This window comes from Manacus vitellinus, unplaced genomic scaffold (assembly GCF_001715985.3).
Source record: "Manacus vitellinus isolate BGI_N305 unplaced genomic scaffold, ASM171598v3 scaffold_40_pilon, whole genome shotgun sequence".
NCBI lineage: Eukaryota > Metazoa > Chordata > Aves > Passeriformes > Pipridae > Manacus > Manacus vitellinus.
The window spans coordinates 3,065,578-3,208,819 of record NW_021940541.1 but is presented as its reverse complement, the minus strand read 5'-3'; the positions used below and the strand labels follow the sequence as shown (position 1 = coordinate 3,208,819).

Genomic DNA, 143,242 nt, shown 5'->3' with positions numbered 1-143,242 from the left:
AAGGTCACCAGGAATGGTCCTCACAAAGCAGAAAGGACAACTCACTAAGTCTTTTATTTGTGAGTTGATTCCTTGCATGAAGAGGTGGCCCATGCACCGTCAGAGACCTTCTCAGGAACATGAATGCTGGTGATAACTATGAAAGCAGCACTGACCCTGTAGCCTGACTGCAGCTCACAGGCAGGTGACAGCACAGGGGACAGCACAGGCAGGGGCAGGACAGGTTAGAGAGCTGGCAAATTTCCCTGGGGCACTCAAGGAAAGAGGTGGGTATTTCATAATTACTTAATAACCTGAACATCTTCACTCTCATCTCAGGCTTTTCAGCAAGAACAAGGAAATGCATATGAAAATGCTAATTAAGGCTGAATGGAACAAGAGGAGGGATTCAGTTGTCATCTCAACTATTAGAATATTGAGCTCTCCAAGTCTTCCTGTGCGGCTCACAGGGAGGAAGGAGGGAATAAGTGTTTAACAAGACAAAAATACCTTACTGAGTATCTCTGAGTTTTGTTAAATACTCTTAAGTATTCCCATCCTTACTGACACACATGTAGGATAATTAAATGAGTGAATGGTCCCTTAACAGCCTGAATCTTCCTGTTCACCAACAGCAGCAAGAATTTTACCTCAAATATATTCATTCATAAGTGTGACGAGGACCAGATGAATACCAGGGACATCCCCACACACAGCTGATACTGTTTAACTACAGGAAATTTTTCAGTCTTTTTCTGCTTCTACTACAGCCTTTCTGAGTTTGCTTACCTTCAGGAATGTGCAAAATCAAGGACAACAGACCATGTGGGCAAGGCTGTGAGTCTGCTCTTATTTTTCTCTGTATCGTTGAGAGACTTCCTCTCCATGCAAATATCATGTCCAAAACCCAGGTCTGCATGGGGCTCCTTGTCAGATGTGCTTGTGAAGGGCAATATTCAGCAGAAAACATGCACAAGGGTGTGAGTTTGAGTGGACATTAGGATAGACAGATATCTGTATTTTTGTGTACACACATTGTCCAACACAACTGAATTTTCCACTCAGGGCCAGCACACATTTCATAGACATATTTGTTTCTCCTGATGTTATAGAACTTAATTGCAACCTCAATTTTCATACATTCTATTTGTTTTCATACAGAGTGGAAGCAAATGAAATTGTATTTTTTTTCTTTTATTTTTTACACTCGACGGGGTGTTGCTGTGATGAAGTGAAATTTAATATGACACACTTCTGAGAGAAACACTTGGTCCCTTCAAAACAAAAGGACTGCTCTAGGTCAGTGTTTTAATTGTGTGGGCATGCTCAAAGCCATCTTAACAAGTGTTTCATGTGGCCATACTGACCCCTAATTCCAACCATGAGGCTGTGATAAGAATCTTCCATTTTAATTTACGAAGAGGGAGAAACAAACAAAACAAACACCAGGTCTCTTGCTGCAAAGCAAATCCCTGAAGTGGGAAGCACTTCTGGAGGGCCCTCAAGCAATCCCCCTCCCCTGCCTGTCAGTGGGGCAGCACCCACTGCTGCTGCTCACCCAGGGTGGGTTTGGAGCTCTGATGTCCTGGACTGGGACTGGGATCAAGATCACGGTTTTCTTGTCAATGCTGGTGCTGTCTTGTCCTATAAAACTGAGTGCAACTTGCAGTGTGAGGCTTTTGAGGTAATTCATGCTCTTTTCCTGCAGTTTATTGCAAAGGTCGTGTTCATCTCCCAATCTCACGGCAGTACTAAAGTCACTGATTAACTATCAGCCTTTCCCCACTACCTGATGTTTTACAGGCAGCAAGAGCCAGCACTGGTGTGGTTCCCTCAGCCTGCTCCTCTCAGCTCGAGGTCCCTCCATCAGAGAGGGGTACAAGGCAATGGGGCACAGCCAGGCCAAGCCAACCCAACAGCCCATCCCACCACTGCACTGTGGGGGACATCCAGGACTTGTTCCCCCTTTTCCTTCACAATCTAACAAGCTGTCAAGGCTCAAGATGAGAACCCGTGAGTGGCAGAGGCAGCACCAGATAAGCAAGAAGACTGTGGCCATACCAGGTTTCTATCTTTGCTGTCATCTGCTGACATCTGGCCATGCCAGCAGGCCTGGCTGCACACTCACACTCAAAGCCAGTTCCCCCAAAGAGCACAGCCACCTCCCTATTCCCATCTGACTCCTGGATAACAACACAGGGAGCTGTTCCTGCTAGTCTCCAGAAAGCCTTTGTAACACATCCCTGAGCTGAGCCTCCTTCCCCAGTTCTGAAATTTCCAACCTCTTGCAAACTTTCTTCTCCTTCCTTCCTCTTCCTGGTTTCCCACTAAACACACATGAACCAGACTGTCCCCATTCCAGTTTACACCACCACCATCTCCAGGTTCCAAATACCTCCCCCAGTATCCCTATGCCTGGCAGCTCCTCCTACCAAACAGGCAAATTCAGATAATACAGCCAATTATCAGCTGCTTTGTTCTCTCCCAAAAAAGGCTCCATTTCAGCATGTTATTCCATTCTGATTCACCTACCAATCTCCAATGACTTTGATTACTCATCTGAAGAATAATAAAATAGCTTCTTATCAAGGCTTTAAAAAATAATATACCTTGACATGGTTATTTGAGATTGAAAAGTGGTGGTGGGGAAGAAATAATTATTTTCAAAAGGAACAGAGTGAAGTCTCTCGCTACACAGACACAAGAGAAACAAGAGGTACTCCAGAGGGAAAATATAATTGAGACTGAGTTTATAGGGACCACAGGTTTGTAACTGTAATTAAAATATAAAAAACCTCATTTGATAATAACTAAACTCAGAGACATTGCACAGCAATTAAACTCAATCTACTGAGAGATGAATCCATGGAAGTGCAATAACACGGTGCAAAAGTTTATAGGATGGGACATAGATCTAATAAACCCAAGCAGTACAAACAACCCAGTCTTCAAGGCAAAACACTCCCACCTGCTTGTTCCTTAAGTCCCAGGAACATTCCCAGAGACCAAAAGCACTGGAGAAGAAATTCCTCAGATGTTGTGGCACATCCATGGCAGTAGGAAGGGAAATGATGAAAAACTTGAAGCCAATTTGCTTCTGGTGTTAACACAAAGCAGGGACAACGTCTTTGAAGGCATCAGTGTGTAAAAACCATCCTTACAGTAAGTAATTTCTGTCTCATAGCAGATCTACATGTAATACACTCTCAGTTTAAAGCCATTTCCCCTTTTCCCATCACTCCATGTCCTTGTCGAAAGCCCCTCTCCAGCTTTCATGTTTTTGTCGTTTTGGGAAGGCAACCTCTTATAGTCTGGGGAAGAAGCTGAAACCAGAAAAAAATTGGAAACAACACCTACACCTAGATAAACCTTTTAAACAAGTCCTCAAGTCCCTTATTTATAAGCACAGAACTTGCAGAGATAACTCTCGTGGCCACCAGCCCCAGAGGAGATGGTTCCTCACTCCAAAGTTTGTCCATCACTGTTTTTTCAAGGACCTGCTGAGCCAAGGGGCTGGTTATGATGGGCTGTTATTTGCAGCAGAGCAGTTGCCACATAAACCCTATGGTGAGACTGCACTGCTTGTTTGTTCAGTGTCTCTTTGGGAAGTGCTCTGACATCCAGCGTGAGGATGGACGTGAATAAATGACAACACAATGCATATGGAAGGGGAGCACGGTGGAAGGGGTTTGCAGTTTATTTCTGTGAGTCAATAACTATTCTTTTAGCTGTAATTTTTAGTCTTTGTTATTCCAAGATACAGTTCTTTGTAAGTGGGTGAGTGAGGAAGAGCCTCACGTCCCATAATGCAGTGATGCTGCCACATTGTTGTGCTATTAATCAGAGGATCTAATTTTATGTGTAGTCCAAACATCAACAAATCTTTTTTAAAGGTATCGACTTTATTGATTTTAAGACGTATTGTAGCTCTTGGGGCAAAGACAGAGGAAAGTTCTGCACAGAGGTTGTGCAGCAAAGAAACAGATGTAATTACCACCACCTTGTGTTTACAATGAGTGTTGGCTGTGCTGGAGCTCCATGGGAAGCCAGGAGCTCTCCCAGGGAATTCCCACAGAAGCAGATTAGAGCTGGCTAAAGGCAACATTCAAGAAATACTCATTATTCTACCTGTTAAAGAAAGAAAACAGCAAGCGTGGAGCACTTAAATGTGAGATGGGGCTTGAGGCAACGATTTTGATTATTGGGATTAGAGATTAGCAGAGACTTCAGGAGCAACACAGGATCTGTCATCCAACATGAATTTGAATTCCCACATGTGACCATGTGGAATATAAGGCTTTCTTTTTTTTTTTTTTTCTTCTTTCTTTAATTTTTAGACCATTATCTTCTTCAGGCAAGCACTTCCTCTTACTTGTAAGATGTGTCACACTGGGACTCCAGCCTATTTGGTGTGTCCAAGGATTAGTGTGAATACCAGCTAAAATACAACAAATCGATCTTTCCTTAAAGTTTGACTTAAAAAGCTTCTTTCTTAAATGTATGCAAAAATCATCTGTGTCTAAATGGATAGGTCAGGACAATGGGCATTCCATACTCTTCTGCAGAAGGTGAAGTGAAGGCAAAGAAGAGAACTATTTCATAAAGTCCATAAATTGAAGGCCATAGTAAAAACCCCCAAAGTCTCTCTGTTTCTGCAGATTGGTCCTTCTAGCTGAGCTCAAGCACCCCGGGTGGAAGGGCTGACAGTAGAAGGGATAAAGGGAGAGCACAGACTTTCTGAGACATCATCTTGCCCTAATTTTTCTGTATTTGCACAGAGATAGGCTGTTTCTCCCAGGCAAACATAGTACCATCGAGCCATAAAGCCACCCACACTTTCTCCATGTATTTTCTACAATGTGGAACCCCATAGGATGGACTATCCAGCCCAGAAATGCTCCAGAGCTTTCTTGTGAGGACACTGACCTGAGAGTGGTTGGTTCCAATTCAGTTCATCACACTGCTCGAGTTGGTATCTCTGATTTCTGCAGGAAGAGTCTTCACTTGGAGGCCTTTGGATGATCCAATTCCTGCCATGGGGAGACTTCCCATCAAAGACTGATGGATTAAAGGAAACCACTATAACCATTCCTTGAAATTTCTTCTCTTTGATTTTGGCAGTTGTCCCACATCAAATTCAGGCATTTTATTTAACAGTGAACTACTTCCAGTTTTGACCCAAAAAGTATTTCAGATTCTTTTGGGTTTTATTTCAGCGAGAAAACATTTTCACTTCAGACTAGAAAGGATCATTAGAAGAAGTAACTGCATTTTTATTCATTTGCTGAACTGGCAAACACATTTTTCACACTCTTCTCCTGCAGTGCTGCCAGCAGGACACACCAGCACTCTGCCATGCTCCACTATTGCCTCTCCAGACAAACAGCCTTTCCTCCCTAAAATGCTCTCCTCTGTACCCGAGGCCAAAACTCCCTTATCTCATAAATATTAGGAAGGCTTCATGGAACTACAATTGAGGATGATAATAGAATGAACTTCAGGAGGAACATGATGAGTATTACAGAGAGAAATCTCCTTAACTATATTAAAGGAAATCACTTGCAATAGATTTTAAGCATAATCCTTCTTGCTGTTTTTCACTATTGGTAGGAAGCAGTGAATACATCTTTTAGTCTCCATGAAGACTTTCAGGGACTTCCTTTGCCTACAGTGTCCTGAAACAGTTCCTGCTGTGGATCCCCTCTGGTCTCTTGGTCTCTCCAAACAAACTGCTCTGTTCTGAATGTGCTGCTACAAGGTACCACAAGATGGTAAATCACAGGAGCAACTTACGGGTGGGGTTTTTTTAAATTATAAACTACACAGAGTTAAATGCAGCCAAAAATGTCAGAGCTCCTCAGGATTCACTTAAAAAGGGTATATTAGTCTGGGAGACTTTAAGGACTGCTCCAAATCACAGCCCTGGCATGTAGCAACAGGACAAGGGGGAATGGCTTCAAACTGACAGAGAGTAGGGTTAGATTGAATATTGGGAAGAAATTCTTCTCTGTGAGTGAGGGGAGGCCCTGGCACAGGTTGCCCAGAGAAGCTGTGACTGCCCCATCCCTGTAAGTGTCCAGGTTGGACAGGGCTTGGAGCAACCCAGGACAGTGGGAGGTGTCCTCACCTGTGGGTGGGAACGAGATGGTGTTTGAGGTTCCTTCCATCCCAAACCATTCTGTGACTATATAATCATACAAATGGCACCTTTCCCATTTCCTTACACTTTCTCATAGACTACCAGGCTTTCAAGACTAATTCCACTTCCACCTTACTCACACAGACCTCATCTCCCTAACACATCGTAATCTTCTTCATGTTCCCTCTTATTCCCTCACACCAAAGGTAGAAAGTGAGTGTAGTGGGAGGACAGAGTCTCGGAAAGCACTGCTACCCCAAAGACATCCTTCATGCTTTCCCTGTTACTCAGGTCTCCAGATGACACACTCCAGGAAGGGCTTGCGAGGTCTACGGTGTTTGTGCATCCACAGCCAGGACCAGTTTCTGTAGCAGCATCTGTGGTGTTTTGGAGGAACTCGTGCCGGCTTGGAGCCGTACACGGAGCAGGATGAAAGGCAGGCACGGAATCACAGAGGCAGGCGCTGTGCGTCACCTGCCAGGCAGAGGGATGGAACAACTGGGGTATAATAAGATTGTTACAGTGCAAAGTTATTCTGTTGAGATAAGGAAGAATTTTAATGACTTTTGTAGAAGGTATCAAGCCATCGTGAGCCAATCAGCCCGACTTCCCGAGCCGGCTGACTTTGCATCCGTGGGATTGCTTTGCTTAGAGGCTCCCGGACAGCTCCATGATACCGTGTGACTGAAAGGGGAGATAAATCTCTCAATCTCTTTTTTTAATTTCAATACAATTGCCTTATTACAGCGTTATGTGAGGAATATGCATGGCACTTCCCAAGGGTTTTGCTTCTCCCAATAGCAAATGTCTCACTCAGTGTTTGGGCAGAGCAGTTCTCTGCTAAATTGCTCACAATGCAGGCTATTATAGAATAGAGGGACCCTGTGGGTATGATTGAAATTTATATGCACAGAACAATCAAGAATGCCAAGTGCACTGGATAAACTGTAGGTAGGTGGCAGAAGGCAGATAAGCAGCCTAGGAGGTTTAAGTTACAGGATCTTAAGCCATAGAAAGATTCATTCTATAATTTACATTACAACCAGTTTCATTTGTAAAATGAATAATGGAAAGCTCCTACAGATAAGTATTTGAGGTCCAATCCTGGGAGGTGTTGAGCACTCAGCTCCCACTGAAGTCAGTGTTCCAGTCAGGCTTTCTAAAATGTGTGTCTCTGCAGCTCGGGGGAGGTAACTTGTTGTTAACACCACTGCAGATCCTCGGGCAGGGAAACAGGGCTCTCACAGTGCAACTCCTGCTCTCCCCATCTGACACAGCGCCCTGCTTGGAAAGAACTCTGCACTTTAGGGTTATAAATCACCTCACGAAAAAGTACAGAGTGAATGATTTATTTACTCTAAAAGCACCAATCAAAACATTTAAGTGTTGCTACAGGAAACTATCCGTTTTCCTTTTGCTGAGTAGTCAGGCAAAGATTGATGTGTCTTCGGATTCATACATAAATGCCTCTGTTCAGGTCTAACTAACTCCAAACCAGCAGATCTCCAGCCTTGCCTCCTTTCCATGATCTCAGACCTTCATGGGGCAACAGCAGTGAAAAAGTGATGCACTGCAGGCAACATCAGACTCTGACCTGCCCAACAGCCTCAGCCCTCACTGCTCCATCTTCTGTGACCAGGGGCAATGTCTATGAGCTCACAGGCAGCACTGCCTCATGTCTCAGTGGGGCTCTGGGCTCAGCATGGCATGAGGTCTTACCTCCTTAAAAAAAAAAAATTATTCTGATTTATTGCATGTTTTTTTCAGGGACTTAAAGTGATAAACCCCTACTTTCATAGAGCTTCGATATTTTCCTAATGACTTAACTGTCCCAAAAGCATCTCCAACTAAAAGGAAGTATCCAAAATTGTTACCTACTAAAGATGAAAGAAAGTGAGCGTCGAGTCGTAAGAATCTCCTCGAGGTACAATAATTTTATTTACAGTTGAGTTTTACAATAATTTTATTTAGAGTTCTGCTTTAAGCAAGCCACCAGTTTTGAGCAAATGGGCTTGCAATTTGCAGCTTTGGGTTTGATTTTGACCCATATGTTATTAAATAAAGCTGAGAAATATGCATAAGCAGGGCATGAGAAATTTAATGCGCTCCTAATAAATAATTAGTAATTTAATGATGTCACTTGAACGAAACATTGGTGCTGCTTTCAAGTGTGCATTAGCATAATAAAAAATGCTCGAGAGATACCAAAACTCCCGCAGCACAATGCATTGCACATTCTGTGCTTAACATTCACCCTGCGAAACAGCCGGAGATATTTCGGGGGGAAAAAAAACCACCCCATTCTGTTTAAATCACGAAGCTGAAATTACACTCTCCCACCTGGGAGCTCCAGCAGCCCCTGCGAAGGGGTATCTGGGGCAGAAGGGACCGTGTAAAACTTGTGCTGGGCAGAACAAAGGCGGCGGGAGCTGCGCTGGGAGCGAGCGGCAGCCGCAGCGCCGGGAGAGCGCGAGCACAGTCCATAAAGCCACAATGAATGGTAATGACAGGCAATAAAATACCCTTTTAAAAATCCAGTAAAGGATAAAGACTGTAGGCTGGAGCATTGACTGGCAATGCTGTGGCTGCAAAACATCAGCAGATTAGCATAAAGCATGGCAAGAAAGTACAACTAAAAATTATTCAGTCGTACCGAACGCTTGCAGGGAATCTAGGCCAAGCAAGCAATCAAAATCAAACAGAAACAAGGTATATGTAATCCCACAGTAAAAAGATTGAGCAACTGTACATTGCCAAGACATTTTAATACTCCTTTAGCCCACAGTTTTTGAAAGCCATTAATAGAGCTATAAAAAGTGCGGAAAGCTGCACAATGCAGTTCAGCCCAACACGGGGGTGTAATTCTACACCGACGCAGCACCAGTGTTAATATAATCTCCCTCATGTTACACAAGAAGCCCAGCAAGAGCATCATAAAATGCAATATGTGTTTTCTCTGCAAGCTTAAGTGTCTTTTAGCATAATTATTCCTGATGCTTCAGTTATGGGAAGGAACGCTACCAATCTAAGCAGCAAGAAGGTATTTATTTGCCCTTAAGGTGCAATTACATTCTGGAAAATGGCTCTTTTTTAATTCAATGATCTACTGCTTTTGCTTGTTAGGGGTCATACAGTGCTAAGACCACAGTCCTTGGAATAATGTGTCTGCTCCTTAAAAAGCTCAAGTTCTGTATGCTGAGATTTGTTTGTTTAACCCTCCTGCTTTTTCTCTGGGTTGTTTGTTTTTATTTTTTTCAGTTCCTGCAGCTCTGGGAGAGTGAGCAATATCTGTTGTGGCACATGGAAAATCATCAAATCATAATTTAAAATTCCAAACACTAAATCTTTGTGCTGAGGATGCTCAAGGCAAAAAGGCCACCAAGTGGCTTTCTCTGTTGAATTCACAAGAGCTACCAGTTAAGGAAAAAAACTCAAACCAACCTTTTATTTAAATTTTAATTTCTGCAGATTTGCAGACATCAAGATTCATTCCAGGGAACCTTCCTAAGGAGAGACAAATCTTTCTGTGCAGTATCTGCTGTGAGCCTGGCTTCCTTGGGACACATCTGCCAGCCTGGCAGCACCACTGCCCAAGGGTGACAGTGCTCCCTCCCTGGGAACAGCCACCAATCTTACCAAAACAGCAAGTTTTAGTAAAAAACACTCTTCTGCACAACTGGGAGCCCTGGGAATGAAGCCCCAGCCTCCACAGACAGGGAGAGATGAAGAGCCCCTTAATTTGAGCCTTCTCCTTGGTATTGACTTGCCCAATGGAGGAGTCTGGGGCGACCAGGCTCTCCAGGGATGTCAGCATTCCATGGCCCAAGTGCAATACATTCTACTAATACAGGGTAAGGAATACTAGAAACCAGCACTTTTTGTCTTCAGGAGAAAAACAAATGACATTATAACAGTATTGCAAATCTGAGGTCACAGCAACCACTAATCACCCCAAATCATAAAGTCTAAAACAGGCCACAGAAGATATGCCTGAAGAAAAGATCACTTAATGCAGTAACCTGTCAAAGGGTGAAAATTGTAAGTGGAAATTGCAATCTCTGTGCACATCTCTCTGTGGATGTGTACATGAGAGAGAGGCAAAGATGCAAACATGAAGTTACTGAATGAAGAAAATCCTTCCAGAAAACCCTTGCACAGGTTTTGGTAGTTATTTAACATTTCTGACTCAGGTGTGTATGGCCCTACTTCCACTCGCTGCCTTAAATCACATTTTCCAGTCAAACACGGTTTCTATCACAACACAATGATGGGGTGAGAATTCCCTGGCGTTGACACCAACTCCTCATCCAGGGAGCCCTAAGCCCCACTGATGAAGAAGGTGAAGATTTTTAAGGAAAAAAACATGTTTTAGTGTAGCTGGAAAGAGGTTGGACTTTTCCCTTCAGGATCATGTTCTTTGTGTACCACAGAGATCCTCTGGTGTGTAAAATCCATGACTATAACAAATACAGGCAAGAGCTGCTTTTATTAAATGATTAAATGTTTCAGCCTCTCCCCTGAAACTGTGTGCTTCAGCAAGAGGATTTTGGAGGAACATATGCAAATTGAAATAATATTAAAATAATTCCTTAGTCTCCTGCAACCACGTGTAGTGATTTAATGCTATTAAATAGCAACCCCTTTTTTTCATTTCAATATTTATCTTCACATTTTCTTAAGGAAAAAATTAAAAGCCACCTCTACTTGATTCTCTGATTTTATACAACGGCGTAAAAAAATTGTTGTGCACTAAGCAAAGAAACTTGTACCTTCCAGCTAAAGCCAGAGCCTTTGCAGAACAGATGGATCTGGTCCAAGGAGCTGTGGGCAGGGAAAGATGAAGGCAGAGTTCTCTTGGTGGGTCTCCAACTGCCCCATGGCTTGGCCTTGAGGAAAAGTCATACACTTTTCGGGATCTCTGGGAAGCGCAAAGGGCACTTCACCAGAGTGCTGGGGCTTGGAAAGGGCCTTCAGCAGCTCTTGCTGTGCATTCCTTGAGCATGAGCACAGATTGAAACGAGCCCAAAGCTCAACCACCCCCACCAGGCTGACACCCAAGTGATGAGCCCGACACTCAAAGCATCTCTGTGTCAGTGCTTTGAATCTCTGTGTCAGTGCTTCCCCCCAGCTGGCTCTTCTTACCAGCCAGGGCAGCCCTGGGTACCCCAAAACGCTTTTCCCTCCGGCTTGCAGGGGTTGGTTGGGATAAACGTGGGCACGGCAAAAAATACACGTGCTCCTTAACCCAGTTTCGAGGGGGAACTCGGCACCGCCTTCAAAAAACCTCCACTTGGCAGCCACAGCTATTCCCAAACTTTGGGTAATGGGCAGGAGAAAAGAGTTTTTCACAGCAAAGCAGGGTCAAAAGAAGGCGTCCAGGCTGTTAGGCTTGAGTGGCACGTGGATAATGGGCAGGAGGGCGAGCGGAGAACTCCGTGTCCTTCCCTTACACCGACTGTTCACGCCTGTGCAGCACTGCGGCGATGCACTCAGTTCATGCTTTACCTTAAAGTGCCCTGTTTGAACTGAGAGGAAACGTGCAGCAGCTTTCATGCCCCTGCTGTGTGACTGTGGGCAAGCACAGCTTTTGAAATGGCAGTCCCTGAAAGCAAGGAATGTTGGGTTTGTGTGGAAAGGCTCTCTGGCACAGCACTGACACTAGCGAGGGAATAACAGAGAAGTAAAAGAGGGAACTAAGTATCTCTTCACAAACACCTTCCTACTCTTACCTCTTGCAATATGGACACGTAGCTGTGTATAGAAATGAAATCTGGGATGGGAGGTGTTGGTCACAAAGGGAAGTTTTAATAACACAGACCTTGGACACAAAAACTTGTAATTTCGCTGGGTTTTGCATGCACATGGAGTTGTGGCCATGGTTATGAACACATTTACACAATTTCCAAGAAAACAAAGAAGTTGGGAACTGAAAAAAGAACCCACTCCTTTTGACCATTCAAGGTCTATGAATGAACTTGGGAATTTGCACTCTACCTTATTCATTAAAATAGAAACTGCCATCACTTTAATGAGCAGCCTGAGGGTGGACAAAGTGCCTTGAATAGCTACGTACCATAGAGAACTTGGCATCCTTGCTGAAACATAATGTGGGATTGCAATTGTGGGATTTTTCCAGTGAATACGAAGTGATCAAAGATAACACTGCCCCAAAAAGAATTAAAACAGTGCAACATTGCATCAAGTTACAGCCAATGTCAATCATTACATGCCTGAGTGCACAGGATCTTTTAAATAATGTTATAGACATGCTGTGGCATTCAAAATATTCACTGAATTTCAAATTAAAATGCAAAAGCATGTTCCCCGCTCATCTGACCAGAATAGTGAACTCCAGGCACATCTTTCCAAATATTGCTCTAATGCCACATCATTTACCGTCAGCTGGAGGACAGGCTCATTTTATGCAGAGCTGGATGATGGGAGGACTGTCACATTAAATGGATTCCGAAAAGTTACCTTCGGCTCTGGTCCTGGGAGATGAGAAATTAGCAAAGATGGAGCCACAAAAGATTGGGGAAGGAGAGGACTAATTGCAGACTGATCACCTTTCCTACTGTGAAAGAAAAAACCCTTTGCACAATGCAGAACTTGAACTCAACATTGTGTAGAGGAGAGTTTCTGGCATAGAATTCCAGCCTGAGTTGCTTGCTGGAAAAAGTGTTGCTTTATTTACATGCTAAAGGAACCACCTCCTCGCTTTGGGCTGCTGATAAGCTGCCGTGGTGTGGAAGAAAAAGAAAGGGAACAGTACACCATTCTGGAAAAGGAGAGGGTGGGAGGGAATGGAGTAAAGGCACACATCAAAGGAAATATTTATAATATGCCACTGCAGAAGGGGAGAATGCAGAAGTCTTTTGCAAACATAACAGGGAGCTCAAAGTAATTTCAATTTCTAAAAAGGTCAGTGAGGAAATAGCAGAGAAGAACTTTACTCCAAGCCCAGAAATAGAGACAGAAATATTGGAGCATTTAACCTAAAAACCTCTATAAAAACAACATGAAATTCAGTCTTTGGGTGGAAAGAAAAAAACACCCCTAGTACAGCCTGTAGAAAGCAACCGAGAACAAGATGATATAGGGAGTGTACAATTGGAATTAAGTGGAGGATGCAACGAGCAAATTTAGATCCAACAAAAACACGATCAACAGAAGTGACGGGAACAAGTACACATCACATCACCCACTACCATGTTCATTCTGCACAAACTGATCTCATTTGGCTCTGATTTCCAACACTGCAAGCTCATGGATTTGCACAAAGTGCAGATTAGCCCAGGATCTGGCTCAGAAGATGACAGAAATGATCTAAATCTCAAATAACTTCATGGCAGTTAAGGCCAGGTTCTCATGCTGGAGCCCCCAGCAAGCTCTGATGGCCAGGAGCCATCCTGGGGATCCCACCACCTGCCTCCAAGAACCTTCTACCATCTCCTGAGCATGGAATCATTACCTTTCCTCTTCAACACCCAAACTGCTTTCAAATCAATGAGTAATATGCAGCCTAATTTTGCTAAATGAATTGTAATTACAGTAATTCACACCTATAGCTCTTGCCCTTTTGTGGGAGGTTTTTGCTGTGTATCATCCCCACAGATCTGAGGTTTGAGAACAGATCTCATGGAGCTCTGATAGATCAGCTCCTATGTGACAGCCCTGTTTGGGTATAGTTTTTAATTATTTAATTTCATAACTTATTTTTCTACGGATACAATTGCATTTCATTGCAAAGGCTGAAGGTTCAATGTCTAGAATGTGTCTGAGTTTTCTCTTTCTTTTAATTGTTTATATGACAAGGTTTATTTCATAATATTTCATGTAATGAAAAGTATATCACAGACTTGCAGGATTTAATTTAAGGCAAATGCTTAATTTAACATTCTTATAAATAAAAAATGGAGCAACAGGAACAAAAGGGTTTTAAATGAGGAAACTGTAAAACTGCTTTTTGAAGTGGCAAAGAAGTGTTGTCTAATGAGTGGAGCACTGGACTGGGAGCTAGAATCCTTCAAGATCTATTCCAGATTAGACACTGCTTGAGCCTGTTTTCTCAAGTGAACTACCAAACTCATCTGAGGCTGTTCAGTCCTCTGCCTGACAGTGCTTAAAAGACCAAAATTTGCTTTGTGTTTTGATCTCTTCATCAACTTTATGCCCCATTTCACACCAGCACTATTTTCAGCCTCAAAAGAACAGAAAATATAATGGGTTGGATCTTCAGCTACCACTTTCACTTAAGCACAGCTTAAGCATTACTCAGCCCTCTGTTCCCATGTCTGGGATCATCCTGTTTGTACACTCACTAAGGAACACCAAGCCTCATGGATAGAAGACCTACCTCATGTAGGTCCTTGCAGGGCAATGCCACACTGGTTTTGGAGCTAAATTGGGCCAGGTCTATATCCTTCCCCAAGGCTTGCCACTCACAGACAGTCATTTAGGGACAAGATACCCCAAAAGCCCTAAATGCTTTGAGGAGTGTACATTGCCATCTACCCAGTCACCACTGGAAATCTCGGATGGACAGTGACTGCTATACACAAAGAAACGTGGAGAAATATCAAAATACAGAGAGGAGGAGCAACAGCAAGCAGAGCTGAACACAGGGAAGGACAAGCAGGAACAAAATAAACTCAAAGATTGGGTCATTAATGCAAAGATCAGCAAGGTTTTGGGAGCAGTGTGCCAGTCTGCTCCTCTCTCCTTTCGATTAGAGGTTACATGCACTGGCAGGGGTTTGGTGGGAGTTGGCAGATGTGGCCTCTCAAAGAAACAAGATGCTGTCAAGCAGCTGCTTGGCAATGTCTTGCTGCTATGGCAGAGAAGGGCTGCCCATCCCACTTCAGCCTCAAATTCAGGGGGGCTGTTGTCTGCAGCTCCAAAACCTCAGCCTGTGTGGACCTGCTGCCCACCACTCACCCCCATCCGCCGTCCTTCTCAGAACTTGCACCACGGGTTGCCAACCCTCCTGTTAAAGGATGATCAGGTCACCAAAACAGTACCAAAACACAAGGAAAAAAAATCCTCCAGCCATAAAGTCATAAAAAATAGACGTTCCTCTATACATTCAGAAAAAAAGAGGCAAATTCAGTTTTTAAGATCCACAAATGTGAAGATTCCCAGCTGTGTGCAGAGGATTTCTAAGGAGGTTCCTTGATCACTACCTGTGGAGAAGAGGAGAATGTTGCAGAAGCAGCTGGAGGGTGATGGAAAAGCTTTCTGTACCCTAAAGCTTTTCCTTTTGCTCTTCCTTTGAAAGAGTAAACACTGACTGTACTCAGTCAGAAGTTATTTTTAATTTTTTTTAATCTATATTAAGAACAATAAACTAAATTCTACAAACAAAGCAACATGAGTTCTTTTATTTCCAATAAGCAATGGGGTTTATATTTAAGTATGTATATGACTACTACACCTCAGGTCACAATTTAATCTCTCTTTAATTTAATGCCCAATTTAATCTCAATAGGACAGCTAACAATTAAGGGAATGCATGTGGAGCCACTTACTGTTTGATTGTATTGGTCCTGTATCGATGTCAGATACAGGACTGTTTTCCTGTAGATCATAAAACTTCAGAGCAAAAGATTGCACAGTTCAGAGAAATGTCTCCTGTTCTCAGCAGCTTTCAGGATTAGGACTTTAATGAGCCATGACTGGCTCACACCCATGCATGTGTTGCAAAACCCCTATAGTTTTAATGCCCTACTTAATTAGCTAAGTGTTCCATAGTGGACATTTTCAATTGCAGTAGCTCAGGTCTAACACACTCTTTTCTATATTTAAATCTCTATCCAAAAAAACAGAGTTTGGAATAAAACCTTTATACAAACTGACCTTACCCAAACTTTGTATTTTTAAGCCATACTCTTAACGTGGGTCAGAGGTCCCAAACATCAGTGAGCACCATCCAAGCCTTGGTAGAAAATGGGAAAAGCCACCTGGGCTCAGACCTGGAGTCCATCATTTACTTGCTCTGCCTGGAGAAAAGAAGGCTTTCTGGAGACCTTAGAGACCCTTCCAATACCAAAAGAGGGCTTCCAAAAGGCTGGAGAGAGACTTTGGACCGGGGCATGGAGTGACAGGATAAAGGGAACGGCCTTAAACTGAAGGGAGGTAGATTTAGATTAGATATTAGGCAGAAATTCTTCTCTGTGAGGGTGGTGAGGCCCTGGCACAGGTTGCCCAGAGAGGCTGTGGACTCCCCATCCCTGGAGTGTCCAAGGCCAGGTTGGACAGGGCTTGGAGAACCTGGGAAAGTGGGAGGTGTCCCTGCTCATGGCTGGGGGTTGGAACAAGATGAGTTTTAAGACCCCTTCAAGCCCAAACTATTCTGTGATTTTGTGAAATCCACCATTTCAAACAGTGTAGATGAGGAAAAACCTCTCACCCAGGTCATGCATTGCAGAGGTGGGAAAGCCACACTTTGTACAAAAGCAATCATGAGCTCTGCTCTGCCTTAGTCACATTCACAGATTTCTATCTATTTAAGTGTTTTATATATTTAAATCCATGCACTTGCCTTATACATCCCAACTGCTGCAGGATTATTTCTAACACACAACTTTTCCTAGGCCTTATTCGTCATGTTCCAGCATTCCAGCATTTTAAGGTACAAACCTTAAAACTGAAATAAAATTACATTGCCTTTAAAAAAAAAATTACACCCCAAGTGATTTTATATAGTAAACTATTTATTTTAAAACAAGATTAAATATTGTGCCTCACTGAAATATTTTCTCTTAACAGAGAGCACTCAGACGGAACATTTCATACATTTCAACTGATTTTTTGCCTGAATGGTTTTCACATATTTTTCGAAAACCTAGTTGTGTCAAATGATTTATTCTCCTCCAACAATACGGTACAAGTAGCTCTGAAGATGCAAGGGCTGAAATGGTTGACGGCAGTTGGCCAATTAAGTGCTCTACAGTATTCCCATTTTTTTTTGTGCTTGCACATACTAATCCTTTTCTTAATGTATTGAGGTTCCATCCAGCAGAAAGAATGAGCTAACTGCAAGGCATGCCACATGAGGGGCTTGGAAATGTACAGCGACACGCTCGTATCCAGGGGAGGTTTAGCCAAGTGTGAAGCAGGAAACACATCTGAGAAGCAGCAAAAGCAGAGGGAAGGGAAGGAAACCTGGCTGGAGCTGTGGGTGTCCCAGGAAGCAGGGGCAGGTGCTGCCTGTCTGGGGAGCTGTAGGAGGGCTCTGGGCACGGAGGAGCCCAGCCGGGAAAGGTGCATTCCTGGCGCTGTCTCGCCGGATAACGAGGGGTGGCCCACGGGAAGTCTCGGCACATCATTAGAGGAGGCGGATAATGGAGCTGCCACGGCTCCAGGCAGGGCCAGGCAGCTTCACCTGGCACAGCTGGGCCTGTTCCAGGCTCCTCCAGAGCTGCTGCTGCCGCCTCATTTATCTCCAGCTCATGAGCCGTTGGGAGGAGGGAACAGACAAACCTCTTCTCCACAAATGTTGCTCTGTCCCAAGCACAATTTCTTTTCCCATGGGGAAAAAAAAAAAGACAATCTAAATTGTGGTGAACTGTTCTTATCTGTACTGAAGGGGTCTCTTCTATTAAAAGTGTAAGAAATTATTAAAAGTGTAAGAAAGGTGATGTGTGGTTTAAAATGCTGTACAGAACTGGTAAGTAACATGTATGTACAAATACTTAAGCAGTGATAGCAGCTGAATTTTGTAAGCACTTTTTCTGTTAAAGAAAATCTAGTTTTACATGGGATTTTTAAAAATAAATTAAATTAAAATCAACTTTCCAAGTTTTCAGAAAGCTTTCCACTGAATTGCACTCTGCTTTCCCTGCAGTCTTTTCCTCAGCATTACTGATTATCAAGTAACCCCCAAAACATTTGTCAGGCTTCTGGGAAGGGAAAATAAACCCCTAAAGTGTCAATTATAAAACCCCAAACTTGGACTTTGAACTTTCCCAACTGCTGCCCTACTCAAGTCACTCATTAGGGAGGAAACACAAACACTTGTCAGGTCCAGTGAAGACACCAAATTTCTGAAGGCCAGTGAGGAAGACAAAATGCTGTGAAGAACATTGAAGTGATTTATAACCCAGACCAAATTTATTTATTGCAGATTACTTTAACTAATCCTTCTCCTGGAGAAGTTATCTCTGCCTTCAGCATCGGGTGTAGATGACAGAAGTATTACCACTACACATCAAAACATTGCTATAATTTCTCTCACAGATCTATACCAGTCACAACAGGTTGCTGTGATTTTTGCAGATAAAAACCTGCAAGAAAACTGTTTTTTTTTTCTTTTTATCCAGTTGAAGTAAAAACAAGTGACAGCCAGAATGAGCAGACACTCCTGGCAATTTCAATGAGAGGCTCTTATTACAAGTCACAAGAGTAGGGGTCATCTCCTCTGAGGCCAGTACATTTAAATGCCTCCCTCTGGGTTACACCGCTTCAGTAAAATGTATTTGTATGTTTAGAACTTCAGAAAAATTAATAAAATGAGTCAGAAAACAGGGTCCCTGGGTCTTTTTGATCATAAATTTTTGCAAGTTAAAACTTCATTATTGACATTTTAGAAGAAGCCTGAATTGCAGCTGGTCTGTGTAAAAATTAAAAGACGCTTATTAGTATTTAAGGACCACACCTTGAAGAGCTGCACGTAAAATAATGTCATTTCATCACTCTGCTTTGACATTCCCAAAGAGAAGCAACATTGCTGATGGACTCAGAGCACAGGTAATTCACCAGCTTGGTCCTTCTCTGAGGTGCAGCTGCTAAAATGAGATTGTTCAACCCGGAGAAGAAAAGGTTCCAGGGAGACCTTATTGCAGCCTTTCAGTATTTGAAGGGGTCTATAAGAAACATGGGGACAAACTTTTCATCAGGGTCTGTTGTGACAGGACAAGGAGCAGCAGTTTTAAACTAAAAGGGGACTGATTTAGTTTACATATAAGGAAGAAGTGTTTTACAACAAAAGCGGTAAACTACTGGCACAGGTTGCCCAGAGAGGCAGTGGCTGTCCCATCCCTGGAAACATTCAAGGCCTGGTCTAGTGGAAGGTATCCCTGCTTATTGCAGGGGGATTGGAGTAGATGAGCTTTAAAGGTCCCTTTCAACTCGAACCATTCTATGATTCTCTGAAAAATTGCAACAGCCATTGCAACCCTGAGGTTGGACTGCAGTCCGAGTGAGGATAACAGTGGGAGAAAGCCAGGAAATTTTTGCTGGGACAGGACGCTCCCAAGAGGAAGGAGACAAGTTCTATGCTCAGGAGTCCAAATAAGAGCTGGGTATAACTTCCTGAAAACAGATTTTCAATACATTCCACTCATTTCTCCTGCTTTTGAATTGTCCACTGTCACCTCAAGTGTATTCCTTACTTGATCAATAACTGCCTTGCCAGACCAACACATGGTTCCCTGTTTCTGGGCACAGATTTATCAGGATTCCAACTTTGAGCAGCATGATGTATGCTGCTAAATACAGGAGAGATTACAAATACAGGCTTTGTATATAAACCAACATACTGTTCTCCTTTTTGAAAACAATTCAGCCAAAATTACATATATGGAAAAAAACGGAGTTACTCGGGATGATTTATTAATTGTACATAACACGCCTGTAGGCAGACTGGGAATGGAATTCAGATGGGTGGACACAGAGGAGGATTAAGGCAATAATAGCAATGCATGGTGCAACTTCTTAGTCACAAACACTCTCATCACATGAAATTATTTTCACAGATGATATTTATACCAGAGCAGGAACTGCTCCATAATTCCTCTCTTAAGCACTGCAGAAACTGAAAGGCTGGTGTGATAAAACTTTCTGCAAATCTCTTTCAAAATATCAAAATTTAACAACTAAGCACCTTACTCCTAAGTCTGGTCATATAGATGTTCAAGTGTTTTCATTAGGAAACTTGCTCCTTGCTTAAGTTCTGTCACATCAGGGCTAGATCAGCCCCTTTCCATATTAAAAAGGAAAACAAGGAAGGAGCTAGGGAAGTGTGCAAAGCTCCACAAGAGACCATTCTTGTTACCTGAAAATAAATGTCTGGTTTTGTTTTTTTTTCAAAGAGATTTAAAACTTTCTGTCCTAGGGCTTAATTTAGCTCATGATTTATGAGAACTGGGAAGAAGTGCTCTGGATTGGTCTGGCTCATCCATTAAGTGGCTGTGTTTATGCTGCATTTTCCCTGCATTGGCCATTGCTGCTGGAATAAACAGGCCACGCTCTGGGCCATCAAGGGAACTCTCGTGTTTGCTCAAGGACAAGAAAATCCTCTCTCTCAAAGGGGAAGGACCAAGCAGAGGAGCAAGGATTGGTGTGAGAGCCACAATTGCCTTGGAAAGGATTTTTAATTTGTAAATAGTGGGACATCCCAATCACATTCCCAAATGCACCATCCTGGAAGTCCTGCATTAAAGCCCCTCACCCCTCTCAGCTGGGGTAGCACCAACCTGCGAGCCTCAGAAGGGCCAGAGCAGCACAGCAAACTCCACTTCCAAACAACCTTTCTCCAACAGGAATAAGGACAGACCCAAGAGGAGTTTCATACCAGTAATTAAACCTGAAAGGAGATCCACACTCTTTGATCCTCCCCGGTTCACGTGCTGGACTGTTTCCTTGCAATTACCCTATTTTGGTGAGGCAGAGGTGGGAGAAAGGCTACAGATGCTGTCAGACAAAGAGCTGGTCTCCTTTACTGCTGCAGATGGTGGAAGCAGAATCCTCTTTCTTTTCACACTATCAATTAAGCAATGTTGCCAAACCCACATCAGCTTCTCAGTCAAACATTTCATTTCTCAGCAGTCTGTGTGAAGTTTGAAAGCTACAGTATGTTCTGCCAGCGGCCTCCAGAAAGCTGCTTTGCATTGTTTTGCTTAAATGGCTACAAAAGTGCTGTCAAAGAGACACTGTCAACTGCAGCTTTTGTGTTTATGTCTTTTTACTTAGGAAAAAAAAAAAAAGGAAAAAGAAACAAAACCTTTTGGAGTTGAAAGAACTGATTTCTGCTTGTTTTATCAGTCCTTTTTACATTCCTTTGGCAGACATTGGATTTTCCTCTCTGCTATTCACAGTGCAAGCATATTCAATATTGAATAGACCTTTTTGACAGTTTTGAACCTGTTCCATAAGATTCCAAATGCACTGATTCATGGGCACTTGCAAAGATCCTACAACATAAAAAAAAAAAGAGTCTACCCCGACTCAAGAATTGTTTTGCATCAGGATAATTTAAAACTTCTGCTCCTTCATCTGTGTGATATCTCAGAGCCAGCAAGAACACTTTCATAACTGATTTGTCTGCCTTACACACCAAGAGGGATACAACAACAAATACTCACTGTCTAAAAGTCAAGAATATCTAATTATCTAATATTATAAAGGTTCTTCTTTTGTCTTCTAACTCTAAAATGGGGGCAAAATGCTGGTCTTGGAAAGAATAAAATATGACTCTCATATTTTAATGAGTGCCAGTGAGAACCCAGCACTGAACACGTCCAAACACACAGGCTGCATTTCTGTTCTATGGTGTAGATTTTTTATTCGCTGCACACTCTCACAGTCTGAGCTTCCCAGCAGCCTGGGAATATTTTCTTCCTCGAGTATCCCCTCCACTCCCCTAATGCTGCTCCTCTGAAAACCAACACCATGGCAGCAACATTGCTCATGATATAAAACTGCTCCTGTTTTCATACTTGGGGGGTAATTCCAGCCTGATCTTCACTTTGGAGAAGCAGATGTGAATCTGTGTAAATTAATAAATGACAGTGGAGACGATCACACTAATGTGTTACGAGTCTAAATGTGGAAGCAGCTTTTCTCAGCTGCTTCCAAACGCAGCGGTGGGTACATTTTCTATTCCATGGCCAGCATAAAGGAAATAAATAAAGCAGAGATTCCCAATTTGTTGTTCACGGATCCACTGGAGTCTGTTGACTTCCAATTCCCACATAAGCAGTGTAAATCTACGGTCACTGAGCTTGGATTCAACACATAAGAGCCAGCATGTCCTACTGGAAATTTTTTTGGTAGCCCACAAAGAAAAAAAGGATGAAGCCTACTGAATGCTAAAGCACATACAAATAGAGCATTAGATCTCTCACATATGTCCTCCCAGGAAAAAAATCCCACAGAAAGCACTAGGAATTAAATCTATAGAAATGTAATACAGCTCTATGGAATTTCCTCTGAAGGCCTATAGAATTTACTACAGCAGGGAGTCCTTTTCAGAGCCCCTTTTTTCAGACAACTTGTAGAAGGATATAATTCTAATGAATGGGGTTTTTAAAAAAAAAAGTAATAGATCGACAATAATCTTCTATTAAATTATTTTCCATAGGAGTATTGACAGCAATAGCCATTAACATTATTTTATAAAACTGGAGGGATATATTGAGCAGTGGATCCATTCTGTCCTGACACAGAGAACTCGGGCGATTTATGTTGCCATTCATTGTCAGGCAAAGGGTTTTGTTCCTTTTTTTTTTTTTTAAACATCTGGTGTCCCTTGAATAATTACTTTAATTAAAATAAGAGACTATTTTATATGCTTTCCTTGACAAGAACTTTGCCTTCACGCTCTCTGGCAAATTCACTATTGCTGCTGCGTAAATACAGCAACACTTATTGGCCATTTGATACTTTCCATGGGTTTTCTGTGATTTAAGATGCAATGTTCCTCTGGGATTCCCAGCTCTTGGACTTTGTCTGAGCCTCCCCAGATCACACGGAAAGGAGAAGCTGGAACAGCAGGGTTTGGTGATGAACAAGGGCTTGGTTCCAAGGGAAGGGACAGCACAGCTCCTTGCACAGCGAGGGAAGGACAGGCAGCCAAACTGGAAAAGGAGAGGGAATCACAGAATTACGGAATCATTTGGACTGGAAAAGCACTCTCAGACCATTGAGTCCAACCATTCCCTCAGCACTGCCAAGGCCACCACTAACCCGTGTCCCCAAGTGCCACATCCATAGGCTTTTACCTCCCTCCGGGGGGGACTCCACCACTGCCCTGGGCAGCTGTGCCAGGGCTGGACAACCCTTACAGGGAAGTAATTTCCCCAAAATCCAATCTAAACCTCCCCTGGCACAACCCGAGGCAGTTTCCTCCTGTCCTGTCTCTTGTTCCCTGGGAGCAGAGCCTGACCCACACCTGGCTCCATCCTCCTGCCAAGTTTCCTTGCCCTCAGGGGTGGGTGACAAAGGAATTGGGAAGAGGTGAGGATACAGGCTCCAGGAACTCCCCCTGCCCCAGCCTTTTTCCCTTCCAGTTATGAATGATGGAGGAAAAATTGTAATGAAAACAACCTTTCACGCCTTGCAGTGCGGGGTTTTGTGAACTGATGAAAACATCCCGCAGAAAACATTGAGTATATTTGTTTTGCCTGTTTTCTCTAGATCCTCATCAGTTTTATCCTTATCGTCATCTCTAATCCTTCCCACAGTGAGGTGGCAGAGTCAGTTTTGTAAGGATCCATCAGGGAAAAGCAAAAACCTGGGAAAGAAAAGCCGTTTCTGCCTTTGATGATGCAAATATATCTGGAAAGAATTTTCTTTTTATTTTATTTCTTGTTGTTTCCACAAGTGTCCTTCATTTCATCTTCCTTTCCCTCACTTGCCTAAATATTGTCTAACTGCAGGGAAGGAAAATATTGAATTCCACCAAATTTGGGGAGTTGACTTCACAGGAGCATGAACTTGGTATTTTATTTTCTTGAAAGAAAAATGTCTGTTCTCTCCATGCTAAATCCAGGGAAGTCAGTGGCCAAAATCCTAATGCCTTACTTCCCTGGGAGCAGGATTCAGCTCAGCAGGGATGGACAGTAGCTAAGCTGCCACCTCCCATTCCCTGGAGATCTTCCCAGGGCAGCAGTAATCAAAATAATTCATTTGCAGTTCTAAGCCTTTGATGCATGACTGCTGAGAAAGAAGATTTGCAAAAGCTGTGACAAACTTACACCTCAGCTTTCAGAAAAGGAGAAAAAAAAAATCTGTTACTGGAAAATTTGCCAATTTTTTCCCTCTAGCCCTTAAGGCACAGCAATCCATTTGCCCGTATAATTATTACTTAAAGGAAAGGAGTTGGTAAAAGAAGCGTAATTTATGCAGATGAACAAGGAAACAGATGAGAAATACAGAAGAAATATTAGAAGGGAAACACAAAATAACACAGAAACATTGCTGTGAACTGCTGTCAGACCTAAATCAAAGTCAGAAAGGAACACAGATTATGCCACCGTCAGTTTTTGTTGGAGGAGGAAGAATCTTGGCAATAAAGATTATCTGATAATTACCTTTCTTAATGCATTAAATTCACTCAGCTTCACCTTCAGGCATTTAGCTGAAGAAAATAATGACACACATCCTCATGTTTAATAGTTAAACTCTATTTCCAAGAAATCTATTACATGTGGTGTCATCCAGAAACCCACGCAATAAAGCATCTTTAAAAGAAGCACTGATAGAAAAGGATGGGGTTTGGAAACATAAATAGCAGTTGTTTGCATCAAAATATTTTAATGTACAGGCTTTATTAATACTAATGAAAGTTTGATTGTCTTTCCTAATTAGCTCCCCACCCTCCTTTGTCAGGATCAGCTGCAGAACAAACCTTCTTCTGCCAGCATCTCAGGATGCATTAGACCTCGTTAAACATCATTTTTAAATGAACATTTCATTTAAAAGAGATTAATTTTTAAAGTATGCCAGCGCTTGAAAACGAATCTGTAAAATTATACAGCTGCTGAAGAAATACCTCCACCTCCTAATTCACCAGTATTTATGGACAGATAAGTCCACGTGCTGCTACTAAGGAGGTTTGGAGAGTCTGTCTGATAGTCTACTGGCTCACAAAGGGGCTTTGCCAAGTGCCCAACCCCTTTCCCATAGGATGTGCAAACCAGCCTTGGGCAGTAGAACACACATCATCTTCCTAGTCATAGAAACACGGGGAAGAATAAATTTAACCTGAGTCTGCTTTTAATCCCTTCCTACAGACGAGGATGTGTCCCTCACAGGCAGCACCTCCAAGACAAAGTCCTGGTGGTTTGACCCTGATCTCAGGGGAGCAGAGGCTCAATCCAGCACATTCCCCATGGTGGAGACTCCTTCACAGCACACTCCTTTCCCAGACCCTATCCACCACTATTTCCAAAGGAGTTACGGAGTTTCACCTTGAAATACTTTCCAGGGTGTTGTTGGAGTATTCTGGGTATCTGAATTAATCACACCAGGCAGGAACCAGAACCTTCTATGGCTCACTACCATCATTGTGGAGTCAGCATGGGACAAGGAAAATGGCCCACAGCTGCTTTGTAAATACAGAATGAAACATCATTTTTAGGTAAAGTTTGGGTAGGTTTTACAGAAACTGAGCATTTTTTTTTTAATGAACAATTTCCACTGAAAAATGGATATTTCTACATGAGAACAAGTAAGGTTTAAGTCTTCAGCATGCACACATTCATGTACTTCAAGAAGAACTTCAGAAGATGGTTCTTCCCACCTGGATGCCCTTTATCTGACGACAGGTTTCCTCTACAGTGTAAATTGGATGTTTCTGACACCAAAAGACCAAGAAATTTAAGGTGATTCCTCTCAAACAAGTGGGCTGTGGACTCTGTCATGTCTCCAGCTAATCCACTGAAACACAGAGATGGAAAACTATCAGTCACATCATGTGAAGAACTGCTTTAATAGTGCATAATGAAATGGAATTTCTTACAGGATTTGGGAAAAGAAATTAGAGATTACTAGGACAGCTTATTTCCTTCTGTGCTAATATGACTCTGGTGACTCCCACGGGACTCCTGCCTGTCATCGACCTTAATTTAAGTCAACTCTTCAGCAAAGTCTGGGAGTACATATGAAAATTTTATAACTCTGCTGAAGTCTCAGTGGAGTTGATGAGATTTGGGCATTATCTTTGGGACCACAAATACTAAAATGGAAGCTGAATTGGCTTTCACTTGTTATCATTCGAAAGTGTTCCTGTTATTTATTTCCAATGTGGATTGCTTAATTAGAAACACAGGTGCATTCACCGGGCTGTATTTTGCTGCTCAACTTAAAAAGCCATTTTTAAACTACTGATACAGAGCAAAACAAATACTTGCTGTTTAATTGGTTTTACTAAGAGTAATTTTAAATTAGTAAATTTGGGGGGGAATTAATTAATTTTAATTGTACAATACAAATATCTATCTGTTAAGCAAGCACCCACAAAATTAATAGGGGAAAGCAATAAAGGTATTTTCAGTTATTAAACGTTACTAAAAGTGATGGAATGGACAGCTTCTGTGTCAGTTACTAATAATTGGCCATTATAAATAAGATTTTCCCTTCTTTTATATGATATTATTTTGGTTATTTGTTATGCAGACTAACAACTAAAATACTTTATTTATGACCGAGAGAGTAATTCTACTCCACCCAAGTCAAGCCTCCAATGTATTTCTCCAGGGTCAACACCTACACAGTTACAAATGCCCAGTAAAGTGGAGGTGAGCAGTGCTGCAGGCACGTGTCACAAACATTTTGTGCTCCACTTGGAAAAGCCCATCGTGGCCTATGAGAGCCTGTTCATCAGCACTTGGGAATCAGCTATTGGAATGCCCCAGTAGCTTTCCTTGAGCTCTTATGGTGGTGTTGGAGAACAAAAGTAGTTTTTATCATGCAGTTGCTTGCAGCTGATGATCACATATTATCAGCATCTGTGGTATTATCCCTGTTCTGTGCAGGACTCCTGGAGGATGCTGTTAAGCTGGTCCTTCAGCTCTCTCAGGTGAAACAGCCACATTTAAACCCTGATTCTGTGCACATTAGTTACTTCAGCAGATTCCCTGGAGTTTACTGCAGGAGAAAGGCAACCCAGATTTGGTCATTAAATTTAGATTCTTTCTGCTCATCTTATTTACACAGCCAAAAAAGGTATTTGTATCATTTTTCTTTTCAACGGATGGAACGAAATCAGCTGCATAACAAAGCGTCCTTGATCATGAACTATATAAACCAATGCATTTATTTGGAGTTCCAAATACACAAAAGGAATAAGACGGTGAGTGAAAAATAAACCTGCTAAAAAAGGAAGCATCCGATTTTCCAGGCGTAGTACACATCATATGCCTAAAATGGCTGGAGCAGTCTGAAAATATTTTTCCAAGGGACATATCCTGAGTCCCTCTGACAGATGTATCTTAATTGTTGACTGACTGAGGTTTTAGGTACCTGCATGGCAGGCAGTGAGCAGGGGCAGGAGGGTTCATTTCATGTAACTGCTTAATCTGTAATGGAAACCCTGCAGAGACACAGAGACCATCCAGTCTAATGTCTGCATTCCCCTCTTCCCAACAGCCATATATAAAATTTAACCTCCAAACAGCAATCCAAAACATGAAGTTAAACATGAGGATGGTCATATTTGAGACCAGAGGTTCATCTCAGGCAGAGTCCTCTCTTTTAGAGTGGTCCGACCACTGCTCCACTCATTATTTGCAAATTGAGGATTTTTTTTTAGCAAGAGGAGACTTTTATGGGTTTATTAATCCCTCACTGGGCTTCCTTTAGATGAGAAGATGCATTTCTGCCTCTTTGAGGCTACAGGAAGCAATAGGAACATTCTGGTGTCATTCTCCACGTTGAATCCAGGTTTTAAAGCTGAAAAAGACCTTTAGGACCACCAAGTCCAACTGTCAACCCAGCACTACCACCATGGTCACCACTAAACTATGTCCTTTAGAGCCATATCTACACGTTTTTTGAACAATTCCAGGAATGGTGACTCCACCTTTTCCTCTTCCAGGTCCTCCAGGTTTCTTCATCTCCAAGACTGCTCATTAATCAGATTGGCAGCAGCGGGTCTCTCATTTGCATACAAGTCTAGGGACAAAGGAGGTGGCCCTGTGTTCCAGGCACTGAGGGCAATGGAATCGACCTCACAAGGAAATGTTCTCTCCAGGAGATACGCAGCTTGAGAGGACTCTGCCTTTCCTCCCTGCACTGCAGGTGGGCATCCACAGCTCACAAGCTCAGACACCTCCCTCCCACCACAAGCCTGGCACCAGCTGGGCAGGGGGAAACCCTCACATTTTGGTGCCTGTGCCCTACAGTTTGTGCCGGTTTTATATGACACCACCAATGGCTACCAAAAAAAATCCCAATGCAAAACAAAGGATCCCAGTCCTGGCTCTCTGGCTAAGGGTCCAGAGCAATTTCAAAGGATGTAAGGAATTATCAAATGAATTTAGGTGCCTACCAGGTCAGGCAGTCCTGGGCAGCTGACTGGACTGGTTTGTAATCTGAGACCCTGGGCAGAATGGATTCAAGCCAATATTAATAATTGCTTTACTAGTGGTTAATTGAGGTTCTTTGTTTAGGATCTACAAATTATAATTTAGGGTCTGAGGCATCTGTCATTCCCTTCCACAAAAAATTAAAGCACCTGGATGACAGTATTGCTATTTTTCGGCTCCTGTTGAGACATACCAGTTTTGGGATCTTGGGGTTTGTAACATGCTGATTTTATGTAGTTCAGTGTTTTCCTTGTTTAATTTGGTCCTTTGGAAATGACTGGAACCACGGATATCCTCTGGATGACCACCTTTCACCAGGGGAATCATCCATCAGCAATACAACCAATTTTGCCTACATTAAAAAGGAGTATCAGAACTCTACACCAACATTTTTCCACTTTATTTGTGCAATAATGTAAAAGCCCAGACCAACTCAGAATTATGCAAAATACCAGGACACGAAGCATCTAATTACATTCTGACTTTACTGCTTCCCAACACCCTAAGTCAAAATAGGTGAACTATGAAGAAGATGAAATAATTGCAATCATTATCACATAAAATGTGAATGTACATGAATTTAGAGTGGTTTTGGGCTAAATCTATCTTTAGCTTAGCCCCATGGTATAAAGTCCCATCTATGCTAATAATTCCAAACCCCAGATCAGGGGAGTGCAGCAGAGCTTGATGAAAGCCAGATTTGGGGGGGTGGCTGGAGTATTTAATTCCTGTGGTGCATGAGAAACTACTCTGCCTAAGAAATAGAGGATATTATTCTGTTGATGTTACCTCTGGCAGAGCCTCATGGAAGACAAGTGGTAAAAAAGGAATCGACCTCTCAAGATCTGGGCCTTGCATTGCTGAATTTTCATGATTATACATCGAGATAGAGAACTTTAATTGCTTATATCTGTGCAAAATTTTATGAGATCTTCTACAACCCCGCAGTTCAATCCCTTTGCTCTTAAAATCACCTTCTTAAATAAATTTTTAAGAAAACCCTCAGCTCAGCTCTACTCTTTTATCCTTTATTTATGCTTTGTTTAAAATTATCAGAGTTGATAAGACTGAGCGGGGTTGCTTTGCACCTCTCAGAAGATGTGTGCACATTAAACATATTGGCAATATTTATTTATTCTGCCATCTGTCCCACCAGCTCCACGTTCTCAACAGTTTGGCCTAGAGAGGGCCAAAAATCACCTGAGCACCATAAAGCGAGTCCCCGGCTGTCAGCAGAACACATTGAGCCCACAGCTGCTGTCCTGCTGCCTGATTTAATGAGGTTCCTAAAGTCCGTGGACAAGGATTCGGGCTCCGGGTTGCCATGGCGATGGGAGCGGGCGCTGGGGGCGGGTGTGGGCAGCATCCCGATCAATAGGGATCAGCTCACGGCCCACCGGCCCCGCAGATGAATGGGAGCCCAGTCCTGCCACATGGACACACCGGAGCCCAGTCCTGCCACACGGACACGCCGGAGCCCAGTCCTGCCACACGGACACGCCGGAGCGCAGAGGTGGGAGAGCAGCTCTGCCCTGATGGCCAGGCTGGGCTCAGGACATGGGCCCTGTCCAAGGGGCAACGCTCTGCACTGAGATAAACGCCTTGCTTGTCGCTCTGTCTGTCTGTCCTCCTATTACTTTGCAGAGTGTTTCACATCCTCTGAACTCAGTCGCTTCCCTCAGGTCCTGGGAGAAACTCAGAATCATAGAACATGCTGAGTCGGAAGGGACCAAAAGGATCATTGTGTCCAACTCCTGGCTATACACAGGACACCCCAAGAATCCCACCTTGTAGCCCGAGAGTGTTGTCCAGACTTGGTCAATACTATGTTCCCAGGGGAAAAGGATCCTTCCATAGTTGACTCAGACATCATCACAGTCTACAATTTCCTCAGGAGGGGCAGAGAAGGGGCAGGTACTGATCTCTGCTCTGTGAGGACCAGGGAGAGGACCCCAGGGAATGGCCTGGAGTTGTGTCAGGACAGGTTTAGGTTGAATATTAGAAAAAGGTTCTTTCCCCAGAGGGTGGTTGGGCACTGAACAGGCTCCCCAGGGCAGTGGGCACAGCACCAAGGCTGACAGAGCTCAAAGAACGTTTGGATGATCCTCTCAGGCACGTGGTGTGACTCTGGGGATGGTCCTGTGCAGGGCTGAGGGTTGGACTTCATGATCCTTGTGGGGCCCTTCCAACTCAGCATCTTCTGTGAGTCTGTAATCTCTGAATATCCCATCACTTTTAGCAACATGTTACTACACTAGAGCAGTGTCTACATTTCTGAGGCCAAAGGCTTTTCTACTGAGTCAAGTCACCTGTTTTCAGAAGACAAATATTCGTGTGCAATCTGTGATTCATGTAGAAGTTTCCTCATCCAGAAAGAACTAAAAACCAGAGTAGCAATCCAGTGACAGGGAGAAAACACATCATGCCAAATAATTCAGGTTGGATTCCCACGCGCTTCCAGCACAGCACAGAGGGACAGATTTTTTTTCCACATATTTTAAAAACTAAAATATCATAAGTGTATTTTTCCTCCTGTGTAGAAGCATGAAAGGTGTCATTTTAGCTATTTACGTATATTCAGAGCATCAAACCTGAATGAAAGGTTGACTCAGAAAATCATACCCCCCAAAAAACCCAACAGTTAAACGTATTTTAATGATTAGTCCAAATCTCGGTTTACCACCTGATAGTCTTGCAAGATTATGCTTCAGATTCAAAGAAAGCAGATTTTTGCCCCTTTCCCACCCCTTCTGACAGGAGCATTCAGACATGATCTTCCAGCCTGGAATATTAAAGCCCAAACAGCACCATATCAGACGGATTAGTCACACATGTTTACATTGCATTGGCCATTCAACCCCGCTTGTCCTCAGATGGGTCTTAACAATACAGCAAACAGCTCCACTGTGTAACAACCAAAGTGGGTAATCAAGGCCTCTGAACAGAGGGGGAATTAAAGGGTTTGGAGTTTCTGTGAAAGCAGCAAAAGATGTCATCAAAGTTGGTGCAAACCAACATTTAAGGAAGCGTCACGTCAAGTCTCAAAAAATGGTATAAATATGTTGTAAGGGTAGATGAAAAAGCACAACAGTATGATGACAAAAATTTAATCCCTCTGAGATCACCTTAGAAAATAGGATCCACATTTCAAGCAAAGAAATTCCCCAAATAACCCATTCCTCTGCACACGAAAAAGCATCAATAATCAGACCTGTTCTCGACATGGCATTTTGTCACTCATCGAATCCTCTGTATCCCGAGAGTGAAAATAAATTCCAGAGGAATTCGCCTAGGGAGTAGGAATTTCCTTCTGTAGAAACCAATACTGTCATTTTTGTACAGTTCTGAGCAGATGTTACAGCTTAAGCTGCTCACCAAAACGAAGCCTTCAGTGCTAAGCCCTCAGGAGCTTGTAGCACCAGCGATGCAGCGTGGACAGCACGGCCCGTGTCACTCTGTGGGATGTCACTCATCCAGGTTGGGACTGGTGCAAACACAGCAAACAAACACAGCCCACACACTTCTGTTTACAGCTGGTGATTTATTTCATGCCATTTACCACAGTGAGAGGTTTCATCGGGGATCTCTGACAGACTGGATTTCCTCATCAAAATGGTACCATCTTCAAACATAGAGTGTTGTTTTCCAAAATTTCCTTGTCCAGTTTTCCCGTGGCAGATAGAGAGGCCAATGGATATCTACAACTTGTAGGATTGCTTCTGTGTCAGTTTAAGGAATTTGTGAGCTTGAACCAGTTCAAAACATGCTGATCTACAAAACAAAATCCATAGCTCTGCTGGTGCTCACTGCCAGTCCTGGTCAGTCCTACCAGTTGTAGTAAGAGGACACTTAAGGGCAAAGGCACATGCAAAATCTCTCCAGGAGTGAAGCATTTCAACCCTGCATCACAAAGACACATCTCATCTTGGCAACCTGTTCCTGGCAAGAGGCTACTTCTGGCATGACATTTCATTTAGTACTTTTCAATCAGATTGGGTTTTATGGCATCTTTGTAACATCTTTGGTTCCCTTTGAGTCGTTGGACTGGATTAAGCTTGAAAAAAGAATCTACAGTTCACTTGGAAATGGAGCTGAGGGCTGGTAACATCTTACCCTGTGACCACATGGGCTTCAGTGGCTGGTCATGAAATGTTGCAGTTCATGCAAAACATCATCCCACTGTTTGCACAGAACCTGGCCCCACCAAGCAAAATCTAGACTAAAAGATCAGTACCAATCTCTGCACTTGACCAGATATTCATACTACTCCAACTGCCCAATTTAACAAAATTGTGTTTACTTTACCTGACAGCTGTGTAGTATTTCCATGATGGCCAATCCTCATTTAAACAAGAAATAAAACTAATGGCACTGCCCTTGCCATTGCAAAGGCAAAAAAGTCTGTTGTTGAACTTGGTTCAAGGTTCAGAACACACCTGAAGGAAAAGGTAGCACTAACAAAAACTGGCTCAGCTGCCCAAGGGCAGGCAAATGAACAATTGCAATGTTGTCTGAGACATTCAGTTTACTACAGGAGCAGATGGATGGGTGGAAAAGCATCGACTGATCTTCTCATTGCTTTTCTATATTGCACTATGAGTCTTTCCTTTCACCAGGAGCCTCTCACGTGGGTTGAACTTCTCAGACCGACCAGCCCGAGCATCCACTGGGATGGCAGCAGAAACTTCCTGTAAAGGGGAACTGGGATAAAAGAGTTAATCAAAGCCTTCCCTGAAAACCTAAGGCTGGTGCCTCCACTGCCACCACCAGATAAACTTGAAAGTGTAATCCTACTCAGTTATTTCTGCAGTGCTATTTCCACACAAAGCATTTCTCTAAAGCTGAGAGGTCCAGAAAACTCTGACTTGGGATTACTTTTTTTTTATTCCTATTTTACAAAATATACAGAAACTTTAAAATAAAATTTAAGTCTATCAGATTGAGGTTGTTCTCACAATATACAGACTCCGGATTTGTTGTTGTAAGAGAGAGCTCGGTTCCATCTTCTGCACAAAGACACAATTCTGACTTCTCTCCCAGCTTGGATATTAAAAGTTAACTTCAAATCCCTTCATGAAATGGATGTTTATTCTGGGGGTTTTTATGTGCAGTTTTTGGCATAGTGTGATTTGGTTTATACTTACTTTTCCCCACCATAGCTATAATCTCCTCTTTCAGGATAGTGAAGCGTTCTCTAATTGGCTTTTATTTTGCTTCATACACTCTTTGCACCTCATAACAGAGCTCTGAAGAGCTCTCATTCTGCTGAAAAAGTTCCTGTGGAGGCTGTGCTTGCTATAAAGTAAGATGGAATCAGTTAAGTGAGACGATTCTCCGAGCACACATCACCAACATCAGTCTCCACGAGCCTGTATCTCAGGGAAGCATCAGTCCATAATAAGTCCATATACAACAGGGAGTGATGCCATCAGAGCGTGTCCTACTGAAACACTTGTTCTTATGAAGTCCATGAATATTGCTTTTAAGTGTAAAAAAAGTAATCTATTCTAGAAAGACACTTATGAACAGAAAGGGGGAAAGAATACTCTCTGATCTCTTGAGCCGAGCTCTCAAGACATCAATGACTATGCACTCATTTATAATCTCCACTAATTTACTGGCTGCCCTAGAGACACACTTTGATCTTTGGGAAGATCTACTGTATCTCTCTGCTTTGCAACAGGCAATAAAAACTGTAACCCCTTATAATAAAGTGGTCTAAATAATGTAGTCATACCATCTAGCCCCCAATTCATCAAGGAAGATGCCACCTTCCACCCTACATTCATGGCATAAATATTCATCACCAGCGTGGGAAGGCTTGGCTGTGTACAACAAGTTTTGTAGGAGATGTCCTTTCTCTGCAAACACATGTGCTGTGTGAAAGTCTATATAATTAATGCCAAGGATCAGTGCTACAAAAAACAAAACCAGAAAACTCAAATAAAACTCAGAAAAAAAGCAAGGCCCCAAAGCTGACAGACATTTTTTAATATTTTGGTCTAAATAATGAATAAGGCTCCTAAGCAAACACTCTTAGGATTAGCCAAGATTATGAATGTTTCAATACTGTAAAACAATAAAAATCAAAGCCAAATATAACAGCATTATTTAGCATATGTTACAGATAGAGGAAGGATAATAAAGTAATTTGAAGAGCTAAAAGTCACCCATTATAGTTTCTGAATTTGTAGATCCTTTGTACAGCTGTTGGGGCTGCAGGAAATCCCACGGGAAGCATTTTTCTTAATTGTGTATCTAAATTTCATTTTACTGGAATAAAATGGATTAAATGTTTTCTGCAGTTAGAGGGACGAGGCATAAAGCACTACCAAGAACCCCAGATCTTCTCTTCATTCACTTTCTGCCACCCAGGGTCACTCTGGAAGAGGGATCCAACACAGAGCAGGATTAATGACAGCACAGTTGTGGGAGCTTGGATGATGTCAGGATCAGCTTCCCATCCCCGTGTACCTGTCTGGGAATCATCTGCTTAACAAACAGCACAGTACATCCACACAATCTCTTGGCAGCATGCTTCCAGCCATGCCTGGAGCTGGAATGGAGAGCAAATTGCCCACTTGCAAGCCAGTCAATATTGAAGGGAAAACCAGATTTGCAGCTGAGTTTGCAGAGGTCCCTTTGTAAGAGCACAGGTGTCACACAGGAGTTGGTTTGTTTCTTATGAGAAAGCCCTTCTTCAGTGTCAGCAATGAAATAGCAGCACCATATGCCTCTGTACCTGTCCACACTTGTTGATCCATGGATAGGAGAGACAGCACATGCACAGCATGGGAAATGACAGAATACACATCTGGATGCCAAAAAGCATTTACTGCAGCCGTTGCTCTGGGAACTGTCTTTCCCACTGAGTAGCCAGATACACAAGGCTGAAACATTACCACAGGGCAGGCAGATCCAACAGCAGATTAAAAGATAACAAAAAGAGAAGAAACACAGAGCTATTGGGGTAAAGAGAGTTAGAAATGCAAACACACCTCCTGCCCCAGAACAGACCTAAGTCCTTGAGGGAGTGAAACAGAAAGAACCGAATTTTCACATGCAACCAAAGCCCAGAGGAGACAACACAGACAGAGGCCTCAGCACGGACACACTGCTCTTCCGGGAGCTCAGCTCAGGGGAAAACAGGGACACTTTGGCACAAGTGAGGCCAGACACGCTGTTGCTGCCCTGCAGCAACAGTTTGTTCCCCAAAATGAGCCGGGTGTGAGGGGCCTCAGTGTGGCAGAAACACATGACAGGAGACAGAGATGTGTACCCTACAGCGGGCGGTCTCCTGAAGCAACAGGGACAAGCTCTGTGTGGTGCTCCCACAGCACCTCCTCAAAGTGCAAAGGATCCAGGTTCTGGATGTCCCTTCAGAGAAGGGCCACAGACTCCAGACTGGATGGCCCCAGTGTTTCCCCCCATTTCAGATTCCTTTCTGACCCTGTCTCAGACTGAGCTTATCAAGGCTCCCACACTTTGCAGATCCTGCTGCCCTGAGACAGGCAAATTCTCCCCTCTGCAGTGGCCTCTCCCTGGTCACAACCCCAGAGATTTTATGGGAAATAACTTGGCCAGGCTGCACTGCCCATAGGGTTGAGGAGCTTCTTCTCCCAAGAAGCAGGAGATATGGACACCATGGAGACCTGTGTCTCCACTTGCCCCCTCACAGCTGCAGTCCCATGGGCTCCCCAATTCCCCATCCATGTCAGTACTGGGTTATTTGGCAGCAGAGGGGGAACCATCTATATATGCTTTATACACACATGCATAAAAAACAATTGTATAGGGTCACATAGCTAGAATCTATCCATATGGAACATCATTCCATGTATGGAATAACTCCCATAGTCACAAAGAAGAAGAAACAGGAATGTCTTTTCTGGAGGAAAGAGCAGATGCAAAGACCTGGTGTGATTTCTCCACAGGTTTTCTGCTTTCTTATAAGTACCTGTGACCAAAATTAATGACCAAATAGGCAAAGCTGATCACACACAGTGGCTTCAATAAGTGAGCTATTCATACTCAGGACAGATTGTACCTCACATTTATTCCGAACCTTTCATCCTAAGATTATAAGTGTTCTTTGCAAAACGGCAGCACAGAAATGGGATCCAAACCACTAACTTCATTAGAATTAATGATTAATCCTATCCAGAAGCCATCCCTAGACCAAACATACAGTCATTTTCTTAGGCAGAAGCAGCAATGCTCTGTGATGTCTCTTCACAGCAATAAACTGGAGGGAAGGAGAAACCCCCAGTGATCAGGTAACAAGGAGGGAATACGTAGGTAGGTGACATTTAGTTTTCACTACAGGAGGAATGTGTATAAGCTCCAGGAGAGGCACTGGAGATATTCTTGCAGGTCGGTTTATTATTACTATCCAAAATGCCATCTATGACCATGAGGTAGGGACCTGAACCATCACAGGGGTGTGTCACATGTTTCCCAACAGCACTGCCAGTGTTGAAAGTTTATATCCTTGAGACAGGAGCACAGGGTTTGGCCAGAGCTCAGCTGGGCTGTGGCTGAGAGGAGCGAGAGAGAAGGAAAAGGGCAGAGAGCATATTGGAAACAGAGAACTGGGATACAGGACGGGGAGCAGGGACTCTGGAGAGTCTGGCTGGCTCTGCTGACCATGGATGGAAAAGGAAGAGATTTACTGCTGCTGTTGGGGCAGACTCCCTGTCCCCTACTCCTGGTGGCCATCCCTGTTGAGTTTTCCATCCGGGATGATAGTTTGCCCAGCAGCAGGAGCTGCTCTGGCCATGCAGGGGTTTGCTGTAGCAGTGGATAAGAGCCATGGCCATTTTGCTTCCTGTACAGTCTCCTGCTCCAGGCAACTGCCTCATTTGCCTGAGCCTGGAGGGAACTCTGGCCCTGTGTTATTTCCAAGATGTCACAAAATCACTTTCTTCAATACCAAAACACTCCTCAGTCTGATCAGGCTGACAGACATCAGGTGCTCCGTGGATTCAGCTGCCCTGGTAGAAAGCCAGAAAAATAATGCTCAAGTAACTGAAATACTACGGATTGCACTAAGGAAACATAGGAGAACTCGATCCTGTAATTTGCCATGGATAAATGAGCTATTTTTTTCCATTCACACCACATCTTTGTCAACCATCCATCTTGGAAAGGTTGAATCTCCATGACTATGGGTGAAAGAGCCGAATTTAACTCACAGTATATAACATTTATAAAAGTTATGTATGTAACAATGTGGCTGTCCAGTAAGATGCTCAAACTCAAACACATTGGTATTTTTATTTTTCTAAATGATCTTTTTTTAGGGGGGAAAAAAAAATAGAAGGGTAGAGCAAAGCCAATCCTGTTTGTGTCCTGGAGTGAGCACACACATGGGAGAGCACAGCACACTTCTCTTTTCTGTCCTCCCTTTTTTGCTCCTTTCCCCTCCAAAGTATTTCAGCACTTTGTGATCTTTTTCTCGACTTTGCAAAAACTACTCAAACACTGTTCAGAGTTGCATTTTAAGAGTTTCAATTTTTTGGTTTTCATTGTATTAAATTCATACTTTCTCTGTTAAAAGTTTCCTATTTCTGCCTTGCTGCACTACATCCCTGTTTTGGAACTTCAGGCACCTCTGGTGTGAAAATGAAAACTCCTCTTTAAAACTGGGAGAGAGGAATCGTGTGCCATTTGCTGGAACAGGTTTCATACCAAAGTGGGAGCATGGAACATGCTTCTTCCTCATAATTGCCATGGAATTTGTGCAGAAGGAATCTGACACAATCAACAAAAATACGAACAAGAAGAAATGTGAGTTAATGAAATATCATGTACTTGGAATTGATACAAAGATCACAACAGCTCAGAGGAAGAACATTCCTGGGAGTAGGAAACTCCAGCTGCAATCGTGCAGTAAGTTCAGCAGAAATGGCCCCATCAACCGAGCAAAATGTCATGGTATAAAGTAATAATTTATTGAACTAAGAAAGTTTTTGGAAAATGATACTAGGGCTTCTTTTCCTAAATGGATAGTCATGTTTAATTAGGTTTAAGAGAAAATATGGCAAGGGATCCTCACACAACAGAGCAGAGTGCTGTTAACTTTGGCTGCTTCCTGAATTTTCAATGAAATCTCTACTATAAAAACCATTTTGCCACTGAAAACATTAAGGAAAAATTGCCTTCCTGATCAAAGAATGCCCCCTTTTGGAACGTCCCAACCCCAGAGACTGTAGGTACTGCATCAAGGCAGCTCTTAACACCCCATTCATGGGTTAAGTCTTTTTTTCCTGCTTGGAAGACCTTGCTGTGCAGGTTAAAAATGGTGTTCACTTTCTGCCCTCACTCACGAACTGTTCTATAGGCAGATCAGTGCTGACCAGTCCTGTTTAGCACCTGCCAGCCCATTTCCACACCAAGCCCCCCGTTTGTGGCATTTGCTTTTCCCCACCAATTTTACAACTCATTTCTAACTATATTGACTTTTCAGCATGGAACTGAGCTTCATTTCGAAAGCAGCAGCCAGTAAAAGTTAATGATCCAAAAATGTTACCATTTTAAGCTCCTGGTGGGCCAGCCAGTTCTTTCTGCCCACAGAGAACGCAAAGCCTGAAGGCTGCGGTGGTGTAGTAGTTCTGCCCTGTTCAGGATCATTGCAAGTAGGTGTCAGTCCTGATTTTCCCCTCTCTCTCTTGAGTTTTCATTACAGGAGTGATGGGAACTTCTTCCTTCCAGTCTAGGACAAGATATTTCCCTGTGGAGCAAGTGCTCAGTAAGGGGGGAGCGCAGCAAGGGGGGTGCTGGCAATCGCCTCTGGCCTTTATGAGGGTGAGAGTGACTGACAGACGAGCCAGGACTAAATCTCTGAAGACAAATCTTGGGGCTTTGACCTTTAAACAATACAAAATCCCTCCGAAAAAAAAAAAAAAGAAAAAAATTAAATTCAGGGCTTAAACTTCTGAGGAGCTCTTTAGATGCAGGGGTCCAATTTTAGGGCAACTCTTTTCAGCCCTATTTTGTTTCTGCTGGGGAAAAAAAAAAGCAAACCAGGCACTACTTTTAGACAGAAGTTGAGAGTTGGAGGCAATATAGGCACATTCTAACAACTGTAAAAATTATGCCTAGAATTAAGCAATATAAGTGGACGGCATAAAGCAGGGCTGTTCTTTCTCATTTGTTTTTGTTTGTTTATTTTGAAATGCCACGGATAGAGCCTTTACTATAGCCCCACATTCCACCTCGAGCAACGGATGTCCAATTGCATCTTTTAAGAAACATCACAGAAACGCATTAACACTCGAATTAAGTAACTGGCACTATTTGCTGCCCTTGATTTTTGAATCCCCATTGGCTTTTCTTGGTTTTTTTTTTTCCCCTCCCCTCAACAGAACAAGATAATTAGGCAGAAGCAAATAAGATGTACAGAGCTAGAAAACAGAAGAGCCTGACATGTGTAGTACATGCTGTCAGCCATATGGCATTCTATATATATTGTTACAGATGAAAATGGTGCCACACACTGCGCTGTACATTAACACTGGAATGGTATACAGTAATTCACGGCACAAACTGATACTATCCGCTGTGTTGGCTAATAGATTTTTGAAGTTTTCTCCACAGCATTTTATTTTAAATGACAGTGTTTTCTATTAATGGGTGGGCACTGTCAGTGTGTTGACCCCGGTCGGGAGGGACGTCTCTTTGTTCCGCTGGCAGCCATCATTTCTGTGAAGTGATGCATGTAAAAAAGCCAGGAAATGCAATTCACCTCACACGCGGCTGTCACTCAATTTGACATCTACATGTTGGAGTATTTTCTCAAAGTTTTCTCCATGTGACCTGCAAGTTAAAGATCAGGGAGGTTACCTTCATCCAGCCCATCCATGTGTCAATCATCCCCACCTAAAAACGAGAGTTACAAATAAACTGCAGCTACTATTTATACTCTGCTGCCTGTCTCATCTTTTCCATGTCAATCTTGCCCTCTCTCATTAGAGCCACATCAGGCTCCCCCCCTTTCTTCTTTGTGTATCCCAGATTAAGTTTCTTTGTTTTTCTGCTGTTGTCCTTCTGAGCATGTAAAGTCCTTAACGCCTTGGCTCTCTTTTTTTACCCTGTAAAACTTTAAAAGGAAACTGAGAGAGGTATTAGTGGTCTTTTTCAAGCAATGCATGGCTACAAATGAAACTCCCTTCTCCATAGGGACCCACAAGATGCCATGGAAGTAAATAAAACCCTGCAGTCACCTGAGGGTGAACTGTCTGACACAGGGCAGGGTTAGATGGGATATTGGGAAGAAATTCCTCCCTGTGAGGGTGGTGAGGCCACAGCACAGGTTGCCCAGAGAAGCCGTGGCTGCCCCATCCCTGGAAGTGTTCATGGCCACGCTGGAGAGGGCTTGGAGCAACCTGGGATAGTGGAAGTGTCCCTGCCCATGGCAGGGGTGAAACCAGATGATCTTTAAGGTCCCTTCTAACCCAAACCATTCTGGGATTCTATGATTCCACCCTTTCTGTGCAAAGGATGTAAAGCCAGCTGTTGGAGCACACTTAGGGATCTGCCACGTGCAGATCACTGCTGTCACTGATCCTAAGTGGGAAAACAGACACAGCTCAGTAGTTTGAGATCCCAAGACTTACATACCCTGCATTTTGAGATGCTAAAGGAGAAAGGTGTTTTCCAATGTCCTTGTTGTTTTACTGTCAGTGCTCAGCAGAGACAAGTTGTTTTATACATGCTGAAAGTTGACTTGAACAGAATTAAACCAAGGAAAAGAAAATATTACTGAAAATCATCTGTCCCAGAATTCAAATTCCAACCTGTATTAAAAAAAAAAATGCTTCATAAAATCCTGAGCACTTCCTATTCAACAGGGGCAATTCTGTTCCCCAGTCCCAGAACACTGAACTGAAGAATAACCTGGAAACTGCCCAAGAAATCTTGAATTACTTCAGCTAGAATAAAATTTGATGGGAAGGTAAGAGGACTCTCCTTCACACCCAAAAGCTTGAGGTCAAGCTCCTTGTACTACCCAAGGAGATTGACTCACCCAAAATATCCCCAAAAACACAATCTAGGTGAGAAAGAGGGAAGACCTAGGGAACAGCTGCCTCTCAATTACAGAGCAGGACCATATAATTCCTTATTTTATTTATGTTTTGTTACCAAACATCTATCCTGAGTTTCAAACATTTTCTTTGTTTCACTGTTAAATCCCAGTTCCCACTGGGAGACCAGGGCAAGGCAGACAAATTCAGAGCCTCATCCCCACACAGGAAGCAAACCGACTCACAACCCTCTTCAGATGTGGAACATGAGGTTTTCCAGCCTTGGGCATATCCAGGGAATCAAGAGGTGAGAGAATATTTTCTGCCTTCCTTCAAAGGAGTGTATTTCCAAGCACTGTCTTGTGGGAAGTGCCTTATCTGGCAGACAAAAATAAGCTATTGCAGTGCAAAGAGCAGAAAGTGAAACAAATCACCTCCATATTTTTGGCTAGAAATGTTATGCCAGGGAGTCCCTCTCACAGTCCTTCTTCTTCTTCCATCAATATTTGAGCACTTCTCACAAAGAGGAACTCGCTTAACAGAAAAGACATATGGCAAATACATGAAAATAACTCCATCTATCTGGATACATCTACAAATATCCCAGCAGTTGGGTTATTTTCCTTAGTGGTGGAAAAGGCAAACTCCAGACTTCTCAGGCAGAAGAGGGGGCCAAACCTAGGTCTGCTTCATGCTAGACAAGCACTCTGACTCCTGAACATAAGCAGGTTGAGAGTATAATTTCCCTGGTTTATCTTTGCTTTCAAAGATTTCATTTGAGAAGGGGGTAAAAAGAAAAAAAAAAAAAGGTTGATCAAGTCTTGTGTTTCCCTCCACAGTTTTAGTCTGGCTGCCAAATTTGGGCTGGGGGGGTCACCCAGTCAGAAGCACAATATGTTCAGTCTGCTGTGGGCTTCCAGCGGATCCTCTCCTTTGGGGCTGCCAGATGGAGCTACACACTCTCCACACCATCCACAAGGATCCCCAGCCCATGTGCCAGGACTCACCCATCGCTGCATGTGGCTCCAGTTCTGCCCTTAATAATAAATCTTTGATCCTTTATCTCAGAGCACCCATCGAGAGGTTCTTCTAACCTGCCCTGTACTCCAGAGCAAGAAACAGTGCCCAGATGTCTCTTCCTCTGACCTCTCGTGTTCTGCAGGAAGCTGAAATCTCTCTGTTCCTGTAGGAGTTCACCAGGACTTCATCCCACCCCATCACTGGGGTGGCACAGTTACCCCTCTGGTTTACAAGCACTTCTCCAGCAGTGCCAGGAGACAGAGTCCTTCATGTCTCACACTCACACACTCTGCAGCAACAAACTGACCAGACCAAGTCCTTGTTGGTGCTTTGGTCATCCCCACCTTGGTCGATGGCCTGTGGCTCCTGAAACAGCCCCAACCACCCCAGGAATCAGCTGTCCTGAAGGGCTTCCAGCTATTCTGAGACATCTTTCCAGAATAAGGAGGTAAAATGTCCACCCTGCTTCAGCTTGTTTCTCTTGAGAGCAAATCTCCTTCTCTAGGCTACAAAGCGTGAAGAATTCCTTCTGGTTTCCAACACAGCAGTGAGGATGGTGTTTTCATGAGATGGGTTGTAGGAACTGGGACCGTATTAAATCTTTTACAGATATTTTGACTGTGTTGCTGTTTACATTTCAGACTTTCAAACCTCCATGAAACGGTCTTAATTTACCACTCAATCAAAGAATGGCCCCTGAAAATTTTGATTTAGGAGAGCCAGCCTTGGAGCTCATGTTTTCTGCCCTGTGCTCCCCTCTGTTCACAGAAGGGCTTGGGTACAAACCCCCCTGACATGGTGATCACCCTCATCATTTTCCTGTGTCTCAGCTGGAGCACAGAGGAAGGGACTGAGAAACAGGAGGAGTAAAATATTGCAGTGAACTTTTAAACTAAAATAGCAATAGAGAGTTAGATAATTAAATGGGAAACCAGACCCAAATGTCAAATAAGGAGGGAGACATCAAAGAGAAACAGCAATCTCTGATAAAGATCAAGAGAGAAAACTAAAATTTTTATGGCATATGCTGACAAATGGCTGAAGTAAAATATAACAAAGTAACTTGGTTTAGCAATATTTCTACAGATTGTCTGAACTACACTGCTGCAGAGATCAAAGGATAGAGCTGGAAACAAAATACCAGAAGAAATTACACACTCCCCTTCCACCTCTTCCCTCTCCCACCCCCCCTTTTAAATTCATATTTCAAACCTAAAACTCAGAGGCTGGAAATCTGTAAGAGTTTCTGGAAAGGTCAGTCCATTAATTGGGCAAGTGGGAACTTTTTATTTGAAATTTCTCTTCAGTATCCTTTTATTTTTTTTCCCCTTTCCTTTAGAAAGGTGTTCCAAAGGCAGGTCCAGGCTCTGTCCAGGATCTCCTCTCAGCTGATCTCCAGATTGCTCCCTGGGATGCACAGCTCACCCCTGTTTCTGGGACTCAGTCACATGGCTCCAGCAGATGGGTTTGCTGCATTTTTTCCCCAACAATGATCCCATTGTTGTTATTGAAACTTTTCCTCCTGCTCTGAGCCCAGAGCTCATTCTGTGCAGATTAATCCCCTGGTTCTGATGACTGGGCTCCTCTCTCAACAGTCACCATTTGTGGCTTCCTCGGAAAAGAGAATAATCACTTAGTTTTGGCTTATTTTGTCAGCTTGCTTACCACTTTATCACACACCCAGGCTAAGTATATTTGTCAACTGAGGCATTTTGAACATTTTTTTAGTAAAAAGCCATCTGTAATTTACTTAAAATGTATTTGCCGTAATCACAAATGCAGGGACTCCCACAACTATTTTTTGTTCCTGTTTTTCAATCACTTAAAAATTAAAAATGAAATTTCATGAGAAAAAAACCCCTGACTTTCCATTTTACTTGAAAGCCAGCTCTCAAGATAGCTGCTTTTCTGTACTATCAAGAGACTGAGAGGTAAAGATTATCTCTGACTACACTCTCCTCCTACATGAGAACAAAGGCTCTTTTAATAAATGAAACTCAGATTCTTCCTTCTCAATAAAAAAGGATTGCACTCAAAAATAAGATAGCCAGGTGACATCCTGGTGTAGATGTTACCTGAGGACTAAACTGATCAAATGATCTTTTCTGGCTAAATAAAGCAACAGATTTGGTGGCCATAGCATATGGACCATCCACTTGCTGCAAATGTGTGATAGTTAAAAGGAAATTGCAAATCCATTGGAGGGCAAGGTTTGACAGGAGGCACAAATGTTGACAGATAAAGTGGTTTAGCCAGTTTAAAATGTCTGCTGAGTTTAAATACGAAATTACTCTTCAGGCAGTTCTTGAAAGCTGGGAAAAACACCCTCCTGCACCATCAGATGTGTGCAAAATGCTGCAGAACCTCTGTGGAGTTCTGTAGTTTCCTGTTGGGTCTTGGTGTTTCCCTGTGCCTCTGGAATGAGTAAATTCTATTTCCCAACAACAACCACGCAAGGGCAAAGGCAGCTACAAGTCAAAGATAGATCACAGAACCATGGCAGCATGAAGAGGATGTTTATTGCTACCCAAAGCCCCTCCCCATGCACAAGAGATGTATTATATGCAACTCTGGTTAGTATTTAAAAAAACCTACATCTATTCATGAGAAGGGGGTTGCTCAGAATCACAAGGGTTAATTGCTATGGTTTAGAAAATGTATGTGTATGAAAGGAGGGGCAATGAGTAGAACTGGTGGAGACTGTCCCTAATATTCACCAATTCAATTTTTATTAGCAGGCACTACCAGAGATGAAGTGCATCCTAATTCCTTTTGATCCTTTAGCTTGGATGTTTGCAATGAAGAGAGTTCAGCAAAATAAACTGTTGATTTTAGAGAGCTGTTTGTCTCCTATGTATAATATATGCTGACATTTCCTCCCTGTGAATCATCTTTTGCCATTCATTTTACTCATCCACCCAGTCTTTCCTCTGATGTCTTTATATTTATAGTTCTGTGTCTTCTATTTTTTTTCATTGCCTCTTAGGACTGTTGAGTCAAAAAAACAAATGTGGTGCCAGAAGAGACAACTGCCATTGGATTTTTCCAGGGCTTCCTAATCTGCCTCTGAAACATCCTCGCATAAATCTCACTGGAGTGGTGTGAGCCTGGGTTTATACAAGATACATAGGACAGCAAAGTTTGGAAAGTTACTGCTTCATCATGAAATAGTAGGATTTTGAGGGACTTTTGAAGGTAATTTGTTTCATCCCAAGGCACAAACAGGATCATGATACCTAATGACTTCTGAGGCCAACCTAATTCCTCAGAGGGAGACGCCACAACCTGTCTACAAGAGCTATTCCAATGCCTTGTCTATCTCTTGTCCTGTAAAGCCCCTCTAGATTTAAAATGACCTAAAATAAAGCTTCAAGACCTGCATTCCAACTTAGGCAAAACTCCTATTAATTATTAAAAAAAAGAAAAAAGGAAAAAATAATCTGGTCTGTGTAAAAACTCTTCATTCGTGGCTTTTCACTGGCAGACATTTCCAAACTCCAAGAACAAGGAAGAAATCCATTGTTGCTGATGACAAGCAACAAAAATTCTTCGCTAGACAATAAAGCTTTTCATTTTAATTCCCTGTGACTTCAAGCCACAGTGGATCAAGTGGTTTTTGGTTTCACACTTCACTACCACAGCTTATTTGGAAACAGAAGTGATGATATAACACTACACAGCACTCCAGGATACTTCCAGTGATCAGACCAATCCCAAATACCTGCGTGAAACTCCGTGGAAAGTTTCTACCCAATTTCTACATCGAGAATCAAGTTTAGAACATGTATTTTGTTAGGGAAGGATAAGTGGTGAGAAATTGTTGCTCAGTGGTAGTAATTAATGGTAGTAATTAGGTTTCCAGATTATAAGGCAAGTGCTAATGAAGTGTTGATTGTTGCAGGTGGAGGAATGAGTACTGCACTGTATCCAGTGGGAGTTTTGTGCCTGAAACTCTAACGAGCCCAAAACTTCATAAATAAACACTTTTCTATTCTTCATTTCCACTAAAGCAACCAAAAGAAAAACCAACAAACTTGAAAGAAATATTGATCGCAGTCCTACCAGTATTACATAAAATTTAATATACAAAATTACATCATTTCAATACAGTTTAAAGCAGCAGGAGTACATTGCAGACTGGTCATAAATCTTGTTTTCTGATTGAATTAATCGCCAATGCATGTCCAGCTACAAAATTCCTCATTCAATTCATAATTGATAACACCATAATCTCCCTGCAGTTTTAACCATTTTTTTATCGTGGGCAGAAAAATAGATTTTAAGGCAGCTTTGTTTCCCATGCTGGTTTTTCTTTGGCTAGAAATGGATTTGTGACTCCTTTTACTCTCCTTCAATACCCAGGATTATATTTTAAAGAATTATATGAAGTTTTGGAGCGGGAAAATACCTGAAAATGAGCAATTCTTAGCGGTTTATGGGGAAAAATGAGAAGGGAGAAAGGAAGGAGAGAAAAACAATAAACTGATTTTTGGTGATTTTAGAAGGCTTGATCTAGGGCTGAAGTTGTTGCTCAGAGCCATGATCCATCTGTCCTTGTTCAAAGCTCACCTGGGAACTTTCCCTGGGATGGGCTGACCCTGACTGTAACCCTGTGGGGTTTCCCACGGTGCAAGGTGCACCAAGCCCAAATGGATCAATACCAGCAAATGCCTCCAGAGGCAGGAACTGTGGCCCCTACACAAAGGGTCTTCTCCAGGGATCTCCTTCCCAGCTGGGAGGAGCTGGAAGAGGCTCAGTGCGTGCTTTGGAGTGTAACCTCTGAGAGCTGCTCCCAGGGGCAGGGAGAAGGGATCTAATGGCTGAGTCGGATCATATCCACCAGAGCACAAAAGTCACTCCTGTGACAGCCAATTCTTTGGCTGCTATGTGACCCTTCTGCTCTTAATGTGCTGCCACTCTGGGATTGGATTTCTCCTGTTACCTGGATCAGTCAGAGATGCACAGACAGAGAAAGGAAGAAGAAAAAAATTGTGTGGAAAATGCTCAGCTTTAATTCAGGCAACGTTTTTTCTGGTCAATTCTCTCTTTTAGTACCACAGGCTCTGGTGGCCAAGCACACAGGCAAGGGAGGGCAGGGACTCCTCTAGCTTTGATGGAGCTTGGGCCCATTCAAATCCAGATAATAAGAAGTATTCCCTCTCATGCTGTAAGATGATCTCTGACAGGTCTCAGAGAAGAATTTTCCCACAGAGCCAGGCACAGAGCTGGTGGATACTCTGTGAGTGCTGTGCAGTCTGTTTTCTGCAGTTTGGGAGATGAGCTGCTGGTAGGGATGGCTGGCAAACCAGATGGACCCACGGTCCATTCCAGGACAGGCACTTTTCAAACATGGAAGTTGGGGATCACACTGATAGAAGTTATTCCAAAAGAAAAAACTGTGAAGAGTCACAAAAACAGCTGTTAGTTATTAATTACGATAAACATAGTACATCAGGAAATCAGAGGACACAGTAAAGAGCTGTAACTCATCTCCAGTGCTGCCATCAGAACTCGTTCAGAGCAAAGACTCCAGTGCACTTGGTCAATAATGGCAAAAAAGCCTTTGCAAACACCTACATGTGCCTGTGCACAGTGTCCCTTTTAACCACAACCCAGTAAAAGGTAAACATTAAGATATTAAGCTGGAATCATTCAAAACTTCTGAACCAGGTCTGCAAAAACACAGGATTTAATTCGAAGGCCTTTTATTTTCCTCTCTTTCATGAGCCTTTCTGGCAGACCTTTCTCCACAGCCACGAAGATTTTATTTCCTCTTACTTTGTCACATAAAAGCTGAGACTCAGAAATCAAGCAGGACTCTAAAAATCCGGAATGTGAGCAATGCAGCAGTGTGTGAGCCCTGGCAGTGCTGTGACTGTCTTTGGAGACACCAAGGCAGGCTGCAATGCAGTGGAGAGGGCACGGAGGCAACTCAAAGAGCGCATTACCAATGGGGAAAAAAAAAAAACCAACTCAGAAGAAATAACACAAATTTTAGGTCAAGAATTTCATCTAAAAGTACAGAAAATAGTTCACAAGGAGCAAAAAGCAAGAGATATTAAGAGGAAACCTACTGAGGAATGTGGCCTACAGTAGGATTATGGGCTTTTGACTCTGATTCTTACCATGAGTAAGGATTAGCCTCGATTACACAACAGCTCTGTTACTATTAGTGACTTGCTCACTTGCCAGTTGCAATAAAAGCCATGCAAAATATATTTAGTTAATTTTGATACCAGAAATGCAGCCACGGGGCAGACATTTAACCATAATTATGGAAAAAAAGTCCCATTTTTTGATATCTTCCGGGAGCAGATGCAGAGTCCAGTTTTTACAAAAATCAATGTCATTACTGCCTTCCTTCTAAAATCTCTCATCTCTCTACCCCACACAAATAAACTCACCAATCTCTGAGGCAATGCTTCCAAAGCATTTGGTCTTAAAAAGAGTCACGACCAAATAATCTTTCAGCAGAATCAACCAAATCCATTTGCACTCTCTTTTCACATGGATCACCTAAAACTTGAGACTTCCAGCAGCCCACTGTCCTGGTGAGTGGGTGATTCAGCTGCAGCACAAACACTCACACATAAGAGCAGAGGTTTAACCGAGAGCATTCATTTTGTCCAGGGGCTCCCTACACTCTTAGTCAGACGATACCACCACAGAGGGTCAGGCTGGCTGACAAGCAGATAAATGCACAAGTTGTGCTCCCTCAATAAACCACGTTAAGGTCTGGTTTTAGGATTAACAGGATTTGATAACTTCCCAGGGACACCACAAGTCAATATGTAATAGGTTTTAGACTTCCTTTAGAGCATGTCTGCCCTGAATGTCAGGCCAAACAGTCATTAGGGCCAGGAGAGATCCCATTCAGCCCTTCACCTTTCAAACTGTGCCTTATGTACTGGGTTGTGGACTCCTGTTCCTACCAGTGTTCACTGGACTAATGGGAAAAATTGGTAAGGCTCTTGCCCCATCCATTTTTAACTCAAATAATTGACCTGAGAGCTGAGATTTGAATTTCACTGTTCAAAGAAGGAAATGGAACACACATCTGTTTACGAACACACTACATTTATTTGTGTAAGTACTCTGATCACAGCTATTCACAGGACATTTTGGTGTTCAGATCACTTCCCTCCTTCTGCTGTCCTTGCATCCCTCCCCAGTGACAGCTCTGTTTTGGGGACAAGGTGATACTCACACCAAGGAGGATCCTGAGGCAGCTACCAAACATGGGAAAGGAACAGGAGAATTTAAGGACTTGGGCATCTTTGGGTGCACATAGCCAGGAAGTTAAACTTCATGGGAACTCTGTTTTGGAGAGTAGCCAGTAAATGTTACTTAATATTTAGGTTCCTGTGGGTACAGCCTGACAGCCAGCTGAAGTGTACTTAAGACTGTTAGTTCTGAAAGGGCTGATCCTCTTTCCACCCTGAGTGCTTCTCCAGTGCTTCTTTGGATTCACTTTCAGTGGTCTATGCAAGAAACTAAGTTTAATTCTCCTTTCTCAGATGAGTGTGCTTTCAGCAGCATCACCCTGCTGATCTGAGTGCTTGCAATATTCCTCTGCACCACTGCTGGGATAGACCAGGACCTGAGAACCAGGAGAGAGCCCAGCCCCTCCTTTTGGCAGCATCACAGACTTAAACCATTTTAATTCAGTTTCAAAACACATTCTTAACTACTTTAGGATATTGCCCTGATCCCAACAAAGGTAAGCAGGAAGACACAAAAAAGTCTCTGTGGAGCATCAGCTCTGCCTATCTTTGTGTTATTCCAGGTGGGCAGATCTCTGGTCCCAGGTCTCCATGCCATTCCATACAAACTTTCCCCCTCCCAAAGGAACAAATTCAGGTCTCTAAATCAGGAAGACAGAGGTGAAAACAGAATTGTGGCTTTTGCTTTTCACTTCACCCTGCAAAGGGCAGATGAGCTCCATCTCTGACAGGAGGTTTGTTCAAAGGGAGGGATGGTGGGACCTTGGCTGTATCCATTTAAAAGCAGCACACCTTGTAAACTTTATCTGCAATAACTGCAAAAGTCTGATGCAGGCAGCACTTAATCTACTACTAAGAAATACTTCCCTGTTTCAAATCCAAATTCTCCAAGGACTCTGAAAGGAACAGGATCCTGCTGACTAAAGACAGTGTTAACACCTCCAGTGCCTGGCCTGGATTTTGAGAGAAAGGTTCAGATACTGAATTGAAAATTTGACTTTCTTAAGAGCTTTTTTCCTTCCTCAGTACCTGTGTTGCCAAGACAGGTAATTCAAATTTACTATTTGAATTTTCAGAGAAAAAGCATTTGGAAGAGAACTTGAACTATTGTTATTAACTCTACCTGTCTGTCTTAACCTGAAATTCAGAACTGTTAATAATTCCCTTTACAGAAAATGATTGTAATTACAGAAACCCTTCAAGTCTTCTACTTTTTTTTTGTACCCCACACTAGAAAGGTTTTCCAACACCATACCAAGCCAAAGGGAGCATGCAGAGTCCTATCTTTTTTCTGATACACTATTACTACTATTAATTGCTTATATTGATTTAGGGGTCTTTTTGGTCAGTAAAGGGATTCTTTCTTTGAAGCCACCAACCTTAGTGACATAATTTGAAATCTGTGATTTTAAATAATGGGGCTGCTACCTTGCAGAATAACTTTTTGCATTGCTTTATTTATTAACTGACATATGTAGTTACAATTAGGGTGTTTAAAACATATTTTGCTGTGTTAAGTAAAGGCAGATTTTTTTTCTGGATTTTTTTTCGGCTGGAAAGGCCTTTTTGGGGCATTTGTGATGAACACCCATGCCCTAAGGCAGCGTGTACATGCACAGGGTGCCCTCCTTGTGCCCCCCGAGGGGTGAGGGATGAGGGATGAGGTGAGTGCGGTTCCTCAAAGGTTTGCAGCAGCACCATCTACCGGAGAGCCCCTCGCTCCTGCCACACCGTGCGCTCCTTCCACGGATTCAAAAAGGGAAGGAAAAGCGGTGACAACAGTTTCGACACCGCCCGCAGCCACAGAGGGGCCCTCGGGAAGTCAGTGGGACAGAGATCTCTCCTCTTAGGCTGTCGAACATCGTTGGCTCTCCTTGTCCTTCAGGGAGAAGGACTGGAAAGGATGAGACAGGTAACACGGTCTCCTCTCCCAGGGTGGGACACACAACTCTGGCTTTAACTCCAGCCTGATGTGGTGGAGGTAGGAGTGGGATCTGTGCGTCCACAGGAGGAAAGGAGAAAGCATGATTGCATCAGAGGATGTGGGAACACCCAGCCCAGCTCTTGGCATTAGTACCTTGCAGGTTTGGTTCTTCAGGTGTTCTTGTGCTAAGGCTTCCCTTTAGGTAAACACAGGATCTACTTTTCTCCAAAATAATTCTTGTAAAGCGCTACAGGATCACAGAGTTAAAACAAAACAAAACTCTGGAGAGACCTTGGAAACGTGTGACAGGCTTGGATTCTGCTCTCTCTCCCCTAGACACTCTTTCTTTTTTTTTAACTATCAGAACAAACACAAATTCTGTGCCTAAAATAATGTCTTATGTAAAGGAGCAAAGGCAGTAGGATGTAAGGATGCTAAACACTGATCCTTAGAGCTTTACTAGATAAAACAGTCACTAACAGCCTCTTCTTCAGGGTAAGAATTAAGATGGACCAAGGAATGTGGGTTGGAGGTGTATTAAAAATTCTTATGCTGTATATATGCCTCTAAATGTGTGCCTATCCCCTAATTTAAGGGCTCCAGTTCTGCTGAAAAAGAACTTGCAATCTTGTAGGACGAACTGTCCTTCACGTCCTCTAAAGCCCTGCCATTAAATTCAAAGGCAGGAAGGCTGATCTTTAATGACATTCATCTATTTATATCTCACTTCTTAAATAACTGTAGAAATCTCTTTCAAGTGTGAACAGACTACAGAATATTTGTAAATGTGTGCAGGCAATACAGGGCACGATTTTGTTCTGTGCTTGCTAGAAGTGCCATCCTCTCAGGTGGAATTACCAGGATTAATTTAAGGACCATTAAAGGACAAAGCCCTTCTTAAAAATGGAACCAGACCAATTTATCTCTTGGTTGCCAAGAAATGCATTTAGGAAAAATCAGCTCCTTTGCATTTTGAACATGAGATAATTTAGTAATGTCAACATCCAGCAAAATGGACTCAAGTGCTAAAGTGACTCTGCCACGGTGTAATTAAGGCTCGTGTCTTAAAGGTTACAAAGCAGATATACCTGTATTCCATGGGGGTTGGCTCCACTACAATGCCTAATTATTTTTTTAGGAACAATGGCAAACCATGTCAGACATCTTGCTGCTGATTTAATAACATTAAACTTCGAACAGACAACCTCTACTTTTCAGTTAAATCTGGAATAGCAAACAGCATTTAAAGAAGGGACAGAAAAACCATCCAGCTACTCCCCTTTCGTCACACAAATACCTCAAAGCACATCATGCAACCTACAAAACGTCAAAGAATTGATTTGAAGGAGTTTAAACATATATCCACACAGGAAAACATCAGAAAAATTGCATGGATCTTTTACTCAGTTTGCTAGGTTTTATTTTAATTATTTTGAAGGCCTTTTGCTTCCTCGAGCTTATTATTCATTGTTTAAATTCTTTGGGGAAGTGTTTCCTGGTCACTGCAATAACAGATTAGCTCTTCCATTTTCCACTAAACCTTTTGTAATACAGGTTGATCAGACTCAAGGAAAGCAATTCAGGTGCTGCTTCACACAGAATCAACATAAGGCATTAATTAGTTCAGTTCTATGCATTTCTGAAAACAGTCTTATATTTAACTCCTGAACATTACACATCTGAAGCATTATCCATTACCTTCTTAGAGGGACTTCTGGATTTTTTTCCTGAGGGTCTGGAATGAATTTAGAAACTATCTGTGTTATATCCATGTGAGTAGTTATAAAGATTCTTTCAAATATGCTTTGATGCAACTTTAACACCTAATTTCATTTCTTTCACAATGTCCAAACACCAATGTCCAAACCAAAGTTTCATCTGCCTCTCTCCAGCATTTAATTTGTTTCCTCTGTAAATTTTAGCATCTTTTAATTCACACTGTATCCTCACTGATAAAAGATTGAAGGACATGGGATACATTGGGATACATCTCTGTAATTTTTTGTCACACTTGAAGTTGAATGTTCTGATGTTTCCAGGTTTTTTTTCCAGATTAAAAAGTAGTTATGAAACTGAAGAAAAATTAGCTCTCTCTTGACTGTTTACTTGTTCTACAAGTTTACAAGAGACATTTGAAAATCCAAATTTATCACCTTGAGAACCCCAACAAAAAAAATTCTACTAGACCAGAAAGGCGTGATTTTCAGAGTAGCTATTTTACCCAAATATCTTACAGTGTAGTTATGGTTCGATTGGGTTGGAAATGGGAATTTTCCCCAAGAACTTCTTTAATTTTTTTTAAGACAGAATATGGACTCCTCATCCAAAGCCCAAGCATTTAATTTTTAACAGAGAGGACCTTGATGATGCTACTGGAAAGGCTGGCAAGAGCAGACATTTTCCAATGGAAAACAAATACACACAAGATTTTGTCAAAAAAAGAAGTGTTATTTAGTAGTTCAAAGGTTTAAATGTTGAATTCTATCTAGTTTAGCTTGTTTTTTTTCAACTTTTTCGTTCATTTTAGCCCTGTCATCTTTTGACATATCAATACCCAGCCCTGCCTTTGGCCCTCACTCCCTTAGTCTTACATTTGCTATATTTGAAATAATTTCTTGTTTATCTTTCCATCTTCTGTTGTTTGCTCTTCAAATTCTCTTCTTAGTCTTGCTTGACTTTTTCCTGTAATGGTTTGTTCTTTCTGTTGGATCCATTTGGGCAGGGATTTTCATTTTCTCTGTTTGGCTTAAATAACCTCTTAAGCTGTACCAGCAGACCCAAAATCTGTGATTCTGATTGAGCAATTAAGATTCTTTAGGCATGTTAATGAAAGGACTCTGACAACTGAGCTATATATGTAATCATGGCCTTTTAGAACACCAGTAAAATAAATTCACTAATACCAGGTCTTTTAAACCCCATTAGAGAGCAAAGTGTCTGAGACAGCCTGAGCATTTCATCAGGTCTCCAGGTTTTTGCTGGTTTTATCTCCATGATGAGCTTCTCATTGCCAGACATGAACTTTCCAGATGAGATTCACTTGCCTGATTATTTCCCTGGGGGATGGGAAGAGCACAGCTCTAATTAGCAATCTCCTTTGATATGAAATAAATATTAATTGCCTTTTTTAATCTGAAGGTGTCTACAACCCTTGCCTTCTACTATTAACATAACCATATTGTTTGGGGATTTTTCTTAAAATTCTGAGATGTTTGTTTTTCTTTTACTATTAAATAGGCCTTAAACTTGCTCAGGCAACACCTCATAGTTACAGGTTTGGTTTGTGCTATTACTGAGAAAGCACTGGGGTTTTTGGCTCCTTTTGAGGCAGTCCAGTGTGGTGGTGCAATACTGTGTCTCAATCTGTACAACCAGGAATTATACTGTATTTTTACGTCTTCCTTACCCCGTGTGCTTTCCATGTTTCCAGGAAAAACAGAGGTTCTCAAGCAAAGATAAATGCTCTGGTGAAAAGCAGATGCAAAGCTAGGAAGTGTTCAGTCTTGGGGCATCACTCAACCTACTGTTCTGATGGGCAATTCAGGATCCAAAAATTCATCAGGCACTTCGTGTTCTCCTTCCAGTAAAGGGCATGTGGTTTATTTGTCTGGTCAGCACATTTTGGGGAGGGGAAATACCTAAGCAAGATTGTACCAATCCAAATCTATGAAGAGTATAAACACAACTCCCTAAGAAGAGACATGAAAACTGTGACAGATGTCAGTTCTGTCACTTAAAGGGTGATTCAAAATGCTCAACGCTGTGGTAATGAGGATGAAATAAAACTCACCACTAAACGAAAAATCAAATTGTATCTTCTGTCTTGTACGATTAATATTTCAAACTAACATTTTGTGGTGAATGTGTTACTGTTGAACAGGAAAAGAAACTCTCAAACAGATGAAGCTTTATTTTCTTCTTCTTTCTGGTTTGAAACAACTGTTAACATGGAATGATATTTATCCCATATTTTTCAATTTTCTGATTTCTAGAAAAAGTTGGAGGTTTATATTTCTCAAATACCAGCCAAATGTAAATTCCTTACACAAACAAGTGTAGATAATAGATACAATAGCTTTTCTTTATAGTATTTTTAATTACTTACTAAAATGTTTAAGAAATATGGCCTAACCTCTGTAAAAATATGTATCTGGAATTAATCTAACAAGTGGCTGTCTCTCCTGCTCAACATTTGTGGGATAAGGTGCCATATATCAGGAATTCAGAGGTGGTTTTCTACAAAAGCAATTAGAAGTGCAGGGGAATGATTAATAATGAGGATGAGAAATGGGGTATGAGACTCTGGGCGTGAGGAACAGGGGTGGAAAAAGAAAAACATGAGAGAAAATGAGAGTTTTCCTTTCCAGCCCAGCGCTGTTTGTCCTCAAGTGGACCTTTTTTTTTATTCTGAGCCATGTTTTCTTTTTAAAAAACAGTAAAGAAGCTTCTTTACACAACATCCACAGGAATCATCCTACTGTAAGAAACCCCAGGAATACAACATTATCTTTACAACTTCTCCTCTTCAGCGAGAGCAACCTGGCAGAAATAAGAGGCAGGCATGAAAGCCTAGGGAGGATTTTTTTCTTGTTATCACACCATTGCATCTGAAATAATTCCAGGATTCCAGCCAAGATCTTTGACACAAGTATTTGTAACGCGGAACTAAAATACCAACCCAAAATGCAGTCAAGCGCCATTTGCTAAGTCAAAAACCCTCCTGCAGGGTTTCTAGAGTTATCTGTCTTCAGGAGGTGGGGAAAAAAAAAAAGACATCCAGAAGTTTTTCTGAGCTGATACAGCTTCAGGATTAAGGGTGATCTGTAGACAAAACATTTTGCGAGGCTTTTCATCCCCGACATGGCAGCCATTTCACTTGAATGTTCTATTTCTGTAGCCACGGGGGATTTTTAAGTTTGCTAAAACAACTGAACACATTCTTCAAAACAATACAGTGGGTCTTTCTTGCGAGAGCAAAGCTAATCAAACACACATCCTGTGCTATTGATGTCAGCCAGCCGCTCACGGCACCACCAGAGGCTCTGCCTTTAGGCCAACAGGCGTATTCTGGACTGCTTCCTCCATCTGTTCTCAAAGCAAATGCCAAGATGGTCAAGGTGTCTGAACATCCCACTGAAAACCACATCAAAGAAATGACCTGAGCTGCCACACCAGGACTGGAGTCTCTGCAGAGACAAAATCTGTAGAAATCAAATACCACTGTGAATCTATTCAACATTTGTAAGATAATTCAGTAGGAACAATCCTGGATGGGCTTTGAGGACCCCAAAAGCCCTGCCCCAAAACACCAAAACGTGTGGTTAAGGAAATGCATAATGTGATCCCACATGGCTCCAGCCAGCTCTTTGTAACCTGACATTAAACCTTTCCTCATCACAGAAAGAAAGAAAGAAGAAAGCTGGAGGGAAAGGTATATCCATGACTGGGAAATGAGGTGACCCAGGCCTTGAGAGGCTGGAAGAAGAGAAAAAGAGACAATGGGAAAAGAGGGCGTGACTGGTATGGACACAATGCAAGAAAGCAGGGAGAGTGTTGTCAAAGAACACCCTTTGATGGAAGCAAAACCACTTCCCACAAAACTGACCACAGGGTTTGGTTAAAATCTCACTTGAGAGCTGCATAATATTTCAGAGACTGGAAGGAATGGTACTTAAATAAGAACAAGTACCTGGAAAACAGAAATCACATAAGAATGCTGAGATATCCTAGGTCTCCAAGCTCCTTCTGAGCTATAGGATGTGTCACCCTCCTGACCTGGCCTGGAGAACATCACAGAGAGTGCTGCAGGCAGAGCACAGCTCAGCGCTGAGTGCTCACACTTCCATCTGATGTCACCTCTAAGAAATTAGGAACTGAGCATGTCCTGGCTGAGCTTTGCCTTCCTGGGGAGCCCAGCCAGCCCAGCTGAAGCTCTCAGAACATGTCACATCTTCCTTTAAATCCAGATGTTTTCATCAGCTGCCTTCTAGACATGCCCAAGGCTCAGCCAGCCCTCCCAACCATGATTTCACTGCAGTGGGAAGAGGCACATGAAGGAGAGGGGCAGCTACAGGAGGAGAGGAAGAAGAACCTGCCTTTTGGCACACACATCACTCCCATTCCATCAAAGATGGTAAGAACAGCAAATCCAAACGTGTAGGGCTGTCCATCTCTCCCTTCCTCTTTCCTTTCACTCCCCTTGCCATGGAAGGAGGAGCTGGTCCCTGGCACCTCATCAGGGGTAGCAAAAATCAATTTTATCGGTGCTGCCAAAGGTCCCAGGTGAGTTCTGGCCTGCTGTGCCCAGAAAAAATTTAATTGGCTGCAAATTCCAGGCAAGCACTGAAGTTTTCAGAGAGTTTTTTTTCCTACAGCAACAGTCAGAAAAGCCTGTGGATTCAAAGCTTCCACTTCCATGTAAAGCACCACATCTCCCTGACTGGCCAGAATGGGCCATTATGATTTGTGTATTAAAGCCTTGTGTTTTCCACCTCTCGAGTGCATAAACAACAGTTTAACCTTTATCCCAAGGCATGTACACCCTTCTACTCCCAGAGAAATGAATTCATGTTTAGCAGTCAAATCAGTATCAACCTGACCTTTAAACACATCAGTGTTTCTTGGAAAAATATTATGGCTGGGATGCCTACTGTGGTAAACAATATTAGCTGCTCCAGCCCATGGCTGAGTCGTGCTGTGAGGAGCCTTATCAAAATAAGGGGGTGGAAACCAGCGGGGACCACAGATCTTCTGACAAACTCCACAGGATATGAAGAACAATGTAAATGTAACAGTACTGGCAGATATATTTCTATATTACTGTTCCAGAGATAACAGCTAAGGTGAATCATTTCCCACCACCTACAGTACTGAATTATTTCAAATTCTGAAGGGACCATATTTATTTCATTGGTAGGTAGCAATTTACTTAGCTGAAGATCATTATATTTATGTGTCTGTGAAATCCTCACAATAATTATATATTTGAGCTGTCTCAGAAGTGCTATATATATTCTCATTAGTCATGTACTTCCAAGGATATTATCATTTTTTTTTCCTTCAACAACCTTTGCAATCTGAGTGTGAAGTACTGCACTGCACATGAACCTCGATTCTTATAGTTTTCTTAAACTCCAGTTTAATCAAACAGCAGGGTGGCCTACATTCAAATGCAAATGTTAAGCTTGCTATGAAATATCTTCATTTCCTTAAATGACTGCGCTGTAGAGCTTATTTAAAACAGACCACACTGTGCAATAAAACAGAGGAGGACACGGGAAAAAAGTCCTCTGTTTGATATCACTTTTGCAAGGCTTCTCCAAAAAAGGTCATGAAAATGTTTAGAGCAGGGTAAGGAGATCAAGGCGAGGGGGTTTCTTTCATTCCAATCCTATCTGTGCCAAGCAGACAATTACACTTCGTGGGTGGAAAGAGGTCCATTTGTCTTCTTCAATGCACTTCAGAAGTCTCAAGTGAAAAACACTTTCAAAACACAAAACGTTGTATGACTCTAAGTGTAAGTGGTAGTGCACGGAATTAGAGATTAATAACCCAGTGGGAGTCATGCCTGTGATTTGCAGCACACAGTGATGTTAAAACTCCCAGCCCTCAGACCTGGGGGAGAAGATGAGGCTTCCCTTTACTCCCAGCAATGTTCCTGCAGGATCACCAGGTCATTTTTTCCCCTCTTTTTTAAATGCAACAATGACAGGAGGTGCCAGGCTAACAGCTCTGGAGCCTGAAGGTGGTTAATTTAACACTCCACCCTTCTGCAGGAAGTTTGAGCCAAAGAAACCCAAGAGTTTTAAAAATATTAATCCCTCACATCACTACTCTCATTCTGTGTAGTTTCTCATTTATTTGAATACCTTCCACAAGCACTAAGGAAATGGCCACAGTTGTATTTTCCTCTACCACTCTTGCCAAAAACAGACTTTGGAGTTTGTTTCTCCTGATTTGGCTGATGGATTTTTCTCTTTCTCCTTTTTGAAAACAACTGAGTAAAAAAAGATTTAATGTAGAATTTGTGTTGATACACCAGGTCATAACAATTGTTAGCCTTAGACCTGCCAAAATCACAAGTTACAGCTAAAATAAACAAACAGCATAGGTAGAAGACTCAACATTACAACTCATGGATGCAGTGCAGCAACAGGGGACAAAGCAATCCCAAACACTGTAACATTGTGATAGTCCAGTAGAAATGCACTACAATTACCAAAATCTGGAAAGGAAGGTAAAGGCTAAATTCTGCTTCAGACTATGTAAGCACAGGTTGAAAAAAAGATAAACAGTTCTCACTCCTTTGGCTGGTTTGGAAAACTGAGCAGTGAGGAGGATGCTGAGGAATATCAGCTCCTCTTATCATCAACCCATTGCAGCAGCAGCCTTTCCTCTTTCCTTTGCCAAACGCTGTGGTGCAGGTATTTGCCAGGAAAATTAAAGCTCTATCTTATTTTTAAAAGAAAAGTTTCACCGAAGAATCAATTGAAAAAAGCAAAAGTACAAAGTCTCCCATAAACCATCCACGTAGCAAATGGAAATCAAGAAGTAAGTGACTTTGAGGAGTTCACTGCACCCCTCACCTTATATATTTATCTATATCTATGCTATATACACATACATGACACTATTGACTTGCTGGGGCTGTCTCCATAACTAAACAGTGCAGTTACACGCAGGATCCACCATTTCTCTTCAGGTGAGCACCTATTCCCACCCATAGGAAATTTATTTAATTATTTAGACTCTCTGTGGTTGTGGAGACAAGCGCTGGGGAAATGTAAATAAACATTACTTGGCAAACTGACATATCCATTGTGAAACCTGCCCATGGCAAATTAATCAGCCTCAAAGACTCTCACAGTTTGAAACTGGGCTTCCTAATCTATGATCGCTGCCACATTTAGTTTATGATGACATAAAATAAACATCACACCTTTAAACTTCTCACAGGGCTGATGAATCAGCTCGGAGGGGATGACTCTCACGAGAGGATCATGCCTGTGGTTTGCAGAGTCCCACAGATACACAAGAGATGCAATTATGCAGGAATAGCCAATTCTGGAGCTCTGGCACGGCTTATTATTTGAGTAGCAAACAAGGAACTTTTTCAACTTAATTGCAGCCTGGCTTTTCTTTCACTGATCTTTTTCATCCTTCTTTTTCTTTAACTATGGCCTTCGTAGAATTTTGTTTTATTTTAATCCTTTGGTCGTTGATGTGCCCATTTCCTGGGCCCATTTTGTACCTGTTATGGATATGCACGGCTTCAGAACGAGTTAAGCGTGGCTGCTGATAAGATTCAGTCCATCACAGCTCACTTGTTAGAAATCTGTGATTCAGATTAAAGGAATTTGCAGCATTAATTTCAGCCATGCAGTGATAGAGGTTCTTAACTGTAGTGGTGCAACACCCCTGAAAACCTAAGAAATGACTGAGAATCTGGGTGGAACGTTTACCTTTGGTTGCATTTTCAGATGATAATGTGCCTTGTATCATCATGTAGGTATGTTTTATAAGGAATTTATAAGTACAGAGGGCAGCACTAGGTATGTTTTAGGAATTATTTGTATGACCTGTGGGGTGTGAGAGGAGCTGAGCTCCGACCATCCAGTGTTGGAGCTGCAGGTGCTGCTGATCCCCACCTCAGCCACACACCAAGGACACGGACTCATCCCAACTGCACATCATTTCTGTCCCCCTGCAACGTAACCCTTGGATCACCCCAAACATAAGGAATAAATGATTTTCACTAATTAACAAACAGCCCTGGCACAGGGCCCAGGCCCCGGCTGTCCGTGCTCTGGTACCGGCTGGAAAGTGCTCAGCACAGCCACTGCTTTGGCAGGACTGGGACTTTAAAGGTCAAGTAATTACCAGCTTTTCGGAAGCATAAACTGCCTTTAAAGTCAGCAGAGCAAACAAAAACGATTAGGAGATCCATCCAACATTTATCTTTTAACTTGTTATCTCTGATACACATATACTGTTTGCACTGCGATGCATAAAATATTAAAATTAAAAGGCTCAGGGACTTCTGAGATGAAAAAAAAAAAGAGTAAAACTATTTTAGATTCAGAAACATTGCATCAATATGTAGTGTATTTGCATACTGGAATCAGAGACTCCTGATTATGCATGTTTATTGATTTTGGCTTTGTTTTGATTAATGATAAAACTATGATCCATCTTGTAAGGTAGAGAGGCTTGAGGGAGCTCAGCACAATACGAATGCTTTGTGTTTTAAGAAATCCCATTTATGCAAATAAGGGGACATTCACATGCATTTTGCTCAAGCGTGGTTGTAACAAAGCACTCAAAACATTCTCTTTTATGCTCTGGATAATTTGGGGAGGCATGTTTAATACAAAAATGCTGCATAACAATTACTTTTTTCTTCATTATGAATGACTCCCATTATATCACCTTGGACAAAAGAACAAGCCTCAATTCCCACTGCACCTAATTTATTATCACTGCTGAAGATACTGTTGTGTGTCAGGGTGAACACAGCACTTCTAGAAATGGATTGCAAAAATCCTACTGGGGGAGTTCAAGGGGAATGGGGAGAAGTAAGGAGGAAAAAGCAAACCAGTGCTGCCTAGAAAAGTTTTTGCATCTCTGTAACAGTGATGCTGGCATGTTTGCCTCCAGTTGTTCCACTCTGGAAAGTGGGAGAGAGGTTTTCATCAGACAGAGCAGCTCTAGATACTTATTATCAGAGTGCCAGGAAAACGTGAGGACAGACTTCCAATGTCCTAAGGACATCAAGAGTTGTGACAAATTCTGTTGCTGTCTTAGTTACCAGCATTTAGACCACACATTGGGTTGAAAGGATTCTGAATGTATCCAACCAGGCACCTGCACATCAAGAGAAATAAAATTATCAGATGGCCTGTGCTCTGACACATGAATTATCTCCCAGATCTCAGCAGGATCTTTGTTTGTATGACAGCTGCCATATTGCCTTCGGATGGACTTTGGCAGCAAGATCAGAATCTAGAGTTTAAACATGAGAGCAACCTGAGAACAAGTGAGGGAGTGGAGGTGAAGAAGATCCTCCTTAAGTTACAATCCCCAAACATTTTTTTGGGATGTCCAAGCTGTGTTCTAGAAGAAGGATATGGAAAAGAAACATCCACTTCTGCAAGCAAACGCTAACAGACCATGTGACAATTTCTTTTTAAAGGACAGTAGGGTTTGCCTACTGTGGTTGTTGGGGCTGGAGACAACAGGACTCCAACAGGACCCCAACAGGACATTGCTCCTTCCATTGTCCTCCCATGACCTCAGAATATTTGCTTCCACAGCAGTTTAGAGCTGCCTCATGCTGCAGGAAATCTGGTTGGTTCCTAGTCCAGGTGCTCCTGGGTATTCCAAGAGACACTCTGCCAGGCTCAGAGGGAAGAGGAGGGGTCAGCTGAACTGCAAGGAAGGGTCAGGCTGCCACAGACATTCCTGCAGCTGAAGGCCCGGATTTGTCTTGGAAATTGGGCCTCTTAATGCTTTCACTGCTTAATAAGCCCTCTCCTACTTCAGGGACTTCGTTATATGAAATAGATGAAATGCTCTCTTGCTCTTTCAGCCCAAGGTGCTGGGAAATTTTCTCCACTTTCAGAAGAAATTCCACTGCCCACTGAAAGCCCATCCCAGGAAAGCAGCACTCCTGGGCTGCAGGGAGGCCTCTGCTTCCCAGCTCCGCAGGGATGTCCCTGTGGTGGCACTGAGGGGTCAGGAACAACAGAGCCACACTGGGGACATCACAACTAATTCCTGAATCCAACACTGTCAGAGGGGCACTCAGTGTAGGGGAGTCCCTCCCAATTCCTCTCCAAAACTGGATCATCTAAGCCATGAAATCACACATACATTTCTGCCTCCAACAAAACCAGTTCATTCATTTTTTCACTCACTTGAAAAGGCAAATATGGACTGAAATTTCAAATTTTGTAAGGAATTATTTAACCCAGAGGGTAAAGCTCTTTCATAGTTAAGCCTGAATTCAGCTTGAAGCATAAAGAAAACTGTAGCATAAATTAGCACATACTGAAAAGGTGATGCTTGAGAAACAAAAAGTTGATTTAAATCCAAGTAGTAAACCAAAGAACTAAACTTGTTAATTTGCTGGATACTGTCACTGATTAAATAAGTAACTGCAGTCAGATTATAGGATCTCAAAGACAAAATTAAATATGTGTGGATTGAAAAACCTGTGAACTTTGTAAGCATCAGAACCCAAGAGAGTGGCATATTTCCATTACTGTCTGAATCGAGTTGTTGCATTTCTCTGGCACAATTTGAGAGCTCACTGATACTTGTATAAATATGATAATTCTACTCACAATTGTAGATCTTACATTATGTATCAAATCAAGCCATTCAACACATCTGCCCTCCTATGGTACCAAAATGTATTGCATGTCACAAAACATTTTGAAGACTAAACATTAATTCTAGTCCAAATGATAGCACGTTTAATTTAGAATGAAAATGAACAGCCCACATGCACTGAAAACCTTCCCAGCAATGCTTAAAAAATGACAGTGTGGAGTTTAACACCAGTAACAAAAATAGGATTAGGCATTTTTGAAGGAAAATATTGTGCTTCTGTATCAACAATCTTCCCCCTCCAGTCCTCCTTTTTTTTTAAAGTCTTTAAACCTGGTGCTTAACTCTGTCCATGAAATATTACACAATATGTTCATCATGCTGGTTTTTAATTTCAACTCAACTGAAGAAGCATTGTTAAAAAGAATGACTACATCCCAGGGGAATCAGGAAATTAAACTTTATTTATTGGGGTTTGACTTTCCCATAAGTAGACAGAGCCATATCCCATCTGATTACCATGTGAGGGGAGGCACAGCTTGAAAAACAGCACTGCCCATGTGCCACTGGGCCATTGATTAATTAAGCAATAAGATGAGGAGGTCTGTCATTTAGGGTCATTAATGCTTGTCTAAAATGCCATTTGAAGTGTCAGGTTAGTATTATGGAACCTGAGCCCACAGGATTTACATCTGAGCACAGGACTTGATCCTTGTGTTGGTCTGTTTGCATCATTGGCTTGGTACTGCCATTTGTAGGCATTGGAATATACTGGTCAACCTAAACACAATCTACATTTTTGAGGGTGGGAAGGTGGGAGAGGGAGAGCAGATCTTCATTTTAAATTCATTTTAAATTCAGAAATAGCATGGTTTGTATTACAAAAATTGTATCTCCGTGGAGTATTGTAAAGTATCATAAAAATATATATATATACAGCAATTAGTTTCTTAAAATAATATACCAGCAGGCAACTAAGTCTCTAAAGAAGTTCCTAAGTGCTCCATAGCAAATCCATAGCAAATCCATACCCAGGGAAAGGAGTGCTGGTGACAGCAGAAGTCCAAGAGTCAGGACTTCTCCATCTTACAGTCATGGCTTTGCTGCCAACTGAGCCATCACCCTCAGTGCAGCAAGCCACAATTAATTCATCTGCCAAATGAGTACTACCACTTAAATACTTCACAGGGCTGCCGTAAAGAGTAATTCATTGCTATTAGGTAGTGCTTTATGATCATCATATCACTATTTCCAGGCATCCCACAGCAAGGAATTAAAAAAAAAAAAAAAAAGAAGGGTATTCTCAAGATTCTGCTGATGTTCTGAACTGGTTCCGGTAACCTGGAGAAACCACCACTCCCTCCCCCCTCTGCCAGAGCTGCTGCATTTTGTAAGCAATAGTTAAACACTGGTCCTGGGAGAAAGCCCAGGGTTTTCCCTGGTTCAGTGGGCTGGGCACTCACCTGGGAGCAGGCATTCCTGAGTCCCAGTCCTTGCTGCAAGATATGTCCCACCAGTCCCCTCTGAGCAGCACCTCTTGGCTTCTGTTTGACTGACACTTACCTATGTCAAACTACATTTTTCTCTGTACACCACATTTAAGAAATCATAATTTGAAATATTTCGCTTCCAGGTGAATATACCAAAGGATAACAAACATGATTCCACAAGAGAGCAAGCTGATAACATGCTTTCCATAAAAGCAGCTGCCTGCCCAAATCATAAAATGGGTGCTTTACTTGTTCACTCACACCCACTGTTGCTAAACATCCAAATTAAGGTCAGTTAGGATTGTTTCCCTGTTGAACAGACTTCCCTTTAATTAGATATTCCAGAAATTATGTTTTAACAGCTTGATATTTTATTACTTTGTTGGGACAAGAAATTTGGGATGAGGCAGCTCTATACAGTCCTTTCCCACTGCAGAGTGGAATGGGCCTCTGTCCTTGCCATCTAGTGCTCATTGGATAATGTAGCAACAGCAGGGGAGTGCTAAGGAATAATAATTAAAAAAAAAAAAAGAGTTTGCAAACTGTGGTTTAAAGATAGAGATGCCCAATCCAAAGTTTCTACCTAGTTTCAGAAAGTTTATTTCTTGCCAACCAGCATGGCCAGGGTCCAACACAAACATTTCCATTAGATACAGGCCTGCACTTTTGGTTCAACATCAGCACCATCACAGTTACACCAATATTTTGTTCATCTAGGGAGAAGCTAAACCAGTATGAGAACATTTATAGAAACTTAATATTATCCACACATGAACTATATCACAGTAAATAACTGAGCACCAACTTTGGGTTTAGACAGAGCTCCAACAGAATTGCCACTGTGTGACTGTGACAGTGGGAAAAGGGAAAGGAAAGGGAAAGAAAAGGGCTCATGTCCAGTGCCACATTTGCATCATGTTCCTTCACTCTGACTAACCTCAAGAGGTCATTCTAAGGAACAACATTTCAGCCACATGGAGTGATTCCATCATGAACACTGTGATTAGATGAGCAGCAGATGACTTGGAAGTCAAATTGCTGCATCCCCATTGAATTCCCAGCTCCACGAGCAGCAGCACTCCCCCTTCCCAATGTTCCCCACAGGCCAGCCAGTTCCAGCTCCAAGGATCTCTTTAAGCTTCCTAAGACACCAAGTAAGCAAAAGACAAAATTTACATCTTGCCTCCTGTTGTACCAAACCCCACCTGCTATGGCACAACATCAACAGTTTGTCTATCAGGGCCAAAATGACTATGAACAACATTTCATAGGTCCCAGCATTCCATAATGACACAGCTACAGAGGCTGACATTGAGCTCACCAGGAAGCCCCACAGCCCAAGCCACAGCAGCTCTGAGGGACATCATCTCCTCAGATCTGGTTACCAGCAACCAGGGCTGAAAAAGCAAAAGAAACCCAACACACTGTAAACAAGTGGAGATAACCATGAGATAAACAAGAGCTAACCATGCAGACACAAGCCCAAGGCTGTAGCCCAGTGCAGCAGCCATGACAGCCTGAGAATGGAGGTGTCTGCAGCCAGGGGGTGGAAACTTCAGTGACAAAGTCGCTGCTCTTCAGCTCAGCTGGATTCATCACGGAATTGCAGGATATCCTGAGTTGGAAGGGACCCACAGGGATCATCGAGTCCAGCTCCTGGCCCTGCACAGACACCCCAACAATCCCACCCTGTCCCTGAGAGCGTTGTCCAAACGCTCCTCGAGCTCTGGCAGCCTTGGGGCTGTGCCCACTGCCCTGGGGAGCCTGGGCAGTGCCCAACCACCCTCTGGGGGAGGAACCTTTTTTCCTGAGATCCAACCTAAACATCCCCTGACACAACTTCAGGACATGTTGTGGGGTTAAGCTGATGAGCAGCAACTCATTAAACCAAAGGAACTTGCAGCCCATCCCCTGCTTTAACTTTTTAATTCAATTTTGCAATCAATTTTGTTTGAGTTCTGTATAACTAATACACTAAAAATGCTTTTAAATTAACCCAGAGGAGAATTCTTACAAATGCTGTGCAGAGAGTCCCTAAGTTGATGAAGGCTCAGAATTAAAAACAGAGGGCAACGATACTCATTGGAAAGGATTCTAGGATGAAGTCTGTTGTTTCTGAAAAGAGGGTGGGGTTTTTTAAAAATAAAATAGTGACAAAAACATCCCTCTTTACCAGCAGCACCCAGAGCACAACCCCTCCCTCTCCAGCACAATATTTGGCCGGGTTAAGCCACAATACACTCATTCTGCTGAGCCTACCTACACCCATCTGATCCCAATTAACTCCCAGCCAGGAGCCCTTTCCTGCACTTCTAGGAAACCTTCAGGGGAGTTGCCAAACCTCCTCCCCTCTCTTCCATCCCCCAAGAAGCAAAAAAAAAAAAAAAAAAAAAAAAAAAATCCACTTTCAAAAATGTTTTAACTCAACAAGACCCTCTTCTCAGAGACATTATCATCCCAAGATTAAACAAATTGATGGTTTTTATCCAAAGTACACAAAGCTATGACTTTTGGAATTTATCTGGGGAATTTATCATTCCTTTCCAAATTCAGTGTATCATGTCTCCTTTTATTTACCCAACAAACACTGCCAGGGCATGAGATGTGTGGGAATCACCTGTTTTGTTCAACTCAGCACAGTGTATTTCAGTTTATAGAGACTTTATGATCTCTTCTGCTTCTCCTCTGAAATATTTATTACAATATAGTTGAAACAATGTATTAATTCACAGTTACTTTTTGTTTAAAAAAATCCATGTTTTAATCAAATGTGAAGAAGAAAAAAAGAGGGGAAAAAAAGAAATCTGGAATGTTTCTATTGGTGTTTTAAGGCATAACTAACCACAGCAATTTATTTCACCACATCCAGTTGTAATGCTAAACCACAGATAAACATTACTAATGGAGCAAGAATGTGCTGCTTCCTTGTGATGGAGGTCCAAGATTGCCCTCTGGAGTTTGCCAAACAGCATGGGGCACCTCATTCACCGTGTGATTGGCACACACTCCAGTTCTGAATCAGTTTGGAGATGAAATTGTTGGCTAAAGCTCTGGAAATTCTGACTCTAGAGCTGTCAGGCAGGCTGTCTTTACTCTGAGAAAAAAATAATTGTTTTTCACATGTTACTTGGCTTTTTATGTGGTTTTACTTTGTTCATTAATGTTTTGGATTTTAATGTATTGTGCAGCACCCCAAGATCTCTGGTAGGGGGAACTCATAAAAAAAATATGAGTTTATTATTTCAACATGTGATAATAAAATCATGTTTGGGGAAACACTCTAATCCCACCTATTTTGATGGCACACAAAAAGGCCATCAGCCATTGCATGCTGATAACAAAAGATATATCTGTGCCCTGAAAGGCAGAAATGTCATTTCTTAACTTCGCTCATGTTCAAGGCAGCTCTTACAGTGCAGGGAATTCTAAGGGTTGAGGGTTTATTTTACCATTTATCTTGTAAATCAAGGGAATTGGCCCATAAACTTGTGCTTAATTTTTTTTTTTAGTCAACATTATTTTGCATAGCAACAACCTTATTTGTAGGATATTTTAAGACCCGCAGTTTGGCTTATTATTTTATTGATATTAATGGAAATGATCCAGAAGAGGAAAACACATCATTTGGAGGTCTGACTCTACAGCCTGCCACATCCTAACGTCAGTGAATATTCTAGGAGCAGAGTGCTTGGAGGATTGGTTCTGAACTCATTTCCTCAGGGACATGTAACTATAAAATCCTCAGTTCTTTTCAGATCCAGTCACCTCAAACTCAAATCTCCATGCAGCCTTTCACTTCAGCTCGAGATTTTTCCCCCTTACTCCCAGGAATCAGGTTTTGTATGTGCACTCACAGTGTGCAAACATTGTCCACAACACTCTCTTTTTCCACTTCTACAGTGCTGTGCTATAACCCAACATGACAGCTGCTTTGCACAGCAATTTAATGCACAGCTTCTTTTTTATCTCCTTTCTCCAGTGGCTGGTGACCTGCCTTCACAGGCACTAAACCTTTATGAAAGGTTTCTCTCTTACTGAACACACAGAGTTTTGGCTCCCTGTCGTGGTAAACCCTCGAGGATCCAATTCCATTATGCTCCTGTGTCAACAGAGGTGCTGTCAGATGCCTGAGGTACAGCCATGCCACTGATCTGGAACCTGAAGGAGCTTTTGTAGCAAGATGAGGGTCAACCAGTATCAAATAACACAAGCACAATCCCCACCTCTGTTCTCCTAATAGAGAGGTATTTCGAAAAATATGTACAATCTTTATAATGCTCCTCTTCATGAAAATCTTTATAGCAATGTATGTCTTCAGAGTAACATAAGATTGACTCCAATGACCTCAACTCTACTGCCACATGAACTTTGACAAAATGTTTATTCCTTCACCATTGATTTGAGTAATGAACAGTTCAGATTTGGGAAATCAGTGCTCCAGGGGTGTTTTTACACTTAAGATGACTTGTCTGGTTGCAGGTTTCTTGCATTCTCAAGAACAGGTTGCTCAATGGACCAGTTTGTGCCGTGGTGTTTTGGGAACCGCCTAAACCAGGGGCCCTCAGCGTTTTCATTGTTTTCATCTGTCACAAAGGATGTCTGGTAAATGGTTAAGCCATCCTCACTGCTAGGGATGGATTCATGAGCCCACTCAAAGAAGTTAGTGGAGCTCCCTTGCTGTTTGTCTGGATCCAACTTCTTCAGGCCCATGCCCTGGGAAAAAAATGGAGAGAAAAATTCATGCAAACATATGACTTCCAGTCACAGCTTCACAGATGAATCTTGTAACAGTCACTACCCCACTGGGAAGTGAACGAAGCTGTTACCACAGTGATTTCAAGAACTCAGGGCTGATCTTTAGCAAGTTAAAAATAATATTGTCAGACTTGCCTAGATGAACGTTTCTGGTTGCATATATAATGGGAAATCTGCTGACCTTCCACCTCTTAGTGCTAATAAACCACTTTTACTTTGCATTTCTGTAGCATACCATGTACTCAAGGCTATTTATCTACACTCAGCTAAATTAATCTTCAGAGTAACCCAAAGAAATAGGTTAATAATTTTAGGTTCAGGCTGCAATGAAGAGACAGAGACAGACCATGAAATCTGACTCTTCAAAGCCATCCCTTGTGTGTCCAAATACAGAGAGACAGAGCCTGATTTCCACACTCCGTAGCTTGAAGGAAATTTATTTCGAATTATGGTTGATCAGTATCTCTAAAACTATGAGACACTGCACAAAGTGCACAGAAATGGAGGTTACTCAGTGAAATATGAATTCCAAAACATCTGAGAGAGACAAAAATCAGACAAACTTTCTATATTACAATTCTCTGCTTCCTCCTCTACTTATAATCCTGTGAACTGCACCATTTCTTTTGCTGCCTGGACTGATACCAACAATCTAAGAAAAGTGGAAGAACATGAAACTGTTGTACATACAGAGAAGCCCTAAACAATTTCAATCCTATTCAAAGCTCTGGCTTCTGCAGCATACATTTAAACAGGTGTGTTATAGAGATCTGCATTGGAAAAGATTACACCCTGCAGATGGACTGTGGGTATCCTATGGATTTTGGTTCAACTTCTGATAAAGATGAGTCTGAACCAAATGTTTGGGGCTGTGGGTTAGGAGTGCCTGAGAGCCCTACAAAAATTCATTGCAAGGCCAATCACCTTTAGCAGACTAACAGGGCCTATAACTGGGTAGAAAACCAAAACAGGAATACAAGAAAAGGCCCAAATAATGTTTTTTTTGTTCCCGTTGAATTCTACCACTCTCAATGTGTGCTGCTGTACATCTGTGACAGTCCCAGAGAAGTCCCACCACTACACTAATAAAAAATGTATTTTTCTTTTTCTTTTACACCTTTCTCTTCTCAGAAGTTTAAGCATCTATTACTTTTTTTTTTGCAGGGGATAGAAAAGATACTGTGTTCAATCTCTGGCAGACTAACAGATATGAGTTTGATTGACTTGTCTCAGTGCTCAGTACTTACAAGATCAAAATACTCTGCTGCATTACATAGACTGTGTTTGTTGTCATGAGAAGAAAATGGGAAATTCTTGTTCCCTGCTTTCTGAAAGAAAAGAAATTATAGCAAAAAAATATGAATTTTCATATACCCTGTTTGCAGTCTCCCAATCTTAGTCCTTATATTCTGAAATTACAGCTGTGTTCTAGCACAAGTCATATTCATATGTTCAATATTCAACTGCACATGATTTTTATAGGGGCAATGTGGACCTTTTTTTGTTTTTTTAAATAATCAGGAGGATTTGCTTATGTTTATATACATGATTAATATAAAAGTGTGACTTTTCAAATAAGAAATGCTACACTCTGTCTGCAGGCAGCAAAATGCTGGATATGTCAGGATTGCCTTGTTTGATTTAGCAGCAGGCCTAAAGCTAATTAAAATAAACTACAAAAGGGACCTCAAAACTGAATTAGTCTGTGATTTATGAACTGAATGTCATCGACACTGCTTGTTGCAGGGGAAGTGGAGGAGGTATTAATTGCTTAATTAATTTATAATCTCATTCTTTAACATGATGTTCATCCAGTCTCTTCAGAAGAAAAAAAGGCCAACTGCAAAAGATCTATTTTAAAAAGAACTGAACATATTTAAATTTTTTAATGTTTGTTATATATCATTGCAATATTCCAGCTACAATATTCCCCTCCAAACAGAAGAACAAGTTTTAATGTAACACAGTCTACAAGAGGTGTTTTGAGAGTAGGGGAATCTGAATCAGTTCTAAAAAGAAATGTAACTGGAGGCCTGATCTAGAAGAAAGGTCCCCAAGTAGAAAATCTTCCTGCATGGTCATATGCCAGGATATTTGGTCTACTAGGCAGATTTTCTAAAATATGTGTTTAAAAATACACACCTTCTAAGTCAGTAAAATGTAAGACTTACTAAAATATCCTACTGCAATTACTTATCAAGCTCAACATTTCAGCAATAGTGTTTATTACTAATGCCTGTGTGCTGCAGGAAAATTGAAACCCAGGATGGTAAATACTGAATATCATCTCTTGGAAGGATTCTCCATATTAACTAATGATTAAAAAAAATCTATTTTAGAATAATTATGGAACTATCATGAAGTAAGAAATAAGGCTTAAACAGTATTTCTGAGAAAATTCATTAACCTCACAGCCAGGGAGTTCCCTCATGCAAAGAGATCAGAGCCATCCAGCTAAACATGCAGTGAGCTTCCAACTTTTTAAATGGCACATAAACAAACTTCCTCAGCTTGTCCCTGTGATATCACATTTTAGCCTTTCGTGCCCCTTTGTGCTCTCACCACTGATCTCATTTTAATTCTTGATTTATGGCAGACAGGAGTTCCCCTAATTCTGTTTAACAGTGAAGGGCTGGTAAAGACAAGACATGAAACACCAGGTGAACAGTTACACTGGTGCTGATAAAAGGTCCCTCTAAGCTGGTTCTCCTTTTCAGACAGTGGCTAAAGCCAGATGTTCCACAGAAAGGCCAGTGTAATATCAACACAGTGAACACTCAGGTTACAGCCTAATCTCTTTTTCACTAGCCCCAAGCTTCCCTTTTAAATATTCCTTCCAAGCCCATTTCTGCTCTTCATTATAGCAAAATCTGTGAAATGAACTCAATGTAATTGCTATGCTTATAGAAAATGAAAATAGAAAATGTTCTCTGCACAAAGTGGGTGGGTAAAGCAAAGCTCAGTGTGGTAATGGAATAAGGACATAAAAACGTGCTTTTGAAACTGCAACATTTTGAATTCTTGTGATTTTAAAATACTGTATTTTGTTTGAGCCTAAAATCATCCCAGATCTCCTCATTTTTAAGCAAGCCTTAAAAACATTTCAAAAGGGAAGCTTCTACCTTTTTAATGATCAAAAGAATAATCCTTTGCCTGAATATACAGAATTGCTGACATTCAGTACAAAGCAGATCTTCAGATTTCAATTAAACGTTCTTACAGGGCTTTACACACAGCTTTTGGACTGAGATTGATCATAATGTATTCTGTGTCTCAAGAATAGAAAGGAAAAGTGACTGATGCTTGAAATCAGCAATAATACAGCAGGCCTTAGAGTATCCAAAATTACAAGTGAGTAACAGGGAAATATGTTTCTCCCTCAGCCCAGCCAGCAATCACTTTATCCCCCGAGGCACAAAGTCTGCCAAGCCCGCTGTGACTGCTCTGCTAACGACCCCAAGAGCTGTTCTTACTTACAACTTAGCAAGTGACAACTTGCAAAAGAGCTCTGGAAGTCGACTGTATTGCCACAGGAACTCACCGGGTCCCGAGCTTTGTATTCCAGAGGCAATCTGTGATCAATGCCCTGAGCTGCTGTGGAGTCCAGGACATGTCTTTGTGCGGCGCTTGTCGTCGTCTCAAACTCATCCTGGCAGTCTCCAATATGAGCAAACTAGAAAATAACGAATATTATGACCCATTAAAACAAACAAACAAACAAACAACAACAAAAACCCCTGCCAAAAATAAATCTGATCAGAAATGTGGCCGAAGAAGTATTTTGCCATTTATTTTTTATTATTTGGATTGCAGCATCACCTAGTGGCCGCTGGAAAAATCAGGAGCCTCACATACACACAACACAACCCTTCCCATGGAGACAAGAATATGAGGAACTTTCAAGAGAAGAATATCCAGCAACTTTCTGAAGACTATACAGCAATAACCACGCAGGAAATCCACTTAACAACCTTTCCCCTCCCGCCCACTGCTGCTCTTGCTGCTGCACGGCCACAAGTTTGAAAGGACAAAACTTTTGGGAACAGCTCAACCAATCGTCAGAGCAGTGGGCTCAGAGCCTGAGGAACAGCTTGTGCCAGGTGGGTATCACAGTGACCTGGGGTGCCAAGATGTCCCAACCCAGCGCTTCCAAAGGGGAGACAGTGTTCTCCTGAGGGTGAGAACCGAGGGAAACGCTGGCTGGAGTTTTCCACAAGTGAAAGAAAATCAGCTAGGGCTAAAAATGTCAATTAATCGACCTCCCGCATTGCTGAAAAACTGGAAAAGAAATCCAGCCGGAGTTTGCTCCAGCACACTTCCTCGGAATACCTAGAGCACTTTTTCCTCATAAACATCAGAAATGGGAAAACTAGTGTCTGGCTAAAAGATAAAGTCACCCTTAGCATGGTGGGGTTTTGACAGCGAAAGGATAAAGAAGCCCCGTGGGGGGCACGGGGTGGCTCCTGCCCAGCCCTCACCCAGTCGCCAGGGCGCCGCTCCCTGGGATTGGTCCACCTGTCCTGGGACATGGCTCCGCGCCGCCTCCACCCTGGATATCCTTCCCGGATCACCGCGGCTCCTGGTCCCGCTCACAGCGGGGGACACGGGGGGAACCTCCCACTTGTGACCTCAGACCCTCCCCGGAGTTCCAATGACATCCAGGCAAGCAAAAGCAACGCTGCTCTTGCCCATCGGCTGCAGGGAGGGGAAATTAAAGTTGGTAAAAGGATTGAATGTTGTCTTAAAATGCGAGAGAAGTGGAGTTCTGTTTAAAAACAAATCAGTTTCGCACAAGCACTTCCAGGACACTTTACAACCTGAATGGCAATACCTTAAGGGTTTTTTTTTTTGTTTTGTTTTTGAATTTGAGTGCTGTCTTGGAAACATCCTGACTATTTAACTGTCAGCACACTTGGCTAACGTAACACAAACTAAGACTTTGCCTCCTTGGTCTTGACAGACTGTAAAGAATATGACACTTCATCCTTTCTGGATCCAAACTACCAGAGGGCAGGGTTAGATGGGATATTGGGAAGGAATCCTTCCCTGTGAGGGTGGGGAGGCCCTGGCACAGGTTGCCCAGAGAAGTTGTGGCTGCCCCCACCCCTGGAAACATCCAAGGCCAGGCTGGATGGGGCTTGGAGCAACCTGGGCTAGTGGAAGGTGTCCCTGCCCATGGCAGGGGGTGGAATGAGATGAGCTTTAAGGTCTCTTCCAACCCAAACCATTCTAGGATTCTATTTTTTTTTTACACACACACATATATACATATATACATATATACATATATATATATACCAGTCCTTTCCCAGGACAGGGCTGGGACAGCCCAGGTGAGCTGGGAGCACTAGGGACACGCAGACGATGCTGAGAGGCAGCACACTGTCCTAGCACAGAATCCCAGAATCAATTCAGTTGGAAAAGACCTCGGAGATCATCGAGTTCAACCTATGCCCCACCACCACCTTGTCAACCAGACCAGAGCACCGACTGCCACGTCCAGGATTAAGTTCCTTTAATCCTTAAACACCTCCAAGGACGGTGACTCCACCACCTCCCTGAGCAGCCCCTTCCAATGTCAAATCATCCTTTCTGTGAAGAATTTTTTCCTCATATGAAATCTAAACCTCCCCAGGCACAACTTGAGGCCATTTCCTCTTGACAGTGACCTCAAGATGCGCCAGGGGAGGTCCAGGTTGGATATCAGGAGGAATTTCTTCATGGAAAGGGCTGTCAGGCGTTGGAAGGGGCTGCCCAGGGAGGTGGTGCAGTCACGATCACGGTGGTGTTAAAGGAACAACTGGACGTGTCACTCAGGGCTTTGCTCTGGCTGACAAGGTGGTGATCGGTCACAGGTTGGACTGGATGATCTCGGAGGTCTTTTCCACCCGAACTGGTTCTGTGACTGTGTAACCGCGCTGTGGCCGCCGCCCCTCACGGTGCCGCCCCCGCCCCTCACGGCGCCGCCCCGAGCCCGCCTTCCCCGCGCCTTCTCGCGGAGTCTTCGCAGAGAGGCGGCTGTTCCCGGCCGGCCGCCTCCGGGAAGCGCCTCAGCTCCCGCTCCCTGTTCCCCGTTCCCGGCTCTGTTCCCGCTCCAGCCCCGGGCGATGGAGGAGCCCTGCGGCGCGGGCGCCGCTGCCCCGCTCAGGGGGGACGCCGAGGAGCCCAAGCAGGTACGGGCGGTAGAGGGGGGGCCGTGAGGGAGCGGCGCTGAGGGGGGGTTACGAGCCGTGGTTGCGAACACATCCCCTAGTGGTGCTCTAATTTAAGTGGTGGCTTTGATCCTCTTTCCAGTCTGGAATGCCGCTGTCTGGGCCGGAGTGCGGTAGGCAGCTCGCTAATTATGATTAAGCGCTAATTGCGAGCGGTGTTGCTGTTGTTGTTCCCGGGTGCATCGCATTTACATAAATAGTGTCCTGTGGAGCTGTTTTTCCCTTAACGTGTGTCACTCCAGAGCCTCTCACACGCGTGTGACAGCCGCGGGTCTTGCTGTATTTAGCAAGAAACAGGCAGCCGTGAGAGTTATTTATTTGTTATTACTTGGAGTGTTTAGCTCTAATGTCGGTGTTAGTAAACACTTGGTCTTAGTCAACACTTATTTTCTCAGACTTTAGTGGGAGTTATGTTTTAATTTTGGCCTTTCTGAGTGATTTCACGTTCCATGGGGAGCTGACCTTAATGGCACTTCAGCCCCATGACTGTGCCCAGGTGGCCCAGAAGGCCAGTGGCACCTGGCTTGGATCAGCCATGGTGTGTCCAGCAGGACCAGGACAGTGAATATTCCCCCTGTGCTGGGCACTGCTGAGGTCAAACCTCACATCCCGGGGGAGGTTTTGGGCCCCTCATGTCAAGAAGGACATTGAGGGGCTGGAGTGTGTGCAGGGAAGGGAACGGAGCTGGGGAAGGGTCTGGAGCACCAGGAGCAGCTGAGGGGAGCTGGGGGGGCTCAGCCTGGAGAAAAGGAGGCTCAGGGGGGACCTTCTGGCTCTGCAACCCCCTGACAGGAGGGGGGAGCCCAGGGGGAGTGGAATTCAGGCTCTGCTCCCAGGGAACAAGGGACAAGGAGAGGAAATGGCCTCAAGCTGGGCCAGGGGAGGGTCAGGTTGGACATCAGGAGGAATTTCTTCCTGGAAAGGGTGTTCAGGCATTGGAAAGGGCTGCCCAGGGAGGTGGTGGAGTGCCCATCCCTGGAGATGTCCAAGGAAGGACTGGCCGTGGCACTCAGTGCTCTGGGCTGGGGAACAAGGTGGGAATTGGGCATAAGTTGGACTTGATGACCTTGGAGGTCTTTTCCAACCTTAATGATTCTGTGATAACTCATGAAGTGGAGCTTGTGTTTGACACAAGTGTTGGGATCAGGATAACTGAAATACGAGCACATGCAGGAGAAAGAGGTAAGTGAATACAGGACTGGGGTTTGGTCACTTACCAGTAAAAATACCTGATTAGAGAGCAAGCCTGATAGTTTTAATTGCCAACATTTTAAAAATAAAAGGCTAATTTCTCCTTGCAAACCAGGGGTCGTTGCTGTTCCTTGGAGGCAATGAAGTGAAGAGCAGTGCAGTGGTGAAATACTCCTCTGCCCCACCACAGGCAGCCTTTGCTCGGCTCCAGGAGAAAACAGACTTGAAGCTCCCCCCGGCCAACTGGTTACGTGAGAGTGCCAAGCTGGGGCCAGCAGGGACAACCATTCTGGGCAACAGCAAAAAAAGTAAACCCTTCTCAAGGTAATTATTTTCTTCCAGGCCTTTATGAAGAATTCTAATAGTGAACTTGGAATCTGTGTCATCTAAAGGGTAAAGTACAGACTTTACCGTAGCAACAAGCTATTGCTTAGTCTTAACCATTCTCCCTCTACTTTTTCATCTTGAGTTCTTACCTTTATGCTATAATCTTGTCTCCTTTGTAAATGATTAATGATGCTGGTAATGCTGTGGATGATTGTTTTGTTCAAGTGCATGTTGACACCTTGCCTGAGACAGTCAAGCTGATTTTATATTCTTCACTGGTTGGCCAAAATTAAACTGCATTGGTTCAGTCAGCCAGCCTGCTTGTGATAACAGGTGAAAATGGAACAAATATGCTTCCCCTTGGAAGCCAAGAGCCAATTTGTAGCTCTTCTGGATCTTTACAAACTGGATCTGAAAAACTAATGGCAAATGGAATTTCCTGGTTATATCCGGAGTGAACACAGGAGGTGAAATAAGGGGCAAACTCAAAAAGCAGTGTTACCTTTCACTGTGAATGTTTGTTAAACAGTTGAATGACTTGAGTTCAGAGTGTTTATAAACAGGAGGCTCAAATCCTGTGCTGAACAAGCAAATTCACACCAAGTCAACCAGTCAGTGAAATTAAACAGTTTGTGGAAGGTCTGTGTTTAAATCCTCATAATCTCTTTTAGGAGCTGTCCTTTTTTGAGCAGGTTAACATGTATTTCAGGGCTTTATGATTTTTTGCTGTTTATTTTCGATATTATGTTTATTTATCAAATAGAGGCTGGCAGTTGAATCTCTCTCTAGTGTCAGTATTAAAAAGCTGATAGCACAAGTATAACTTTGGACACTTGCACATCGTGTATTTTTGGGGTTATAGTAATATCTGGTTTAATTTTAAAGAATGATCTGTACATTGAAATATTCTAACTTAAGTAGCTTGTAATTTAGAGAGGCCTTAATGAGGGTGGAGGAATATACAGGGATGTGTCTGTTACAACATGCAGGGCAGTTTTGAAAAATAAGAGGTGAAATTAGATGACAGTTACTAAAATTGAAGTATTTAACAGGCTTAATGCCTTAGAGAGAAACTCTTTGAAAAACTGTTCTTTTTAGTGTTAAAGAAACAACTCAATTTCGCTGATTTCCCATAGCTTCAATTTTTTCTTGAATTCAACAAAGCTTCAAGTATTTTAGAATGTCTTGAAATCAGATCTAAGCACTTTCAAAGGTATCTTTGAAAAACTTGTAGAGTATGAAAATGAAATTGTTTTGGTCATTAATTTTAAGTCTCATTACACTTGGTGGTGTTTAGCTGGACTATTTCTTTTTAATGAAAAAACCTTTCAAAGATTTAATAAGACTTATAACCAGGTCTCTAATGTCATGCTGCACCTGTGTTAACTTGTCATAATTTTTTAAATAGCTTTGGGATGGCTTATGACTTCATTGACTCAGTTGGAAATGATGTAGATGTGGTGTCTGATTCAGAGGTATGTACAACTTTTTAAGTTCTGTCATTCAAACTCTTGTATTGCATAAACTTTATTTTAAGATACTGTCAGGGCTTTCTGGCATCTTTGTGTCCTTTGAGGAAAAGCAAAGATCCCCCAGTGAAACACAGATTCCCAAACTTCTGCCCTGCCATGTAAGGGAGTTGTGATCACTAAGAGATGCAGAGAGAAAATCATATTTTCTGTGGGTTTCTACAAATAATCTCCAGCTAAAATATGCAGTTTAGTGAATGTAGCACATCACTCTTGCAAGGCAGTTGTCTTGAGTGTTTGAAATTAGTTATTCTGATGTAAATTATTACTCTGAAGATGATTTCTGTTTCTATTCATATCTAGAATAGAGAGCTGCCTTCCAACTTGCTGCTTCTTTCCTCTGATTTGTGTCAGCTTTTTGGTGGTGGAAATACCTGTAGAATTCAGATGAGGCTGTTCAGAAGGAACATACACACTCATTTACTGTGTTAAGATTTGGCAGATTTGTATTCAGACTTATATCTCTCTCCAGATTCCTCTGGACACCCGACAAAGTGTTGCTATTCCTGTGGTGAAGATAAAGCTTTAAAATCCAAACCATCCACTTGCATTTGTTTTGTAATGTTTTGTTGATAGCTGGTCATGATTATCAAAAGACAGAACACGTTTAAATCGTGTGTGTAGTGTTTGCTGACTGCTTGGTCTCTCTCTCACTGTCATTTGTGTTCTCTGACCTCAACAAATGTATTTTCTTGAGGAATGGTTTAAAATCACTGGCACTATAAGGTTTTACTTTCCTGAGCGTGTGTGCTGGTTTTGGCTGGGGGAATTTTCTTCCTGGTGGCTGGTCTGGGATTGCTTTGGATTTGTGCTGAACACAGGGCTGATAATACAGAGATATTTTTGTTACTGCTGAGCAGGGCTTACACAGAGCCAAGGCCTTTCCTGCTTCTACTGCCGCACTAGTGAGGGGATGGGGGTGCCTGGAAAACTGGCAGGAATCATGGCCAGGACAGGTGACCCCAAATGACCAAAGGGGGCTGGGGGGAAGAACAATAAAGGGAGGATGTTTGGAGTGATGGTGTTTGTCTTCCCAAGTCAGCGTTGATGGAGCCTTAGAATTGTCTTACAGTGCAGTATAATTACATTGAATATTGTCTCTTTTCACTTTTCTCCTGCCAGAACATTAAAAAGCTCCTGAAGATCCCTTACAGCAAGTCCCACGTGAGCATGGCCGTGCATCGCATCGGGAGGACGCTTCTCTTGGATGAGCTGGATATTCAGGAGCTCTTCATGAGATCCTCTCAGGTGAACCAGTTGGCTTTTGTTAAGTGTGGCATCAAAATGCATTATTTCAGGAACAGAGTAGCCAGCAAGGAAATATGTATGGAAGTTCCTGAGGATCATATGTGAGTGCCAGAGGTGCTTTGTTCTGCAGCAATCAGTTTAGCCATGGACCACATCTGATGTCCTGTATTTAGGGTATTGTAGGACTAAAATTCCATGTCCCACTTTCCTGTAATTACTTCAGTATTGCTAAACTATTTGATTAATTTTATTTTAAATAAATATTTGTTACTGTGTCACCTCTTATGTTTCTGACTTTTCTAATGAAGTCAAATTTTCACTAAGAACTTTTCTAGAAGTTAAATTTTCAATTCAGGACTTCAGCTATGAAGTTGTTTTCTGGATTTGTTTTCTTGTTTTGGATGAATATTTGCAAGTTTATAAGACACTTTGTTTACTTTTTGATCTTAATTTTGATTTTATCTTTAATACTGCTTAGACAGGGGACTGGACGTGGCTGAAAGAATTTTATCAAAGGCTGATTGATCAGAAGTGGCAAAGAAAAAAGAAGAGTAAAGAACACTGGTACCAGAAGGCTATACTTTCTAAATTTTTGTATTACAGGTAACCTTCTGTCTGCATGAATCTTGAATTCTGCACCACTTACTTTTGCCTCATTTCTGGTCCTGAAGTAAATGTTAAAATTCCATTATGGTCTGTCTTATTTACTGACTTAGCCTTATACAGAGGAAATTGAGGGACGAGATCAGGAAATAACATGTGAATGTTTTACCAGAAATTGAAGTATTTTACTTTAAAATCGAAGTATTAAAGCATAAAATAAACAACCTGACTTAATTAACTGCATATTAGCCAAGTCATTTGTTGAGAACAGTGCATCGAACATAACTCTAAAATGGATCTGTTTGCATATTGTCAACTGAACTTTCCAATGTTTCTTTGTCAGCATTAATGGTGATGGAGCTGCTCAGCCTGTTCCTTCCACTTCCAAACAGCACCAGGAGGGTCCTGTTGCAGGTGAGAGTGATGAAGCAGGAAGGGCCTCCTGGCCAGCTCCTTTTGAAATGCCTTCCTCGTTATCTGAAGATCCAGGTGCCTCCAACCAGGTTGGTGTGTGGAATGTTTTATGTGGCACCTCAGTGTTTGTAGAGACACAGATGTTGAAATGTTGAAATGCTGAAAGAGCTGAACTAAGGCATGAGGAGAACTTGGCAAGAAGTGCAGCTTAGCTTATGCCAGTGTTTCAGAGCTCCAAATTTCAGAAATTACTTTGTACTGTGGCTGTAATGTTAAATTGTTATTTATTCCAGCATTGCTCAGAAATAAAGCATTTGGCTAGGAGGAGTCATCAATGACCTTATCTAAAATGATGTTCAAAAAGTGTGTGTGGAAGCTTAAGGTTCTGGCCTTTCTTTTTAAATCTGCCATTAAAATCAGTCTTTTGTGGCCTTTAATTTACTAGGGGAAGAGGAAAATGAACATCTATGAAAGCATTTGCAAAACAGTTAAGCAACATTTACAGATACTTACTATGAGATTACACAAATGAAAAGGGATATGTTTATAGTAATTATGCAACAAACTGATTATTATCAGGCCCTGAGTCAGGGTTTCCATCTGTGGCTAAACTTATTTATGAAAACTGTTGATTCCTGTGGGGTTTTGAGTAATATAAACCAGGAATTGATTCAGTTTTGGAAAGGTTGAAATATCTGTTGTATTCATTCTGCATTAATAGAATAATGATGCTCTAGTTGTGCTTGCACAGTATTACCAACTCAGTGTCTTGGTCAGCCAGCTTAGGGAATTTCTAATCTTCATTATCCATAAAAATGTAACTGCATGTGCTGTGCTGTAGCAATATTCCAGAGTGGAGAAATATTTCAGTACTTAAAAACTGCTAGAAAAAGGACTACTTCTCCCTTCTACCCTCTTGAGCAGCTATTGCCCAATCAGCAGACTGTTTATCATAAAGAAGCTGTGGAGCAGCACACTGTGATTTTCTTTAATTTATAAATAAAACAACAGGAAAGAGGTTTTGCTTCTGGAGACTGATAATCTGGTGCTGCCCCTGAGTTAATCAGGAGTTCCTAGGAACACTTTCTGATTTCTTTCCAGAGCCTCTGAGTGTATAAATCAAGTACAGAAAACTTTGGTGCTATCTATAGAAAAGAAGCATTCTAGTCACTGACTAGAGGCTTGTGGTAGTTTAATACATACTTATTTAAAGATGTTAGAGGTAAAGGTTTTTCCCTTATGTGCTTTTGTTGTTCATATTCTCTTTGAATGGCCTAACTTGACCTCAGCAGCAGAATCACTCCTTATCCTTGTGCTTTCCACAGGGAAATGTGCCTCTTGAACCCTCATATATAGTGGGGCACGTGGCCTCAGCCCCCAAAGAACAAAACCTGACTCCTTTGTTCAATGACGGGGAAAACAGTCAGGTATGATATCTGTGAGATCTGAACCCCCAGTCTGAACATCACACACTTCAAATCTGGTCTAAATTGGAACCCAGAGAGAACCTCAGTCCCCTGTAGAAGTAGCTTTTGTGGCATCTGCACCCCGAGTCTTTTCAGTTCCCGTGAATGCGTAGCCTAGTTCATCACGTGCTGTCTTTTAGTTGCTGCTTTGGCTTCTTGCTGTCTCATAATTCCACAGAATGTCACAGAGACCAAGTCTGATGCCAGTGATTTATAGACCCAATCTTTTTTCTCTTAATGAAGGGACTTAAAAACGACTTTGTCCGTAATATCTTGTGGACCTTTGAAGATATCCACATGTTGGTGGGATCAAACATGCCAATATTTGGAGGTGGGAGATACCCTGCTGTGAGCCTGCGTCTCAGGTGAGCTTGGAACTTCAGGAAATAGCCTTGACTGATTTGTTGCTTTGCTTCCTATTTATTTATCTGTGTTTTTTGCAGTAATTTCTCCTACTGGAACTCTGAATTTTAATAAGCAAGTTGGGCAAAAGTACTTAAAATATTATTAAACAGTAAAACAGAGGTATTCCAGTCACACTTTGATGTTGATCACTTGATTACTAGTCTTTCTGTTTCTGCCTCTACACAGGCAAAGAATGAGCAAAAACTTGAAACTCACTTGGTGTATTTGTCATCTTTTAAAGACACATCTAGGAATTAATAGCACCTTGCTCTGTGAGGAAGGTCTGGGAGATTATTTGTGCTATAATTAGTTGCAGCTAATACTGCTATTCCTTTAGACCTTGTTAAGTACATATGTTGGTAATAATGTGACATCTGAAACTTGTTCAAGTTTCAGTGTGGGCAAAAATTGCAAACTGCTGATGGAATGTGAGCATATTCCATTGGAGAGATCAGTGAATCTGTTTTGATACAGCTCATTGTTATAACAATTCACAAATAATTGTTTTGGTATCCGTCCCCTCTCAGGTAACTTAAATCTAAATCCCATTAGTAAACGTCCCTAATGTACTCTCAGCAGTAAATAAATACTTAAATAACACTAGAAATATTTGGTTTCAGGGATAACAACAAGCCAATAAATGTGCTAACAGGAATTGACTATTGGTTGGACAACTTAATATGCAACGTCCCAGAGCTCGTGATGTGCTTTCATGTGAATGGAATTGTTCAGGTAAGTCTGGCCCTTTGCATTAGGGGGCAATAGAATAATCTGTTCTCTAGTTTTTGAAATGGCTTCAGTTGTAGCAGATCTCTCTCTACTGTTCTGACAAAAAAAGATTACAAAAATCCTGTGCTGCAGAATGAGAGGCCTGTAGACAGCTTGCAGCAGTCATCTAAAAATAGTGTTCTTTTTTCCCCTCCCTTTCATGCATGCAAGATTACTTCTTCCCCTGATATATGAGTGAAGGCAAAAATAAAAAATGCAACAGCAGAAATCATCTTACATCTTAAAATCTTGCCAAGACATCTTTTTTTTTCTCCATTTACCATGTTTGTCACAAAGTGGATCCTTCTGAAAGCTTTTATTGAGTAGTTTAGTCAAGATGTTTTTGCTTAAAATCATAGAAATTAACTCAATTTACCATAATTGTAGCCTTTGTTTCTTTTAGCTGTTGATAGAGACACTGATACATGAATTTTGGGGGCGTAGGTGGCAGAAAACCCTCCTAATCTTGAGTTTTAACATACATTCTTTGCAGAAATATGAAATGATCAAGACTGAAGATATTCCCAATTTGGAAAACTCAAATTTTTCGACCAAAGTGATAAAAGATATTGCTCAAAATATCTTGTCTTTTCTGAAATCAAATTGCACCAAAGAAGGACATACTTATTGGTTGTTTAAAGGTAAGGAGGTTTAGATTAATTTGAAAAGATTTATGGTAAAGTCATGTTGATTAATGAAAGATTTTATTTTGCAGCAAGTGGGAGTGATATAGTAAAGCTCTATGACCTCACCACACTTTGTGAAGAGACAGAAGACAAATACCAAAACCCTTTTACAATGCCAGTGGCAATTCTTCTGTACAAGTGAGTTTTTCATAATTTTTGTCCTAATACTTAGTTCTTGGTGCAGTTGTGTTAAGAATACAGACCAAAAATCATGATCAAATGACAATCACACACATAAACCTGGTAAACTTCGGTCCTACTAAATCAAAACAGCCTTTCTCCTTTTCACCATTCCTCCATGTAAGAAAGTTGTAGACCCATCCTAAAGTTTGGCAGGTTTACACTGGCAGTAGAATTGTTTGAAGCTTCTTTTTCTTCTAAGCACAAAGAAATTAACCAGGGATTTTACTGTTTTGTTCAACTTTCTTTCAGAGTTGCTTGCAATATGATGCTGAAGAAAAACCAGAACAAGAAACACTATGGCACTATCAGAACATTGCTCCTGAATTGTCTGAAGTTATTGGACAATGGCAGACACCCTCAAGTAAGAATTCTGTGTTTTCTTGTATTTTTGTGTAAATAAATAGAAATGCTGTCACTGTAATGCACCGGGTGTGTGCTTCTTCCTCCTTTCAAGGGAGAGAATTTAAATTTATTTATAATCCTTAAAAGTTGATTTTGTGTTTAAAGAATTCCCATGCTATTTTCTTTAATTAGTTGCCTTTGGTGACCCTCATTGCTGCACGAGTCTCCTGTCCTTCTCTAAAAAGGAACTTGTCATTACCTTTGCTCTTTTACTCTTGTTCCCAAGGAGCCTTTTGGGAGCAGATCTTGGATAGACAGTGTAAAATTTGAATATAAGAACATTTTTGCTCTGAAGGTGGCTGAAAATTGAGACAGGTCAACCAGAGAGGTTATAATCTCCATCCCAACTGGACAACCTGCTTGCAGCAAGTGGGTTGGGTTAGACAGCCTATAAATGATTTAGATTTAAGCTGTTTTCAGCTGAAAATTAATCCCAAAAATGTGATGTGAAAAACCTGAATTGTATTTAAAGTTGATTAGTTAATATGTGCTACACCTTCTCTTGTAAACTATTAAGAATTTCGTAGATTCCTTCTAAAGCTGTGAAAAGTCCTCAAAATCCCAGTGGAATCTTCAATTTTTTTTCTTGCATCAGATCCTTGGGCTGTCTCCTGTTATCTACAAGCTCTTAGAACAGGCAATACTCATTCTTTACCAGTTGATTTTTTTATTCTCTTCTAAACTTGATTAGGCTTGGATCTTTCTCCCTCTCAGGGAACTTGATCAGGCTCTGTTTACAGGTTATTAAACACCTGTTTGCATGTGCTCTGTCCTCCTTATTCTAAGATAATTTATATTGTTCTTGTCTCTCAGAAGAAAAGTATACCTTGAAAATGACTTATTTTTTTTTCTCTTCTTTAAAAAGATTATTGCTTCAGCAAACTACATGTTATCAGAGCTTTTTCAGTTGGATGAACCTAAGAAAGAAGACAGTACAGACTTCCCTATAAATGGAAATTCTGATGAGAGTTACAGCGAGGAAGAGGAAGAAATGCCAGACAGTGATGAAAATGGTTCCTACAGTAACAGTTCTGACCCCCCAGATGACAATAAAGCAGTGGCAATAATCAAATCTGTTGGAGAGTTGTCAGTGCCAGAAAAGTACAAGTCTGTGCATCGGATACGTGTGAGTGACACTGGGGGGGTTTTAGGGGTTTTCTGGGAAGATTCAGTTCCTGTGACAAACTTGGGCAGTGAAATTCAGTTACCTGTTAGTTTTGTCTTCAGGGTAACTGAAGGGGGGAAAAGAAACTTTTTATGAGCTGCTCATAAAATTTGAGGTGTTTGAATTTTACAGTTTAATGCAGATTTTTCCCTACCATCTTCCATATGTTCTTTAGGGCAAAATTTTGCATATTCCTGTCTTGGCAGTAGAGAAAGAATTGTCACCCTTGGCCATTTTGAGATGACCATGAGTTCGTGTGGATACCTTGGGTATCTTAGTAATTTTTTCTGGACCCACATTTAATGTTTGATCTTTTCTCCAGGAGCATCAGCTACTTCATTTTCAAAGAGTTAGTCCTTGAATTCCCACTTTTATTTGTCTTTCCAAGTAACTGGTCAGAAGACAGCAATTTTGATTTCCTTGAAATTTTGGTTATAGTTAATTTTAAAATAGAGATGACACTTTACTCTGCACATGTATACATATGGTGTCTAAGGAAAGAGCTGGATGCATATCCAAAGTATTCCTGAAAGTTCCTTGGGGTATATGTGCTTCATAAACCAATAATCAGAATTGTAACAGTACTGCCTTCATTGCACTTCCTGGACATTATTGTAACAAAATAGAGGAACACAAGGATCTGGGAAGATCAGTGAAGAAACTGTTCATAACATTTTACTTCTGATGTTTTACTTGCCTTCCCTAGGTAGGGATGTGATTATGAAATTGCTCTAAATGGTCAAAAGTGAAACCTTTTTTCCAACATCTGTACTGAGGAGCAAAGATGATGATTTCCTAAAAATATTTGTAACTGCTATTGCTGTCTTAATTATGAACACTCCAAGGTCCATCAGTTGAACACATGACAATTTGTGCAGGTGCAGAAACATTTGAGTTTCCCTTTCTACTTTACCCCAGAAGAAAACAAAAATACAAACTTCCCCAAAAAACTCCAGGGCATTGAGTTGTTCAAAGGTGACAAAAGTGCAACTTCATGTAGGCTGAATATATGATTTCTGTGTGGTATTGAATCTGCTTATCTTCCAGGGTCTGCAATGCAGACCCTCTCTGGATGCTTTTTAATGATGTTATGGAATAGAGTCATCCTTGCTTTCCACTGTCTTTGGAATTACCAGGAGGGACCAAGGGGCCCGGGTACATGAACTGCTCACCGAGCAAAGGAGAGAAATACTGTGACGCCTCTTAGCACAGAGTTCAGGTGTCCCATTAACGCTTTTCCTTGCTGCTGCCTCTCATTTGCATCTTCTGGCCAGTCATTTTCATATTTCCCATGGTGAACACTCATTCTCTTCCTTCCCTGTTGCTCCCATGAAGCCCAGCTGTGCGTTCCCAGTCTGCCACGGCACCGAGGAGCGCTGCCGGCTCGTGCTCAACCACGTCCTGGAGGTGAGTTCACTGTCAGCTTCCCAGTGCTCCCTCACCCACCACCCAACTCTTGATCTACTCCATGTTTGCTAAATATTGCTCTCAAGGTGAGTGAAACTATTTCTTCCTTTTGCAGGGCTTGAAGTCTGTCGACAGCAGTGTTAAAAAGGAGGGTGACCTTCCAGCAGCCGACCCCAGCACTCCAATCCCCTTGAAATATGAAGATGAATCCACCAGTGGTGGTCCCGAGTGTCTGGAAAAGCAGATGGCCTTATTTTTAGACAAAAGTAAGTTGTATTGTTGTGCAAATAAGACCTTTCCAGTGCCAACAGGAACTGCTACTGCTTTATTTTGATTGTCAAAGCAGTGTGCTTAAGTCACTAATTACACGACTGCCTAAGGAAAAGCAAACACCTAAAATTGGAGAACAGTCTGTTCCTTTTTAAATATGAAGAGAGAAGCTCATTTGGGATATTTTGCATATCAAAGAGTTTTTTATGAGTAAACACATAATTTTACTGGACCCTATTAAGATGTGGCTTTGAGATGACTTCCATAAGGGCTTGATATTTTGGGCTTTGGTATGTGGAGAACCTTAAGTTCTGTAGGTTGTTTTTAAAATAGTCTTAATTTCTTTGTGTGTCTGACTTGGATGTTTCCTGGAAGAACTTCTGCCTTCTGGCAGGATTTGCTCCTACATTATGCTTGCTGCTGAATTGCATATAAAATGTTAACTAGGATTTTGTTTTCTTTCTATTACCTCTACGGTTGTGAAAGGAAGCAGCAAATAAAAGATGTTTTGTTATCTTAAATACCCAAACTCCAGAAGTTTCAGACTACAGTCTATTTTATTTTTCTCTGGTGTGACATAAAAGGTTCTAGGAAAGACTTTTCTTCTGAAAGTAGCAGAGTTCTCTGCAGGCCAAGGAGCCCTGTAAGCATAGCTCAGAAAGAAATTTGTCTTGCCTATTTTTACAATTCTTTATTCTTACCTTTCTCCCCCCTTTCTCCCTTTGAAAAGCTCTAAATAATAAACCAGTTCAGTTTTGAGATATGACTTTCAGTGTCTTCGTGTTTCTCTTCCAATTTTTTGATTGTCTCTGGGATGACAATGACCTGGAGATATAGACACTTTTCTTAGTTATTATCAGATGCATGACCACAGAATTTAAGGCCTCTATCAGAAAGTTGTGGTTTTGTACTAAGATTTCCTAAGAAGCTTTACCAAGGTCAGCTCAGCAAGAGCAGTGTGCTGATGGCAGCTCTCCTGCAGCCAGGCTCTGTCTTCTGCCTTCACAGCTTGGAACTGATGACACACTGCAGCTCCCTGCCAGCTGGCAGGGAGAGTGCCCACATATTCACTTGTTCAGTTTAGAAACAAGTGCTTCCTGGGGGATGTGGGAGGCAAATATTGCACAAAAAGATACTTGATTTGATTCCTGGATCTGTGCTCGAGTTCATCCCTGAAGTAGCAGCGCTGCTACTTGTTGACTTTTGCTTTTCCAGTACATGGGTTTGTTTTCTGTGAGGCCAGTTATGTAGTTTCTGTGCCACATGTATATATTTACAGACATACAGAAAGGATAAGGGCTTTCAATTCTGGAATTTCTGATTTGAACTATTTCAGAATAGTGTATGTATATAGAGTATGTGCAGTGTGTGTGTGTGAGGTGTCACTGTGTTAAATTTATTTTGGTCCTAATAGTGCTTAAAATTTTACTTACTGTAATTACTTCTTATATATATTATTATAAGATAGTGGGCTTACAAGTCAGGCCTTGCAGGTCCACCTGCAAGAGACTCATTTCTGTGTGCAAATATTGTCAGGGCAAAATTCTGTCCTTTGGTAGGTACAGGCCTTAAATCAGTGGCCTGTTCTTTCTGGTTCCATAACTGCTGCAGCATCAAAGAAAAACATCATAATCTTGCACAGAGGATATCTTGAAATGAGTATGAGAAAGTCATTGGTTTTCCTTGTGGGAAAGACCAGGTTATCCAGTTCCTTCTGTGCTGGAGGCTAAACCCACAAATGGAGGCTTTGTCACCAAAACTGAAACAGAACATTTATCTTAAGGGTTTGCTGGATAACATGACAAATTCTGCCTGTGGCTTTCTTGTTCTGTTCTTCTGCTACCTAAGGGAATAGTCTTGGCCTCTGCACCCGTGTTTCACAAGCTGTTTGAGGGCAGAGGTGAGCTGCCCTGTCACTGTCTCACTGTGTTCCAGCATCCTGATAGCAGGAGGAGTACGTGGAAGAGTGCCAAGCATTGGGTCCATTTTGCAGATGATAAATGTAGTGGCAGACAGGCTGCCATAACTCTGCTTGTGCAGGGCTGTAATAAGGCAATTTCCATTCTGTCTGAGCTGATGAAGTTGTGTCCAGTGTCTGGCATGTGTTACAGAGAGATTTACTGATCAGCTTCTGTTCCTGTTGCAGTGGGCTCGTTTCAGAAGGGTAAGCATTCCAGTCAGTCAGGAATGATTCCTGGATCGTGGCAGTACAAAATGAAACTCCAGCTCATTCTGAAATCATCAAAAGCTTATTATGTCCTGTCTGATGCTGCCATGATTCTGCAGAAATATGGGAGAGCACTCCGGTACATCAAGCTGGCTTTGCAGTGCCATGGTAAGTTGTTAGAAGGGATTTGTCTCCTGTGCCACTGCCTGTAGACACCTCTCACAATGTCATATATTGCTGTGCATGATTTATCCTACTGGTGTGCAGTGACAGGTCTGACAACCTTGTGTTTAGCTAAACTAAGTGTCTGGCTCATTATTCAGGACAGAAGTCTGTAGTGAGGATAACTTTAGTCACTGATTGATAGAAAGATGCTTCCATTTTGACAGGCTGGGAAACTTGAGTGTGGATTTGGAACTTCAGAGCGTTTGAGTTTGGGGGATTCAACCCTGGTGCCAAGGCCAAGACAGTACTCTGTGCTCTAAGGGCTATCCCTGCAAGCTGGTGTGTTTTCCCTGGAAATGCCTGGTGGTTCCCATGTCATTTAAATACATTCTTGACTCTGAGAAATACTAGACTTGTTCATCAGCAGAATTGGATGCTCCTCTAAAATGAGATAAATCTTCAAGTATTACTCGAATTTTGAGGAAAAGGAAAGCAGTTAAATCAGACTGTTCAGGCTAATAGTGCCATAATGAGAGTAACAATTAGGAAATGCCAGTAGTGCTATAGTGCTGCTATTTGGCTTCCATTTTTGTAGGGCTTGGGGCAGGAGGAGACTTATAAAGCAAAGCCACTTGATCTTAGCACAAAGCATCAACATGCTTATTGATAACTCAGAGCACTCTCCAGCTTTCAGTCTCTTAAAGACTTGAGAATCAACTTTTAGCTCTACCTTTTGGATAGTAACTTTTCAAGCTGTATCTCATTTGAGTTAATCTGTAGAAAGTCAGTTTTCCTTTAGTCAAATCTGACATTAGCATTTGTAATTACCAGAGTGCTCTTGTTAAACCATCAGCAACCATGAGTTTAAAATAGGTTAGTTCTGAGAAGAGCCTGTGTTGTCACAGTCTCTGTGCAGACAGGTCACATAAAACCCAGTTATACTGTCAGTCTGTGTCAAGCCTTGGGATATGTAATTTTTTTCCTCATCCCTGGATTTTTTTCCCAACAGATACCTACTGTTGTCTCTGTGGCAGCATGCTTCCAGAGGTGTTGATGTTCCTGTGCCAGTGTTTAACCCTTTGTGGAGACATCCAGCTAATGCTGGCTCAGAATGCAAACAACAGAGCAGCTTATCTTGAAGAATATAATTACCAGACTAAAGAAGATCAGGAGATCTTGCACAGTCTTCACAGAGAATCCAGGTGCCAAGGTATGAACCTGACACAAGTGCCAGAATTTGGATATGTGACAAACATCAGTAATTTTGTTGTGTTTGTCAAAACCATGCACTAGGAACATTTCTGGCAGAGGGTTTATTGCACTTCACTTCTATTTTCTTCAGAGAAAGCTTTTCAAGCCTGTCATACTTGTCTAGGTATTGGATGACAAGCCTGAAGCTGTAAAATTACTAGAGACAGTAATTATTTTAAGCAATAAGTAAAATTTACCAGATTTCAATATGTTGGGAAATACTGTTTGACATGCAGGCTTTGCATTTTGTTTTCCAGTGTTTGCCTGGGCTACGGATTTGTCCACAGACTTGGAATACCAGCTTTCTGTCAGCTGCAAATGCTATGAAGCAGCTTATGAAATCTTACTGTTCAGTAATTTAAAAAAGGAAAACCCAGAGCAGCACATCCAGGTGCTAAAGAGGATGGGCAATATCAGGAATGAGATTGGAGTGTTCTACATGAACCAGGCTGCTGCAGTGCAGACAGAGAGAGTGGGCAAGTGTCCTTTTTTTCCATTTCTGACTATTTCATGGAGCTACAGCAGTGATCAAGTTCACAAATAATATGAAAAAGCTCATCTATTTCTGATTGTAAAGATGACATTTAAATAACTTAGTAGTTCTTTAATATCCATTTTAATTGTCTACAATAGATTACTTGTACACTGTACTTAATTGAGCCTAAACTGAGTAAGGGAATAGACAGCTTTGGAGAAAATTCCTTGAAAAAAAAATTCCTAGAATGCCCTCAAAAATGCATGAGGGAAACTTTAAACTCTGTTGTGGAAGGGAGGGCATGTTGCCTTCTTGATATGTTTGGTTTAGCCCAGCATGAACAAGCAGAAGTTTAAATTAAACATAAGAATAACTTTAGTAAAGTCAGCCTGTGAACTTTTTGGTAAGTTAATCCTTGGAATCTTTCCTTCTGGTTTATTTTTCGGTGGGCTTTTTTGAGGAAATGCAGTTGCATAAGCTGCTTTGTAGGGTCAGGTGTTCAGTGGGGTTTTGTTTTTGAATGCAAACCCAGCAATATCTTGTCCACAAGTCAGAGCTGTATAAACTAGAACAAATTAGGTGCTGGTGGTTCAGTGTAAACAGGTGGTTTCCCAAATACCAGCTGTTTCCTCTGACCTTTGTCCAAGTAATATTTGAAGGATTTGGGGTTGGACTTTCAATCTTGTAATTTGTCATCATCTCTGGGTCTTTGCAGAACTGTTATGTAGCAAAAGTCAAAGCTTAAAATACTGAATTTTACTTGTGTGTAGAAGTCACATTTTATTTGTTCCATGCTTTAAGTTTTTAGTAGTAACTCCAATACCCTGAGTGTTACTGCAGAAACAAAATCTGCTTTATCTGTAGATTTCCTGGTGTTTTGTGTGTAATGTTATTGGAATTCTTTTGGAAGTACAGTATGTGTAGTAGTGCATTTCAGGTATTAAACCCTCAAGCATATGGTAATCTTAGGAGTATTTTCCATGAATTGGGTCTTCAGAATCGTTTCCCACCCTTAAATTCTAAAAGGTCATTTATGAGAAAGGGAACATGATGGAAATGTTTGTTCAGTTACCTTTCAAGAACGAGTCTCTAAGCCTTGTGCCTTCACCCCAGTGAGTAAAAACGTCTCGACGACGGAGCAGCAGCTCTGGAAGAAAAGCTTCTCTTGCTTTGAAGAAGGAATTCAGAATTTTGAGTCCATTGATGATGCCACCAATGCTGCTCTGCTGCTGTGCAACACAGGAAGGCTGATGAGGATCTGTGCCCAGGCCCACTGTGCAGCTGAAGGGGACTTCAAAAGGGAGTTCTCCCCAGAAGAGGCCCTTTATTACAATAAGGTAACATCACCCTGGTTTTAGCATGGCCCAGACTCTCTAATATGCCTTTTACTTGCAATACCTTGGTAAACATGTATAAGTTTGGATGAAATACCTATCCTGCTTTCATACTATGCCAGTCCTTGCTGTGCAGGCTTCAATATTGTTGCTGAGGTTTGATTTCACTGCTCTGGGGCTGTGACATTCAGATGTTTAATGTACTGTAGTGCCACACACAAGAGAGAGAGAATTGCATGATCAGGATTAAAGTTACTACCAAATGGGTGTAAAGAAAATACTGAAGAAGACCCAGATAGGTATTTTGAGAATCCTTTGATGATGAGTAAAGGGAAATTAATTTCTCATTGTTAGAAATACAGGCAGTAACTCTGTATGTGCATGATTTTGTCATCTGTAGGCTATTGACTACTATCTGAAGGCATTAAGGTCGCTGGGTAAGAGAGATGTGCATCCAGCTGTTTGGGATTCTGTGAACTGGGAGCTCTCCACCACCTACTTCACTATGGCAACTCTGCAGCAGGACTATGCTCCATTATCTAGGAAGGCTCAGGAACAGGTAACAGAGAGCATTCATCACATCTGGGAAAAATGTATAATTGTCTTCCTGAAAAACTGTATAGGGAGCAAAATTGGTAGTGGAATTGTGGAATTATAGAATGGTTTGGGTTGGAAGGGATCTTGAAGCTCATCTTGTTCCAGTTTCCTGCCATAGGCAGGGACACCTTCCACTATCCCAGGTTGCTCCAAGCCCTGTCCAACCTGGCCTTGGACACTTCCAGGGATGGGGCAGCCACAGTTTCTCTGGGCAACCTGTGTCAGGGCCTCCCCACCCTCACAGGGAAGGATTTCTTCCCAATATCTCATCTAAATCTATCCTTTTTCAGCTTAAGTCTTTTCCCCCTTGTCCTATCACTACATGGCCTGATGAAAAGTCCCTCTCCCGGGTTTGTTTTTAAATTTGGGCTTTTCTATTTATTTACTTTGTAGATAGAGAAGGAAGTGAGTGAAGCCATGATGAAGTCCTTGAAGTACTGTGATGTTGATACAGTGTCTGAACGACAGCCCCTGTGCCAGTACAGGGCTGCCACCATCCACCACAGGCTGGCTTCCATGTACCACAGCTGCCTGAGGAACCAGGTATTGGTACACACTGGGTTGGTTTTTGGCATCAGTTCCATCCTTAACACATCCAGTGTGTGTGGAGGTTGATATTTATCCTTCTACCTCTAGCTGGGATATATTTATCTGAATTATTTAACCAAAGAAATATGTGGTATTTCACAACAGTTTGCAAATACAGCTTTTTAGTGGCTGCATTCACTGGCATTCACTGTCTGGGATTCACTCTGTGCCCTGCTCTGAGTGCAGGTTGGAGATGAACACCTGAGGAAGCAGCACCGTGTCCTTGCTGATCTTCACTACAGCAAAGCAGTGCGGCTCTTCCAGCTCCTGAAGGATACACCCTGTGAGTTCCTGCGTGTGCAGCTGGAAAGAGTGGCCTTTGCAGAATTCCAGATGGCCAGTAAGTGTAGCTCTGCCTTACAACAGCTTTCCAAACTCCCACTGCCTACTTGGTTTCATTTTTAAATACCTACATTGTGTATGAGTGCAGGGGTAATCTGCTGCTCAGAATAGAATTTTCCTCAAGAGAGGAAACAAGGCATTTTTATCTTGCTGGTTTTCAGCTGACTAGGACAGTGTGTGCTTTTCTCCTGAACTCTTGAAGATGGAAGAAAAAGTACAGTCTGTAACATAAGCTATTTGTCCTTCATTTTTACTTTTTTTAGGTCAGAACAGCAGTGCTGGGAAATTAAAGACTTTGTTTGGGGCCCTGGATATAATGACCAAAACCAAGGGTGCTTTCCAGCTCATCAGGAAGGAGCTTGTGGCAGAAAGTGAACAGGTAAAGGAACCTCAAGTGGTGTGATACCTGCTCCCTTCTGGCTCTTGCATTCACAAAAAACTGGTCACTTGGCAGTTAAAATATTCCTGGGTTACTTTTTCATAGAGCTGGTTGCTCAAATAGTGTGGACAGAGTTAGAATCTATTGCAGTTCTCTCCTAGCCTGGAAGTGGATAACAACATTCTTCTACAACATGATCCAGAGATGGATTAAAACATGCAACTCTTATTATCCCTTAAAGGGCCCATGTTATCCCTTAAAAGCCTTACCTAAGAACTTCTGAATGTATGTCCAAAAAAAAAGGGAGTTCTTTCTCTGTGGTGTATTTAATATTTAATTATTAAAATGTGGAGGACTGTCTGTGGCCAGTGTGAATAGGTTCCTGATGCCTCAATCAATAATTACTTGCAGTAATTGCTGATGTGTGTTTATCCCTTCCTGGCAATTTTGGGCAAAACATGGAGTATTTAAGTCCCTATTTTCCACATTTTACCACTTGGCTCACCTGCAGGTGGGGTTTTCTGACTCATTACCTGTGTCTAAATGGTGGAGTTCAGTGAAATGGTTTTTGGTTGTTTCTCTCCCTGTAGATCAGCAAGGACAAAAGTCCTGCTGAGGGTGTGTCACCAAGTGATTCCTCTGTGGGCCTGAACAAAGAAGAAGTCTTGAAACTGCTCAGTATCTTTGAGTCCAGAATGTCCTTCCTGCTCCTCCAGTCCATCAAATTGTTAACTTCAACCAAAAAGAAGATTGGGTAAGTTGAACCTTGGCACATGTGTGTCAGTGTGATTGTCATCCACAAATCCCTACAAACTGTGTACTCTTAAAGTTTAAGGAAGTGTAATATATATTCTTTTATGGAGATGGCCCTTCTGCATGGAGAAGGAGATGAGATATGCCTTGATTATCTAAATATTGAATGTTTTCTGTGGGTTTGTGTGTAACTGAGGGAATGGCCAAGAAATATCTTTGCTGAGTGTGTCTAGGAAGCTTTTTCTCTCCTCTTTCCTCATATCAGTCCAGGAGTGAGGACAAAAAAGTCAGACTTGAATGGCTGTATTCAAATAGGACAACACTAACTTGTAAATGTGGTCTGAAATGCACAAAACAGGTATCACAGAATGTGGTAAAGCATCAGTGATTCATATCTAACTTATCCTTTAGAGGATATAAATCCTCTCCTAGGTATAAATTCACAGACAAAGCAGTTTAACTGATGTGTTTTTGCTGGCACACTTCTCGTCTTTTGTTTTAATCAAACTTTGTCCAGGGAATGAGGTGCATTATGTGGTGTCCTTCATCCTGAGACTGGGCTTCATGTGGGACAGAGCACCTGCTGTGTGCTGCTGATCTCTGGATATATCTTGATAAAATGTCAGTGTAGTTTTGCAAGCAGAATACTTGAGAAAAAATGTGGGCACATCAGTCATGCTGGAAATAGAGAGGGAGCAGGATCTGTTTCTAGTGTTATATAAAAGTTAAGTTATGAAAAGGGGGCATTAGTTTTAGGGGATTCTTTTAGGCTTGGAAGTTTGTAGTTTTTGGAATTGAAGTGCTGCTGATGCAAGAGGTGTTTTGCTAAAACTAAACTGTGAAATTAATTAATTCTGCTTGCTAGTGGGAGAGTGGTGAACAGAAAACATGAGGGGAACACAGCCTGTGTGTGTTCTTAGCTGGGTTTAGGCAGTGTCAGGTGCTTTCACCTCCTAAAAAAGCTCCCACAAGGTGGCAATCTGAATATGTGAAACAGAGTGTCACTGAGCAGATGTCCCAGCTCACTGAGTACAGTGGTTTAGTTCTCTGGTCTCATAACATGGGCAAGTGTGGTAAAGCAGAAACCTCATTCCTTGGTTTGTAGGGTTTTTTCCCCCCATATTTACTTGGTTGTCATTGTCTCTTGAGTGGGGTTTTGTAGTGAAGGTTCCACGCAGGGACCATGTTTGAATGCTGTGAAATGGGACCGTTAAAATGTGTTCAACTTCTTGAACCTTTGAGGCCAAGCTTAAAGCTACCTTTCATTTAACCTTTCTAGTGCCTTCTGTACATCCTGTGTGCTTTCCTTCCCTTCTGCTTTGCAGAAGGTAAGGTCTGTTTTATGCCTTAATAATGGGCTGAAAAGGGAGCAAATTGGAGCTCACAGATGCTGCTTCAGGGTCTCAAGTGCAGAGGACAGGAGAACATGTGGGAAAATTAACATTTGATAGCAAAACTTGCAGACTGGCAGTAAACTGAATGAAACCAGTTTATCCTCTCAAAGTGAAATGCAGGAGCAGAACAGAACTTGGCTGTGCAAATCGGAGGGGAAAAGTAATTGAAAGTAATACTTTGTTCTGGGAATTCTTGTAACTTATCCCAGAAATACTTTGCATTTCAGTGGCTTTTTATTGACTACCTGCTCTGTATAATAAATGAACCTGTCTGATTTCTGCCAAGTGGGTGAGGAATTTAATTTGCTTCAACGTTTCTCGGTCATTCCTGAAGTTCTTGCAATTAACCTGACTGCTGCCTGGACATTTTATTTATAATATTTATTTATATTTTATGCTCTTTCCTGCAGTATAAAGAGCGGGCTCTGACTGCAGTTCTGTGAAACAGCAGGATATAGGAGGGCTGAGGAAATAGGAGATTCCACAACCCCAGCCATGTGGTTCCACAGGGATACTCATCAATGTTGTTATTTAATAACAGTCTTGATAATTTGCACAATAAAATACCGTGGCTGGGTAATAATTTGTATGATTTCTTTTCTTTGTAGGGGCATTAATGAAGAAGAAGTGGTTCTGAAGACAAACAAGCAGGTTTATTCCCTGCTCCTGCGGGCGACTGCCAACAAGGGCCTGACCCTGCTGGAACGCACGGATCTCATCCTGAATTTACTGGAGCAGCTGGCTCCAAATTCTGAGGGCAGCAACAGGGGGATCCAGTGACTGCAACCCTGCAGAGCAGCAGAACCAGTGCCTTGCTGCATGGGATCACTGGGCTGTGTTCCCATGGGATATCTGTATTTACTGAGGTGATGTTATCACCACGTTGTTACATTGGACACCTGGGAAAGCACAGATTCCTTTTTATCCCAACAAAACTCGTTCAGCTCCCAGCGTTTCTTTGTTTGAAATGCCAAGTTGGAGTTGTGGATATAAATGTAACTGTTCTTCACCATGGAGAAATTAATGATTTTTCTCTTACAGGAATGGGCTTTGCAGTGATATCCATGTTTTGCATAAAAATGTAACCTCACAGCTGCTCTGGTTTGGTATTTAATGAAATATATTTTGTAAGCAAGGCTGCATTGGAACAGTTTAACTGCTGATGTCAGCCCAGGGAAATTTCTGTGGGATATGTGGATGCACTACTTTATTCCAGTGAGGATCCTGCACAAAAATGTTGTGCCTTTTGAAGCTTTGATGTGACTCTTGCAAATTTATCCGCCACCTCGGGGATTTTGTTTTGGAAAGTGAATGGTTTCAGCTGTGTTGGAGTTGATCAAGAATAGTATTATCTTTTTCAGACTTGAAACTGTGAATAAATGAGAGGATATTTTTCAATAAAAATTTATTTATTAAATATAAACTCACAAGTCTGTCTTTCCTTGGTTATGACCCTCATCAGAGCAGCAAATTAAAAGAGAATGAAAACTACTTGAAAGGCAGAAAAAATCTGGGGGGGGGGCTTATATCAGCATGTGAGGACTTTGGGTTTTTTGAAATACACATTCTTGAAATACAAAGTTTTTAAAAATACAGCATCTGATGTTCTACAAATAAATGTGGTTCACTATTGAAAAACAGCAGTATAAAACACTTTATTTAAAGGTAGAAACAGTTTTTACATGTATGCACATGGAACTAGAAGAGCTTTCTTTAAGGTCCCTTCCAACCCAAACTATTCTGTGATTCTCCTTCTGAGATTCCATTTTGTCTCAAGAAATGGAACTGCTTTATACAGCCAAATACTTGGCTCCAGTTTGATGAACCCACACCCACAATCTGAAATGAGTTCAGGTTGCAGGAGCATAACTGGGCTCAGATTAACTCTTGTTCCAAGTCCAGAGCATCTCACCTGGCTGGAAATTCTGGTTGCATCCTCAGAATTAAGATAACAGGACTGTACAGCAAATAAAGGCTTCTCTGTTATTCCAGGAACCTCAGCACTTTGCTAGCAACACAAATGATCTTTTTTTTTTCAGGAGGATTATAATTGAGTATATTATGATTTAAATCTTCTATGAATCCCTGGGCATTAGTGCTAAATCGGATTATTTTTCCCCTTTCACAGATAAATAATTAAAGCATAAACTACATCCAAAACACAACTCTAACACCATTATGAACTCTGATAAGCCAGTTTATTTCCCTGTTAATAAACCCTCCTCCTTTACAGGAACAGAAACCCAAACCTAATTTTTCAGACCCTGTACTGTAAGGACGTTGAAGGGCAAGAGCAGACCTGAATTAGCCCCACACAGTGCAACTTCATTGCAAGAACTCTCCCATTCCACTGAGAATCTACAATCATCATTTTCACACAAATATCTGAAAAGCAGAACAATAAACAAGTTTACAAAAGAACTTCATTGAAACGTGGGGGTTTTTCGTACAAAAGACGTGTCTGTAAAACTGATTATACAGAGAAATTAAAACCTGACCTGTGTGCTGGGAGACACCTGAGGTGATGAGAGGAACTGATTTCAGGGTACAGGTGTTCACAGCTAGTTTTCAAGGATAAAATACTCACATTCACATGAGGAAAGGGGAAGAGTTGGATGTTTTAAGAGATGCTGGAGAGATTCCACATTTCTTAGACATCTAGGTGCAACCTTCTCACACCAGTCCCTGACAAGAGTGTTGTATATTCCCAAAAAACACTTTTCTTGCACGACAACAGACCTGAAAGTGGAAACCCGTCCTAGAGCACCATGTTCACCTTCCCAGGCACCCTGGGCTCTCACTTGGGCAAGGAGCAGTTCTGGGTGTGGAGGGCTTTGTGGATCCCAGCAGCGAGATCCTGGGGAGTGGGGCTCCCTGCAGTGCAGCTCACAGGGATCCCTGCAGCTTCCAGGGCCTCTGCAGTTGTTGGCCCGATGGCAGCAAACTGGAATGACAAAATTTCCAGTTGAAATGGTCAGGCAAAGCATCACATTTCAGGTGTGTGCCCTCCCAGTTACCCCCTCACACAGCTGAGCTTCCTCAACACCACTGACCATTTCAGGTGGAGGATTTTCAATATTAAAAAGCACCCATCCACTGAGCTACTCAGAAATTATTTAGGAAAGATTAATATTTATCTCATCATTACAAACATTTAAAGCTCTTAGTCCCTCAGAACAGCAAAAGTGAGAGGAATTTTAATCAGCTTCAGCCCAGTTCAAGCAAGAGCTCCTCACACCTTCAGTAAGAGAAAATTAAGTGTATCCTAGAGGAGGTGGGATAAGCTGGTTGGGGAAAACATTCTAGATGAAAACAATTACTCCTTTTAAAAAAAAACAAAACCAGGCTTTCAGCTGACTCCAACCAAGGCCAGGTGGGATAGGGTTTGGAGCAACCTGGTCTAGTGGAAGGTGTCCCTGCCCATGGCTGGGGGTGGATCTGGATGGTGTTTAAGGACCTTTCCAACCCAAACCATTCTGTGATTCCATGACTCTACATAATAACATTTGTATTTGCCATGATCTGGGGGTTTTTTCAGAGAAATAAACAAAAGAGAAAAATCAAGGTTTGTAATGGCTGTAACAACTTTCCTATCTCTCACCTGTCCACCCCAAACTTACTCCCTCTTGTGTTTCACTGTTTTTAACAGAAGATACCTTGACATGGTTGATCACATCCCCTGAAAGCTGCTGAATGTGCTGGAGGCAGAATTTGACACCAGATGGGCTGAAGAACACGACGCTTGCAGGGATTCCCTGAGTGAGAGGAAGCAGAGGTTGGCACAGATCCCTCCCTGTTCCAGCAGTGCCTTGTCACAGAAATCCCTTCAGCTGTCTCCATATGGATGGGAAGGGTCTTTATGGATGAGAAACTGCAGTGAAGGCAGCAGAAAGGGATTCCTGGGGCACAGCCAGCCTTGCCAAACCCCATCCTGCCATGGAATGCTGAAGTTCAGGAGTGACTGTAACCAAATACTTTGTCACAAGTTCCCCATGTTCCCCCTGCCCTGAGATCCTCTGGCAAAGACAAGGTGATGCCTTAGAACTGCAGACACATGGAAGGGCTGTCACTCCCAGAATAAACTGAATTAGGATTGCAGCAGGAATAGGCTGTAGCCAAACAAAACTGCCAAATTGTGCCTGGAGTGAAGGTGAGTCCCAAGCTCAGCTGACAGGCTGGGAGAGCTGGGGGTGTTCAGCCTGGAAGGCTCCAGGGAGACCTTAGAGTCACCTTCAGTGCCTAAAGGGACATCAAGAGAGCTGGAGAGGGACTTAAGACAAGGGCCTGAAGGAACAGGACAAGGGGGAATGGCTTCCCACTGCCAGAGGACAGGGTTAGATGGGATATTGGGAAGGAATTCTTCCCCTGGTGAGGCCCTGGCACAGGTTGCCCAGAGAAGCTGTGGCTGCCCCATCCCTGGGAGTGTCCAAGGCCAGGTTGGATGGGGCCTGGAGCAACCTGGGATAGTGGAAGGTGTCCCTGCCCATGGCAGGGGGTAGAACAGGATGGTCTCTAAGGCTCCATTCAACCCAAACCATTCCATGATTCTATAATTCTATGAGGCTCCTACAAATGGAAAATTCAGAAATCCAATACTGAAACAATTTAAAGCCATTACTATTTTTACAATGCACTCACTGCTCCTGAATGACCTTTACTAGATGCTTTTAGAAAAACACTAATAATTCTAGCAAACATATCTCAATACACTTTTCAACAGCATGTCAGATGGAATTCTAACACTTATAATGAGATCAGTAAAGCATTCACAGACTGGATAATCAGAGAGGGAACACTAAGTAGGCCAGGTTACTGCTGGATTCTGGTTTGAGATATAGAGCAAAGGTGTCCAGTGATATTTAAGTTATACTAAATAAAGAGTATTGTCACATACCCCCAAAAAACTCAAACTACATCAGCATCCAGTACCTGCTGTGAGAAGTAACTGCTCAAGGATTTCTGCAGATCAGGGTGCTGGGTTGTCTGATAAACAGTCAGGCTTTCCAGAGGTATGCCTGGAATCAGGACACACAGTCATAATTAAACAGGGTGTCTTTAATTTCTATTCTCTCAATTAAACACTCACAACATACTAATTGCCCTTAAGCGTGTTATTTTAGGCTAAAAAGATAAGACAGAAATTCTGTGAAGGATTTGTATGTCCCAGAGCTGTGGGCAGCCATCCACCCTCCCAGTGTTTACTCCCATCCTCCAACCTGCAGCCAACTTAACAGCAAGTTCCATTTTTACTTATTCAAATTTGGTACACAAGCTTCAGAGGCAACTTTTCTCATCACTGACTAATTAAAAGGAGTCCCCAGGGGAAGCTCAACCTTTCTCTCTAAGCACTGTAGGAAGAACTTCTCTTTTCAGGGCTCCACAAGGAAAAAGAAGAGCTGAGGAATTCGGTTTCTCTCCTGTAAACACACAAAACAAGAACTTTAATTAGCTCAGGTCTTTAGTAAAGAGTAAACATGATACATTTGATACATTTTAAAGGTATCAAATGCTGATTTATCAAATGCTTCACCACAGACACAGCCCTAAGGTAGCTCATCCCCAACTCAGAGGACAGAGGCTACTTAGCATGTACATTAAAAATATTCCATAGATGGAATATGAATACTTTGCCTAAAAAGATCTCCCCAAAGATAAAATGCATTTCTATTCCCCCTGCCCTTCTACAAAGGAATTTATCTCCTCCTCCTCAACACAATCTGCCTCAATTTTATATTTAAAATCTCAGTCCCACTCAATATATGACAGATCTCTCTCTATAAAAGAATATTCAGGCAGACAAAGAAGAGGACAGAACATTTTTTTCTGCTGAAAAGTTTCAGTCTATCTGCAATTCTACCTTACTTCTGCAAGGAAAAAGGGATTCTGCTTCCACTGCTGGGATGGAAGGGAATATCCTCACTGGCTTTTGTCAAATTAGCAATTTAACAGCAGACTTTTGCCCAGTTTGCCTTTTCTATAAATAACAAAATCAGAGAAAATTTCAAGCTGAAATTCTACACAGCTGCTCCAGCTTTGCACTCAGCTTTCAAAAGAAACGGGAGTCCCTCAATAAATTATTTTAGTACTAATTTAGATTTGTTAATACATGTTTAAGACGCCATTACTAGTAAGAGAAATGCTTTTAAGTGCTGGAAGGAGATTCTTGGTTTATGTAGCAGCAGAGATTTCTCAGGGATAAAAAATAAAGGGCAGCATAGGAAACATCACATGGAAAGACCCTGATAGGAGTCACCACAGATACACCTGTCCTGCCTGCACACTGAAGTTTTATTAGAAAACACAGATATCTTTATCATAAATTATAGGAAGGAAGAATAAACTTGGCTCAGAATGCAAAAAAGGTTTTAAAATAAGATATTTCAGCATCAATTCTCCTGCAACTCCTGTCAGTTAATTGAAATATCAATATGACACCTATAAAGAAACAGATCCTTTTGGACTTGTGTTTACAAAGGACAGAAAAATTCCTTACTAAGCCCGAACAACACAAGTATTGGTATCCCCTACCTCTGTAACCAAATATTTGCCTTGAAAAAGAGTAAAGCCAACTGGCCAGTTACAGAGTTAATTCCTTTATTTCTCAATCCTTTAGGTTGAAATATTTTTTTAAAGCACAAAAGGTAAACAACAAAAAAAACTCACTATTTCAGATTTTCCTTTTATTCTGACAATAAATTCTAGTGATATAAAAAATTCAGAGCTGTTCTTTTCATCTACTTCTTTTATGCCTAAAAAAAATGATTATATACATACTAGGGAACATGATATAATTGAATCTGTACTTCTGAGGTTGTTATAAACCAATTGAGAGCACACAAATATGCACAATCCAATAAAACCTTGAGGATAATTATATATATCAACAACAAGCAGACTCCAACGATTGAAATTCACTGTTTGGTTGAGTTTTTTCACATTCCTACAACAGAACAAAAAGGTATTTCTCTTGTCTTCCTTCTCAAAAAAAAAATCCCTGCACCTGCCAACTGGCAAACATTGAATTCATTGCCAGAAGTAGATTTTCTAGCACTAAAAAAAATCAGCTAAAACCTCTCTTTGCTTTAATGTATCTGCTGAAGAGCAGAGATGGGTTGTTCTCCCCTTATGGCCTTTTTTGTATTGCAAGTATCATTTCTAATTTTCACAATTTATTATTCAATCTTGTGTTGGCAACTATGCCTTTTATCATTACATACTCCACATAGTTAAAATGTTTTATTTTCCAGTGAATTAGAGAACACTGTGCCCAGGAAAAGCAATATTTGCCAGCTCCAATTGTATTTTCCTTTTACCTATAAATCTCTGCTACTGTGCAGACTTTGCTGATCAATTCACTGGCATCTGTACAAAAACACAGCCTCTTTTTTCACAGTTTGTACTGACCCATCCACTCAAAAAATAATCAGCCCCTAAGCCTAGAAATGTTTCTTGTTACTATTGGAAATTTTAACAAATTACAATAAAAACAAAAGAGGAAGTGGACTAACAAGACTTTAAAAATTACCCAATAATCTGATAATTCAATGCAGCAAAGATCAGCATTACATATAATATTATTAAACAATTAGAGAGTCTAAGATTTCATGTAAATTAATACCTTGTATATACATTTTGAAGTATTTTTTATTGTCTGTCAGAGTTATCTCCCAGAGGCTGAATTCACAGGTCCTACAAACAAGAGATATTTGCAGCAGGTATTTCTCTGTCTCACTGTGCACTTAATTTTATCTTCAGGAAATTCTGAAACAATGGAAGATACCTTAATTTGACTAGAAAATTTTAGCTACTTACTTGAGCAAATATACTCAGCCAATTTTTCAGCATTTCCACACTTTTCTCCTTGTGGGGTGAGGCCAATTTCTTCCACTATAACCAAAAGTAGAGAAAAGCATTGAAAACAAAGAAAACAATTCGGATTTACTGTCACAGAAATATGGGTTGAAAGGGAAACTATGTGTACAGTCTCAATCAGGTTATAATCCCTCTCATCCAAATTAATTTCCAAACAGAATGAAAAAGCCACATGCAAATTAAGAACAAAGGGGTGTTTTTCCTGCTTTGACCAAATTTTTTCAATTAGTGACCATCACTTTGCAATAAAAGGAGCAGAATCCAGAAGGCAGATCCTGACTAAAGCATAGAAAGTTGGGATATGTTTTTCAAATTATTCAGTTAGAAAACTTACTCTTTTTTTTTTTCTGAGCACCCTTGAACAACAGATAATATTCCAAAAATTGTACTAGAAGCCAGATTTACTTAAGATTTCTTTTTTAAAACCAGCTTACCTAAAGAAGCTGTAGCTTTTCCTACCACATACGTTGGTTTGATATTCCACATTTGCTTAAGAGATTTCAACCAGGCTGAAAAACATTGAATTAAGTTACATTAAAGCACATGGCAACAAAATATGAATGCTAAACGATTATTTGGACTTCTTTTTAATCTACAAATACAGCAAAATAATAATAACTAATATTCCCACTACATATTGCAGAACTGGATGTACAAAATGAATTTTAAATGTGTTTTTTCACTATGTAAACAGCAGTCTTCAACATGTTTTTAAAAGGTCAATTTAAGTAACTAGTTCTTGGCTGCTTTGGTTAAGTAGCACTTTTAATGTACACTTTGCCCTGTGCCAGATCCCATGGAACTTGCAATGTTCATTTTTGGCATTAAAAACTAACCAGAACTCGTAGGGGAAAAAAGGCACATTGTGCAAAGGGAGATTTAGACACAGAAACTGGTGTTTAAATTGAGTACTTAGGCAAAAATATATAATATTCCATGACAACAAACAAAAGGGTAAAAATCTGTATGCATCCACTACAGAACTGCATAAAGCAACTCTTATACAAGAAATATATAGAACTGATTATATTTTAGACATGCACCAAAATTAAGTTATCAACTCTGAAATAAAATGTACCCAAGACCAAAATAAAATTTTTGTGAGACAGTTTTCCTCCCTCAGGCAGTGAGGAGGTTATAAATTACTGCTCTTGGTTCCAGCAACCTGATCCCTGTGCCCAAAATCCTAATGGGTCAAAAATAGATACACCAAGTCTTTTACTGTCTTGTCTTAAACCAGCACAGCACAGGACAGGGAGTTTTTTCTGGTATTTTTAGGGGGGAAAAAAAGAAATATGAACTACAACAGAAAAAAAAAAAAAACAAATCAGAGGAAACTATTCTTAAAAAGGAAGAAGATAAGGATTTATTGCCTTTGAAAGGAACTCAAATAGACACTAAAAAAAATAGGAACCAATGACTCATTTTATTGATTAAAATTTGTATTTCAGCAGGTCCTAATCAAGATTAGGGATGAACTCAATATAAGAGATTACATTTGACCCCAAATCCTAATATATTGTCCTCTGCTGCTGAAAAGGCACAATAAGCCAAGGGTCTCAATGTACTCACTGCTTACTCAGGGGTGTAACCTTATTCCCAGTACATTGATTAGTAAGTCCACAGCCCAAATATGGAGCAGATGAAGTAATAAAACTACTTAAGTGTTTGTAGAAACTCTATAGCAGAACTATCACTTATCACAAGAGTTTTTGAAGAGTTCAATATGATTTGACAGATCATTGTGACAGGAATTTCCATTTAGTAGGATTCTCACAGCTGATCTGTTGGCTTTTAGGTATCATCAGCTCTTCACCACTTTTTAGCTAATAATTAATTCACTTGAGGGTTTTTTTTTATTCAAGACAGAGAAATCTCTGTTTCTGTAACAGTAGGCACAGTAGCAGTGGCCAATTCTTATAAGATGCTCTTCTCTTTAAAGGAGGAAAGTAGTTAGTGAGTAAACCAGGCACTGCAGTAAAATATTCCCTATGCACAAGACAAACACAAGTGGAAAAGCTCTCACTAATTAGTAATTTGCACCAAAGGCTCCTTCCTTTAATTTTTAAGTGTGGAAAACCCAACCCTTAAAAGCTCAGTCCACCACTAGCCCTTTAGGGATGTCACAAGAACTATGAGATACAGCTGTTTTTAAAAAGTCATGCTCCAAACATCTACTGGTGGGTAAAATAAAATGCAGTACAATACAGATTTCACAAGATACTGAAAGAGAAAGACCAAGGAATACAAATATACACTTACCTTCTTTTTTACTGTTCTCTTTTAAGCATATTTTGATGGCTTCTAATGCCCTTGGACTGGTAAAAACTAGGCCTCCATAGCACTCTGGATGAGAAAGCTATTTAAAAACAGTAAATCAAGAAGTGAACAAAAACAATTAGTAAATTAATTTAAAAATTAAGTTGATCAATTCTTTACAACCTTGAGAGGAACAGAACAGCTTCAAGAGATGTCTGAAATGCCCCAATACTTGCGTCTGTCTATGGTCCATCAACTGAAATGTGAATTTTGTCTGACTAACTTAATTCTTTAACAAGTATGGACAAGGTCCCCGATGTTGTCCAACCGCTGGACTGTGCTGTACACAAAATTTTATTATACACAGCTAAAAAAGGTACCACAAAGGGCACAATTAAACCAAGAGAACACCCGGGATCTTGGTAGCCATGGCCTAAATTTTGTTGAAAATAAGACAACCAGAATAATTTAGAACTTACCTTTTCAAATAAGCTTTCAAGAGACAGGAATTCAAATGACAAAACTGGGATCAACGTTGCTTCAAGGCCATACAATCCTAATTCCTATCAAGAAAAAGTTTGCAGCTCTTGAAATAGGTTCCAAAAAGCAGTTTTTCCCTTTTTCAAATAATTGACTAAGTCAGCACAAGTATTTCTTTTTACTAAGGCAAAATTAAAAGGCCTTTGATTTCCTTTTACTGGTAAATCTAGTTTGGTTTGTTAGTTGTTTAGTATTTCAAATAGCTGTGGAACAGAGGCCTCCTGAGTTACGGGATAACTCTGAAATCCCAAGTCCTGAAAATATTCCTGGACATCTCTGTAATTCTGTAAATACAATTCTTCTAAATAATGCATTCTTCTAAAGAAATAATTCCTGTTAAACAGAAACTCTTCAACAGAACTGCTCTTACAATAAGACTCACTCACATGACTAAAGGCAGCAGCAGAAAGGACCTCACCAACAACTAACCCCTATTTCACATTACATTCCCAGTAAGAATAGTAAGAATTCTTGTAATCTTAATTTTATCCATATGAACATGATCAATATTAAATAATTAAAATGAAACTGATTTTATATCAGTACTTTGCTGAGAGCTTTAAAAGTGAATTCAGTAAAAATGCCCCATAACTAACATAACTTTCTGCAGTAAGAGCATATTTTCTAGGACACTTCTTCTCTTAGCATAATTTCAGAAATGTACTCCTATTTTTGATTATTTTCCTCGGAAAATATCACAATTTCAAACATCCACTCCTAATTTTGATTAAGCATGTTTTCCACCTGAAACAGTTACATCCATCTGACACTATTATTTAATAGTGAAGTGACCCATTTGTTTACTTTTTTTAAAGTTTACTCACTTTAATATACGGATCTGGTCCCGAATCTTTGTCTTTGGGATCCTTCAGCAGCAGAACCTTCATTGTTCACCAAGGAAGTGCAGCAGAACTCTAGAATGCAAGAATGGAATTTATCTAAATTAGATCTAAATCAGACCTACTTGAACAGTGACTTCAACAGCTCAGCTCCAAAGAACTGGGTTGCTACCAGTTGTACAGCTCCCTGCACAATGAGTAAGCAGTTACTGGGCATTCTCTGGGCAGGAATATCCACCCTGATAAGGCCAAAAAATAACATGCTGCCTTCAGATAACACTGCTCAAGGAACGGGCTCCAATGAAAGTCATCAAGGAGAACACATTTTAAAGAGTATTTTGTAAAAGCAGTAACAACCCCTACAATGCCATCACATTCTGCAATGTGATCAGCTCCTATCTGTGGAAAAGTTATTTATTCTATTAATGTCCATGCTGGTTTTCACCCTCTGATCATCATAATATTTAGGCAAAGATTTGATTTGATGCATTTTGGGATCTCACCCTTTTCTAAAGGGAAAACAGGGTTTCAACATGTTTTTTTTAAGTACAACGTATGTGTGGCTACTTGAATATAATATATATAATCATAATATTCACATGCTTTCTCTCATGTATCTCTAGTCAACAATGCTACACTGAAAACACACATTCTGCCATTAAAATGGAAGATGATAGTTCTCAGTTCCTCAAAAACTTGCACTTTGGTGTTGAATTCAGCTACAAATGTACCAATCATAAAAACAGAAATCCATTCTCTAACTGCACATTTACCCTAATTATCCACATTTATCCCAATTTCCTGATTACATACTAGCAAATTTTCTTTAAAATAAATTATTATAGAGATCCAAATGTTTTACCACAAGTAGATGGGTTTAATAACCAGGGAAGATAAAACCCCACCTGTAAGGGTGCCATGGAGTATGGTCCAGAAACCTACCAAATTCCCAGATAATCTAAGACATATATAACCAAGTAACAACAACAGTGAAAGGTTTAAGAATAATTCCTGCTATTTGGGTGTCTAAGTCCCAAAACTCAACAACAAAACTGGTTCAGAGGAGCAGCAAAAGGCTCCGACCCTTCTACTACATCATGCATTTTTACCAAAAGCAGTTAGTCATTAGTAATTAATTTCAAACACAAATTCACAAATCAAATGGAAAACTATACACATACAGACTGCATCCCCAGAAAGGCAGTTTTAGTGCAGCAGGAAAAATCTGACAATTCACCTTCCTACATTAAATTCTTTCCCTGTGCATCATTATTCACATTTTGGCAATGAACTAAGTACTCCCAGAGCATGTATAAAAAAAAAAAAAAAAAAAAAAAAAAAAAAAAAAAAAAAAAGAAAAAATAAATAGAGGCATGATTGATGCTTTAAAGGAAACAAAAATTTTAACCTACTTGGTTTGTATTTATAAAGCTGGAATTGCATCCCAGGCCCTGTGCCTTGCTCTTGTGGCTGACAGTAGGAGTACCCAGTCCCCTTCTTCAGTGACCTCATTAACATCCACCTTTCTTCGTTAATTAGACAAAAAGACTTAAATGGAGCACGTTCGACATAACTGAGGCTCAGTCATTAGTCACCACTTCGGTAATTTCAGTGCTTAGGAGTTTTCCACGTATTTTCCTGACTGGTGTTTTCCATACAGAGAACATTCACACTGTGCTTACTGTGCTGTACCTCGCTCCCTTTTGTGTTTGTTAGCCTGGAATTATCCGGAACCAGGGAGTCTAGTTCTGGGGAAGCTGGGAATTTTCCTTTTTTTTTTTTTTTTTTTCTAGGCAAGCAGCAAGCTGTTTCAATTCGCAATTTTTACTACCTTTACTGATTTTTACTAGTACTAATTTTTAATCATGTCAGAGATGCTCGGGATACCCTGTTCCTTTAGAAGCGCAGAACGCCGGAATCACTGAGGCTGGAAAAGCCCTCCGGGATCACCGGGTCCAACCTGTCACCGGAGCACCGAGTGCCACGTCCAGCGGCTCCTTGGACACCTCCAGGGACGGGCACTCCACTGCCTCCCTGGGCAGCCCCTTCCAGCGCTTGACAACCCTCTCCAGGCAGGAATTCCTGCCGGGAGGAAGTGACAGCAGCAGCGCGGAGAGGAAATCCGGGGGTTTGGGCAGAGGGGCGGTCCGGGGAGCGCCCCCCCAGCACCGCGCACCAGCCGCCGCGCCGCGTCCCCCCTCCGCCGTGCTACCCCCGCGACTCTGTCGCGACATACGGCGACACTGGTGACATTGGGTGACACTGGGGTGACATTGGGTGGCATTGGGTGGTATTGGGTGACATTGGGTGACATTGGATGACACTGGGTGGCATTGGGTGACACTCGGTGGCACCCCGGAGCGCTGTCGCTGTGCCGGCCCCGCAGCCACACGTCCCTTCCGGCCGCGCCTGCGCCCGCCGGCCATGGCCACGCCGGCCAAGCGCCGCGCTCCGCAGGGCCGGGACCGGCCGGCAGCGACTCGGGGTCGAGTCGGGATCCGCGGGATCGGACGGCTCGGAGGGCTCGGACGGCTCGGACTCGGAGGAGCCGATCGATGAGGTGAGAGGGAGCGGGCCCCGCGCCGAGCCGGCCCGGCCCCGCCGCTCCCGGCGTCCAGAGGAGCGCGGGAGATGGGAGAGAGCGCCCGGAGCGGGGTCGGGAGGGGGCTTGGGGGATGTTTGGGGCGGTATCTGGGGGGATGTTCTTAAGGGTGTTCGGGAGGGTTTTTGTTTGGGGGGGTGTTCGGGAGGTTGTTTGGGCGGGAGTTTGTCTGGGAGAGTATTTGTTTAGGAAGATGCTCGGTAAGGTGTGTAGGAGGATGTTCGGGAAAATGTTCCGGAGATGTTTGGGAGGGTTCGGTTTCTTCTCCCAGGTAACAAATGACAGGACAAGGGGGAACAGCCTCAAGTTGTGCCAGGGGAGGTTTTGATTGCATATTAGGAAAAACTTATCCATCAAAACAGCTGTCCAGCCCTGGCACAGCTGCCCAGGGCAGTGGTGGAGTCCCCATCCCTGGAGGGATTTAAAACCGTGAGGATGTGGCACTTGGGGACGCGGATTAGGGGTGGCCTTGGCAGTGCTGGGGGAATGGTTGGACTCGATGGTCTTAGAGGGCTTTACCAACCTAAATGATTCTGTGTTTCTGTGCACTGACTTTGAACTCTTACTAAAATCTTCAGATAAGGCAACCTGTTATTTTCACAGGGCTTAAAAAGGCCAAGAACAGAAGTATCTGTGGATTCTAAGTTGGTACATTTTAAATTAAATATTTTGCTGCAGTGATTGTGTTCACTAGGATTTCACTTTTAGTTAATTATTTTCCTTTTTCTTAGATGAGGCCCTACTTAAGTTAGCAAATAAAAAAACCACAAACCCTGTCTTTTTAAAAAAAACATGTCCTGATAAGAAGTGTAGGTTTAATTGTGTTATCAGTTGTAGTAACATGATGGAAAAGCACATTTCCCATTTGCTAGAAACGTGTGTCACGTTGAGTGGGCACTGCCCTGGTTTAATCTAACATGTGTTGAAGTTCTGGACTGGCACTGCTGGTACTGTGTGTCCCGTTCAGTGTTTGTAAACTGGTAAAAGATACTTCACTACTGTTTCAACACTGAAAAATTAAAGCTAATGACAATAATCCTTTCTTTTTCCTCCTTTTTCTTAAAAGTGCATAACACCCCTGCATAATGTGGGTAGGACAGTGGTTTTTATTGCACTGTGGATGAAGTTTCTTGAGTCTTCAGTGGCAGGGATTATGAGGATGGTTTCTCTGTGTCCTGCACTGCTTTTCAGTTCAACTGATAAAATTTGCAGAATAACACTTATTTTAATTTAGTAGCCCAGCTTTTGAGGATGATATATCACTCTTACATCTATTTTAGTTTGGAAGTCTTGATATAAAGATATGTTGAGTTTCCCTCAGTTCTCGTATAAGACATCAAGGTGTGCACTGTAATATTAAAGAAATGTACTGAGCATTTATAACTATGCAGAACTTTGTAAAGTAATACTTTAAGGGCATTTTTACTTTTGCCATATTAGCCTTTCCCTTCAACTCGTAACAGCTTGCTTTGCAGGCTCTGGCTTTGGAATACACATGGAGGGAGGAGATGAAGCCCATAGCAGCAAGATAGGACACACCAAAATATATGATGAGTTTGTATTTGTCTTATTTTTTTAATAGATGAAATATGGAGGGTTTGTGAACTCTTTCCTACCAGGGTGTTATTTTGGGTAGTGGAAAAGCCATGAAGCAAGACTGGTGTTAGAACATCCAGTGCTCCCTTGGTTTATATCAATTTTATAGCAGTGATTTGCACAGCATTCAGAACAACTGTGAACTGTGTTTTGTTCTGAATTTAGTGGCTTAATCATTCAGTGAGATCCTTGAATTTTAGAGCAGTCAGAAAGTTCCTGGGTGCCAGGAGTGAATGCTGTATGTCCAGGTAGCTTTTCAAGTAAATCATGTGGTCTCAGTTACCTCTGTAGACCTTCCTTGTCTTACTAGACAGAATCACCGAATGGTTTGGGTTAGAATGGACCTTAAAGCTCATCTTGTTCCCCCTGACCTGGGCAGGGGCATCTTCCATTAGACCAAGTTGCTCCAAGTCCCATCCAACCTGGCCTTGGACATTTCCAGGGATGGGGCAGCCACAGCTGCTCTGCTTCTTTCACGGAAGAAATGATAACTAACAATTACCAGGGTTGCTGAAACATGGAAATAAGTTTTACTTCTGATATCTGCCATTACTTGTCTTCAAATTTAGATTTGTTTTGATATAGGTTCTTGTCAAGTGTGTTTGATATTCTCTGTTTTACTTCTTCACAGGAAGTGAATATTGAATTTGAAGCACATTCCATATCAGACAATGACTACAACGGGATAAAGAAGTTACTGCAACAGGTACTTTGGCTACTTATTAGCTTGGTTGGTATGTCCAGTGTGATAAATAATATCTAAAGAGTGAAGCAGAGATATCAGTTCACATTCTCTGTATTGATTTATAGTTTTACTGTTCTTCAGCTCATGGAGATTAAATAGTTACAGCTGCATGTGAACATGTGTCTCCTAAACTGTGGTTTCCATAACTTGACCCAATGAAATGTAGGATTATTCTTTCACATTGCATCTTTCTGTCTTCATAATGTTAATTGCTCCCCAGGAAACCTTGTGTGTGGAAGGTCCAGGAGAAAGTACTTCAAGAAGCTGATTTTTAGTCTTTACAGTATTATATTGAAGGAAGTTAAATAAAAAACCTCACTAAATAGAAATTAAAAATGCAACAGAGTATTCCATGGCAACTTAGAGACATTACTGACTATTTACTACTAAGTGGCCCATGATATATTATCAGTGCCTAAAACTTTATACTTATTTCCTGTCTTCCAGTTGTTTCTAAAAGCTCCTGTTAACACTGCTGAGCTGACTGATATATTAATACAACAGAACCATATTGGAAGTATTATCAAGGTAAGATAGAATTTATGTTTGTAAGTTCAGTACAATAATTGTTGTTGAAATGACATAATTTCTGTATTTCAGAAGGGGATGCTTTAATTTGTATCTTGCTTTTTGGCTTTGAGAGTAATTGTTTTATGGGAGCTGAAATTTTCTATGCCTGCTTTCAACCAAAGAATAAATTTGATTTATTACTGGTTTCTTTTTACATATGAAAGTCTTTTCACTTTCTGAATTTTGGTGTAGTAGGGAAGTAATGCCGAAAATGCTGTGGAGAAGTTTGTTCTCATATCCATAAGAAATAGGAGCTTGGGTCTTTCCTGCATTCTCAGGAGGTACAAAGATAGAGACCAGAAATACCCTGTGTGCAGATTTTTTTTGTGCAGAGTTCTTTGGGCATAGAAAAGGATCCGGGGATGATTGCTGAACAAGTTCTGCTGGCTCAGGAAGCTGCTTAATATTGTGTGGTGCTCGAGATATCATGGCCACATTGCTTTCAAACCCAAACAAGCTGCCCCCATGGCACAGTTGTGCTGTTAAACCATTGCTATACATCCACTTTTTGTCCCGTGCCAGCAGTTTTTCTGTCCAGGTTTAATATGATCCTTCTGTTCCAGCTGCATGATCCCCAATTCTTTCCCCACATTTTTTTTATTGTGGAGTTTTGTTGAGCTCTTTGTCCCACTCCCTATCAAGGCTCTATTGCTCTGTGTTTTTTAAGACACTGCAGGTTTACTTCCCCTACTTTAGAAACTGCAGAAAATTGCTTTTCCTTAAGATATTGCCGTGCCTCGGACCGAGATGCTGCTTATTAAATGTGAGCTATCAAACTTTAGTGCCTTTCAAAAGCCCCTGCTGCAGAAGATGCATGACCTGGCTTTATATAAAGCTGGCTCTGAGTACAGCAAGATGTTCAGTGAAGCAGCCCCAGAATTTGCAGTTTATGTTTGTACAGATCACCTGGATGGTTGTCATCTGCTGAGCATCTCCTGGGAAGACAAACAGCTTTTGCTGCAGAGTGGAAATAGAATGTCAGTCTGAGTTGTTGCTTTTTCATTCTTTCAACAGCAAGCAGAAGTTCAGGAGGACAGTAGTGATGATGATGATGATGATGACGATGATGAGGTCTTTGGTTTTATAAGCTGCCTGAACTTAACAGAAAGGAAGGTTGGTATTCCTCATTAACATCTAGTTAGTGATAAATGAGGCTGCATCCTGCTTTCTACCCTGTGTGACAAGCCTGGACAGCTGGATCGGGATTTTGAATTCCAGCATGGGGTCATAAAAGTCACACGTGACTTAGATTTTTTTTTTTTGGTTGTAGTAATTTGCTGAAGGTCAAAGAGTGAAAACTAAATCCGGTAATTCCAGGGTGACTGAACTGTCAGTCACTTGTGTTTCTCCACTTTGATCCTCCTCAGTTTGGAGTTTTGCTGTGGAGTGCTCTGTGTTCCCATCAGCTGCCAACCTTTGTTTGCCCTCAGCTTCAGGGCTGCTGAAGGATTTCAGAGGAATTGTTTATGAACGATTTCAGAGGGATTGTTTAGTGCTTCGGAGGCTGCTCCAGGAAATTGCCACCAGGCCTGCAGGAAATCCCCTTGAAGGTGACATTCAAGGTTTTCTTGTGCAAATAGTCCTTCTGCAAGGTAAAGGAAATACACCTTTTGATTGCAGGGTACACAGTGTGCTGAGCAAATCAAAGAGCTGGTTCTGAGTCGCTGCGAGAAGAGCTGTGACCAACACGTAGTGGAACAACTGAGTAAACTCCTCAGTGACTGTACAAAGCCTGTGGGCCTCATACTCAGTGAAAGATTCATCAATGTTCCACCCCAGATTGCTCTGCCCATGCACCAGCAGCTCCAGTAAGTTTGTTGGGGTTTTTTTTCTGACACAATGTTGAATAGTACTTCATATTTTTTTCAGAAATCTTACTTATGTGGAGCTATGTTAAGACAGGTGGTACTACAGATGTAAGTAAGGCAGGAACAGAAAAAATTGTTTTAATCTCATATAAGGTCTTCAGTTAATTTTTAAATTTTCTTTACATCTTTAGGCTTGGGAAACTCTTTGTACTTTAAAATATAAAAAACTTTTTAAAATATAAACAAAACACAAAAAGGAGGGTATAATTTAAGAATATGTGCGTTTCTACTACAGAAATAGCTGTGTGTAGCTTATATTTAGCTGTGTTTAGTTTGTATTGTTTGATTATTTTCATATTGATCTGGGAAGATTTAAAAATGAGAACTTTTTATAGGGTGCTGATTAGGAACAACTTGGATGTTTCTTCTCATGTGTTAGTGCCTGGCTCTGGAATGGAGCATTTGGATTGAGAGACAGGCTCATTTAAGCAATTAAGGAGACCTCTAAGGAATTTTGGGTGTGTAAGATAGGATTGGTCAGGAAGGTTTTTAGAGGAAAAAAATGAGGTGCTTGAAGGCTTAACTTTGAAGTCACCACAAATACAGCACTTGTGACAGCAGAAATTCAGATTTCAGCCTCTTTCTCCTAAAGGTTTTGGAGTGTTTCAGTGACAACATATTTAACATAAGGTTGGGCAAGAGTTATTTTCAGTGTTTTCAGTTATAAGTCCTCATGGAAGTGATAATGTGATGTATTTTTAAGGAGAGTTGCACTTAGAATCACTTCACAGACTGTCTACCATGAGAAAGACTCTGGGAAGTAAAGGTTATCTTGTGAGGTGTGGAAAGACATCAGTACTTTTGTTGTTTTAAAATACAAATAGTATATTTATGTACTAGGAATAAACATGCAAAATTTATTTTCTGAGGCATTCATAAGATAATAGGCTGCAATATGAATATTCTTTCTATACTAATGCAATATAAGGTTTATTATATACTTGTTTAGGATTTAAATTGTGGATGTAAACATGTTTTTAAATGTGTAAATATTTATTTATCTTTAGGAAAGAGCTGACTGAGGCACAGAGAACAAACAAACCTTGTGGGAAGTGCCACTATTATCTTCTTATCAGCAAAACCTTCACAGAAGCCACCAAGAATAATTCTAAGAGGAGGGAAGGGAGAAATCAGCAAAAGGAGGAATTAATGTTTGCAAATGCAGAGGAAGAATTCTTTCATGAGGTAACACGTGATACTTTTAATTTAAGATGTTAATTTTTCTTTATGTATCACCAAAAAAGGTGTTTTACCTTAAATTTAAGAGGAACTTTTAACAAGATATGATCATAACTCCTTTTAAATTAAATCCAGGGTTTTTCAGAGTAGTGTTGAGAGATGAGCAATCAAGCTATTTTTGTGTATTGATTTGTGTTTCCTTCTGGTCACCTTCTGTTACTTTCAAAAAATGCTCAGAATAAAAAACTTCTGAAGATCCAAACAAGTAGCTCTCATTTCCCTTTTCTGTCTCTTCTACTCAGGGCAAGTATATTAATAAAAAGTGCTAAAATACTGAGATGAAAATATTACTTCCTATCTCCTAAGGCAATCTGTCTACACAGTTCTGGTCCCAAGCCAGATCAGGTGAGGGGAAGATGCAGGAAATTAAATTAAAAATGTGCTTTGAAATGCAAGGAATTTTTTGTTGTGTGGTGGTTTTTTTTTCCCAAGCTTAAAAAATCCTATTGTACAATATTATTGCTTTGTCAAGGGACCATTATTTTTCATTTCTGGCAGTACCTACAGGATGAAGTCCCTGCACATGCACTGTGTGGTTAATGGCCAGGGTTGCTGTGTGTGATCATTCATGACTCTCAGTGAGAGGCTGCGGTAGGTAGGGCTGTAATTTTATTTCTTGGGAAGAAGGAACATGTAAGTGGGGGAATTCATTCTTAGCCACAGGAAATGTTGTTGCCTCAGTGCAGTAACAACTTGGGGATTTTCTTTCTGTGTTCCTGCCACAGCAGCTGAACCTGAGCTCTCTGTGCTGTTGAGAAGCTGGCAGGGAGCAGCCTGTGATGCCCCTGTGTCCCTGGGTGTCACCTTCCAGAAGGGCTGTGTTCCTCTCTGCTTTGTTATTTTGACTGGCATTCTAAAGGCTAATTAATTGTGTGCTTTCAAGTAAATTGCAGTCATTTTCGGCTCAAGTGGGTGGACTCAAACTGAAAGTGCTTTTTCTTTTTTTAACAGTCTTAAAAAAAAAAAATTCATTTTAAGCATTATGGAGGGTGTTAGATGAAGTAGGGTCTCTGCATTTAAGAATGTGTGTATGTTAAATTAGTGTTGGAGTATATATCCTCCCTGATCACACAGAAGGTTAATTAGATTGCCATAAAAGAGTATTAAATGTGATGAGGCAGACACTTGCAGCCATATAAAACAGAGAGAGGCCTTTTTCCACTTGGCAGTTCCCTGGGCTTTATTCTGTTCCTTAAAATTATAACCAGGAAATCTATTATAACCAGACTTGGAATTGATTAAAAATTTAGGGCTTCCATTGCTCATATTGTTCTTGAGCAAAGCCCCTCATTTAACGTGGTGGTTCTTCAAAAATTAAATTTACAGCCTTGAGATACTGTTAGTGGGAAGCAAACCTAAAAGGAGACTGGATTTTAACTTTCTCTGCAGAGGGAAGTGGTTAGGGAAGTTTTTCTACTAAATGGTTCAGCTCATACTCCTTAATCTGACTTGTGGGAAAACTAGAAACATTTCTTAGATACATATTCCTTATCCATCAGGTATTTTGTCTAGGTAAGCTAATAAAAAGGGACTTTGTATGCAGTATATATATCCCTGAAAAGAAATAATACACATTATAAACACCTGCCTATTTGGAGAAGCACAAATATGTCTTCCAGTGGCTCCAGCCTTTCCAAAAGCTTTTTGAATCTCTCTTCAGGATTCATATTGGTGCCCGTGCCCTTAATATTGATTTCTACTGGCAGTGTGAAAGAGGGGAATTACTGTTCCTCATATCCTTGCAGATATGTTAATTTTTAGCACTCTGAGCAGTTTTAAGAGTAGGCTATGAAGGGAGCAGAGCCTTCTCACAGCCTCAGGCCTTCCAGATGTTGTCCACACCAATCCATCATCTTTAGTGCAGGCTCAGTTCCACCTGCATTCTCCTGCTGTCCCTTTTATCTGGGTTTTGGCTAATTCTCAGAATTACACAGTGGTTTGCTCTTGTTCCAGGGTTGAAGGTCTATTAAGAGCCTGATTTTCCTGTCCAAGATCCCTGTTAGTTGCACAATAGCTTCTAAGGATTGGCCTTTCTTAATGTGATTGTGTGGAATGAGGTGCTGCCTTAAAACGACCTAAAATAAGGCACAGTTAGAGTATAAAGGGGACATTGATTTTTTTTTTTCCCCCTCTGTCTTAGGTAATTTTTCTGATCCTAAACTGTAATGATAGCAGTCATTTTAGAATGTAATATGAATCATATAAATCCTGTGAAAAGCAGATAGTTTAAAATGCTTAATAGCGGAATTTTTTTGGGTGGACCTTTTGAGATGGGAGAAAACTTCTTAATAAGCATGGCATAATAGGTTCATTATTTTTGCTTTGTTTAGGGGATGCATTGCCTTCATGCTAATGAAGAGTTTTAACCTGAATGCTTTTATTTGTGTCGTTCAGAAAGCCCTCCTGAAGTTCAACTACTCTGTGCAAGAGGAAAGCGACACCTGCCTGGGTGGCAGATGGTCCTTTGATGATGTACCAATGAAGCCTTTGAGGACTGTTATGATAGTTCCAGCTGATGGAATGAATGCCATTATGGAGAAACTCAAAGACTACCTCTCACTCTGAACTCCCCTGCAAGCACCAGGTTTTTGTAAGGCAGCCCTTGCAGAACTCTGACTTGGCAATATTTTCACACAAGACTTGGTGGTAACGGTTTTGTTCCACTCAAATGCCTCCTCTGTGCTCCTAAAAACAGCCATCAAATTAATATTTTTTAAATATTTAATCTGATTTTACTTTGGTATCATCATCAAGCAGTCAATAAAATCCCAGTGTCAAAAGAAAACTTGAAGATCTGCTCAGTGTATTTTTAACCAAAATTAAGTCATGTGTTTTTGTTATGAAATAATGGATGCAACTCCTTTTGTTGAGAAAAGTGCTTTTTCTTTGTGTTTCTTCCGTCAAATACATTTCTGTCAAAAGTTTGAAATAATTACATGTGTTAAGGTGGGGATGTACTTTGCATATATTGCTTTTATTTGTAGTTGTCCACTCTGTCATAGTTCAGTCTGAAATCACTGAATGGCACATCTCTGTTCAGTGGGAGCCTCGGTGGGAAATTCCTCGTTTTCTTTGTTGTCATTTGTAGTTTTCTGTTCTTCCTTTGTAGTTGAAACAGGTGACAAGTGATTCATCACTTCCTGCAGAATATCCTTGCTTTCACTAGGAGGAAGATTGCTAAAATAATACTGAGGTACCAGCTCAGCGAATCTGGGGAGGAAATGAGACAAAACAGGGTTATTTTTAAATTGAATTCTGAAATATTTGAATAACTATTTCCACTCATACACAAAAGGTGATGCATAACAGCTGCAAAGTTGTTATTTCAACCCCAAATCCAACCTGTCTGTAAGAAACCAAAATTCTCTGAAAGATGTAGTAGTATTTTGTGCTTTCATTAGACTTGCATTTAATATATTCAGTCCTCAGCTGAGGTGATTGTTGTTCAGTTCTCAGTGGTGCAGATGGCATTAAATAGTAATTTTCCTGGTTTGGAATGTACTGGTTCAATAACATTATGAAAAAGGCTCTCCTATAAAAATGGGAAATAGAAAAGATGGGACAGGGAAATGTATATTCTTGGTGTAAAGAGATTTTTGCAGCAGGAAGACTGTAGCCTATTGAATCTGTAGAGAGTTGATACAGGATGATTCAGCTGGCTGGGTACAGAAAACATGTTGAAAAAAAGATTTGCTGGAAAATAGGTTTTCAGGGAACAAAGACATTTCCAGCTGGATTACTCTGTGAGTACACTGGTTGGTTAACTCTTTGAATTTTATTTCTGTATATTTTACTTTGTGAGAAGCTTTTGCAACTTATAAGGTATTTTTTTTCAATTGATGACAGTTACAGTGGCAGTTACTGAGACTTAGTTCAGTACCTGAACAGATCAGCACATGCTGGGAAATGCAGAAGGCTGACTTAAATCGTGTTTTGTTTTGCCCAAAAATAATGGTAAGGGCTGAGATCACACATCTTCCCTTTTCTAGTAGCTCTGAGCCTTAATGCAGTGAGTGTTTTGAAGGAAAATGGAGCCATCAAGCAAAGCTGCACACAGTGACAGAACAATTCTGGCAACAAAGAAATAAAATTTATCCCACATATATTCACCAGTGAATATAAAAAGTGTGAAAAGCAACAATTTCTTCATCTTACAGTGATGCCAACTCCTCTTGCTTGACTAGGTATGGAGATTATCCTTTTCTCTTATGCCTCTTTTACTGATTTATTGGTTTTTATCCCCACAAAGTGATGATGTTGTGGTAGAGGCAGGAGGGAAGAAGCAATTTCATCATTGTTAACTTACAGATCGGGTGATATTTCAGAGACAACTCGGATGGAATTGTCTTCTGAGAGACTGAACTCGTGGAATAAAACCCACTCAGGAATCCTTCTGGTGTTGTAATAGGATGAGAAAGGATGGAGCTGGGCCACTTGTCTGTGTGTCAACATCAGGTAGTTCCCTGAGCCATCCACATCACGAGCAATCTTAAAAAAAAAGAATGCAGGGAGTCATCCACTGCTCAATTGATCAGTGTTTGCCTAATATATTAAAATCAGAAATTAAACTTGCCTTCGGACACTTTCAACTGGAGAGGCTAAACCTCTTCCCAAATTTGTGTGGGAAAGCTGGGGACTGGTTACCATGAAATGAGGCTTAAAGAAAATGTTCATCTGTATATTTGAAAGGAAACTCTGCAACAGATGAGGGCAGGTGAGTACATAAGTGTCTGAACTTGGCTTTGAAGGGTCTGTGTGAAAACACAAACATATATTCTTTAAGATATATACTCTTCATGGACTTTGAAATACAATGTGTGGCAGGACACTTGAAACAGTGTAGTTTGGAGGGGTCATTCTTGTGCTGAGATGAAGCACAGTGATGTGAAGGAAAACGTGTTCCAGTGAGAATAAATTAATCTTGTTTATGTTTACAATTACAGTCAGAGTATCTTACTAGGCTGAGATGAAGTAAGCTGTGTATTATGTGCACCTAAATATATTCAAGTCATTTCTCTATTTCCAGGGTATTTTCACCTTCAAAAAGGAAATAATGTTTAAGAGAATGTTACAAGGTAGAAGAGTTTTTTGAAGTAAAAGAGTTCTTTAAGTGAAAGTCATATTGACAGTTTTCTTATTGCTTTTTTCTTATTCTGTGATAGCTGAACTCCAGAGAAAAGGTTGGAATGGGTGGAAGTGTTTGATACACCATGGAAAAAATGACTTTTATTCTTTTTGGTGACCAAGAGGTTTCACTAACTTAAATTCTCTGAAAGCATTCTATATGATTTAACAATGCAGCAAGATCAAACCATGGTATTTTTCCTTACGTGCATGAAGTAACCAGATAAGAGAGCTTTCTTAATGTTTAGTGCATTTTCCTTTAATCCAAAGTCTGGTTGTGAAATGGGGAGTTCAATGCGCTTCATAATCTCCACCAGCTCGGCTCTGATGATTCCTGCCATCCTCAGGGCAGGACAGCTCAGGAAATAATCCCGACACCACTTCTCAGTGCTGGACTCTGGGGAGGAAAAAAACCCAGTATTTTGGCTCAAAGCAAAGTCTTGTTGATAGGTACAATCCACAGAGATCCTGCTCTGAAATGCTCTCTGAGTAGAGCGAGAAATTAAAACCATTTTGGAGGGAGTAGCTGTGTCTGGACTGTCTGCAGTTCTGGTAATGAGCCACACAGATGTCCTGGGCTCATTGATGTTCCTTGTGAAGTCAGTGGGCAGTTCCTGATATCCTCACTTAGTTTTATAGAACTTTAACTATTTCTTTCTGAATAAAATCCCTCATTTGGTCTGTTAAAAGTGACAGCTTTCAAGCGAATGAGTAGCAGCTCTGTTTTTCAGGCCTTCTGGGTTCAGGCCAGGATATGGAGCTGAAATCACATCTGTAGTGCTGGGGATGGCCCTGCATTCTGGTTCTCCTGGACTTCCCTTCAGCATCCAGCATGACTGAATGGGAAATAATCCTACTTTCCTGTCTGAGGGTTTTACTTAGATTTATGTTCAGATTTATCCCTCCATGGTCTAAGCACTGGTTTAATGACCCGGAGCAAGACGTTTAAGCACAGGAAAATGCTGTGAAGAGCTGCTGCTGCTGTGCAGTCCCCTGGCTTTTAGTTGGTTTCCTAATGTGACCTTTACTACTTTCCATTTTTCCCTTAGCTTTCCTTTGAGTTGACAGCCATCAAAAAACCATCAGAATTGTTGAGCTGCTGAGGGAATCGAGGGCCTCCTGAGCTGTATTTATGCCCTTTCACATCTTAAACCTGGATTTGGGCTTTTACAGAGGGAACCATCAGTGTCACTTCAAATGACTACTGGAACAGTGCTTGCATATCCATGTTGGATGGGGGCTGCTGTCCTAGGTTATTTTCAGTTAGTTAATAAACTAATATTCATTAGCAATAGCTACTCTCATAGGTTTCTCCCTGCAAATCAGCACTTCTGGAAGGAATCATTCAGGAAGGGTTTATGACAACAGCTGATCAGATTTTTGGTTTGTTCTTTCCAAGCTGGTCCCAATGTGCTTCTTTTTGGTATGGGCACACTCACCTTGGTTTGTAGAGCTAGCACTGACTTCCTTGAAGGCATTGAAGATGTTGATAAGAGTAAAGTGATCTCCTGCAGGGTGGGAGAACCTTCTCCAGCAGGTCAGGGCGATCTCCTCTGTCCCAGGAGGAGCGTGTAAGAAGCAATTAGGAGCTTGGAAAAAAATCAACACAGTGGTTATGTTGGTTTTTTCCTTCCTCAGTTTCCTTTGGTGTCCAGCTGCTGAAGAGCTGAACCCACTAAGGATTTATTTAATAGGGTTCCTCTCAGTCTCTTGTTGAGTTAATGTGTGCTGTAGACAGAAAGGAAGGTGAGCAGCTTTCTCCCAGAATGCTGCCAAAAATGCCTCATAGTGGCATGATCTGATTTAGCCAGAATCCATGTGGTTTATTTATTATAGAAAGAAACTAAATTTACAGCTGTAATGCCTTAATTTGCCCCTATATACTGAAAATTGTGCCTTCCAGTACATTTCACTTCTGTTGTGTCTTTGGAGGTGGTTGAACTTTTTAAAAACTAAGTTGTGCCTTTGCTCAATCTTCTACGTTTTTTTACATGTACTTAAAAATTTTATCACAAGTTTAGGGCCACTGTTAAAAATCAACCCAGCTTGGGCATAAAGTTGGAGAACAATTAATATATGGAGGACAATTAATGCAGCTTGATATCCTGTGGGTTTATGTCCTTCCTACCTGAGAGTCTGAAGTTATGTTGGTTTTATAACATACTTGAAGTAGAGAGACAAAGTAATTCTTTGTAGGTCAACAGTTCAATATTGTTTATAATCAGAAATTCCCCTAACTTTGTCTGTAACAAATGTAGATTAATATGGGATAAGAAAGTTAATTTTGAAGGGATGTTTCTGGCAAAAGACTGGAAGCCCAGTCAGGCAGCTGAAGCATGGAAATGGAATGCTACTTATGGAGTCATTACTTATATTTCATTGCACACCAAGGCAAGACTTAAAACAGCCAAAGATTTTAATGTATTTGTAATAAGCAGGATGAGAACAACAAAAATTTGCTTTTGTGGATAGGAAGTACTTTGGAAAGAAAGTACATGGATTTGGCAGGTGGCACAAGCCAATCAGTAAGACATGATTTCTGGTACCTGTTACCATGGCTGCGATGGTGAGCATTTCATCCACACACTCAAATTCACACGAGGCCAGGAGTGACTTGGACAGTTGTGGGTCCAGGGGAAATTCTGACATAATAATTCCAAATTCAGAAAGGTTTCCATCGTTATCCAGGGCTGCCAGGTAATCCAGATCTTCCAAAGCCTGCATCAGGCTTTCAGGAGCTGAGAAAGAGGACAGAGAATTCCAGTTCTTGAGAATGGCTACTTAAAAATGAATGAACGCTCATTATAGCATTTCAGTTTTATATTTCCTGTGTAAAAATGATAAAAGTCAAATTCTTTTATTTGACAATAAGTAAGAAGAAAAAGTAATAGATGAACGGAAGGCTGAGAATAGTCTGGAGGAAGAAAATAAGAGGTAACACTCAGAGAGCTGTAGATAACTTGGTTGATAATTTTTATGTTGGAACAGTTTTTGTCAAAAGCCCAGACACAATGCTAAATAGTTGATTGCCCCCAGACTGTGTCAAAACTCCTTCCACTATTGGCAGCCTTCAGGTGTTTTTTTGGGTGCATGTTTGTTCTTTTTAAAGAGGGGTGGTCTCATTTGAGGGGTGCTGAGGGATACAGAACAGCTCTAGGAAAGAGCTTTTTAAACAGAAGACAGTTACAGAAATTCTAACATTCTTACAGGTATTTGGAGTTGGTTGCCTTTTTGTTTAATTTTTAATTTTTTTATGTAGTTTCTCATGGTGTCAGAAGAAAAATGGGAATGTAATAAAAGAAAATGTATCTCTAGCAACTGGCTGGGCTTTCTCACTCCACAAAATTAACTGTTCAATTTTCTCTTATTGGAGGCTATAACTTCCTTACAACCTCCATAGGTAGAAGTGAGAACAGTGAGGTGAAAACATAATGAAAATATAGGAAGATGTCCTGAAAGGACAGGATTGAGCAAATCAATACTTAAAATTAGAACTTGAGCAGGTCTGTAGGAAATCTGATGGTGATGAAAGTAGGTCCCTGTGGCCAAACGAGCAAAGAGCTTCATGTGCATACTGGCTCCAGTCCTGGGGCTGGAGAGAGGGAACCTGAAGGCTGGGTAGAAGTTGTCAAGCCTACTCTCCAAAAAGGAGTTGCTAGAGCATGAAAGACATTGGGGGAAATTTGGGAGCTTTTGAAGTGTGAAGGTTCTTTCCTCCCATCTCTTTTCAAAGGTAGATTTCTACCCCAGGTCTTACTGCAATGGTCAATGTGTTTTATGAGTGCCAGCTCATCTGTATCCATAACTGCCCTCTGGTCACTGCAGCAACTCCCTCCTTATGCCAGTTTTAGGAACTGCTTGATGTATCCTCAGTTTTATGGATAACAAGTTCAATTCTAGTCCCCTTGAAGCTGGTGGCAAAAATTCCACTGCAGCAGGACTTGGCCTCATCCCCAGCCCTGGAAGTTAATGAGTGCTCTGGCAATTTGTCAGCCCTCTATGGGCTGCTGGCAGTTTGCATATTAATGTGAAAAAACCCTCAAAATAAAATAACCAAGCCCCAGCCACAGCTGCCCACCCAGGCAGGGGGTTTATTTGGACTTGTGTCTTCATTAGGTGACTAGAAGTAATTTCTTGCATTTGTTGGGAATGGGAATGTCTCTTGGCAGGCCACTTCTGATCACCGAGGTTAAAAGCAAAGCAAGGCTGTAATTAGCTGGTGGGTCCCATTTCTCCATAACACCACAGCTGCAAGAAGATCTTAAGAGGAGTTTTTTACTTCACTGGCAGTGAACTTTTAGTTTGTTGCCATCTTTCTGTAATTAACTACTTATAATCAAGTAAGGAAAAAAATGTAAGATGGGAGGCAAACAAGCACCTGTTGTTTTTAACCTTTTTCTGTTGCTAATGTCTGAAGGGAAAAAAATGATTTGTTATTTCGCCTTACGTGAGTTTTTATACAACTTCTCCAGTGTGTAAATCTGCCAGTGTTGTGGCTTCACTTTAAAACATCCAGTTTTCAGACAAATTCTCTCAGGTGTCTGTAAATTCTTGTTAAAACTGTGGACCTGCTTCACTCAGAATTCCTGCTTCTGCCTTTACAACATGAGGGCTTTCTGTCTAGAGAGAACTTTTATTGCCAGGTGTATGAGGTTTAATGGGATAAAAGATGAGCCCTTACAAAAGCTGAAGCATCTGAGAAGAAAATACTTAGGGGTTTTAAAGAAACTAAAAGTAACAGCTGATGATGACTAAGAGTCAGTGACAGGAAATAAATATCAGTGGCTGAAAATACAGGGAGAGTAAAATGGTCATTCAGATACATGGTAATTACTAGGGAATCATGGAAAGCTAATTTCCAGAAATCAACAAAGTAGTTTGTGCTAGAACTTACAAAATATATGGTTATATGGCAGCCAATTTCGATCTCCTGATGGCATCAGTAGTTTGCATTTTTATGCCCTAGAGTTAGTTGTCTTGAGATTTATAAGCACAAATTACTTCCCTGTCTTGCTATGAGTGTTCTGAAAATAGAAAAAGAAGACTCCTGGAGTTTTATTACTCTAGAAAGGACAAGATAGTAAAGGATTAGAGCAGGTGAAGGAACAGTAAAAAATAAAAAATACAGAGTAGGGCTCTCAGATATGGGGCTGCATTTTGAGACACAAAATCAGTAAAAAGTCAGTGTAAGAACAGCAAGTGCTCACTGGAGAGTTTTTTATGGTGTGATCCTATTTAAATAAAAACTGCGACAAACCAAAAGTAGTGGAGATGTTTAGATATGGAAAACCCTTCTTTAAAGAAGAATTGTGCATTGTCTTACAATTATTTCTAGCCAGCAAATGTCATTATTTTTAGGGGTTTATGCCAACTCCAGTCGCTGCTGAACCACAAAGCTTTGTGGCTCCACCGCTGCTTTCACAGGAGCAGAGTTAAAAAGAAGCTCTCAAGATGCGTCCTGTGCTTTCACCAAGAAACTGTCACATCCCTGGAATTTGAAAAGGTATTTCCTAATCTGATATCGTCTTTCCCTTGTCTGTGTTCTTTGGCTGCTCAAGACTGGGTTGCTCTGGGCTTGTTTCAGGAAATCTGACCAGTTTTATAGAAATGCATACCCTGCTCTTGATCATTTTTAGGCTTAGTAAAGCAAATATATAATTAATTGTCATTGTTAGCACTGAACTCATTTATCTGAGAGTCTCAAACTAATTAAAATTATATTCTTTGTTTCAGTTTTTTGTAACTTTGACATGAACAGTAAATTATGTCTCTAAAGATAGCTGCACCTGTAGTCTTTTCAGTGTCACATCCCACATGGCTGAAATTAAGTGCTCAAGGTGTGACCAGATAAATACAAAAGTATTATTATTGTTGCATAAGGAACAAGTGATTTAGGGATTTGGTCAAAGTTCACAAATAAGTGAATATTAGAGATAGGAAACTTAAATTTCATAGTTTTTAATAGTCCACTTAGGATCCACAGCTCCTGTGTTCCTTCTACTCTGTGCAAACATTGAGTAAGTAAAATATCTTTTTGTTGGTAGAGCTTTTCTTTCCATGGAAATAACTGTTATAAAGTTAGAGCTGACATGAATGTCAGGTGAAGGGATGTTGTCTTTAAAGAGCTGATTCACTGCCTGGCAAACAGCAAGTTTTCCAGCTCCTGTTGGGCTGAGCAACAGGAAGAACTGCCAAAGTAATTACTGCAGGGAGAACAGTTCTGGGGAATGCTGCTACTGTTTTTTAGCATTGCTCCTTGGATAGCAAACTGAAGATATGGAGAAATCTAGTGCCAAGTTTTCCTCAAATCATGCAAAGGCTTTTCTTCTCCAAGCACAGGCTTCTGTGTGCAGGTTCCATCCTGATTCTCTTTTTTCCCCTGTAACTGAGGGAGGATTTTTCATGAGTCTGTCTTGCTCTAAAGCCACTAGTTCTATAACTATTATTTTGAAATTATAGTTGATCATTAAACATTGCTTTTCCAAACTCATACTTTGCAGTCTTTCCATTCCCCCTTATGCTGCTTCATCACTCCAGCGAGACTGGTCATGGTCCCTGCTGTGTTTTCTGCCAACAGGGACAGGCAAGGCAGAGCCTGACCTGCACTTTCCTGACAGCATGCACTGAATAATATCTGCACACCAGGGATAGCAATGACTGCTTAGCAACATTTGTTTTCTGTCTGCTCTGTGTTGCCCTCAGAGCACCTACATGACTGTGCAACATGTATATCCACAAGGAGAATAATTTAAATAATATTATATATCATTACTGCCCTCCCTTCTTCTCATTTTTCATCGTAGACTCCCAGATTGGTTTGGATTGGGAGGGACATTCAGGCCCATCTTATTCCACCCCCTGCCATGGGCAGGGACACCTTCCACTGTCCCAGGTTGCTCCAAGCCCCGTCCAACCTGGCCTTGGACACTTCCAGGGATCCAGGGGCAGCCGCAGCTTCTCTGGGCAATTTTGGGATGCCCTTTGTGATACAAGCTCTAAGGAATTGGCTACTTTCAGTGGGGTGTAGGCTCAGTTATTAGACTGTATTTACTGCCCTGACCCTTGTTCCTGCTGCCAAGGGAGAGGTTGTCCTTCCTTTCTTTGTTTGCTGTCTGGTCCTTACCTCCTCCAATTCCTTTTATCCTTTTCCACTGATCTGTACAGCACAGACCATGACCTATGTGGCCATGTCTATGCTATCAGAAAGCTTTTCATTAGGAGAAATAACACTAAACTGATGAAATTCAGAAATCAAACCATCAAAGAATTAACAAGTAAACTTGAGATACTAAATCTGCCATGAAGTGGTTGAGCAGACCTTACATGGTACATTGAGTTTCTGTCTTTGACAGTCTGTTTCTACTGAAAAAATAAGCAGTTTTCTTTCCTGGAACAATTTGAAATTATACACATTTATGCAACTTTTGTTATGATGGATTTTCTAGAAATATATTCTTGGTGGGGTTGTAATAGCACAGCTGTCAAATTTCATGGTCTCCATGACCATCAACAAATACTTTATTCTGAAAGTTGTTTATGGTAATTGTGAATGAATGCAGAATCTGCAAACTGCTTCCACCTTGATTTCTTACAGAAATTTTACACGGCTTCATCTTTATACTGATTTGCATAGTTTAAATAAGGATTTTCCAGTGATTTACAAAAACACTGCTGCAATCCATGGGACTGGAATTCTTTTGTCCCATTATAAAACACAGTAAAATCTATCTGATTAGCTGATGCAAATGTAAACACATCCCTGTTATAGTGGCACAGGAATTCCAGTAATGCACTTCAGAGCTGCAGTGCCAGATACATTTTCATATGGCTCATGAATCCTAAAAAGGGTAACAAGCTGCATTAGCTGCTCTCGATTATGGCATGAATTAAATGCAGCAGCTGTAAGCCTGACATGTTTGTTGCTTTCATAATGCAGTAATGAGTCAGAGTTAATCCCAGCTTTTATTTTTCCTCAAAGAGCAGAGGAAAAAAACCTTTCGTGCACATTGTTGCTGAGCAGAAATAAAATGTTTTACTGATGTAATTTTTACTTCTTATCTGCTGTATGTTCTCTCCTTCACGTGCAGGAAATGGACTGTGAAGTACTTGGAATTCTTGCTATGAATTTCAGTGTCCTTCTGATTAGTTTATTCACCAGTTCCTGTCCATACCTTACTCATCTCAGTGAAAACATTATTTTGTTTAGGAGAAGTTCAGCATGGATTAAAAAAACCCCCAAGCCTCCATCTGTTCCTTTGCAAAGGAAAGGTGAGAATGTGAGTTGGGCAGAAAGGGTCCAGAGGAAAACCTGTACCACGTGGGAGATGCTGCAGTGCCTTTAGTCCCTTTACTTGAAGGGAAATCAAGTCCAAGGTGAAGAGACATGGAATAGTCAAACTCATGCCAGGGAATTTAAACTTGATGATGTTTAAGGTCCCTTCCAACCCAAAACCATTCTGTGATTCTATGATAGATAATGAAGCCTTTTTGGGAAGGTAAAATCTCCTGCTCAGGAGAGGACACTTCCCATCTCTGAGAGCTCTTCTCTTTGCCTCCTCTGCATCACTGTCCTGCAGCACATAACCCAGAGAAGGTGTAACATCTATTTGACCTTATAACTAGCAATAAAAACCTTCAGAGCTCCCTTGTAACTGGGTACCAGTGATATTTGGAGCTGGGCAGCAGGGGCTCCATGGTGTGATTTTAGGGTCAGTCTATTTTATATATTTATATATATCTATTTGTATAATTGTGCTGGATTTTAACTACTGGAGATCAGTGTAGCATTGAGTATCTGTGGCTGGGTGGGGCTACCTTGGCACAGAATGAGAAAACTTGGGCTTTCACAAGCTGGGATCATTGACCCAAAGCTCTTGTGAAGATGAAGGACCCAAATTCCATCCCTGGAAGTGTCCAAGGCCAGGTTGGACAGGGCTTGGAGCAACCTGGGCTAGTGAAAGGTGTCCCTGCCCATGGTAGGGGGTGGAATTGGATGATCTTTAAGGTCCCTTCCAACTCAAACCATTCTGGGGTTTATGTGCTTGAAAGCCTGACGTGTGTTTTGAGTTCTGTAAGTTGGTCTAATACAATAACTGACTCCCCTTACAAATTCCTTCCTTCAGTGTTCCTGTTCCTTTCAGACAAATGTGTTTCACAGCAGGTCCTTCAGACTGTGTTCTGATCATGTCAGGTTTACAGGGGGGATTGTGGGGGGGGATCAGTTTAAGTACCAGTAGGAGAAAAGTTCATTGCCTGCTCTAAAGTGGAGAGAAAGCCAATGTGTGACCTATCCTAGGATAAATGAGGAGCTGTATTAGACCATTACAGCTCTGTCTCAAATGTTTAATTGTGTGTGGCCTAAGATGGGAAGGAGACCAGGAAATGGTGCAGACTTTCTCATCTCCTGTCTGCGGACCCCTACAGAGTTTGTGGGATTTTTCCTTTGTTCAAACAGTTTGTCTGACATTCCTCACACTGTTTCAGTAATTCCTAAAACTATTCAATACTCGACCTCACACTTTTAGACTAGTTAGCACAAACTTTTTCGTATTTAATGCCCATCCAAGTAAAGCTGATGCATTCACCAAATGCCTTCCTGATTTGTACCCATCAACACAATGCTTTTCTTCAGCTGCATTATCCAAAATACAGCCAAAACTTACAATCCCTACATCTGTGAAATCCTTAAACGCCTCTAGCATTTCATTTTCTCTGAATGCCTTCTCCACTGTGTCTTTAAATCCCAAAATGTGAATGCTTTTCCTGGTATAATTTTGCTAATTCGTTCTACAGTTCGAGAACAACTTTCTTCGTATCCACTAAAAAAAACTTACGTGTTTTAGTATATTTTTTTGTAGTAAAATACATTTTAAAATTGGGTGGAAGACAGCTGTATTCCATAAGCATTTTCCATGCAGGTTTCCTAGATTCAACACAGGAGGTGACACTCACAAGGACAAAATACTTTGATTCGCATCAGCTTTTGCACAGACTGGCAATGTTTTCTCATATGTCTTTTAGGCATGTTTGTGCTAAATAGGCAAACAAGAGAAAAGTAGAGTATATTCTTCTTAAAAATTCCACTTTGAATCTATTGCAACACCCAATAGTGGGAATTAAACTCTCTATCATTGATTAATTGCAGTGCACAACATGTAGAAGACAAGTGATTGTTTCAAATTCATGTGTGTCCAAGAGGAAAGGCAGGATAATATAAGAATTATTCCTATTTGGACTGGAAAATTATCTGGAATGAAGCCATTATCCACCCCAGACCAATGAAACCAGTGCTATTTCCTTCACTTTAATGGGTTTCAAATCAACAACAGGATTTGCTGGGTGTTTTGATAGGCCAGAACAGAGAATACTCTTCTATAGAAAAAGTCCTAAATTATGAAGTCAGGAGAAAAAAAAGCAACTTCCTTCACACGCTTACATCAAAATTCAGTGTATTCCCTGTCTAGCACTGCAAGTTTATTTGGGTTTATTTTATAAAGAATATTGTCCTTAAGTAACAGCTCATTGTAAATTTGAGGTGGGAGATGCTGGAGGATAAGAAGGAAGCTCATTTCCTCCACATATATCCCCCAGGTAACAACAGTGCTTTATTTGGGTTGTAAACTTTTGATTAAAGGAATCTATTTTGTTGGATATCTGTACAATGGGACACACATTTTCTTTGTGGGTTCCGGGAAAATAATATGAAACTTAGATGAGAAGATATTTGGAATATTGATTTTTTTTTTTCACTCCAATTCCATTCAGATACTTCATGGTATTTTTTTTAAGTGCAGCTATTGAATTGGGAACTGTTGTAGCAGGTAAGTGGTAAAAGCAGAGTAATATTATTACAAGTACTTAAATAAAAAGCTATACTGTGAGTAACAGGGCAAAATTAATGTTTAAATACCTTCAAAAATAATAATAAAAAGATGAAAAATTGGAGCATCTCCCTTACCTGGGCTGCTTATGAAGTCACAGTGTGCAAAGCCAGCTATGTCCATCCTCTTCAGGAAGAGCACCAGGCTGGTTAGGTTGGATTCCTGCACTTTGGCTGGAACATGTGGTTTCATTTCTTTGTCTGCAAATTCCTCAGGATACAAACAGAAGAGTTTGCCTGGAAGAGATTTCAGGAAAAATTACCTTTTTTTAATTTTTTTTTCCTCGCATTGCAGTTTGATTCTATTAATAATTTGAGCTAATGGATGTAAATGTTGAGCTGATAATTCTACCTGATGGAGACATGCCCAGAATTTGTTTATGCATCTCTGCTTGACTTTTGCTGATAGGCTGGGTTAGAACAGAGTCTGCTCTGATTCTAGGATTGTACACCTTTAAATGAAAGAGATATTAAGCATCAGATAAGTACAAGAAGGCTACAAAGATATTAATGATCTGTATTGAATTCTTCTCTAGGTCATTTTACAGAAAGTGTCGTAACAGTTTCATTTCTTTTTATGTCACCAGCTTGGAAAGGAGAGTAGTCAGCACTGGCAAAATGAGAGTTCTGCAGTAACTCCAAATGTGCTCTAAGATAAATGTCTTTTTTCTGAAGAAATGCACCTTACTAAAGCAGAAAATGGTGTCATCTAGAAAAGCATCAAAAAGTTATTTATTTCTTCCAATAACAGTCTAATAACATTTTGTTCCATAACTCCAGATTTTTGTCTTAACACTGAAATCTGACAATTCAGTACAGGAGACAACAGCTGTATTAAAGATGTACAATGCCCTGTTTCATTTTTTTTCTTAGTTATACTTTATTTTGATTAAACTGAGGAGCTGATTCACTCTCTGTTCTGGCCACCAATGACGTCCATAACCCCCACAGTGTACAGCAAGACATAAAAGGGCTGTTTGGATAAGGCAACTTTTTAATCATGACATCTGAAATATCTTTGTCTCCTATAAGCAGAGTCTTATTTAAAAAAAAGAACTATCCTTCAGTGCAGGGGACAAATTTTTTTCCTCCAGGTAAATATCCCAGCTGTAAGACTTAGGTGGGATTTTGTTTTGCACTGAACTTTCCCTGTTCTCTCAATATTTATCTGGCTTTCAGCCACACGGGTTGGATGTGTTTGAATTGCTGAGGGACAAATGTTACAGGACTAAACTTCAGCTGTTAGGGCAAAATAATTGAATTAAAGGTAAAAATGTCATAACCAATAGAGGTGTTTTGATGGCTGTCAGGACTGCTGGAACTGGTTTGTTCCCATTGCTTCGTATTTTAGATTCACAGAACTCTGGAAGCACTGAATTTTACTTTGGGCTTCAGGTTAACTATGGAAATGAGATTCATTTTTGGCACCCAAAAAACCTGGAGTTTTAGAAATAAGTTGGCTTATCATGGTCTAATTGAAAACTGCTTTAAGGCTCTTCTTTCTTGCACACCAAAGTAGGACTTTTTTTTAGCTTGACTGGAGTATGACTTAGTTTATAACCCCCATATGAGAACCTTTAAAAATGACAGGTTTTTGCAATGAAAATGAAAGGTCCTGGTAGTTCACAGGCTTCTCCCTCAACTGTTTTCAGAGCTAATCAGGATTATTGACCCTGCTCCAAGATTTTAGGAACGCTTGACTTCAGTTTTGGTTATTCCACCTTGTATTATAGAAAGCAACTGTATTATATTGTTTCTTTTGCCTATTACTGCAATATTTATTTTGACTAGGAGGCCATGTGGGACGGTTACAAAGTCTGTAGTAGTGCAGCTTGTTGTAGGAACTCATGTTCCTACATAGTTACATGTTCCTACATAGTTACTCATTCTTTAGTTCATCAGTTTTGTACGAATGAAAGAAATGAGATTTTTTTTGCAGCTGCACTAGCCCTTCCCAGGGTGGAAAACAAGAACTGAGGACATATTTAGAATAAACTGTAAAAGTTCAAAGGCTGATTAGATAAATTGCAGCATTTTGAGGTACTTGGATGGTAACACACATCCAGAAGGAGCACAAGCAGCTTTAAAAAGGAGAGTTTCCCTGTGTGAGCATCCCGTGGTGTTACATGGTTATGGCACTACATGGATTATTAACTCATTAAACAAAGAATGAGGTTGATCTACCAAATCAAGAAATCTGCCAGTAGGTACCCAAGAACTGATTGTATTTTGCTTTAACTATAAGATACTGAAGAGATAGTTAGGACCAAAACTAAAGTGAGATACGTGACCTGTCATTGGTTTGGTGCTCAAATGAGTGGCAGTTTCATCTGGATGTGTTAATCTGGCTTTAGAAACTTGAAATTTTTGGTTTCTGACTGAATTTAGGAAGTAATTGTGACTTCTTGCTTGGTTTTCACATGAGCTATCCATGAAAGTTATGTAGATTTTATTAATTTGTGTCTTAAAAATACGACAGAACCTGATTTATGACAGAAAAGAAAAATATATGGTCCTTTTGTAACCATTTTCATCAATCTGAGCTGCACATTTCCCTTTCCCCCACCCTGAAAAGGCCCCTCTGCACAGTTCCTTTGTGGCAGACTCTGATTAGCTTTACTGACCTTTCTTCTTTCAACACCGACATCGATGACGAAGGTCACGTTTTTAATCCAAATCAAAGATTGTCCAAAGCTTGTGGTGAGCAGCACTTTCCTCCTGTATTTTATGCAGCATTTCTGTTTGTCTGGCGTTGGTTTGGGAATTGGGTCTTGCTTTGTGGGGTATAAGGGGATGGGGATGAGTTCGCCAAGGTCAGGGTTTAAATTAGGCTGCTCCTGTCTGATCATTTGATAAGCTTTTTCAATTTCCTGTAATCAAGAGAAATGCATTTTTCCTCATGAAACTATTGTGTTCTTACTCCAATTACAATATGTAAAATGGTCAAAGTATTCAGAAACCTCCCTACTTTACCTTAATTATTATATTTAAGAAGATACAAGTATTGTACAGGTCTTAGGCACTGGCAATAAGATATTTATAGGCCATCTAAACCCAGAAATAATAGAGTAGGTCAATCCCTTACCTCTTCACACGCCAGGAAGATCACAATGTTCCCCTTCTCCTTGGTGTGGTGGATCTCGAGGAGCAGCCTCAGGGCAGCCCCAAAGAGGTCCCTGTGGGTGGAGCAGGAATACACGACCTCAGCGTGGTGCTTCATCTCCACCCGGATCACGGGAATGCCGCCACAGTAATCCTGCAGAGTGCTGCACATGTGGGGGGCAGTGAGGACCACCAGCCTCAGCTCTGGCCTTGCTGTCAGCACATCTTTGAGAAGGCCAAGCAATGCATCTGTTGCAACAGTCCTTTCATGCACATCGTCCAGGATAATAACCCCGTAATAGCTCAGGAGGGGCGTGGACATCATTTCCCTCTGCAGCATATCATCTGTACAGTACCTGCAACACAGAAACAGAAAACTCTGCAAAGTGGCTTGGAATATTCAGTCAGGGGCTTGGGGACAGCTTGGTTCTTTCTGTTCTAACAAGAAAGATTTCATAAGGCACAGTCTCAGCTCCGTGCTTAAATCCTTCTTTAAGTAGCTACACACTCAGTGAGATTCAATGGCACTCAGTGGCACTGTGGTTGAAAGGATGCTCCAGGCAAAAGAAGAAATACTTCTGCCCTAAAATCATGACTTGTGTTGCCTTTTATCTTCCAAACTATCTAAGCATATTACACACCACAAACAATTCCTGAGCTTGGAACTAATACTTTCAGAGGAGGAAAACAAGGAGCACGTGAGGCAGTGCCAGAACCAAGATGAGAAATTAATTCATACCCTCACTTTTGTCCCTGTTATTCCTGCTCCTGAAATTTTTTTTAAAGGATGTTAATTTTTTGTTGTGTTGCTCAGCAGGACTTGGAAATTTTGAACCAGGTTTCGATGTGGGAGAGGACAGGATTCATCTCCCTTTCCCAGCTGGAGCAGCTGCAGGAAATTCTGCTGCTGGATGAGGTTTCCAACGTTCTCCGTGAAAAGAGAAAGGATGTGCAAAAGGCAGAGTGGCTGAAATTGATTTTCAGAAGGGGTGAGTATCCTCTTCCCCACTGGAAATCAATGGCTGGGAAAAAGGCTTGTGATCTAGTTTTGTGCCTGCCGTATTAAGGAACCAGAGAAAATAACTCTCCTAACTTTCTGGGAGGCTCAAAAGCTGAATCCCTGTGCTGCTGGTGTCACCTGCCTATAGTTAATACATTAAGTGCATTTCTTATCTCTTAAATATCCTCCCAAATACTTTTTTCTCTTGTTACTGAATGTACCCTCATCTAGCCATGATTTTGGATGGCTTTTGAATTCTAGCTTTACTTTGAGACAGATTATCCCATGTTCTCTTAGGATAATGAACATTCCTGTCCTGGAAAATAGAGGAGACAAAAGTAGAGAAAAAAAAAGGAAGTCACTGAGGTGCTTGATGAAGTTTTGCCCACTTAAATCTCTACTATGATTTTTAGCACCTTCAAACCCATTACTGCTTCTTGATTGATCATAAATCTGCATTTTAAAGTATTATACATAGCTGTATAAAGCAGTGTTGGGTTTCTTTGTTTTCAAGAACTAAGAACTGCAGAGCTTCATCTGCAAACTTTTGCACTTGCAAGGAGCTGTGAACTACACATTAATCACAAAATCACAGAATGTGCTGAGTTGGAAGGGACCCACAAGGATCATCGAGTCCAACCCTTAGCATCAGGACCATCTGCAAGAGTCACACCATGTGCCTGAGAGCATCATCCAAACACTCCTTGAGCTCTGTCAGCCTTGGTGCTGTGCCCACTGCCCTGGGGAGCCTATTCAGTGCCCAACCACCCTCTGGGGGAAGAACTTTTTCCTGAGATCCAACCTAAACCTCCCCTGACACAACTTGAGGCCATTCCCTGGGGTCCTGTCCCTGGTCCCCACAGAGCAGAGATCAGCGTCTGCCCCTCCTGAGGAAGTTGTAACTGCAGTGAGGTCTCCCCTCAGTCTCCTCTTCTCCAGCCAAACACACCAAGTGCCCTCAGTGTCCTCACATGGCTTCAAATCAAGGCCCATCTTTGTTGCCTCCTTTGGACACTCTCTCATGGCTTCATATCTTCCTTACATTGCGGTGCCCAAAACTGCACACAATATTCAAGGCGAGCCTGAAGGCCTTAAAACCCCAAATGCACCGACCTCAGGATAGTTTCAGGCGTGCAGCAGCTTTCAAAAGGGATGAGATACCCCACTTCATGGCCAAGGTTGACATCCATCTCATCAGCCACACGCAGGGCCAGCCTCACCGCCGTCTGCCCGTGCGCCTGCGCGCACACCACCACGCCGTGCTGGTAGCGGGCAGACAGGCAGTGCTCGGCACACCACTGAGGGATCTGCAGGGAAACAGGGAAAAAAAACCCTAGGATGGAGTGTTTAACATGTTTAACAGAGGCTGTAATTCAGCAGCTGACAGCGTAGAACAACTAAATCAACGCGAGCACCCGCTGCGCTCGCTCGGAAATCATCTGCCCTGATAGATGTCAGCGCTTGGAATCTTGTAAGTGCTCAACAGGAATGAGAAGGTTTACCTGGGAATTTCTCAACTGGACTCAGATTAGTTTGAATATATTGCAGAAGGGAAAGATTTGGCATCCAGGGAGGAGGTGGCACCAGCAGTGTCGTAATAAGGACCTGCTGGTGGATCCAGCGTGGTTAGAGCAGTTGTTGTCAGGGGCTGCTGACAGGAATAAACCTGCTCGTGTCATATCATATCCATAGAAACACATCCCACAACGAACAGGACTTCAAACTGACAAATGCCACAGTAAAGATATGTAATTTCAGATGAATTACTCTGCAAACAGTGATCACTGAAACTTGAACTGCTCCAGCAGCTTGCACAGCAGTGCTCTAATTTATAGATTTACATAAAATCAACGCTGGAAAATATTCATGTGTTATTGTCATGAGAAAGTACAATTGCATTATAAATATTATTTTAGTGAAGGTATTAGATTTCAAATCCTTTACTTAATCAACATATAAAATCAGGTGCATCAGCCATAAATAATTTTTTCAGTATAGTTATATATGTATTTCTAAAAATGTTTAAAAACCAACCAGCAACGTGTTACATCTTATTCAATTTGTTTAAGGACAATTTAAAAGCTAACATTTCTTACCAAGTAGTTTATTATTATACAAAGTTTGCTGTGTATAAATTACAGTCAATAACAAGAAAGACTGCTCTCCAAAAGTCATTCCAGGCACCAGGTGGGTGTGTGTCACTTTTATAGGAACATAGGAATTTTCAGTGGGAAGTGTGATGTCTCTAGTTCAATATGTGATCTCCAGCAGTGTCCAGCATCAAAGTCTCTGGCAGGTATGAGATGCCCTTCAACAGCAATTATCCCACAGCTTTACCTGCAGGAAAGTTTTCTCCTGTTCCCAGTCACAAACAATAATATTGTGGCTTCTAATGCTTGAAAATTCTCTGTTTACTATGGCAACAGACTGAAATTGTTATGTATTGTCAGAGCAGAATTTGATAGTCCTGGTTGATGTTTGTGTGCTTAGAATCAACTGACATCTTGGCTTCAGTGATATCTTCGCATGAGTTCTGCAAAGTAATTTTGTGTTCTTGGAAAAAGTGTTGGCTCCTGGCTGAAGGGAGGGAAACTATTAATTCTCCCTGAGAAACAGCCCTACTGGTTTCAATCCTTCATTCTCTGAGTACTTTTATCACCATCATTTATGACCTGACAGCAAATCCACTGTATGTCTTTCCTGATGTAGCACTAATCAGAACGAGAACATGCTTCCCAAGTAAGAATATGCATTGAATCCAAAACAGGCATTGAAGAGTTTGCCATTTCCACTGGGGTTCAGTGTGATGATGGACAAAAAGAAGCAAAAAAAGGCAAGTTTAGTCTTGATTAAGGAGAAGGCAACAAAATTCCCAAAATTAACAAAAGAATGGCCAGACAAACGTAGAAGGAATTATTTACTGCTAAAATACTAAACCTGAGATAAGTCCTAAAGTATTTTACACTTAGTCTTGGTCTATGTGCAGACGGTGGAAACACACCTATAATTTCAGGAAGGAAAGATTTCAGCTGATACATTCTGTGATACATTTAGAAGTGTACATTTGGTACGTTTTCATGTTGAGATGTTACAATGGGATATAAAAACAAAACAGAAGTGAACAGTGAACATACTGGTGGGTACAATAATATTTTATACAGAATTTTTCTAAGGCTGTGTGTATATTTGGTTCTGGATTTTATACTGTAGCAGTTCATGCATGTGGTCTGCAGTGTTCAGAAAGGGCTTGATATTTTTAAATTTAGTATTTAATACAGAAAAGTTGTAGTTTGAGATTTTTATTAGTTGTTTATGAGCATCTGAGACAATCTGAGAAGTGTTACTCTTGAACTTATCTTACCCTGAACCCTAAAAACACCATCAACCAAGAAAAACTTGCTTGTAACAGACAAACATAAAGTACCAATTTTTGGTGAACATTTAAAGAAAGTTGTTTAAATGTTTCATAAATTTTAAATCCATGTTTGACTGCACTGATGTTTATTCACCTCTTGTATTTCACTTTCCCTCTCTGGCCTTAATACCTCAGATTACAATAGTTGGCTGCACATCTGTTTCTGCACTGAGAACTGCTAAACTCAGTACAACTGTGTGTGTTGCATCTCTTCAGAACTGGGTGCTTTTATTCTGCAATACCAGACAGTTCTCAGCATAACACATACAAGGAAAATGTAAATTTGGATATTGATGTGCCCAATACAGGGCAACAGCTGTGTATACTGAATTATTGCAAAATTATTTTTTAAGAATATATAGTATTAGTGAAATAGTTATAGCAAAAGAAAAGTGGACAACATTAAATGTTCTAAAAATAATTTTAAAAACCCCCAACCAAGTGTGTTGTACTGACCTGGGAACTCTTGCCAGTCTTAGCATCTCCTGCCACCATCACAATTTGATTATGAAGCAAACTTTCCATGAAAGTGTATTTCTCTTTCCATATTGGAAGCTCTTCTCTCTCTTTCAGAAGTTTATAATAACGGGAGGAGTAAGGCAAGCCATCAAAAGGATTAAGCTCTAAATCTTCTCCACATACAAGTATTTCCTCTTCATCACCATCACTGCTGTCAAGTAACTCTGAAAAGCAGTGATTTTCTGGAGAAAAGGCTAAAAACTCCATTTTTTTTGCATAAATTATTCCCAGCAAAAACACATTAGTAGTGGAAGGAGTCCTTTGTGTACTGGTGGATCATTCTGGCTCCCTAAACCTGAGGAAATCCATTTTTCCTTGCCCCAGGATTAGTATTTCGCAGCTCTTCGGTTTAAAAGTTCAGCCTTGTGTTCCAGCTGCCTTTGTGGTCTGCTTGTCCCACTCCAGGTGGTTTAATAACCTTGAGAAAATACATTTAAAAAATCATCCAAACTCTTCAAAGCCACGATGATGAAACCCAAAGATGTTAAAGAGAAGCTGAGTAGCTTTTGCACCCCAGTAGCCTGTGAAGTCCCGGTGTGTTTGCTCTTGTCTGCTCCGGCTGGGCCAGGCTGGAGAATAATTGGGAAAGAGCACTCTGAGCCTGACCTTTATCGCTCCTGCTGCCGTGAATAGGAGGCTCTGGAGCACTTATTGTGATTGCAGGGATGTCATGTGGGAGGCTAATCCCGGCACAATGGGCTTCACCCCTGGGTGCTGCAACAGCACGGAAAGAGTCCATCGGGAACAGCCAGCGCTCTGGGTTTGTGTTGTCTGCAGTGTTTTAGCAAGTCAGAGCAGTAAAGAGTCGTTTTATACACTCTGTGTATTAGCTCAGAGATCTTGCAAGGCTTTGACAGCTTTTGCCACTGTTAAAATATGCTTAATATGTTAAAACAAAGCAGAGCAAGTCCAGTTCTAACCCTCCAAGGGCACCAGGAGTGGCCTTGAAAGATGGTGGAAGAAAAACTTACTGACGTAAAGTGACTCCAACTCTTGGGGCTCAAAAGTAACAAAATAGTGTTTCCTAATCTTGACTGATCTGTGCTGCAAGACAAATATTAAATAACATTTGTTATTTTAGCTCCAGAGGCAAGTGTCCTGCTGAATAATGATGCTGATAATGTCTTGATGAACAGACTGGGAGCACAATGCTTGGATGC

General features: G+C 41.3%; 5 protein-coding genes and 1 long non-coding RNA gene across 11 annotated transcripts; 2 read left to right on the top strand and 4 right to left on the bottom strand.

Moving 5' to 3' along the window:
- Window positions 1-22,867: 22,867 nt before the first annotated feature.
- Window positions 22,868-29,705, bottom strand: LOC108640709. The gene is made up of 4 exons (XR_001921422.1): window positions 29,626-29,705; window positions 25,641-25,777; window positions 23,444-23,630; window positions 22,868-22,974 (listed from the first exon to the last, which is right to left on the bottom strand). It is a non-coding gene; the product is annotated as an uncharacterized LOC108640709 (long non-coding RNA).
- Window positions 29,706-69,801: 40,096 nt separating this feature from the next.
- TEX36 (testis expressed 36) lies at window positions 69,802-74,784 on the bottom strand. Its single transcript, XM_008928534.2, has 4 exons — window positions 74,671-74,784; window positions 73,734-73,865; window positions 71,440-71,520; window positions 69,802-70,150 (listed from the first exon to the last, which is right to left on the bottom strand). Exons 1-4 carry the CDS (start codon window positions 74,719-74,721, stop codon window positions 69,893-69,895), a joined length of 522 nt encoding a protein of 173 aa, XP_008926782.2. The 5' UTR covers window positions 74,722-74,784; the 3' UTR covers window positions 69,802-69,892.
- A 1,434-nt stretch (window positions 74,785-76,218) lies between these two features.
- EDRF1 (erythroid differentiation regulatory factor 1) lies at window positions 76,219-99,350 on the top strand. Of its 4 annotated transcripts, none has more exons than XM_018078459.3 (25): window positions 76,219-76,365; window positions 77,786-77,919; window positions 79,331-79,397; window positions 80,574-80,699; window positions 81,178-81,302; window positions 81,646-81,805; window positions 83,042-83,143; window positions 83,426-83,547; window positions 84,208-84,319; window positions 84,849-84,996; window positions 85,071-85,179; window positions 85,474-85,585; window positions 86,492-86,752; window positions 88,127-88,198; window positions 88,314-88,464; window positions 90,615-90,803; window positions 91,810-92,010; window positions 92,309-92,527; window positions 93,640-93,863; window positions 94,261-94,419; window positions 94,851-95,000; window positions 95,232-95,385; window positions 95,651-95,766; window positions 96,357-96,520; window positions 98,522-99,350. In XM_018078459.3, the coding sequence occupies exons 1-25, from the start codon at window positions 76,300-76,302 to the stop codon at window positions 98,691-98,693; spliced, it is 3,615 nt and encodes a 1,204-aa protein (XP_017933948.3). In that variant the 5' UTR covers window positions 76,219-76,299; the 3' UTR covers window positions 98,694-99,350. The 4 variants fall into 4 exon arrangements, with proteins under 4 accessions (XP_017933948.3, XP_017933947.3, XP_017933949.3 ...); XM_018078458.3 differs by having other exon boundaries at window positions 77,711-77,919; XM_018078461.3 differs by lacking the exon at window positions 76,219-76,365 and adding an exon at window positions 76,436-76,517.
- An 18-nt stretch (window positions 99,351-99,368) lies between these two features.
- UROS (uroporphyrinogen III synthase) lies at window positions 99,369-111,580 on the bottom strand. Of its 3 annotated transcripts, none has more exons than XM_018078462.2 (10): window positions 111,255-111,580; window positions 109,409-109,498; window positions 108,524-108,607; window positions 108,048-108,144; window positions 106,220-106,294; window positions 105,726-105,800; window positions 103,247-103,330; window positions 102,843-102,928; window positions 101,570-101,668; window positions 99,369-100,857 (listed from the first exon to the last, which is right to left on the bottom strand). In XM_018078462.2, the coding sequence occupies exons 2-10, from the start codon at window positions 109,469-109,471 to the stop codon at window positions 100,711-100,713; spliced, it is 810 nt and encodes a 269-aa protein (XP_017933951.1). In that variant the 5' UTR covers window positions 109,472-109,498; window positions 111,255-111,580; the 3' UTR covers window positions 99,369-100,710. The 3 variants fall into 3 exon arrangements, with proteins under 3 accessions (XP_017933951.1, XP_017933952.1, XP_017933953.1); XM_018078463.2 differs by having other exon boundaries at window positions 111,311-111,580; XM_018078464.2 differs by lacking the exon at window positions 111,255-111,580 and adding an exon at window positions 110,836-111,209.
- A 267-nt stretch (window positions 111,581-111,847) lies between these two features.
- BCCIP (BRCA2 and CDKN1A interacting protein) lies at window positions 111,848-120,828 on the top strand. Its single transcript, XM_018078507.2, is given in 8 exon segments — window positions 111,848-111,909; window positions 111,911-111,983; window positions 114,253-114,327; window positions 114,814-114,894; window positions 115,951-116,049; window positions 116,557-116,744; window positions 117,812-117,989; window positions 120,438-120,828. Coding segments are annotated over 8 exon segments (927 nt in total). The 3' UTR covers window positions 120,609-120,828.
- On the bottom strand, window positions 120,709-142,765 carry DHX32 (DEAH-box helicase 32 (putative)). Its single transcript, XM_018078509.2, has 11 exons — window positions 142,020-142,765; window positions 139,262-139,455; window positions 137,132-137,504; window positions 136,671-136,916; window positions 134,399-134,498; window positions 134,125-134,283; window positions 125,714-125,905; window positions 124,607-124,756; window positions 123,374-123,564; window positions 122,350-122,531; window positions 120,709-121,253 (listed from the first exon to the last, which is right to left on the bottom strand). Exons 1-11 carry the CDS (start codon window positions 142,287-142,289, stop codon window positions 121,058-121,060), a joined length of 2,253 nt encoding a protein of 750 aa, XP_017933998.1. The 5' UTR covers window positions 142,290-142,765; the 3' UTR covers window positions 120,709-121,057.
- Window positions 142,766-143,242: the final 477 nt, after the last annotated feature.

Excerpts from the sequence above, each read along its gene's own strand:
- EDRF1 (XM_018078458.3), top strand. The coding sequence starts at position 76,300 with ATGGAGGAGCCCTGCGGCGCGGGCGCCGCTGCCCCGCTCAGGGGGGAC. Across the intron at positions 83,144-83,425 it reads ATGACGGGGAAAACAGTCAG|GGACTTAAAAACGACTTTGT; the intron begins GTATGATATCTG and ends CTCTTAATGAAG. Across the intron at positions 84,320-84,848 it reads ATGTGAATGGAATTGTTCAG|AAATATGAAATGATCAAGAC; the intron begins GTAAGTCTGGCC and ends CATTCTTTGCAG.
- UROS (XM_018078462.2), bottom strand. The coding sequence starts at position 109,471 with ATGAAGGTTCTGCTGCTGAAGGATCCCAAAGACAAAGATTCGGGACCA. Across the intron at positions 108,608-109,408 it reads GACCAGATCCGTATATTAAA|GAATTAGGATTGTATGGCCT; the intron begins GTGAGTAAACTT and ends TTTTCTTGATAG. Across the intron at positions 101,669-102,842 it reads GCAGTTACTTCTCACAGCAG|GGAATCCCTGCAAGCGTCGT; the intron begins GTACTGGATGCT and ends CCTCTCACTCAG.
- TEX36 (XM_008928534.2), bottom strand. The coding sequence starts at position 74,721 with ATGTCCCAGGACAGGTGGACCAATCCCAGGGAGCGGCGCCCTGGCGAC. Across the intron at positions 73,866-74,670 it reads AGCGGCGCCCTGGCGACTGG|TTTGCTCATATTGGAGACTG; the intron begins GTGAGGGCTGGG and ends GTTATTTTCTAG. Across the intron at positions 71,521-73,733 it reads AATACAAAGCTCGGGACCCG|AAAGCAGGGAACAAGAATTT; the intron begins GTGAGTTCCTGT and ends CTTTTCTTTCAG.
- DHX32 (XM_018078509.2), bottom strand. The coding sequence starts at position 142,289 with ATGGAGTTTTTAGCCTTTTCTCCAGAAAATCACTGCTTTTCAGAGTTA. Across the intron at positions 124,757-125,713 it reads CATCGCAGCCATGGTAACAG|CTCCTAATTGCTTCTTACAC; the intron begins GTACCAGAAATC and ends TTTTTTTCCAAG. Across the intron at positions 122,532-123,373 it reads TATCTGGTTACTTCATGCAC|ATTGCTCGTGATGTGGATGG; the intron begins GTAAGGAAAAAT and ends TTTTTTTTTAAG.